Consider the following 144,179-nt stretch of genomic DNA (forward strand, 5'->3'; position numbering starts at 1 on the left):
ATTGAGCTTAAACGTGTACATCTTTGCTTGTATTTTCATAAGCATTTTCATGTACAAAAATTATTTTTAATATATCGGTTGGGTTCATCCCGTAAATTGAACTGAGGAGTCTCAGCCCCATAAGTGAGACCGATTGGGTTCAGCCCTTAAATTAAACTGGGGAGTCTCCGCCCCGTAAGGGATACAAGTTAGGCTCAGCCTTGTGATTGAGCTGGGGTTTACCTTACCCTATAAGGAGAGGTTGTAACGGCTTCTGTTCCACCCATTTAAGTGTGCATGGATAGTGTAATCCTTGGGGGGTATGCCTAGGGCAGGGACGTAAGCTGGTTTGGCCGAACCTCGATAACAAATATCGTGTGTCTCTCTCTCCTTATCTCATTTAATTTTTGCTCTTTAAAATCAGTATGTGTATGCTTGTTCATTTATGTTCTAATTATTTGCATGCACACATTTGAGTTAAATGAGATATGCCACACGTGTATGTTTGAACATATAGCTTCATTATTTTTCATACACGCTATTATATTGAATGAGATATGAACTGTGGTGAATCGACGTAAATGTTTTAATTAGATGAAATATTTTTAAAACCTAATTCACCCCCCTCTTGGGATCACACCATTTCCAACAAAATGATTTTTTGAGATAATTATTTAGAACACAACTTCATTATAGAAGTAAATATTTGAGATGAATTTGAGTTGGATTTAATTGATCTACATGCATGCCTCCCTAGAATTTAGTCACCCATTTTAACAAACGTATCACGTGGATATAAATACACATAGTGAATGCTTCTTTTTCTTTCAGCACTCATGAATACAATCCTAACAATTATATGTTTCAAAATATAATTTTGTTCAGAATAACAATCAAATAACATAATTAACCCTCAAGCGGTTTGATACAAAATGAGTTCAAAATAACCACATAATAGGAATAAGCCTAACAATTATATGTTTCAAGTAATCAAATATGCTCAAAATAACAATCAAATAACAAAATTGTAAATAAGTTCATATCATTGGGAAGCAAAAAAATAAAATACTATCCAAAGTAGTGTATGCAACCCACAATAAATTATAGGCATATATCTAAATACAAAAAATTGAACAAATCTAAAAGCATATGTAAACATTACTAGTTTGATATTGATGACCAAATGATGGTGATTGGGAAAGTTCGAATGATAGTTTTATGATGAAATAGATTAGTCTGTTAACATAGTAGTAGGAGTAGACTTTGAGGACTATTATTGGAGAATCCATTTCAAATTTGGAAGAAAAAAATAACAAATTTTGTAATTGAGAAAAATATTGACTTGTTTGTTATTGGGAGGAAGTTTAGTCGAAAAACAAGGTGCAAATAAATTTTTTTATTCAGTATATTTCAATGAATGCATATGCACATATATATATATATATAGATGGCTATTGTATCTCTAGAATAGGAAAGAATCCCTAATTATGTTAATTACAATTAATAACAATATTTCAACACTCCCCCTCAAGTTGGTGCATAGATGTCACACATGTCCAACTTGCTTAAAAACTTTGAGAACACTCGATTTGAAACTGCTTTGGTGTGGATATCAGCCAGTTGATCCTCTTACCGAATGTTAGGTAACTCCACAATTCGCACATCCAACTTCTCCTTAATGAAAAATATGTCTACCTCTACATGCTTTGTACAATCATGTTGAACCGAATTATGAGCAATATCAAGCGCTGCTTTATTGTCACAATATAGTCAAATTGGTTACCGAGGTGGATAGCCCAAATCACTTAAGAGAAGCTTTAGCCATAGCACTTCACAAACTCCAAGTGCCATAACTTTAAATTCAGCTTTTGCACTTGATTGTGCAACAACATTTTACTTTTTGCTTCTCCATGTAACAAGATTACCACCTAGAAAGGTGAAATATCCTGAAGTAGATCACTTGTCATCTACTACTCCAACCCAGTCAACATCAGTATATGCTTCCATGCTTTGACAATCTCTATTTTTAGTGAACGAAATTCCCTTTCTAGAAGTCGACTTTAGATATCTCAAAATACACATAACAACATTCATATGTTGTTCTCCAAGATCATGCATAAATTGGCTGACAATACTCAATGCATAGGCAAGGTCAAGCCTTGCACGTGCTAAGTACATCAATCTTCCTACAAGTCTCTGGTATCTCCTTTTATCAACTGGTTCATGATTAGACTCAACACATAATTTCAAACCTTCTTCCAGTGGTGTATTAGCTAGTTGACATGCTGACATACCGGTTTCTTGTAACAAATCCAAAGTAGATTTCCTTTGAGAGAGAAAGATCCCTTTATCAAATCAGGACACTTCAATTCTAAGAAAAAATTTCAAGGGACCGAGATCTTTCATTTCTAATTCTCTGGACAAGTACCTCTGTAGTGTTTACCTTTCCTCGGGATCATTTCCTATGACTACCATGTCATCCTCATATACAATAAGTGTAGTGATTTTATCTTGTCGTTTCTTCAGGAATAAAATGTGGCATGAATTACTATCATGGTAGACAAAGGTTATCATAGCCTTTGTAAACCTTCCAAACCATGCTCTTGGAGATTGTTTCAACCCATACAATAATTTCTTTAACTTGCACACCTTCTGACTATGTATTTCTGGCATCATGCTTCTTGATGGGTGATCCATGTAGACTGTAAGGATCCGACCCAAGAAATGTGAATTAAACAAATAAGAAAAGGGGAAGGAATTTAAAAAGGTGAAAACAATAGGGCTCGTTGATGAGGCTCTTTCTCTTATCGACAAAGTCTCTTCAATGGCTTGTTGGCGAGGTTCAAGGGATCGTTGACGAGTGGATAGTGAGAGATTTCTAGAATTTTGGAATCTTAGGCTCATCCACAAGGCCAACTCCGTCATCGACGAACACCTTCCTTCTACTTGTCTACGAGTGCTCCACTTCGTCGACAAGTCTGCCCAGGTCAACTAAATTAAAAAATATCTATTCATTGCTTCATGGTTAAGAAACTCAAAACTCTCTCTCTCTCTCTCTCTCTCTCTCTCTCTCTCTCTCTCTCTCTCTAGAACTCAAAGAAGACCCTCTTTCTCTAGGATCTCAAGCTATTTGTTACCCGAATCAACGATCCGACATTACAACGTGGATCAGCGGGAAAACCTCTACCATTGTAGAGGATCAGATCTTCGTTTTGAGGATTTTCGGGTTTTTTCCTGAAATCGAGATAAGGGTCTAAGTTCGTTTTTGGCTCTATAGATCAGTAATAAATAGGATTGTATTGAAGTATTGTTCTTTGGTTTTTGGGTTTTGAGAACTCAGTTCGTTGTTTTGGAGCCGTATAGTTTGTGTTTCAGTGTTCGGGGAAATAGGTAAGAGGATTTGTTTACATCAATACTTTTAGAAAACTAAACCACTAAAAAGTTAGCTTATTATGATTGTTCATTTGCAATGTTTTACAAAGTAAAAAAGGTCTCTTTGAAAGGGCTCAGTTGTGTATTGATGCAGCATGGTAGGGTGGTAGCATATGCTTCTAGGCAGTTAAAAGAATATGAAAAGAACTACCCTACTCACGATCTGGAGTTGGCTGCAGTAGTGCACGCACTGAAGATCTGGAGACATTATTTATACGGTGAGAGATTTGAAATATTTTCTGATCACAAGAGCCTAAAGTACTTCTTTACACAGAAAGAGTTGAATATGCGCCAGAGGAGATGGTTAGAACTTATCAAAGATTACAATTGCACCATCAGTTACCACCCCAGTAAAGCAAATGTGGTGGCTGATGGTCTGAGCCGTAAATTAGAGGATACAATGCAGTTAGCAGTTGCAATTTAGCACCCGATTCATATGGACTTGGAAAGACTCAACGTGGAATTAGTGGAAGACGATCCTCAGGCGTTTATTGCCAGTATGATTGTGCAGCCTATACTATATGAAAGAATTAAAGCTGCTCAGGGGAATGATCCAAAATTAGCGGAAGTAATATGCCAGAATGCAGGATGGTCAAGGAGAGGAATTCAGCATTTCTAATCATAGAGCTCTCAAATTTCATACCAGATTGTGCGTGCCTGCAGATGATAGCATTAGGAGAGCAATTCTAGAAAAGGCTCACAAATCTCTATACACTGTTCATCCTAGCAGTGCGAAAATGTATAGGAATCTGCGAGAATACTTTTGGTGGAGCAGCATGAAGAGGGAAATTGTAGAATTTGTGCAGCAATGCCTGATGTGTTAGCAGGTTAAGGCTGAACACCAGAGGTCGGTAGGACAGTTGCAGCCACTTTTCATTCCCGAGTGGAAGTGGGACCACATATCTATGGATTTTGTCACTGGGTTACCGCCGGCGCCACATGGTCAGAATGTTATTTGGGTAATTGTTGACAGGTTGACAAAGACAACTCATTTCCTGCCCATTAAAATTGGCTACTCTATGAACAAACTAGTAGAGATTTACATTTAGGAGATTGTTTGACCCTATGGAGTGCCAGTATCTATAGTCTCAGACCATGACTCACGTTTTGCATTGCGGTTCTGGAGAAGCTTGCAAGAGGCATTGAGGACTCAGTTGGCATTCAGCACCGCTTTCCATCCTCAGACAGACGGTCAAATAGAAAGAACGATCTAGATACTTGAGGATATGCTGCAAGCGTATGTGTTGGATTTCGGGGGTAGCTGGACCCAATATTTGCCGCTGGTGGAATTTGCCTACAACAACAGCTATCAGACTAGCATAGACATGGCTCCTTATAAAACGCTCTATGGTAGAAGGTGCCACTCTCCTTTATACTGGAGTGAACTAGGTGAGAGGCGAGTGTTGGGGCCAGAGATAGTACAACAAGCATACGATAAAGTCTGACTTATTTGAGATAGAATCAGTGCAACACAGTGTCGGCAGAAAAGCTACGCAGACACTCGCTGTTGAAAATTGAAATTTGAAGTGGGTGAGCATGTATGAAAATAGCACCACTGAAGGGAATCACAAGGTTTGGGAAGAAGGGTAAGTTAAGCCCTACGTTTATTGGCCCATTTCAGATACTCGAGAAGATTTGGTTAGTTGCCTATCGGCTAGCTTTACCACCATCTTTATTCAGGATTCGCGAGGTATTTCATGTTTCTATGTTAAGGAAATACGTCCCAGATTCTTCTCATATCATCATCTATGCAAAATTGGAACTCAGTTATGCTTTAGCATATGAGGAAGTTCCAGTACAAATTTTAGATAAAAAAAGAACAGGAATTACGCAGCAAGAAGATATCATTAGTAAAAGTTATGTGGAGGAATCACGCGATAAAAGAAGCTTCTTGGGAGCTTGAAGATGAGATCAGATAGAAATACCCCCATTTGTTCAGTGGGTTATAGCAGTGAAATGTAAATTAAAGTAGTGATAATTTTATTTTGTTTATTATAGTGTAATTGTAATGTAGAATATAAGATAGGTAGTATTTTGGTTTTGGGGGAAAAAAATTGTGTAGTTGTAATCTCCCAGAATTACCTATGTAACCACGGTATTCCTCCACCATAAGTGAGAGCAGGTAATAAAATAAGTAGACCGTTTATTTTAAAGGATGAGGAATCATATGGATAAGTAAATTTTGAGGATGAAATTTTTATAAGGGGGGAGAATGTAATAACCCAAGGAAATTAATCAGGGCCTTGTCGATGAACATAGGGGATTCGTCGATGAGGGTACATGAGGATCTCGTCGACGAAGGCATGTCTCGTCGACGAGAAGATACTGAGATGTTGTTTTTCTAAGTTTTGAATTTCGTCCATCGAGAGACAGCATTCGTCGATGAACTTCTTTCTTGACCTTGTCGACGAGATGACGTGGCTCGTCGACAAAACCCAGGGTATAAATAGTGTTAAACTTGGATCTTTATGTAGAAAATTCAACGAAAACTCCTTCTCTCTCTCCTCTACAGTTTCTCTCCCTTCTCTCTTTGATTCTGGCTCCGTTAGTCACCGGATTGACGATCTGAGGCCACCACGACGCTCCTGGGAAAGTTCTCTCCAAGTCTGTCGGAGCAGATCGTCGATGGGACTGAGTTGAATCTCATCCCAAATTTAGGGTAAGGTCTTTTATGCAATATTAGGCTTTCCAGCAGTTGTAGGAAATGTAGTAGATGTAGAAAATGTACTTAAAATGAGGGTGCGCTAGGATTCGATTCACTGCCTATTCGTGGTGATTGCAGTTACAGAGAAAGAGATGTAGGTGGTTTTGTGATCGGGGATCTCGCAGAAATCGGCATGTTTGAAGAATTCAAAGAATGAAACCTGATGCAAATATTCAAAAAATTATGGATCTTATCACCGCGGATGTTGAAATCTACCAAGTTGTCACATTGGTCATTTAATTCGGAGCCATGCGGTTCATCGGAGAATCATTGTTGTTGTTCGACGATGGCGCCTACACCTCCTTGCTGGAATAATGGTCCAGCGGTTGCGATGGCGAGGGCTGGTCATGCATTCGTGCATGAGCGGCAAACCTCCCTCTGATACCAAGTCAAAAAACAAGGTGTAAATACATATTTTTATTCAATGTATTTCAATGAATACATATGCACAAATATATAGATGACTATCGTATCTCTAGAATAGGAAAGAATCCTAATTACGTTAATTACTATTAATTATAATATTTCGACAGTTTGACAAAATCGCAAACTAGGAAAAGGGCATACTCTGAGGGATTGTGTCACATAGATAAAAATTGGGAAAGTAAGGAAGATTTTGTGGGTGATCTATGATGGGGAAATAGAAAGGGACAAGTGAGTTGGTGAGTGAGCAAAAAATGGGTTTGTGAATGGAGGAGGGGATCTTGTGAATGAGCACAATTGTGACCATGAATCATGCAAATTTATTTTGTCATAGTTTGACCGCATGCAGTAGAGAGGGAGGGAGAGAGGAGATGAGATATAATCAATAGTAATTTAGCTCTTCAGTGGACAACCAATCAAAAAATAATTGTGTAATTAAAAAATAAATAATTAAGAAAATTGGGTCTAGTATTTGGAGGCTTATCAAAATCTCAAGGCATACTAATTTATCATAGTATAGATGAATGAAGTTTAATAAGGAAACCAACAAAAATAACAAAAGTGAAAAAAAGAAAGACGGGAGCAACAAAAATAAAATGATAACAATATTTATTAATATCTAGATATTTATTTTCAACATATTCAAATAAGATGTTTTAAAAAGTTATTCAAAATATTTATTAAAATATTATATTAGGACTTTCAATAAAGTCATTTTGTGGTTATATAAATTAGGGATTAACTATTTTACATTAAGAAAAAATTGAACCATTTTTTACCATTGGCTTAGAGAATAAATACTCAAACTAACAACTCAATTAATATAATTGTCTAAAATTCACAATAAAAAATATATTTGTACATAGTAAATCCATCATAATTTAAACTTAAAACTAATAATTTAAACATAAATTTCATATTTTAAAATTTAATAATAAGGCATGCATTGTACGAGAATGGCTAAAGTTGGGCGTCTTTTGATGAACTTGGATAAGGGGTCTATTTTAGGCTCTTGTGAGTAGGGGTACAAAATTTACCGAAAAAACAAGAACCGTACTGAAACCTAAACCGTTTGAAGTTTCAGTTCGGTATTTCAATTTCAGTCTTTGGTTTCGGTTTTGAGTTTAAAAAAAATCGAGTTTCTATTTCGATTTCGGTTTCACTTAAAAACAGAACCGTAAAAATAAAAAATTGATTATAATATTAAAATAATTATTTTTAATGCTAAATGCTATTAAATATATTATTTCTTTAATTTGACTTGTTGTGTCTTGTTGAACTTGTTTGGGAGTGGGAAAGGATTTTATATAAGATGAATTGAGATTCATGGTTCCCATTTTGGCAATGTGGGACGAGTTTGGTGGAGTGGAAGAGCTTACTATTGCTTATTGGTTTGGGGACTTGTCACTTGATAATTGGGAAAACTAAAGAGACATTAATACTTTGAGTCCTGGTCCTGGCAGTGGTAGCTGCCGAGTGCTCCCTCCGATGCTCACGCCCACACCAACGCCGACACTTTCTTCCATCCTCACACTTTAGAATTTACTTAATGAGCTTCCAGTGCCACTCTAAGCTTCTTTGTGAAACTCTTTACGTACTTCCTTCTTGTCGGGTGATCCTCCTACAGCCAATTGTATGTCGTCCACATCGGCTCCACCACGAACAACCTCATCAACTGCACATTAAATTATTTGTCACCCTCCCATAAGTTCAACGTCAAATTCCTACCCACCGATAGCCGCCCAACCAGTGTAGCCTATATATCCACCATTTCCTAATACCCAATTCAAATACCATTTTATTTTTGTTTAATTACCTTGATGCAGCGACACTCACGCCCACGCCAATCGCCAATGCCCAAATCTTCTAGACTTCCATGTGGATGCAACAACGCAGCTCACGCCCACGCCAGTCACCAACGCCCACATTTTCTCCGATGTGAATCACAGGGTTTAGACGTGGAGCCGAATACATCATTCTAATTAATTAATTTTTGTATATATGTGTGTGTGTGTGCGTGTGTGAAGGACAAACTGAAAATGATCAAAGTAGGGTAGGGGACCGCCTGACTGGAGAGAAGAATTTGAGTTCATTGCCAAGGTAGGAATCACTTGATGCTAGCCGTCCCACATCAGTTGGAAATGGGAAGAAAACAAGTTTCCCCATGTTATATATTCTAGTTGGACCTACCTTTCCAAATGTCCCATACCATCATGTGCTGGGCTTTGCATTCAAAGCCTTGGCCCGGTTAGAATATTAAAATAGGCAGAGGCTTGTGGGGATGCCAGCCCAACTTGGCCTTTGATGTCTTTTTTGCTTGATAGTTTAAAATTCGATAAAATCAAAAAAATCGAACCGAACCATAAAGTTGACGGTTTGGTTTGTTTATAAATTGATGGTATACGGTTCAATGTCGGTTCAGTAGTTTTAAAAATCAAGCAGTTCAGTTCGATTTGGTTGACAGTTTTGGCAATAATTGAATCGAACCGAACCGAACTAAACCGTGTACACCCCTACTTGTGGCCTAAGTAATCTCTCTTTACTTTTTGCGACAACACGAGCTACGCTTTCATCGGCGACAGGCGAAGAAAAATAAGCCCTAGTCCAACCCCCTTAGCGTTCCCCGTGCTCCCCCATGCTGTCTTTCTCCGCGCGCGCGCGCGCGCGCTTCTTTTTTGAACTCTCTTCTCTGCAACGTCGTTCCCAATCCAAACATCTAGAAATCACACTCCCAAGCCCCACATAGAGCAGTGCGCAAGGGAGAGAGATCTATCAATGGCGGGGATACTCAAGCCAGCAGGTTTTTTCACGGTCACGCCGCACAAAGTCTCGGTCTGCATACTCCTCCAGATATACGCGCCTCCAGTCACCCCCGTCCAGCTACCTGTTCCCTTTCCCTTCTCCTCCGTCTCTCATCACAATCGCCTCGGCCTGTTCTTGTTTGCAATCACAAAGGTCCAATTTTCCTTCTGTATGCGTGTATCTCTTCAAAGTTTTAGAATGTAAATGTTGAAGTTTGTCGTGCAGGCCTGTGATGATATTCTGGAGCCGAAGTTGGATGAACTTATAGCTCAATTGAGGGAAATTGGCGGTTTACAGAATCATTGGTTAACTGATCATTTGACCAGTAGGCTGTCTTCTCTGTTATCGCCTGATGATTTGTTTAACTTCTTTCATGATTTGCGAGGTTGGTTAATTGTTGTCAATCATATTACCCCTGTCATCAGCATCAACGCATTCATTTTTTCTTTGAATTAAATTGTTCTGAGGTAAGTATGGTCAGGAATCCTCGATGGACCTGATTCCAGTGTGGTGGAGGACGACCACATTATCTTGGACGGTAATAGCAGCCTTGGGATGTTTGTACGTCGTTGCATACTTGCCTTCAATCTTCTGTCATTTGAGGTACTATATTCTCACGTAGTTTGATGGTTAACCTATTGTTAGGAAGCCTTTTCTTTTCCTCAATTGGCCTGGTATAATTTAAACATCATATGGATTTGGAACTTACATTTTTTTTCATGAAATTTCATAATACTGCTTGCTGCAAAACATTGTGTTCATATTCAAGATTTAGATTTCAAGTCCAGTCTAATAATCTTTTCTACAACTACTACACAACGGGAGAGTATCATCTTAGACAAAGTTGTCATTTTTTTTAAACCTCAAAGGAGGTCATTTATGAATCAAAATCAGGCTTTGTAGTGAATACTAATGGTGAGAAAGTACTTTTACCCTGGATTTAGGAGCATGAATTTTAGATCTTGGATTTTGACTTGTGTGGATTTGGATAAAATGTAAAACAAAATTGTATTGAGTTTCTTCCAAATTCACACAGATCCGAATCCAAAACCCCAAAATCCTTACTTACCAACACTACTTTAGGCAGTGACAAACATTTTTTGCTTAATTTTGAAATTTAGTAAATGGTATGTCTTGACAACATCAAAGGAATAAGCTAAATATTTTGCATTTGGCTGCGATGTGTGCAGCCTTCTAAATACATGTTTCTTAGAGATCATGTTTGATTCTTAAGTTGTATATTATGTTTTACAGCTTGTGTGGAACCAAATCTTGTAAGAGTTGAATTGTTTCAAGGGTCTTATGAAGGTGAAGAAGGAGAAGGTTGTGAGAAATTATGTTGTTTTTGCAGTCATTTGGTGTGGAAAGGAAAATGATTATGTATAGAGACATCCATTGTCATGATATGCTATCATTTAGTGGAAGGATAATAGGATTTTTATATAAGGTTAATATTATTCTCTATTCTAGGAGTCTTGGTATAGTAACCCAATTATGCATATGATGATCCGTGTGCTTATGGCCTAGGATTTGAAAGTAGTGCTACACTTGAGGACTCATGGTTATTTTCAAAAATAAATTGATGAAATAAGATGACTTCATATCGTGTTTTTAAGCTTGAAACTACCAAGGGGTTTAATTTCTGTATAAAGAGCTTTCTCTCTTTGTTTCTATCATAGTAGAATAGGCCTTAAAATATCTCTTTGTCGTGGAGCCTCCCTTTCTTTCATGGTCTCCCTTATAGTAGTATGGGCATGGGTGAGGCAGGGCATGAAAGGAAAGGATCACAGGTGTTTAGTTCAAATCGAAGGGAAGACCTTGGATCTTAGACTGGATAAAGTGGCTAAGGGAGTTCTCTTTGTTCTTGAGCACAATCCATCTCAGAATAAGTGAGTGAGGTTTCCTTTAGTTGCAACACAATGGTTCTTAGATGGATCAACGTTAATTTTTAGAAAGTCAAGTAAGGGATTTCGAAGTGTTTATTTTGGAATTGTGAGTTACTGGATGGCAATTTGACCCAGAGTAGGGGAAGTTTTTGGAGTTAGGGCTTGGATGGAAAAGGAAAAAGATACTTGGTGTTTGTTCCTTGTGCGTTTAAAAATGGGATGGTTGGTGATATTTTGTGAAAGAATTTTGTAAGTTGGCTAGGGATTTCTTTGTTGGTAATTGAGGTATAGGTGAAGGAATATAGCAAGGTAATAGCCAAGCAGTCCTGGCAGAGAAGAATCAGGTTTGTGCACGATGTGGTGGTGCAATGCAAGTGGAGGAGCTGGGTGGTACATCTTGGGCAGCTTGCTTATGCAAAAAACCATGGTTCACCACCGGCCTTTAAGTAAGGGCCAAGGGGGATTTACATATGAGGAATTAAGTAGTGGTGGGACTTAGAACACTTTGAACCAGTGATTTGAAAGGCGTAATTGAGCTTTTTTGGCCTAAAACACACCAAGGGGTAAGTGAAAAAGTGTAAGTCCACAAAGGCGTACGCCTTAGGCGAGAAGGCGTACGCATCAGGCAAAAAAGCTTACCTTTTTACGCCTCAGATTCAAGGCGTATGCACTGAAACACTATCCTCCCTCTCTCTCCCGCGTAGCTTCTTCTCCTCTGCTCTCTCGATGAAGCCTATACTCTCTCTTTGAAGCCTCGACGAAGCCTCTACTGTCTCGACGATTCCTCTGGACGAAGCTTCGAATCCCTCGATGAAGCCTCTAGTCTTCTCTGACAAGTCGACGAAGCTTCCGTAACTTTCCTCCAGCGCCTTCTCCCTCACTAACGATTCCTCCAAGCTGTTGTGGACCCTTCAATTTGATTTGCCTCTGTTTATTTAGTTTTATATACTTCGAAATTAGTGGATGACTTTAATTTGGATTTTTCTAGTCTTTTGGATGATGCTTTAATTTGGCTTTTTTTTATTCTTTTGGTAATGTGACTCAAGTTTATTTTTTAACATGTATTATTTGTGTTTGTTATCTAAAATTGGCTTATATGATATTTAAAAATTATATTTTTATTTTTTTCACCATTATTCTAAAATTTTTCTCATTTTTTTACTATATATAAATTGATTTTATTTATTAAATATTTTAAAAAATACAGTCTCAAAATGCTTATGCCTCAACGCCTTGAGGCTTACGCCTTGCCTCAAGGAGGGTAAAATGCCTCGCCTTACGCATTCGCCTTTTAAAACATTGCTTTGATCAATTGCGATGTTGGACGATGGAACATGTGCAAGATTCTGCGCAGTCCACATGAGGCTTCTAATGGTTGAAAGGTGTCATAGACCGATTATTTCACACCTTCGCGAAAGGACCATGCGGCGCTACTTAAAGCACTCTTGCTTACCTAGTTAGCCTATCGTTTACCATAATTCATCCACTTAACACTTTCATTATCATTTAATCAAATATCAACGGAAGCAGTAAGTAATTATGAAAGTAGTGACGAGCAAGCAGTAAAATTGAAGCAACGTAATTCATTAACAACACTTCCGTTAACATTGTGTGTTTAGTGAGGGAGGCAAGTAGGCTAAACACGTTGACAATAGCTAGTGAGTTTTACAAGATTGATGAACACTTACTCTCCTCTAAAGAGCTTTATATGCAATTCTCACTGTGGCAGTAGGAAACATCAAAGTGACTGAGGAGTCATACTGCGTTATTTGGCATAGGGAGAAACTACTAGTAGAAAATAAACCTACATTAGTATTGACATGATGGAAACTCATCTCAAACGCACGAGACAAGCGGTCATAGGCAAGTGTAATGCCCTAAACAAACTCGGCTCGTGTCGCTCCCCCACTTATGCGGTTGACGTCCTCGTAGACTTTGACGCTATTGTCCACGAATGGTTGCATATCTTCTGCAGAAATCCAGCTGATTTCTTCATCACCAAGTCCTTCCCACTTCACTAAGAACTCTTGTTGCTTCTTCCTTGGGGATGTGAACTCTCTGTCTGCAAGGATATCTTCAACTTTACGTCTGTTAGGTTGAATTGTCTTCAATTATGCTCTGGTCGACTGACTTCTGCTTGGATCTTCAGTGTTGGCGTTGAACAGCTTGAGGCAGCTAACGTGAAACATATGATGCATTTTCATCCAAGTCAAAGGGTCGATTCTGTAAGAGGCCTTCCCGACATTGGCCAAGATGGGGACTGGTCCTTTATATTTGCGAAGTAGTCTCCTATCTCGTCCACGTAGTGACTTGATCTGTTTAGGATTGAGCTTAACAAGCACCAAGTCACCTATGTTGAAGTGTTGTGGTCTTCTCCCCTAATCTACCCACTTCATCCTCTTAGAAGCTTTCTCCAGGTAGACTCGGGCAATCTCTGCATTCTGTTTCCATTCTCTGGTGAAGATGTACGCCGTGAGACTCTTTCCTTTGTATGGCTCATCCACTGTCTCTGGTAACAACGGTTGCTGGCTTGTAGCAAGCTCAAAAGGGTTCTTGTTGGTTGTTGAGCTCTTTTGAGCATTGAAACAGAACTGAGCCACATCAAGTAGTTGCACCCAATTCTTCTGGCTGGCGTTGACGAAATGACACAAGTACTTTTCTAGTAGCCCATTGAATCTCTCCGTCTGTCCATTTGTGTGTGGATGGTAACTCAAAGAGATTTCAAGTTGTGAATCGAGGATTCTGAAAAGCTCTGTCTAGAAGTTGCCGGTGAATCCCGAGTCTTGGTCGCTAACAATATCTTGGGAAACACCCCAATAATAAAGAACAATTATGCCGTCTCCTCTATCAAACAATACTTTGGTGTAGGTATAAATGAACCATACTTTGAAAACCTGTCTATAACCACAAGTATAGACCTTGCATCTCCCACTCTGGGCAGGTTGGTGATGAAGTCAGTGAGACACTTTCCCATAGTTTGGATGGTACTGGTAGGGGCTCTAGTAGCCCTGCAATCTTCCTCCGCTCCACCTTGTCTTGTTGGCAAGTGAGACAAGTTTGGGTATAATAAACCACATCATCATGCATGTGCAGCTAATAATACCTTTGCTTCAATAAGGCTAAAATGCGCTTTCATCTTGGATGTCCGACCCACTTGGTATTATGACACTCTCTCAACAGTGTCTTCCTCAGATCACTAGCTCGTGGCATAAAGAGCTGGCTACCATGGGTCATCAGCAATCCGTCTTCCATCCAGAACTGCCGTGATTTCCCCTCTTCGGTCAGCTTCATTAGGTTCTACGCAATTGGATCTATGGCCAAGTTCTCTTTGATGCGCTCCCACATCGTCGCGGTAACAATACTCATAGTCAAGTGTGCTACCATCTGCAAGGCCGCCAGCTCGGCCTTCCTACTTAGTGCATCTGCGACTTGATTCAAGCGCTCTGCCTTTTGCTCAAAGAAGAAATCAAATTCTGCCAAGAATTCCTGCCATCAGCTCTGTTTGGGCGTCAACTTTGGCTATGTGAAGAAATGGCTAACTTCCGAGTTATCTGTTGTCACCACAAACCTTGACCCAAGTAAGTAATGCCTCCACACGTGGAGATTATGTATAGCATCTCCTTCTCTTGAGTTGTGTACTTCCGCTCTGCTTCACTAAGCTTACGATTCTCGTATGCAACAGGATGCCTCTTTTGTAACAAGACTCCTTTAGGGGCGAAGTCTGATGCATCTGTTTTCACCTCGAAGGGTTTCATAACATCCGGAAGAGCAAGTACCAGATCTCTCATCATGGCATCCTTTAAGTCATTAAAGTTATCCTGGCACTTCTCAGTCCAGTTCCACCCTTGACCTTTCTTTAGTAGTTTTGTCATAGGAGCCGTTCTCCGCGAATACCCCTCTACAAACTTCCTGTAATAGTTGGCAACGCCAAGAAAGGAACGCAACTCCTTAACTGTTGTTGGGATCTTCCATTCTTGATTCGCCTTTACCTTCTCCATGTCCATCCGGATATGACCTTGCTCAATCACATGACCAAGGAATTTGATGCTCTGCTGAGCGAAAGAGTACTTCTCTTTCTTCACATACAGACTGTTCCCTTTCAGCCTGTCGAACACCTTTCGTAGATGCTCTTCATGGTCCTCCAAAGTGGAACTGTAGACAACAATATTATCCAAGTACACCACGACAAATTTGTCAAGGTACTCACGAAATACCTGGTTCATCAAGGTACCAAATGTTGCAGGCGGATTTGTCAACCTGAATGGCATCAACAAGAATTCATACGCCCCATATCGTGTCACACAAGTAGTCTTCAACTCATCCCCATCAGCAATCCTTACCCGATAGTAGCCTAACCTCAAGTCAAGTTTAGTGAAGTATTTGGCATGACTCAACTGATCCTACAAATTAGCAATCAATGGAATAGAATAATTGTTGCGCACTGTCACCTTGTTGAGCGTGCAGTAGTCTACACACATCTTCATGCTCCCATTATGTTTCCTTTGAAACAACACCGGTGCTCCAAACGATGCTTTGGAAGGGCGAACAAATCCTGCTTCCAACAACTCATCAAGTTGTTTCCTCAGCTTTGCTAGCTCTGAAGGCGCCATCCGATATGGCCCTTTAGTAGGTGCTTTCACTCCGGGCAACGACTCGATCTCATGCTTTACACCCGGTCATTGAGGCAAGTTGTGAGGCAGCTTATCTGGCATCACCTCCTTGTACTCATCCAACACCACTTGGATGATCGTAGGCACCGGCTCTTGGCCTACTTCTTCATCTACCACCACCGTGGTTAGATATGTCCGCTCACCCTTTTTCAAACCCTTCTTGAGTTGCATGGCTGAAAGGAACTTCCCATCGTTTCTTTTGTCGCAACGACTTGCACCATGCAAGGGTGATCTCCCATCAGACATAGGGAACCAGCAGAAGGCATCAACACTGCCTTCGTCCCCCTCAGGAATTCCATTCCCAAAATGACTGGAAAGTCATCCAATGACATCGTTGTGAAATTCGCATGACCTTCCTACTGTCCAAGCTTCACAGTCACTTGCTTGGCTACCCCCAGAGTAGGCTGGGCTACAGAATTCATTGCTTTCATGCATCCTGTATCCTTCTCCAAGGATAAGTTGAGTCTTTATGCTTCCGATTGTGAAACAAAATTTTGAGTAGCACTAGTATCCACCATAGCGCAGGTACTCTTCCCATTGATCTTCAAGTCCACAAACATCAGTCCTTTTGCTTGTGTAACTTTTGGTGCTTTCGCCCGCTTTTCCAATGCATTCGCTCGTCGCATTATGCACCCATCCTCGGGGTATCCTCCTCTTCCCCATCACTTTCCACTACTTGCTCTGTAATGGAAGCCTGTAAGGCATTAAGTGTTGCTTTGTGAGGGCACTCAAAAACTCTATGAGGGTCTCGACACAAGTAACACGACATTTTACTTTTTTGATTGGGTGTGTTGAACCCTCGAGATGATGAAGCTTCTTTTAAAGTTGATGCTTTATAGTCGGCTCCCCCACTTTGGGTTTGCCCTTATTGAAAGACTTTCTGCCGTTCCTCCCATACACCAAACTCTTTTGACAAAGCGGTAGTATCACTAGCGTAGTCAATCAAGCGCTCCGCAGCAGCTTGTGCAGTAGACCGGTGTTGAACTCCTTGCCTATGAAAATTTTGTTCTTTCCAACGGTTTCAACCCCTCAAGAAAATAGAATAGCTTATCCTTTTCCGACATGTCCCTGATATCCAACATCAAAACAGAAAATTGTTTCACGTATTCCTTGATTGACTCAGTATGCTTGAGGTCTCTTAGCTTTTTCCTAGCATTATACTCAACATTCTTAAGAAAGAATTGGGCCTTGAGCTCTCTCTTCAGTCTGCCCAACAATCCACAACACAGCGTCCATTTTCAATTCATTGTACGTAGTACGCCACCACAGTTTGGCGTCACCAACCAAGTACATGGTTGCAATATCCGCTTTCACATGTTCTGAGGCCGTCCTCATAGCACGAAGTATTGCTCCATATCAAACAAGAAGTTCTCCATCTCCTTGGCATCACGGGCACCCCCATACGTCCTGGGTTTTGGTACCTTGGTCTTGCTAGACCCCTGAGTGTTAGAGTTTCCCATAGCAAGAACCATCAGCTATTCGAGATTGCATAGTTTCCATAGTATGGTGAAAGTCCCCTGACATTTCACCTTACAAACTTGCTTGATGCTTTTGTGATTCCATCACTTCATCAACAAGTCTCCTCAGTTGGGCCATCTTTGTGGCCACATTGTTGGCTGTTGTCTCAGCTTGTGCTTACAGCATGCTGATTTTCTTAGTATTGGTTGGTGCCATAGTCATTTACCAAAGCTTTCCCAATCCCACAACGAAGGCAACGAAATTCACATAGCAACTAATTGAGCTCTGACACTAGGTGTCACGGGCTGATTATTTCACACCTTTGTGAAAGGACCTTGCAGCACTAGCTAAAGCACTCTTGCTTAACTAGCCAGCCTATTGTTTACCACAATTCATCTAGGAAACACTTTCATCATTATTCAATCAAATATCAGTGGAAGCAGTAAGCAATTATGAAAGCAGTGGCAAGCAAGCAATAAACATTGAAGCAACGTAATTCATTAACAACACCTCCGTTAAAATTGTTGTAAGCTAGGATTGAGAAGGATAATGGAGAAAGTCATATTGAGGAGGAAAAGAAATAGGGTGATATTTTAGAAATGACAGAGTATGAAAGTAATTTTGTATGTGATGGTGGTTTGTTTTGGATGAGTTTTGTGAACAATTTGGTTATGTTTCCTATTCTTTTGATTTACTTGGGAATATTCCCATGTGCCTCCTTTTTTGGATTAACAACAGTATCCCAGACATTTTTGCCCAGACTAATCTGTTGCCTATGCCAGCCGTGCCCATAGCCAACATGCAGGAGGTAAATCGTGGGTGTGCAGTGCGAGCGGTAGGAATCAAACCCGGACCTTTGGGGTTACAAGCATGTTCTAAGGCTCGCATTTACCACCCGGCCTTTTGCTGGGGGGCACCATGTGCCTCCTTTGCTTCGAAGGTTTGAAGGGTATAGATATTTGAGGAGATGGTTTGAGTGAAGAGGTGGCGGTGGGTATTTTTCGTTGAGTATCAACATTGTTCTGAACTAGAATTTGAAAAGGATAATGGTGCAAGTCATATTGAGGAGGAAAAGAAATGGTACATTGATTTTGTATTTGATAGCGGTTTTTTACTGAATCGGTTCTCTAAACAATTTGGTTATGTTGATGATTCTTCAAATTTTCTTAGGGATATTTCTCATGTGCCTTCTCCACTTGAAGGTTTGGAGGGTGTATCATGTTTTGAGGAGGATGGTTCGAGAAGGATAATGGAGGAAGTCATATTAAGAAAGAAAAGAAATGAGGTGATATTTTAGAAAAAAAAATAATGATATGAAAGTGACTTTGTATTTGATGGTGGTTTATTATTGGATGAGTCCGTGTACAATTTGGTTATGTTTCTAATTTGCTTGGGGATTTTTTTCACATGCCTCCTCTGCGTGAAGGTTTGGAGGGTGTATCAATTTTTGAGGAGGATAGTTCGGGTGAAGGGATTTTACCCATCGTTGTGGTGGTGGTTAGTGTGAAGGATATTGAACCTCAACAAATGATGGATAAGATTGGATTGTTGTTGTTTGATCCTGGAGGGAATGGAGTTTGTCTAGATGGTGGTAAAAGTAAAGTGAAAGAAGGACAACGTGTATTAGCAAATTTGCAGAGCTCTGTCAACAATTATGTAAAAGATTTAAAGAGCGCTTTCCTTATCTAGAGCTTGTTAGGTTTTATATATATATTTTTTTTTGAGTGTCTTTGTGGAAGATTTCTTGTCCTCGCCTAGGTCGTAATTTCTTTCTTCTCTTTCTTAATGCATTTCTCTTTCAATAAATAAAAATTATGTATACGGAGTTAGTAAGCTATGTTAAATGGGACCTTGTTTAGAATATTTATTTATTTAGGCCCTTGGCGTTTGGTGGTGACTCCTAATTTTGTATAGCTTGGTAAGTTTGCTTGTTATGCCGTGAAAAGTTTTTTAGAGATCCATTTGTTGTGTTGCCAATTATGCTTATTATAATAAGCCTTTTGGCTGGTATTGCTTGGTCCTAGAAACTTTATAATGGAATCTTCACATTATATGTTAGATGATTTCTCCCTTCCTATTGTGCATTTTCTTTCCTTTCCTCTATTTTTTTTGTTTGGTTCAATGTTACCTAGTACCAGAACACTTAGGTTCATGGAACAGGAGTGGATGGTGGTACAACACTTGCTCTAAAATGTGGAACATTGGGGGTATACTTATATTGATATATTGGTGAAGAATATGAAATGGTACTTGTATATCGGGGAGGGGATGTTGAGGTGTTTCTAAATCTAGAAGAGATTTTTTTTTTGGTTTAATAGTTTAATAATTACAAATATAATTGTAATGCGATAATTCTCTACCAAAAAACTTGTTATGTGAAAAAATATTAAATTTCAACCTTGAATCATTAGATTTAGTGTTCTAGAATGAAATGTATCATGTTTTGGAACATTTTTACCAATTCATGGCTGGCTAGGGTGCCTAATCATTTTGTCTAAATATGATCTTGTTCTTCTGGCATTGCTTTTGTTTTTGTTGGTGTACCTGTACTTTTGATACGTGTTCTTGATTAAGAGAAAGTATGACATGCCAAACAGCATTCCTTTTTTTTCTTAATTCTTTTAATGCAAATTTATTTGATATATTCTTATCCTGCTTTTTTTTGAAAATTTTGCAGAGTTTGTGTCATCTTTTGACAAATATAGGAACATATTGTAAAGAAGCCCTTTCTAGTTGTCCCCGTGAGTTGCCTCGTTTAGATGATTCTAGTAATGATTTAGACGCATTACTGGAATATGAAAACATGGATCTGGAGAATATGGTTTTTGAGAAAGTATCTGAAGAAATTGAGGCAAGAAAAAGAGCCAGCGAAAGAGTTTCATTTCATTTTCATGTGCCTAGAGCCCTTTCTGGATTGGTTGAAGGTATGTTTGCTGGATTGTGCTCTTGTAAAGTATATGTAGCTGCTATACAATGATACTGGTTCTTTAGTGCTCATAACTGGTGTGAGATCTATTGTCAATATTGTTGCGTATATATTAATATTTTAATAAACCCATAGAATTTTTGTTGCCATAAATATCGTTGCATATCAATGTGATGGTCAATGAGTTTCTCATAATTCCTCTTATTTTATTATGCTGTGATATTGTTTAAACATTTTTTGGATAAAAGAAGAAATATCATGATGTAGGACAAGAAGCAAGACCTTGGGACTTGTTGGAGAACACTTACGAAGAATTGGATCGAGGATTGTTGGGTTTAGTTAGTAGTTTATTATGTGTGTTTAGTATTAATTAGTATAGGATTACATGTATACGAGGCTGTAAGTAATGTTTGTGTAAAGTAGGTTTGTTTGTAATTCATGTAGTTTTAGGGGTATGTGTGCAGTTTTATGTGTTTTTATGCTTTCTTATAAATAGTGTGTGAAAGTCATGTTGTAAGCAGTTTTTGTTGAATTTGACTTGAAATTGAATGTGATTTTCCCCTTGGTATCTCCTCTCTCCTCTCTTCCTCTTCCTTCCTCTCTTCTTTTTCTTCTAATTTAACCCTAAACCCTAAATGCTAAAACCTTCCATGGCTGCAGAACCTTGATGCTGCCCCTGCATCATTTGGTGTCATTTCTTAATATTGATCTCTATTCTGCCAATTTAGTCCCCCATTTTCCCCTCACCCTTCTTCTCTTTTCTTCTTCTTCCTACTGTCTTCTTCTTTCTTCTTATTCCCACGTCTCTGTTCTGCCTTTTCCATTCCTTCTATTTCTCTGTTCTCTCTGCTGTCCGGCAGCACATTCTCTATATTTTCTGCTGTCTTTAACCCATTGCTCTGCCTGCACCTGTTTTATCCTCCTCTCTTTCCTTCTGCTCTTTTTTTTCTTCTCTATTTCTCTTCTCCTTTTCTTCTTCTTTTTCTCCTTCTTAATCTCCATCTTCCATTCTCTACATTAATCACTCTCCCCTCTTTGTTTTTCTCTCATCTCATCATATGTGTTCTAAAATTTCAGGAAAAAAAGAAGAAGAAAACAACTGAAAAGCAGTTCTGCGGTTCTGAACTTTTCAGAAAATTCCAGTTGTGTCCTGTCTTTTGAAACCCTAATTTCCAGCCGAGATTCTACAACACCGCCCACACCAACAAAAACAGAACCCCTCCGAAACCCTTCCCCTCTGATTGTCATCGTCGTCTGACCACCAGAGGACTCCCTACACATTGGCCAAACCTCTCCCAGCTGTTGCCCCCCTTGAATCCCTAACTTCTGGTGATTTTCTTAACACACCACCACCACCACTAACTTCATCAGCCTTTAGTCTACCAGTAGGCGTAGTTTCATCGCCAGAGGGGCCTTTCCAGCAAGTCATGCGCCCCATACGCCGGTGACCTGCGAATGGGAATGCTGGAGTGTTCTCCTGCTTCCAGAATCCAGAATCGCGATAAACTAATTCCAGCCATGAGAAATTGGTGTTTTCTCCAGAGATTTTGATTTGCAGCATGATATTTTGGTTCAAGACTTGAGATTTTGCGAGTAAGTGTGATAATTTGTTAGAAGTGAGAAATTCTCTCTCCAGCACTAAAAACTAGGTTCTATTTTTTCATTTGTGAATATTCAAGGTAAATTTGTCTTATTTCAACATGACACCCAAGATCTAAGGTGAACTGAAGATAGTTCTTGAACATTGGGAGTCAAGTTTATGGTTTTTGAATGATTAGTTTGAGGATTGTGGGCAAGTTTGTTAAGAACTTTTTGTGATATATAATTGCAGTGTATACAAGTATAAATCCAGCAATATGGTGACAAATTAGTGGACAAAAGAATGACAGTTATCATACCTTGGACACAATTTCAAGCTTTTCCACACTTTTCTCAAGTGTGGAGGAAATATATGCAAATTCATCATTGATGGAAGTTATCTTGTGAACGTGGTTTCTAGAAATGAAGTTACTCGAATGCAACTTCATCTAGAGCCTTATGAGTTGTCTTGGATTGATAACACTACCTTACATGTTTATGAAAGAAGTTCGGTTCCTATTCAAATGGGTGCTACCTTGTGAACGTGGTTTCTAGAAATGAAGTTACTAGAATGCAACTTCATCTAGAGCCTTATGAGTTGTCTTGGATTGATAACACTACCTTACATGTTTATGAAAGAAGTTCGGTTCCTATTGAATGGGTGCTTACTTTGATAGTTTTTGGTGTAATATCATACCAATGAAGATTGGCCATGTACTCCTTGGTTCTCCTTGGTTGAATGATTTGGGTGTAACTCAAGGCCATGAGAACACGTATGTCTTCCACTATAATGGTAAGAATATCATTTTGAAGCCCACTCTACCAATCAACCAAGACAAGCACAGTTGCTCAACTTGAAGACACTACATGTCGTAAGCAGTTTTTGTTGAATTTGAATTGAAGTTGAACGCGTGTTTCCCATGGTATCTCCTCTCTCCTCTCTTCCCCTTCCATCCTCTCTTCTATTTCTTCTAATTTCTTCATGGCTGAAGAACCTTGATGCTGCCCCTGCATCATATTATTAATGAAGAGAGAAAGGTACAAGAATTGGAGGACAAGATACTGACAAACCCCTACAAAAGATCCTACCCCAATGCAAAGACAGCACTCAGCTACATTTTTGTAGTGGTTTCTTGTTATTTGTCTTTGATAAATGAGAGCTTGGTCAGATTCACAATGTTAAATTTCTTGATTGTTGATATGCTTTGCAGAACACTTTCATATTACATGTTTTGGTTCGTAGTATTACATGGAACAGTCTGATAAACTTTCCTTGATTCTTTCTTAGCAGTTTGTCCTTAAGACAATAAGACCTGCACTACTTTATGTTCTCATATTGTGATCCAATATTTTGGGCTATAAATTTGCTCGTCTTATGGGTTTAATGTTCTACATGGTAAAGCAATCATTGCTTCATGAGAGCATTGATGGATGGTACCAATTACTCCTGCAGATGATGAGGCTTCTGCTGATATGGAATTTACATACAATGATAAAAGTAGACCATCTAGTCCATTTGCACTTCCACCAACCAATGCATTTGTAGGTGCTGATCCCAATGGTGTGACATTCCTGCGTACAAACTGGCAGATACAAGGATTCTTAATGGAGCAGGCTGATGCGATTGAGAAGTAGGTGATTTGTTTATTTTCCTAATACCTGATAATTTATTGTTTGTTGTTCAAGTGGATTGGAGATTGTGTTGAATTTCAAATAATTATTTGTGGTAGGCATGGTTGCTCCTTTCCTTTAAATGCTTTTGAATCTATTCTGAAGCAGCTTCAAAAATTAGCACCAGAGCTACATCGTGTAAGTTAGATTGTTTATCTGGCATAATGTTGTTCTTTTTTCTTTGTTGGAACTGTGACTAGCTTGAATCTGCGACAAGCACTTCTTGAACTTAACAACTTTCTTTGCAGGTTCATTTTTTGCGATACTTGAATAACCTTTATCATGACGATTATCCTGCTGCTGTCGAGAATCTTCATTGCTATTTTGATTACAGGTGAACACCAAATATCTAGTTCTTCATCTGTTTTTTGAGATTCTGGTTGCCAAGCTACTGCTGTTTTAGCCAAAATAGAATAAAAGAAGGATTGATTAATAGGAAGAAAGAGATATTTACAACGTGGTTAAGATACCCTTCTCTAAGTGAAACAAAAAGCAGAGGATTGATTAAAGCCTTTCAATCATGCTGAGTGTCAGCAAGTGTGGCCTCCAGTCGGCTGTATCTCAGCAAAAGAGACACCTTTAAAGCCGTTGAAGCAGAAACACTCCGAGAAGCCAAAAAAAAAAAAAAAAAAACAATTTTATATCACGCTAATTGCAATGATAAAACTTGACCCTTGAAAATCCATCATTCCTCTCAACCATTCACGTGAATCAACACGAACATAGTGCAACACCGTCCCCTTCGTCCCTTGTATCCCCCTCCAAGACGTCTTAATTTAATTAGCCACTAATCTTCTTACCTTGTTGGATGTGGACCCTGCTAGTTGGTCCATAAAAAAAAATATTGTTTCAAATTTTTGCTTTAAGTTTTGTTTGAAAATATTTTGATTTTTATTTAACACTCATACCAATAGAATTTCAGAAAATATGGATTTTTAGGCAAAAAATGGTTTTGGATTCCTTTCCATTATTCCAAAAATTAAATAAATCAGGTGGTAGGAATCTAGAATGGGACACTGGCTCAAACTTGTTTAATTTTCTATAATAGAAACTTACGTAATGTAAGCACAAGTGCACAAGCACAAGAGCACAAGCACAAGATGTGCTCCAAAGAGCAGATGGAAAAGAAAAAAAACTGGAGAAGTACGGTAAGACTGCCTTCAATCTGTAACAAGATTGGGCAGCGACAAACCCCAAAAAACTCAAGGAATGGGTCCAGAAAGAGGCTGAGAACACTGCTTTATCCGTGAAGAGATTAGTAGAGGTTGTGCCATCCTTGAAAGTAATCTCTATTTCTCTCAATCCTAAAGGTCCACAAATTAGCAAAAACTGCACTGTACCGTAAAGCTCCTTCCTTCCTACCCTTTCAAACACTGAATTTGCTCACTAGCAAAAAATTGTTCACTGCCTGAGGTGGCACCAAAACTTCAGCAAAACAAGAATAGAGAGCAGTCCAAAGATCAGTTGCCACCCTGCAATGAAGGAAAATGTGTGCATTCATTTCATTGGATTTGCTGCACATCAAGCACATATCAGGGCTGAGAGCCTTGTAGGTCCTCCTAATCAGTAACAAGTTGTGCGTGTTAATCATGTTAAGGCTCACAGTCTAGAAAATGAATCTTGGAAGGAACCTTAGCCTTCCAAATATTTTTTTTGATAAGTAATAAGTTTATTGATAACAAAAATGAACACCAATTACACAAGGAGTGTACATGGGGTAAACAAATCAAAAACAGAAATTACAAGAATCTAGTAAATCAAAAACAGTAGCAAACGATTGGTTTCGCAAAGCAGCCAACCAATCCATCAAAGTTGTAAAGAAAAATAGCTTCAGGTCCGAAATGGATCTTTCCTTATCTTCAAAACACCTACTATTTCTCTCCCTCCAAAGACACCACAATAAACAATGAGGAACCATCAACCAAATAAACCCATTTCGATAATGACCAAAGCTGCCTTGCCAACATGCTAGAAGTCCCACTACAGATTGCGGCATAACCCGGCCCACTCCAAACAAACCAAATACCATAACCCACAAGTCCAAATGTTGTGGCTCCAAACCTTGGACTTTCAGATGAAAGTCCCAGTGGACCATTAGCCCTTAACTGTGTAACCTAATTATAGAATCTCATGTAGCCATCATCCTAGGTTGACGTAATCTTGAATCCCCTAAGAAACACAAAGGAATAGGTCCAGACGAGGCCAAGAACACTGCTCTATCCCACAACATATTAGAAGAGGTTGTGCTATCCTTGAAAGTTATTGGAATTCCTCTCAATCCAAAAGGTCCACAAAAGCAAAAACTGCACTGTGCCATATAGCTCCTTCCTTCCTACCCTTTCTGACAATCCAATTTCTCACTAGCAAAAAGTCGTTCATTGTCTGAGGTGGCACCGAAACTTCAGAAAAGCAAGAAGAGAGTGCATTCCAAAGATTGGTTGCCACCCGGCAATGAAGGAAAAGGCGTGCATTCATTTCATTGGATTTGCCGCAAACCGAGCACATAGGGCTGAGAGCCTTGTAGGGCCTTCCAATATGTAACAAGTCGTGCGTATTAATCCTGTTAAGGCTCACAGTCTAGAAAATGTGAATCTTGAAAGGAACCTTAGCCTTCCAAATGTTTTGGCTCCAAACCTTAGACTTTTAGATGAAAGTCCCAGTGGACCATTAGCCCTAAACCATGCATCCTAACTATAGGGTCCCATGTAGCTACCATCCTAGGTTTGCATAATCTTGAATAATACTTTAATATGAATCCAATTTAGTGTAAGGTGTTGCCGTCTTAATATTTTTAGGAAAAAATAATTAAAAAAATCCTTATTTTGACTCCAAACTTGGAATTTGGAAAAACTTCCTAAAGGAAGTCTAGGGTTCTAGAATTAATTTACAAATTAAGAGGGTGAATCTTGGGAATGGCCTATTAGGCACCTCAATTTTCCATTTTGGTTTCTCCTTGTCAAATTGGCATTCTTCATTCGTTAACAAAATAATGAATTCAAACTTAGTTCAAAGCACTCGCAATATAAAAATACTGGACTAGAATACAAACAACCATTAAATCAAACATTCCAACATACTAATAAATCAATATTGGCAATCATCATCATGCCAAATCATACCTTATGGTATCAAAGATAAAAATATGATCAATGAAAACTTTAACTTTATATTCCGTAGATGAGCAAATCTAGTAAAGAATGTGTCCTTTGCATAATTCATGCATATCATGTATTCCTGAGCAAGAAATAAAAACCTGGATCTTTATCTTGGAAATATATAATCTTTATACAAATATAATCATGCATACGTGGACACGATTAAGCAACCATTATGCATAAATGGACACCACCTAGACAATGAAAGTATGATCCTTAATTTGAAAATATACCTTGCACATTATGGAAGTGTAGGAGAGGCTTCTGCCATTGAGGGTTTCAAAATGGATGGGCATAGCAGTTATGGTTTTGGACAAAGCGAGCTGGTGGAGGAAAAATAGCTTTGTGGTGTGAGTGGGCAGTGTGATTTTTTTTTTATCCATTGGGCGCGCCTAGAGTTGGGGGAAGGGATGTATTGAAGACTGATGAGCTTACCAAAAGGATTTCTATGGGGGATGGACGTCATGAAGTACAAATGGGGGATAATGTTTTATCTGATTAGGTTGGGGATCAAGATGGTGTGAGTTCTAATAATCACAGGGATGGGAAAGATGAGCTGACAAAACCTGGGTTGCCAAACAGTCAGCAATACGACAGGTTTACACTCGTTGGAGGCAGATGAGTATGGAAGAAAGTGACTCCTAATTTGGAGGCAAATCAGGGCAGATGGGAGGCCAGGTAGTTTTTGAAAAGAGGCACTGTTGGCAGTTTTTGCATTGAGTAGCTTTCAAATGAGGAAGATTAGTGAAAAAAGTCCTACCGTGAAGAAGAAACGAGAGATGTATCAGATGAGGATGGTGGGTTGGATAGTAATTTTGATTATTAGGTAATTTTCCCTTTCAGTCTCCATATCCAATGGATGATTTGGAGGGAGTTTCTGGTATGGAGAATGTTGGAATAGGTGAGGAAAGAGGGAAGATTAAACAAATTGAGATTGGTATTTTGCCTGTTGATCTTGCATGCAACTATTGCTGGATTAAAAGGTCTTGTGTTTAGGTGATCCGGAGGGGAAGGAAGTCGGCTTGGATGGTTGTAAAATTAAGGCTAAGGAGCGATGGGAATCGGCTAACTTACAGTGCTCTATTAACTGTGATGGAAAAAGGATTTGAAAGGGGTTTTCTTAGGTCGCATTTTGTTTAGGTTTTTTGGTTGGTTGGCGTCTTTGTTTCAAGTTGTTTTTATTTCTCTGTTTTAGTTTTCTTTATTGAGGATCTCTTGTTCTCTTTAGTTTGTATTCTCTCTCTCTTGATATATCTTTTTTTTTTTCCTCTAAAAAAAAAATCAAGTCAAAAGCATAACCTTTATGCACAATATGCAACATCAAGCACACTTATACACGAAACGAACCATAAAAATATGGTTTTCACATAATCCACATGCCATGAATAGCTAACAGATGAACAAGAAAAATGTAATTTTTTTTCTTACATCAGCTGGGAATAAAAATGATGAAACGACAATCACATGTAGTCAAACACGAAGTAAACAATAAAAACATGGATAATCCCTTTGAAGGTTGGACAGCAATAAACCCCAAAACAAGCCAAAGGAATGGGTCCAAAATGAAGCAAGGAAACCACTTTGTTCTATGAGAGATTGGCGCCAGATGTGGGCCCCCAAAGAGCCTTGTGTTCATCTCGATCCTAAGGGTCCATAAGATAGCAAAAATTGCTTCATTCCATAAAAAAACAGCCCATTCTACTTGAGCCAAAATCCTTATGCTTCATGAGCAAGAAATCTCCCACGTTCTGAGGCGCCAACCAAGCGTCACCTATATAAGTGGAGAGTATTCCAAAGGTATGATGCCATCTTACAATGTAGAAAGAGATGTGAGTTCACTTCGTTGGACTCATGGCACATCTCAGAAGAGAAGGCCTAATAAGGCCCTATCACCGGATGTTTGTGTCTTTGCTTGGGAAGTGGGGAGACTTGCTCACACTTGTTTCTTCCCTGCTCCTTTACTTGTGTTGTTTGGAATAAACTATTTGGTATATGTGGTGAAGACTTGATTTTGGAAAAGGGAAGGATAGGAAAGCTTTACGGTGATGCACTATTGTGGCTGTTATTTGGTGTGTTTGTTTGGAAAAGAATGCCAGAATTTTCAAAGGGGTGTGATGCAAATAGGTGTAGGGATATAAGAAAATTTCTGAAATGAAGACAGATTTCCGGATAGTGTTTAGCGAGTTTCTTGGTTCAAATAACTATTAAATCGGTAAAATAATAAAGAGGTGACTGCTGTGAATTTCAGTTCAGAGAATAAGACAAATTCTAAGAACCATAGTGACTTAATTCTCAAATCAGTACCTACTGTGGCACTGTTTCAGAATGGTAACAACAGGTTTTTGCTAGCTTCTCGTGCCTTTAGCTGCAATGGAGGGATTGGTAGGAACCGCGGGGTCGAGTCCTCAAAACCCTAGCCTCCAAATCTTCACAACCCTAGTTGGTCTGGAGCTGAGGTTAGGAGAAAAATATTCTCAAAGATAAAATGCCAAAAAACTTCCTGGAAAAGCGCCTAAAGACTCCTATTTATACTAAGCTTGAAGTTTCCAAGAGAAGACAACTCCTATTTTGCACATAATTCCATCTAAAAGCCACTCATCTTCTAAAGCCCCACCAGAAATAACTACAATCACAAAAATACCCCTGAATATTACAAAACGACCCCTCATAGCTAATCTGACCAAAATGAACCCCAAAGTTCAGAAATTGCAAAAATAGCCCTAGCACCCAAAAACAGCAACTCCTGATATAAGCAGAAAATTAGTTAAAGACTGCTGATTGCATCAGCGTGGCCATTGCTAATAGTTTAGTTTGGAGTAGAGTGGTTTATCTTTTGTCACTATAGGTGCCGACTAATGGCTTTTTCCATCATGTTTCTTCGGAAGACCTGCAGCTGGACTGGCTGGCTCTACTTCATTTAGTTGGCTTTTAGAATATGATGATCTTTTGTTGTAATTTTTGTTATTGTTGTAAAGGGAGGATTTCTTATTCTCCCATTTTTTTAAAAAACTTTCTTTTCCGTTTTCTTCTTCTAATGTATATTCTTATCTCTTCCAATAAATTTCTTTGTTTATATTAGGAGACCTATAAAGCCTTCTAATTGTAGCATAGCCTGTGTGCTAATCCTATTTAGTATCATAGTCCAGATAAAGGTATGGATTTTCCAAGGAACCTTATCCTTCTAAATGATTTGGCTCCAATGTGAAACATTGGAAGAAGGGGTTCTTAATAGGTGTGAGAAAAAAGATTTGGAAGAGAACAGTCTTGAAGGATCATCCTCGCATAGTCTCACATCACCCTTGTCAGTTGAGATGAATCGTTCTAGCATAGAAAGCTAGGCGGTGATCTCATTAACCTCTCTTTCATTGAGATTTTTGAGAAAATGGAAGTCCCACGAAAGATGGCCCGTCTTAGAAGTGATGAATGTAATAATAGGTGTTATGAAGAGAAGAAATCTTGAACAAAGGGCACCTTCACCTCCAAAGAAACCTGATTCACCCACACATCCTACCAAAAAATACACCCTATTTCCATTCCACACTTTGAAACGGGTTAGAGGAAAGAACTAACTTGCCACCTAGGATACAAACTTCCTCGTCTCCCATCCATTTTGATGAAGTCCATATTACTTATAATCACCTTGTGCCACGGGGAATTTACTTTCCTAGTGGATACCTGCACAACCATTTATTGATTAGGAATATGTTTTTGGATGCCACATTGCCAAGCCCCAATCCACCTCGAATTTGGGTCTACTAACCACTTCCCAACTAAGTAATTGGTCTCTCTTTCCCTCCCCATGCTCCACCCAAAGAAAGTCGTGCACCGATCATAGTAGTCAAAGGCGCAAGGCGCACTGAGGTGCAAAGGGTACTTGGAGCCAAGGCGGGAGGCACGAGGCGCGAGGCAATTGTGTGCGCCTAACGAAGGTGAGGCACACAATTATTAAAATTGTGTACAATTCCTATTTAGTGTGTAATTGATATATGAACACATCAATAGTAATATTAGAATTTAAAATGCCAAAACTTTCAATACTAAAACATAAATGCATAGAAATTATGACATCCAAGTACCCAATTCCTAGTGAAACAAACATAGTTCAACTTAAGTAATTACACATCCAAGAGTTCAAGCTTCAAATTAGAAACGAAATGAAATTGCTAGGCTGAAGGTCCAAAAGCATCTTCAATTTCAAAAGAAAAGTGTACAACAAGTCTAAAATCAAAACAAAACAGCAGCTAAATTTAGTAAAAAATGTTATGTATTAATTATAAACTTGAGGGAAACATACTAGAATTTGAAGCTCTCAGTATCCCAAACACCCAAGTTGAAACCAACAACCTCACTTTTGGACAAGTTGAAAGATCAACTCGAGATCTTCTCAAATATTTTAATAAAGATAACTACTTTGTGGAATTCCGCTTACTTGGACTCTAGTAACAACATGGTATCATTCGCAAATTGAAGGTGAGATACCTACACTTCCTCCCTCCCCTTGTGAAGATCTCTGAGCACCCCCCAAACCTTGGACAAATCAAGGTGTCTTGTATCCTCTAAAATTGCCCGGAGTCTCTTTGCTATGACCTTGAAGAGAATTTTGTATGAACTAGAGGCAAAATTTATATTTTGAAATCCCTAACTCTCAGGAACCTCTTTTTTTTTTTTTTTGGGGATTAAGTTAAGAAAAGTAGAATTCACTCTCATTACAGTGAAAATCCTAAAAAACCTAAAAAGGTCTACTTTCAAGAACTCTCATTTCTTTATTTTTGTACATTTTTTCTTCTTTAATAAATTATCTTTTTTTCTTCTATCCTCCTTGCCCCCCCCAGCTGTTCAAATTTCAAAAGCCTCAATGAAGAGGGGCCAAAACACCTCACACACCAATAGAAAAAAGTAAAAATAAATCAAAAGAAAACATAAAAATACATTGCATACTTTGAATCAAGAAGTGAGAGTTATAACAAATCTAAGAATCAACAAATGTGTTGCTATGATCAATAGTTGGCATTCGGGGCTAGTTGAAAGGGATCCTTTTGCAAATCCTTGATTTTCTTGATACTTCTCAGTAAGAGGTGTTTCTCTCCTATTTGTTTCTTTGAATTTGGGCGGCATCTCCTTGATGCCTCGATTAATATAATTTCTCTTACCCAAATTAATTCTTAATCTAGAAGCCCTCTCAAACGATTGTAAAATAGTGAGCACATTTACGAAAGAAGTCTTATGATCTTCTTGGGAAAAAAATATTGTCATCCACGAATTGAAGATGGGACAAGACAATCCTCTCTTTCCCCACTTCAATCCCTCTCACTAGCCCTCTATCTACAACCCTATGAACCAATCTACTCAAGATATCCACCACAAGAACAAACAGAAAAGGTGACAAAGTATATCCCCTTGCCTATTCTCAAAGCCCTAAACCAAGACTTAGGTTAGGTTCAACATACATAATGGTAGGAAAAAAGAAACTTGTCACCCCCTCATCCAACCCTGCCACCAATCATCAAACCCCTTACCTATGAATGCTCTATCTAGAAAATTTCAACTAATTCTATCATGAGCCTTTTCAAGTCACTTTAAACACTGCCCCCTTGTCTTTTCTCCTCCAACATCCTTAACTGCCTCATTAGATGCCAAAATGGCGTACACAATCTATCTACCTCCCACAAAAGCACTTTGAGCCTTAGAAATAGTATTGAAGAACTCCACCTATACGCTAGAAACTTAACAATTATCTTATACACACCAGTTACTAGACTAATAGGCTGAAAATTTGAAACATTAATATACCTATTCTTCCTAGGCACCAAAGTGATGAAAGTAGAGTTAATACTCTTACCAAAATCCCATTAAAATAGAACTTGTTAAAAGTTGTCACTCCAACAATCTTGAAAGAATGCCATGGTAAACCCCTCTAGAATTGGCCCTTTATCCCTATCCATTCCAAACACAACCTTCTTCACCTCACTCTCCTCAAAGGAGGCCTCTCCAACAAGATTCCTTTTTTCTAGAAATAGGGCTTCACTCTAACCCCTCAAACATAGGCCTACATACATCCCCTGCCAAAAAAAAAAAAAATCTAATTTCATTGGCTGCCAAGCAAGAATCAGAAGTAACCTCACCTCCTCGCTTTCAACTCCCTAACATTTACTTATTATTCTATCTCTTTATCCTAATTATGTCAATTTTAATCCACGCCAATCTTACCATGTATTACCTAGTTCTATCCCAATTTGATTTTTGCCCACCACCTAAAAATAATTTTAGCCATCCTTGTAAGTTTGCTCCACCATCACCAAATTTGATTCCTCAACAACCTACTATGCCCCAAAGCAGTTTAACCTTTTTTCATGACCCAAGTTAAGAGATTGAGCTCAACCATCTACTATGCCCCAAAGCAATTTAACCTTCTTCCTAGATCCAAGTTAAGTGATTGAACTCAAAGAGACATTCTTAAAACTAAAAGCCAAGTGGGTTAGGTAATTACTTTTACAGAGCAATGACAACAAAGTGGTTGATGATTCTCTTCACAAGCCTTTGCGGATGGAAGAAGAGGCGGTATATAAACTCTTTAAAGGTGAAGATGTGTTTGGTAAAAAAGAAATATGTGGATATGGATGTCTAGGAAGACAATATCCTATCACTGCGTTGATAATGCCAATTACTTATGTTGCTCAAATGAAAGAACCTAACTTCACATCTTTCTTTGAGTCGTACCCCACTGCTCTTTTCCAAAGAGAGTGAGGCAGGATTCGTATACAACTAAGGAGTAATTAGAGGGACAGGTTTATTTGTATTGACAAGCGGTCTTCTCGAGGTCAAAGGCGAGCACTCCATATTCGAGAAGGGAATCATAATAAAGGATGGCATAAGTTCCTAGAAGCCTTATTGAAGTTGTCTATTGACCTTGAAGGATACTGCAACATGAGTTGTGCAGATTGTGGTTCCAAAAACATCATTCATCATGAGTAGAAGTTAGAGAAGCAGAATATGTTTTGGAGGCTTTTGGATAACCGCTCATTCTCTGAAGTTTCCAGAAAGCATTCAGTAGATGAAAGGAGAATTTCTAGGCAATTTGGGAGTATTTCCATCCCAAATGATGGTTTTGGGAATGGGCCGAGAAGGGCTGCTAGCAGATGGGTTCAAAAGGGTTAAAATGTTGTGGTTTCAGATTCGATTCAGGAGGAGGATTCAAGACCTTCTCGGAAACTATGCAAGGAGGTACAACCGATATAACACAATTTAAACAAGATGAAAAATTGATAGAGAAGGTGTCTTTTGCCCTTTGCTCTTAAGCTTAACTCTGACATGGTGGACTTTGTCAATATTCCTTCAGTATATGGGAGGGGGGGTTATTGATGAGAAGGCAAATATTTCTATGGTTAGTCTGAATTCATCCAAATCTAGAGAAGGTATTCTTCCCCTTCCTGTTCAATTTGTTATTTCTTCTAACGCTTTATGCCATAGTGAGTGTTCATATGGGGGTATCGCTTATGATATTGGTTGGGGGGTAGTGAGAGAGACATTCCTGGTCCAAACAAACTCCTTGAGGACCTAGGTTTTGAAAGTAGTAAGCCTAGTAGGGGTTGAGGTGAAATTGCCAGTGAGCCCTAGAACTTACGGGCAAAAAAAAAAAAAAGGGTGCAAAAAGAACTTAAAAACTTAGTTTCTTCTATAAACTATAGGGGAGGGGGAGGGAAGGGAGTTGGGAAGGGTGAGAAAAAAGTGAAATTATGGAAATTGTTAGTTGGAATGTTAGGGTTGAGAGATTTTAGAAATAGGGGGTTAATTAAAGAGGTTTTTCTTAGATATTCTCCTGATATTGTTTTGATTCAGGAGACTAAACTTGAGAATGTTGATGGGGGGGATACAGGGGTTTGGGAGGGACGTAATAAGGATTGGGCCTTTGTACCTTCTTGAGGGTCAATGGGTGGTATCTTGATGATGTAGGATACTCATTCTATTGTTAAAGTGGATGGTCTAGTGGGCTTTTTCTCTTTTTTTTTTCTTAGTAGAAGTTAAAGGCTAGGGCCATTGGTGGGTTTCATTAGTGTAGGGTCCTTCTAGACCAACCCTTGGGAGCTCCTATTGGGTTGAGCTTTGTTATTTGTTTGGCTTCTTTGCTCCTAATTGGATTGTTGGAGGTGATTTTAATGTGGTGAGGTTTTATCTAGAGAGAAGGGGAGGTGATAGAGTTACTGCTACTGTGCTGAGTTTTGACTCCTTTACAGGGGAGTGTGGTTTGAGAGACCATCATCTTGATAATGCAAATTTTACATAGTCTGTGGGTGATGCTAAAGCGGTGGCAAGTAGGCTCGATAGATTCCTTTTCTTTATGGAGTGGGAGGATGAGTTCCCTAATCTCTCTCAATTTCCTTGTTTTTTGTTTTTGTTTTAGTGGCTGATACTTTGAGTAGGATGGTGGATAGAGCAATGGGTAGAGGTCTAGTGAAATGTCTGGAGGTGGGGAGAGGGGGTCAGAGTGTCACACCTTCAATTTGCTGATGATACTATCTTCTTTTTAGAGGATCATAAACTCTACTTTATGAATATATTGGATTACGTTTTCGAGAAGGTATCTAGGCTTAAGATTAATATGGGGAAGAATGGTATTGCGGCTATCGATATGCTTGTTGAAAGTGTTAAGGAGTTATCTATGGAGGTGGGATGTAGTGTTTTGGATTGGCCATTGTTCTATCTTGGGGTTCCTTTGGGGGTAACCCTAGATCTGTTAGTTTTTGGGACCTTGTTATAAAAAGGGTTTCCAAGAGATTGGATGGGCGGAAAGGTGCTCTTTTTTCTCTTGGTGGTAGAATAACGCTTATCCATGCTTGTCTTTCAAGTATCCCTTTATTTTTTCTTTCAATTTTCAAGATTCCGGTCGGGGTTGCTAATAAGATTAAGAAGATTATGAGGGATTTCTTGTGGTCGGGGGTAGGGCCTTTTTAGGGATCATTTGGTAAGCTGGGGAGTGGTGGGTAGGTCTAAGTAGGAGGGTGGTTTGCGTATTGGAAATTTGGTGTCTAAAAACGCAGTTCTTTTGGCTAAATGGCTTTGGCAACTTTCGCTAGAGAATTCTTCCTTGTAGCATTTAGTTGTTAAAAGAAAGTATATGCTAGATGAGAATGGGTGGAATACTAATTTGAGATTTAGATGTTTGTGGAAAACTATCTCTCAGAGTTATCCCTTCTTCATTCATCATTTTAAATATCTAGTGGGTAGCGGTAGTAATATTTGTTTTTTGGAAAGACTATTGGTTGGGGAATGCTGTTTTGTGCACCTCTTTTCCATGTCTTCTTCGCTTGAGCTTAGGGCAAGATGGTTCTATTTCTTCTTTTGTTGTTGATCCACGTGGTCCTTTGCCTTCCTGGGATTTCCACTTTTGCAGATCGTTAAACGATAAGGAGATGGTAGAGCTATCCTCTTTGCTAGTCTTGTAGAATAACTGTCATTTTTCTTTAGAGGATAAACGGTCTTGGTCTTTGGATCCTTCAGGGGCATACTCTTGCAAATATTTTTGTGTTTTTTTGAAGAGGTCTAATTTACCTTTTCCTTTTTATAGTTCCATTTGGAAGGCTAAAGTCCCCTTTAAAATCAAGTCTTTTATCTGGTTGATTGCCTTGATAGAATTAATACCAATACTAGTTTACCTAGGCCGACTTTTGGCCACTTTTTCATCTTGTTGGAATCGAGAAAGGTTGCTTGGGGACCTACTCCTTTTAGGCTTGAAAATATTTGGTTGGATCATGATTCCTTTTAGCTCTTAGTTAGGAATTCTTGGAATGAGGATGTGGAGAGGGGTTGGGAAGGTTTTAAATTAATGAAAAAACTTGAAAGGTTAAAATAGAAGTTGAAAGATTGGAATAAGGAGGTGATTGGAGACTTAAGGTTTAGAAAGACGAGTATCTTAGGTGAGTTGGTTGAGTTAGATAGGAAGGAAAAAGTTCATACTCTTTTGGGGGAGTAATAGATGAGAAGAGTATCTTTGAAGAATGAATTGAAAGAAGTGATTTTCAAGGAAATGAGAAGCTGGAGATAGAAGATGAAGTTTAAATTGATTAGAGATGGTGATTGTAAGTCTATATTTTTTCATAAGATAGCGATACAAAAAATCAGGAAGAATTTGATTAGGGAGTTGGAGGTGGATAAGGGGGGTCATTATAATTGATCAGAGTCAAATTGCTGCTGAAATTACTTAGTTTTATTCTAATTTGTATTGTGAGTGGGATGTTAGTAGACCTATGATTGAAGGATTAGAGTAGGACCCTTTATCTGGCGAGGAGGTGGGTTGGTTGGAAAGACCTTTTGAGGAAGAGGAAGTGAGAGCCATAGCTTTTGGGATGGAGGGGGATATAGCTCTAGGATCGGACAGTTTTAATATGACTTTCTTTCAAGATTGTTAGAGGGTGGTTAAGGATGATTTGCTTAATGAATTTTACAGGAATGAGATTTTAAGCAAGAGTATCAAATCCTCTTTTATATCTCTTGTTTTATTAAGATTTTGGACTTCAGAATTATCGACTTAGTTTCCAATGTTTATAAAATCATTACTAAAATGTTAGCTAATAGGACGAGTAAGGTGCTTGATAGGACTATTTCTAAGGCTCAGGGTGCTTTTGTGGGGGTTAGGTAAATTGTGGATGCCATTTTAGTTGCTAATGAGGTTGTGGAGGATATTCGGAGGAAGAAGAAGGGTATCATCTTTAAATTGGATTTTGAGAAAGCTTACGATATAGTGAACTGGGAGTTCCTGTATAAAATCTGTGAGGAAGGGGTTTGGAGAGAGATGGTGGCGTTGGATTAGAGGCTGTTTGCTTAATGTGGGCTACTTGGTATTAATAGATGGTTAGTCTAAATCTTGGTTTAAGGCTACAAGAGGGATTAGGCAAGGAGACTCTCCTTCCCAGTTTTTGTTTGTTTTAGTGGCTGATTCTTTGAGTAGGACAGTGGATAGGGCAATGGATAGAGGTTTAGTGGAAGGTTTGGAAGTGGAGAGAGAGAGAGGTCTTTGTCAAGGTTTCAAACCTTCAATTTGATGATGATATTATCTTTTTTCTAGAGGATCATAGACCATCCTTTAAGAATATTTTGGGTCTCTTTTATGTTTTTGAGAAAGTTTCTGGGCTTAAGATTAATATAGATAAGAGCAGTATCGTAGCTATCAGTATGGCTGTTAAGAATATTGGGGGGCTATATGTGGAGGTGGGGTGTAGTGTTTTGGATTGGCTGCTGTCCTATCTTGGGGTTCCTTTGGGGGTAACCCTAGATTTGCTAGTTTTTGGGATCCTATCATGGACAGGGTTTCTAAGAGATTCGATGGGTGGAAAGGTGCTCTTTTTTCCTTGGTGGTAGAATTTCTCTTATCCAAGCCTGTCTTTATAGTATCCCTTTATATTTCCTTTCAATTTTTAAGATTCTGACAGAGGTTGCTAATAAGATTGAGAAGATTATGAGGGTTTTATGTGGTCAGGGGTTGGGGCTAGTTATGGTAGTAGGGATCATTTGATTGGTTGGGGTGTGGTGTGTAGTCTAAACAAGATGGTGGTTTGGGTATAGGAAATCCAGTGTCTAAAAACACAGCACTTTTGGCTAAATGGCTTTGGCAGTTTCCACTAGAAAATTCCTCTCTGAGGCATATGGTTGTTAAAAGTAAGTCTGGATTGGATGAGAATGGGTGGGATATTAATTTGAGATTTAGATGTTCTTTAGAGAGTCCATGGAAAGCTATCTCTTAGAGTCATTCTCTCTTTATTCCCCACATTAAATTCCTGGTGGGTAGAGGTAGTAATATCCGGTTTTGGAAAGATCCTTGGTTGGGGAATGGAGTTTTGACCATCTCTTTTCTACGCCTTTTTTGCCTAAGCTCAAGGCAGGATGAGTCCATTTCTTCATTGGTTGTTGATTTAGGTGGTCCTTTGCCTTCTTGAGATTTCCGCAGATCATTAAATGATAGGGAAATGGAAGAGCTATCCTATTTGCTAGTCTTGTTGAATAACTATCGTTTTCTTTTGAAAAATAGGCGGTCTTGGTCTTTGGATCCTTTGGGGGTTTATTTGTGTAAATATTTTTGTGATTTTTTGAATAGGTTGAATTTTTATTTTCTGCTCTATAGTTCCATTTGGAAGGCCAAAGTCCCCTTTAAAATTAAGGCTTTTATCTGGTTGGTTGCGCTTGATAGAATTACTACCAATAACTTGCTGCAGGTTTGGAGACCTTTGAAGGCTATATCTCTAGACATATGTATTCTCTGCTTTAATTGTTCAGAATTATCATCACATTTGTTCATTCATTGACTATGCTTGGAGTGTTTGGAATAAGCTATTTGGTATTTTAGGCAAATGTTGGGTGAGTTCTAAAACAGTGGAGGATTTTTTGGCAGTGACTTTTGCTGGCTTTGGCAGGAAAAAGGAAAGGGCATCACTTTGGAAATTTTCTTTTTTCGCCCTTTTTTGGGGGTTGTGGATGGAGCATAATGAGATCATTTTTCTAGGGAATAAGTCGGCTCAGGTGCTGGTTTGGGAAAAAAAATACATTTTTTGGCTTCTGTTTGGTGTGTGGGAGAAGGGAATTTTAAGTGGGTGAGCTTTTCTAATATTCAGTGCGATTGGTGTTATGTATTGGAGTGTTAGTTTGTGATAGTGTATTTTTTTTTTCTCTCTTTTTTGTTCTTTAGTCTATAGGTTGTTCCTTTGTGTTTTCTATTTGGATTTTCCAGATTTTGTTAAGGAGATGTCTTATTCTCCTAAATGTATATTCTTATTCTATTTATGAATTCTTCTTTTATTATCGAAAAATAAACAGCAACATGCTACATGTTGGAGACCTTTGAAGGCCATCTCTCTAGACATTTGTGTTCATTGTTTTAATTGTTCAGAATCTTCATCGCATTTGTTCATTCATTGTGACTATGCTTGGAGGGTTTGGAACAAGTTATTTGGTATTTTTGGCAAATGTTGGGTGAGTTCTGAGACAGTGGAGGACTTTTTGGCAGTTTGTTTTGTTCGAAATGTGCTATTTTTATAGTATTTTGGAGGCTGTGGATGGAGCGTAGTGCGCGTATTTTTCTAGGGAGGAAGTCTTCTCTTTTGCCAGTTTGGGAAAAGATGCACTGTGTGGCATCTCTTTGGTGTGTGGGGCATGGGGAATTTTAAGGGGTTGAGCTTTTCTGATGTTCAGCGTGATTGGCGTTGTGTGGGAGTGTTAATTTGTGTTGGTTTCTCTCTTCTGTTTTGTAGTTTTCAGGTCATTTCTTTGTGTTTTCTTTCTGGATTTTCCAGACTATGTTAAGGAGATGTCTTATTCTCCTAGCTGTTTATTCTTATTCTATTAATGAAATTCCTCTTACTATTAAAAAAAAAAATTTATCATCCTTGTGCACTACAAAATTTGAGGCTGATTTTTTTTTTTTTTCTTTCTAATGAGGAGAGAATGGTGTAGGAATTTTAGAAAATTTTTATTATTTGCTATTTGTGGAGATTTTTTTTTGCAACTTTATATATTTTCTTTTTTGTTTTTTGGTTAAATTGTTAGGACATACTTCTACCTTGCGTTTGGGAGCATGGATTTCGAACCTTGGATTTGGATTTGTGTGGATTTGAGCAAAATGTATTATAAAATTATATTAGATTTCTTTCAAATCCACACAATCCAAATGCAAGCCCCAAAATCCATGCTGCCAAACACTACCCTAAAGTATTTAGGTCTTGTACTTTTTGGAAAAAATGCTGGGGCATTGGCCTAGTCTAGTCTCAAATGCTAGTCCTATAAATATCTAGTTATAATGGGTTTCTAATAACAGATGAATTATGAGTTGATTTTGTGTGTGTATGGGCGTCAGGATATCTGCTCTCTCTCTCTCTCTCTCTCTCCCCCTTATTTGTTTTCTTTGTCTCCTCTCCTTTCCTCTCGCTGATCCTGCATCACATTTATTGTTGGTGTTGAACTCATATTATTTCCTCGTTTTCAAATTGTTCAAAAATTATGAAGCTTGACTCTTCCCCATATAGGAACTTATGCAATAAATGTTGGCACTAAAGTGCAGGGACAGAAGGATTTGATTTTGTTTTGCCCCCATCTGGTTCTAATAGTCTCGGAAGATATGAAATTGCTTTGTTATGTTTGGGGATGATGCATTTTCACTTTGGGCACCCTAGCCAAGCTCTTGAGGTAGGCATGTGTATTCACCATTGGTTTTCCTCTCATTTTTTGTACAATATTCTATCAATTCTGCCGGCTATGCCTATGTATGTTTCTGCTTAATAATTCTTCTGACTGAAAATGCGTAGGTTTTAACTGAAGCAGTCCTAGTTTCTCAACAGGTAATTTTTTCTGCGTCAGTTTCTTACTTCCAAATTGTAATTTATTATGCATTTATGGTCTTGCATAAATTCTGTGTGCCAGGTAGCACCCTGGGGGTTTTCTGCATGTCCTCTGCTTTCATTGACTAGACCTCATTGCCTCAGTTGGGTTATTGTAAACTATTATTACTGAATGGTACTTGTGATTGAAATGGTTAAAGTGTAATTTTGGTAGAAACACAGTTCCTTTTCGCGATAACTATATAATTATATTAAGAGAGTAAAGACAATTACAAAGAGGGAGAGAACCTGGAGTCTTGACAAAAAAAACTGAAATTAAAAATAAAAAACCTCTCTCTAAATCTCTTCCATCTAATTTATTGAGCACTTCAAATCAGTTAGTTCATGCTGACCTTATTCACTGTACTCTTGCCTCCATCCAAACAAACAACTTGACCTGCTCGATCAGACAACCACAATCCCATCTGATCCACCACTTTTTGGGCTTTAATGTCCTTTTCATTAACATCTACACTCAGCCATGCAGGGGAAGGCAAAATACCACCCCTGGCTTGATCAATCTTGCAGATCATTTATCTTTTTCTGAGTTAAAAAGAAGAATAATATATTAATATTAATAAAGAAAGAAGGTACAAGACTGGAGAGTAAGAAATACTCTTAAAAAGAAACAAAAAGAACAATTTTTTTTTTAAAAGACTAAAAAAATTAATACAAAACAGATAACAGTCATGCTGAACATCCTGAAAGGAGAATCTGTTGCAACAGCCAGCTGCAACAACCCATAATGAAGTCGAATAATGAATCTTATCCCAAACCAAAGACCAAGAAGTCTTCTTTCCCTTGAAAATACAAGTGCTCCTTTCCGTCCAAAAACCCCACAACACAGCATGCAACCCACATTTCCGGAGGGCAGATCTGTATTTACTCAGTCTGAACTCTGAGAAAGAAATGGCCAACATGTTCTCCACTGAGCTGGACCAACCCAACTTTATCCATAAACACCAGAGTCTGTTCCAAATTCTCCAGGAGGAAGAACAATTCAAAAACAAATTAGAGGCAGAATCAGAACTTCCAAAACGGAGAATACACACACTTAGGGATGAGGCCTTACGAGGCATCCTACTTTGAAACAAATTGTTTGTGTTAACTCTATTTAGAACAACCAACCAAATATAACTCTTAATTTTAATGGGATCTTCGGTCTTCTAAATACTATGAAATAAAGAAAAAAGAAAATTTTTCTCGGATCAACAGCTCAAAGAAAGATTTGCAAGATAAATCTCCCAAAGATCTCATTTCCTCTCGAATGGAAGGATAACAACCTCCAACAACCTCAAGAAAGATGCTAGCTCAACCACCTCTCTATCATTCGGAGCTCTATGGAAATGAAATCTCAACAAATTTCTCCCCATTAGAAATCAAAAAAGAAGAAACAATCCCATTATGTAATGAGAAAGACAGTACAAACTAGGAAATGTCACAAAAAATCTGGATCTCCCACCATGGGCCTTCCCGTAAACAAATGCAAAATCCATCATCCTCCCCTAATTTGGTATTAGAAATAAAATGTCAATAAAGTTGAGATATACATCTCCAAGGACTCCCCAAAAAAAAATAAAAATTCTAAACCCCGCATTAGTATGTCACTTCCCTATGTTTGGCATGTGATTGCTGTGACACCATCAAAAATCCGATGGAGGCACCTGGCCTAGGGAAGAATTTATTTTGCAAAAACATCATTTGAATACAAGTATAAAAAATTCGATGGAGGCACCTGGCCTGGGGAATGTACTTTTGTCCACCTCTTTTCCTCTTTCACTTGAGCTCAGGGCATAGTGGTCATATTTCATCTTTTGTTGTTGATCCAGGTGGTCCACTGCCTTTTTGGGATTTTCATTTTTGTAGGTCATTGAAGGGTAGAAAGTTGGGTAGAACTATCCTCTTTGCTAGTTTTGCAGAATAACTGTCGATTTTCTATGGATGATGATAGTTGATCTTGGTCTTTGGATCGTTTGGGGGTTTATTCTTGCAGATATTTTTGTGATTTTCTGACTAGTAACTTGTTACAAGTCAGGAGACCTTTGAAGACTCTACGTTCAGACTTCTGTGTTCTTTTTTTTAATCATTCAGAATCTGCATCACATCTTTTTATACATTTTTGATTATGCTTGGAGGATATGGAACAAGTTATTTGGTTTTTTAGGCGAATGTTGGGTAAGTTCAAAGGCAGTGGGGGACTTTTTGGCGGTTTCTTTTATTGTGGCAGGGAAAAGGAAAGGGCAGCACTCTGGAAATGTGCCTTCTTTGCAATATTTAAGGGGTTGTGGATGGAGCGTAATGCGCTTATTTGTTTAGTAAGAAGTTGTCCCATTTGTTGGTTTGGGAAAAAGATACATTAATCGGCTTCTCTTTGGTGTGTGGGGCAGGGGAAATTTAAGGGGGAGAGCTTTTCTGATATTCAGTGCATTTGGCACCATATGCTGGATTGTTTGCGCTGGTTTTACTTGCCTTTTTTAGTCTTCTGGTTTTTTTTTTTTCTGTTTTTTTTTATCTGAATTTTTCCTGACTTTACTAAGAGATGTCTTATTCTGCTGGCTGTGTATTCTTAATCTATTAATGAAATTCTTCTGTTAGTATAAGAAAAATACAGCAATAAGCAAGTTAGGAGACAGTATATTAAAACTCAAGATGCATACATATATTTCATAATGCAACCAAAAAGGTCACATATTTACCCACAAAACACAGACTTTGTATCTTCCTGCCAACCTATAGTACATGTCAGAAGTAGCAGTTTCTTGGAAAACTTAGCAAGTGGGGCTTTCCTTCAGTCGAATGGAATCTGAAATTGTTATGGAAGTAGGTGAGCAACCTAGAGCTCAGTAGACATTCTTAATCCCCCCTTATTCATATAAGGATTTCACCATTTAAAAATATTGTTTTTTGATATGCATGCATAATCATATTTTCCTGAATATACTCCTTATTATGAGCAAGAAATCTTTTTATCCTAAGTTATCAGTGCAAGACATTTAAATAGCACACATTTTCAACATCATATCAGCATAGTGCTATCTCAAATAAGTGCAAATTTTCATGTCAAACAAGTGCCAATTTCCAGCTTGGCTGACCACCAATGAACACTGAAATACCCTCCAGAGGTTTAGAACCTTTCACCCGAGGGAGACACAATCCCTACTTGCTCAAGTTTTACGATGCTACAAGCTCAAACAGCACACAATGCCACATCACATCCAGCCATTTCACGCAATAGGAATTCAATATATGCATGCAAAAGTAAAGCCATCCCAAATAAACACTCATCCTTACAAAGCCAAAGCCTTAGCAAATAAATTTAACATATACTAAAAATATAGTATGTAGCTATGAAATCAAGGAGAAAATGTGTTGCTATCCAAAGAACCGTAGTAAATAAATTTACCATTTTTTTTAATTATTATTTTCTTCTTGAATAGTTGTCATGATGGCTTTTTCTCGTGCAAAGTCCTCTCATCATACATCTCTCTTTCGTTTGGTATCATGATACTAGTTAGATTTGATGGTGGGAGTCCATTCTATCTAGATCAAAGCGAAGTCCTTTGATTTGAGATTGGATAAGGCAGGGAAGGTTGGAGCTCTATTTGTTCTTGAGAAGAATCATAAGTGCAATCGGTGGGCATGAATCTCTTTAGTTGCAGCTTCATGGTTTTATCAAGGGTTCTTGTCTCTTGTTGGTGGGTTGCACAAGGGCTTTTGAAGATTCTAGGTGGGATATATTGATTATTGGATCTGGATTCATGCAACTAGGTTAGGGATGTTCATGGAAATAGGGCACGAATGGAGGTGTAAGAGCCACTCCATTTTTGTTCCTGATGGGCTGAAAGGGGATGGGTGGTCTTGATTTGGGGATGCAAGAAAAAATATTTTTATTTTGTAAATTTTGTTTATATTTTCATTTTATTTTTTATGTTATTTTTATTAGGATCATATCTTCTAGATTATTTTTTTTTATAATAAAAAAAATATCCTTCCCATTAATCCCTTGTGCAGGCATGGGCAAAATCCCATCCCTACACTGCTGCTCTTTATCCAGACCATCATCCCAAAAAATAATATGATGGTCACTGCACAGCTTCCATATTCCCAATTTTTTTCCATTTTCGCTCAACAATTACAGCTTCCATATTCCTTATTTTTTTCTTTTTTCTCTCAACAATTACTGTAGCTGCATCCCCCAAGTCTTGGTTTATTGTTAGTCAAACTAGGTTTCAAACCAATGTTGTTTGTCCGTAAAATTCATCATATTTCAAGTTTAATGAACTTAAAAAACAGGTTGCGCTGTCATTTTCGAAATCTAACTGACATCTATTAGTATTACTGCTTCCCTTAGCTGGACCAAATAAATATATTGATGCTGGACAGTAAGAAACAGAAACAGAGCAACCGAATTGAGTGACTGAAACAGAGAGAAGAAAAAAAAAGAGAAGAAACTGTTGTGGGACAGGACAGAAAATCTGAAGTGGAAAGAGGAGAAAGGAAGAAGGAGAAGGAAGAAGAAGAAGTAGAGGAGAGGTGTCACGGTCCCACATCGGATGTGTACTAGGGAGATCTTGGGCTTATAAGGGTTTGGGTACCAACTAAGGGAGGCGCCTTTTATAGGATAAACCCGGGGGGCCAGTAGGCCAAAGCGGACAATACCTTGTTGGAGTTGGGCCCATGACTGTTACATTTGGTATTAGAGCCCCCCTTGGGATACTATCATGTGAGTGGATCCTACACAGAGGTGTAAGCTACTTTAACGAGAACGTTAAAGATCAGACGAGAGGGCCTGTCGCAGTCGCACATCGAATGTGTGCTGGGGAGATCATGCTGACAAGGATGTAAGAATTCAGATGGGAGAGCCCGTCACGAATTCACATCGGATGTGTACTAGGGAAATTACGCTTACGAGGACATCAGAGATTGGACGGGAGAGCCTGTCATGATCGCACATCGGATGTGTACTAGGCACGGTCTTAAATTTCGATTTTGACTCAAATTTCGAAGCTCCAAAAGTATGAAAATTTCGATAGTAATTTTGATTTCGATGTCAATTTAGATTTCAATTTGAAAAAATAACGGAAATCAATAGTAAAATGTGGAATTCTTTGTGAAACTTTAGAAATGGTTGACATACATAATAAAGTAAGTTTTAGGACTAATATATTACAAGTTAAATACATTTATGTTGTGTATGAGGTGGAAAAGTTGTAATATGACATGTGTATTGAACATATTTGTAAGATAATGTAAATTAAACACATTCAGTTAATACAAATGAAATTCATAAATCATTTAAATATTATTTAGTATACAAATAATGATAATTTAGACATGAATGGTTAAATAAAATGTTGCTGTAAGTTTATTTTTTCATAGAACTTCAAAAGCACTTGTAAAAATCTTTTGTTTCAATAAAAATAAATAAAATAAATTAGGAGAGAAATTTTAGTTCTCTCCTAAATCTCTCATTTGAATTTTGAGGAAATTTTATTGTATAGTTAAAATTTCGACAATTTTCGCTAAAACTTCAAAATTTCGATAAATTTTAGATGATTCGATGAGATTTCGACAAAAATTATCCAAGATGGAAATCGACTGTGATTTCGATTTTGAGGGTGACAAAAATCGGAAATTTCGATGGAAATTTTGAGTATTTCGTGGAAATTTAAGACCATGCTACTAGGGAGATCTTGGGCTTATAAGGAGTGTTTGGGCTCCAACTAAGCGAGGTGCCTTTTATAGGACTAACCCATGAGACCAGTGGGCCAAAGTGGACAGTCCTCACTGGAGGGTGGCCTAAGATCGTTACATTTGGTATCATAGCCTTTTTGGGGGTACTATCATGTGAGTGGATCCGCCTTGGGGGTACTATCATGTGAGTGGATCCTACACAGAGGTGTAAGCCAATTTGACGAGGATATCATAGATCGGATGAGAGGGCCTGTTGCGGTCTCACATCGGATGTTTACTAGGGTGATTATGCTAACGAGGATGTTGAAAATCGGATGGGATAGCCTGTCACGAACTCACATTGGACATGTACGAGGGATCATGCTGATGAGGATGTTAGAGATTGGATGGGAGAGCTTGTCAAGGTCCCACGTCAGACATGTACTAGGTAGATCTTAGACTTATATGGAGGGTTTGGGTTCCAACAAAGGAAGGCGCCTTTGATAGGATACAGTGATACGCTCATGAGGCCAGTGGACCAAAGCGGGCAAAACCTCACTGGAGTTGGGCTTAGGACTATTACAAGAGGGAAGGGCTACACAAGACAGATAGGAAAATAGGAAACCAATGCTGTATTCAAATGTGATGAAATACACTACAACTACTAGTATTTATACCCCACATCTAATTAAAACATATAATTACATACTAATCTCAACATACATGAAAGTACAAAATACAAACTAAAATCTCGAAAATGCTCAGTTTCCTAAATCTATACTGCAAATAAGTACGCTGAATGAGTGGCCTAAATGATGTTGGTTGTCCCGTAGTTGCTAGAGTCTTATGATTTTTGATTTAAATTTTGCAATTTGTATTGAGCAAGACATATTTTGAGTCAAATCGTATGAGTGAATTGCAAAGTGCTTGAATCGGTTGAAATCAAAAGATTTGTATGAGTGAATTACAGAATTGTATCAAATTGTTCCATTCTTCTATATTGGGTCCAACTCCTCTTAACATTTAAAAACGTTTTTAGATTTTTTTTTTTTGTTGCACAATTGCATTCGATATGACTTTTACGTTAGTTCTGTCCTAGAATAGAGCAGAACAATGACTCTTGGCCTTCTTATTCTGTAAGCCTTTTTCCTTTCTGTTTCTGCATTCCACCAACTGCTGTAGTGAACATTATTCGAGAAACAAACTCTGGAAAAGAAAACCGGAGTCTGCTACTGTGGGTTTGTGAGCTTGGTTTCCTTCTCCAAATTTAAAGTTTAATTTTTAAATAGCTTTATATTTTTATCAGTTTTGTTTTTGCTTTTAATTTGCTTCTTCTTCTTCTTGTTTTAGTTGTCAGAGAAAGCCCATGCATTGAAAATGATATATATATGTATGTATAAGTATATATATTATTGAACACCAAGACACCATAAATTTCAAATTTTTATTGTTTAGTTGTTGGTTCATTCTCTTAGAAATCATAAAGTCCTGTTTTTCTCTCCCCTTATTTTTTAAAATAAAGTGTGCGAATGATCTTTTTAGTTTTAAATGTGTTGCACACTTGCACTAATTCCATAAACATAAATTTTTTTTTTTATAAAAATTTTCTAGGGTACTTAATTTATTTTTTAAGTGTATCTTAAATTTTAGATGCTGTGCTTTTTTATTATATTGTACCAACTATCAATAATGAATAATATTAGAATATTGAAAGAACTTTATGAAATTGTGATAATTTTACATTTTACTGATTAGCAGCATGATCGATCCCTATTTATTTTTTTTTGAAATTTATATATATTTTACTATTTTATTTGTTGTACATATGTGCATGTCATTTAGAATCGATTTTTCAAATTTTGTACCAAATATTAGAATTGAATTCAATACTTGATTCATGCAATTGGGATTTTGATTCATGATTCGAATCTCGATTTGACAACTATGGGCAGTCTGTGTTATACAGCTCCAGCTCAAAGTAACTCAACTTCGGAGAGTGTCAGTATGTCTTTAACAACACAAGTGCACTCTCACGAACAGCTTCCTTAGTAAGCCATTTAACATTTGAGATGGGCTGGTCTCTCAAGTTAACCGGATACTGTCAAAAATCAGTTCAAGGAGAAGTAACAAGCTCATCATCGAGACTAGACTCCATTGTCATAGAAGGAGCTCGTGGAGCTGCTGAATTTGCATGAGTACTGGATGGAAAAATAAGAGGTGCAATGGTGCCTTGGTAAGGTGTCAACTCATCTGCACGAAAAACTAGACTAATGGCCTCATGATTAGGAAAATCAATATTCCTTAAGTCCATATTTCTTAAGGATGGAGACATGACCAGTGGCACATGCATGGAGCTTTTTACAAGAATTTCTGCAGTAACATTTAGGTCTAACGCAAACCATGACAATATCACCCATAATAAATTCTTTAGCTATAGGATACACATTCATAGCAAGTTTGTGATCCATATTACTGCTGGCAAGTTTTTGCCTAACCTTAGCATCTACTCATGAATGTGACTAGCAAAAGACTCATGCTTTGATATACAAGCATTTGGTGGAGAAAGAACAAGATCTATGGGTGCACAGGGTCTGTAGCCAAATACACACTTGAAAGTACTCTTACCCATTGACCTATTCAATAATTATAAAGAAGCAAACTCAATAGTGGTAGCACTAAGTCCTAATTGCTTGTTTTCTCCCATTGCACTTCTAAGTAGATGCTCTCGACTACGATTCACAACCTTAGTTTGACCATGAGTTTCGAGGTGGCAAGCACAAGCAAATAGCGAGTGAGTCCCGCACATTTTCCTTTCTATCTTCCATAAGAACCTTGCAAACTAGATATCCCCATTAGACACTTTGTCTATGGAAGTCGCAAACCATGCATTTGACTACCCCCTTAAAGAACAATTTAGGCACATAAAGGCATTAGAAGTCTTATTGCACAAGGTGAAATGTGCTATCATGGAAAACCTATTAATTGCTACAATTACGAAATCATGCCTTGGGGCTATTTTAGGGAATCCAATACCAAACTTTGTGCTCAAGTTTCTCCAAGATGTGTGTGGCAATGAAAGAGGGGTATAAAGACCAGTGTTTTGTCTCCTAGATTTGACTAATTGACAAGTATGACAATTAGACTATTGTAGTATAATCTCTCTTAGTAGAAACTTATTTTTAGCGAAGGCAATGTTTTCATCCCTTCCTAAATGACAAGCTAACTGATTGCCATTCAACTCTCTAACTAAGAAAGCACTAAATGAAGTGCGGGGAATGCATAATCTAACAAACTAAATAGGTAACCCTAATGGATTGTAAAGTCTACAATCCATTGGCCCTCGCTCACATCTTGAAAAATGAGCCCAAAATCAGGACAAGAAGAATCGTCATCCTTCAAACCATCAAATCCAATGACTTCGATACTCATGACACAGAGAATAACTGCTACTTTATTCTCTAAGTTGGAATGATGTTTAAGAACAAGGTATATTCATTAAGGAACTCTATCCAAGCATTCAAATTCTCTAGTGAATTCATATGTCGCAAAGCAAGGTGGTTAGAAAAGAGTAGAAATTATTATGTAACAAACTATATTTCCAATGTTGGAGGGATCTCACCCAACTCGTCATATGTGCTGTATTTTTTGTTTGGCCTATAAGAGTTTTTTTTTTTTTCAAAAAATGCCATAGGGTGTTCCTCCTGACTCAAAAATCCACCTATACCAACCTGAGAGCCATCGTAAGCAACCTCCTTAAAGGCTTGTCTTGATGTCTAAGTACCTTGAGTCATCATCTACTTTAAACTCTCCAAAAGCTCTAGTATTAGAGTGGGTTCGAATGAAACTCCGTTTTCTTTAAGACAATCAGGGACCCCTAATGGTGTTGAAACTGCTATGAATCACCTATAAAAAGTAGCCAAGCCTTGAAAGCTACAAACCTTAGAAATAGTTTTAGGCTTAGGCTGCTCCCTAATGGCTCTAATCTTATTTGTTCCTTGCATGGAAGCCACAAAGCTGAGAAAGAGCACTATAGACCGAAGAAAAATGCACTTCTTGAGGTTAGTGTGCAAATTAGCTTACTTCAATGTGACAAAATGGTGTTGAAGATGTATTGAATGCTCCTCCCTAATCTTACTACAAGCTAGCATATCATCAAAATAGACCATTAGAAGTTTTTCTATGGATGGTTGCAGGACATGTGTCGTAACCGTCATAATGGTGCTGGGAGTAGTAGAAAGTCCAAAAAGCATGACCAACCACTCAAATAAAAAATATTAGGTCTTAAAGGCAGTTTTCCTCTTTACCTCCTAGTCTAATTTGATGACATTTACTGTGAAAGTCAATTTTTGGAGTACCAACTAAAGCTAGCTAAGCATGTTGAGTATATCCTTAAGTCTAGGGATTGGGAACCTAAACTTGACGGCGATCTTATTGATGGCTCTACTATCTACACACATCCTCCAAGATTCATCCTTCCTCGAGGTAAGAAGGGCCGGTAATGCACAAGGACTAAGGCTATGTATCATAAAGCCCTTCTTAAGGAGTTATCCTATATGCCTATTCAATTCAGCATGCTCCTTGGGGCTCATTTCATCCTAAAATTAGGAAAATTAGGCAACTATGAACTTGGGACCAGGTCTATGGCATGCTAAATGCCCCACATGGATGGTAGTCACTAGGAAGCTTATTGGGTTAGAGAACTCGGCTAACAACTCCCCTTTTTTGATAGAAACTCACATGGCTACTCACTGACCTCATAAGGAACCTTGCGAGCTATGACTGCTAAGAAACACTTTGTTTCTATGTTCTATCACTTAAAAGGGCTTACGATCTAGTAACGAAATACTTATTTTAATAGGCACCTATAGGGATGGCTTGTTCCTATACTTAAGATCCTTTTGTCTGAGTTAATAGGGTTCAAAATGATCTTGTCTTTGTCTTTAGTCTTCTAATTGGATGAGTCCATGGCATCTCTTTGTGACAGATGTCAAACAAAATTATCTTTTTCAGCCAACCCACTCTAAGAGCATGGGGGTGTGGCTCTCCCTTAAGGTTCAACCTACCTAGAGCAGCTTGGAGATTATGTTCATGCTACGACCCCCATTGATAACCAAGTTGCATGTCCTATCTCCACTTCTAGTGAAAATGTGAAAAGTAGCGGACCATTTCCACTTTTCTTTATCCATAGTACTGGACAAGAAAATTCTCTACCACATTAACATGCTTTTCTTTTTGATGGAAACAGAAATTTATTAAAAGGGAGCAAAGAGAAACTAGAATTATTAGGAGCACAAGAAGTCCTCAAAAACCAAAAGAAAAAGCAAAAAAAAATAAAAGAAGAAAAACCTTAAACAGCTGGCACGAAAACACCTTTTTCAACCCCTCTCCACCATAATTTATTGAGCACTCTAAATTATTTAATTCACATTGACCCCTTGTTGCCTTTATCTTACACTGTCCTGCTGGATCTCATTGCCTGCAGCATCAGACAACATGTGGGCTTAGTAGGGGTCAAGATGATCTTCTTATCTTTGTACCTAAACACAAAAGTGTTTTCCTTGCCATGATTGGTCAGGTCAAGATCATATACCATGAGCGACCTAAACACTATAAACCCTATCTTTATAGTCTCCCATTTGGATGGTACAAGGAACCTCTCAGTGACAAATAGAATTGTATTTTTTAACCCAGTTAACCCTGAAAGGATGGGAGTTGTGGCTCTCCCTTAAGGTTCAATCTACCTTGATCGACTTTGGAGATTACATTTCATGCTTCTATCTAATAACAAACTTGAATAAGTTGAATGTCCTATCTCCTCTTCTAATGGAAGTGCAAAAATTAGTGGTCCATTTCCTCTTCTCACTAGTAGTGGACAACACACGATCCACAACATGTTTTTTATTTTCCCCAGGATATCAAAAGAAAATAGAAGGGAGGAAATAGAAAAGAGATTACAATAATAGGGGTTCAAGAAGTCTTCACACAAGCCAAAATAAAGCAGAAAAAAATAAAAAGAAGAAAAACCCCAAACAGCTAACACAAAAATCCTTTATTCAACCCCTTTCCATCATAATTAATTGTGCACTTTAAATTATCTAATTTATGTTGACCTTTTGTTGCCTTTACCTCCGTCCAGCCAAACTTATTGCCTCCAGCACTAGACGACCTTATTCCCATCTTCTTCATCAGTTGTCAAGCTTCTATATCCTCTCTATTAACTTCACATAAGACGCAGGAGTAGGAAAAATCCCTCCTTGTTTAATACTGTGTTTGTTTTTTTCTTTGATAAACGAAGAAATGTATTAGACAGATAGAAAAAAAAGTATGGAGAAAAAGTAAAATAGAAGCAGGGAGAACAAGAAGTCTTCCTTTTGCATAAGGAGAACAGCTTAGAAAAAACAGATATGTAGCACAGTGAAGCAAAGCCAATCGATCCTGCTGTAAGTCTTCTAAAATCCATTTGCTGAAACTCACAACTACACAAGATTCACCACTTTGCTTCAAAGCAAGTTAATTGACATAGCTGCACCCTTCAAAGGCTCTGGCATTCCTCTCCAGTCACATTAACCAAATAATATCACTCACCTGATTTTATTTATCCAACCACTCTTCTCCGATGAGAGAAATACAATCTAGATCTTCTAACATAGTTGAAGACATGATAAATATCATATAGTATGGATTTGAATTCCACCATTACAATTACTATCATTATCAGAAGCATCACTCCAATTCTTTTTAACCTCTACCTGTCCCCCAACCCAACCTTCTTATCTGATACTACTTTCATCTCCATTGGACTCTTCACAATAGTAAAGTTAACATCCATGTTCCTCTCTAAAAGATTTAGTTGTCCTTACACAATAATTATTTTGTCTCTCTTCAAGCATGTTTTGCATCTCAGCTCCCGCTTGAATAAGTGTTCTGTGATTATAGATTTGGAACATCCAGCCTGGTTCGATTCCTTGTCAGCAACCATTTATTCCTCACACCTACTTTCGTTTCTTTTTAATCACACCATTGAATTATCAATGGACAACTGGAATCCTGCTGCTCTAGATTCTGATGGTGGCTCCTCTGGTTCTCTGCTGAACCCCATAAAAAAAAAAAAACTAATCCTCCATCAATTGAAGGTCAATCTGAAGATTCCACTCGCTTGCTGCCATTCCCATGATGTGCTATAATCTCATTAGTAACTCGCTTCAACTCCTGCTTCCTTTTTGAAGGAGACCAATCCGCACTGCATGCTCGATTGTAACCTTACTGCTGCTCGAAGTATATAACAAGATAGAATTTCTGGAAAAGTATAAGCAGGTGCTATAAGTACACTGAAATGTCTCTTTCCTCGCATCATTAAGTGTCCAGATCTTTGGCTTTTACGCTTTGAGCCCGAATTTCCGTATCATCCCCTTTTCTTAAACCTATTTCTTCTTACTTTGATGTGTTTGATCTTATCCAAGCCATTCTTTAAATTCAGTAACACTAATGTTTACTAACTTAAATATGCACACACTGATTGTCTCTTGTTGCTGTTTATTTAGGATTATTGCTGTGTTGGAAACCCTGATTTAGTGCATGAGTTAGTTAATGGTATTATGGTCAATCTCATGTACATGTTATCTAATATAATAGAGGGAGAGTCCTATCATTGTGATTAGGTCTCCAATGTACACAATACTCTTTACATGGTATTAGAGCATAATGTCACAAGCCAAGCTTGTTCAGGGCATTACCCTTTCCTGTGACCACTTGTGTTCGGCCTGTGACACTTGTTCTTGAGACCTAAACCCTAAGTGCCACAGCCAGCACCAAACCAAAACCTTAAAACCCTAAATCTGCTGCATGTCTACCATTATAGGAGAATTGTTGGCACTATCGTGGCCTGGTGAAGTGGTGAGTTAGAGCATTGTGCAATGGCCCACACTACATATGAGCATGTTTGGCGAAAGAACATGTTGGAAGAACTTGGTTTTCTACATTCTCGGCTTATGGAGTTGATGTGTGATATCCGAGCTCTATTCATATTTCCTGCAACCCAGTCTTCCATGAGCGGATGAAACACATTGAAGTTGATTGTCACTTTGTTCATGGGAAACTTGTTTAGAAGCTCATTATAGCTGCTCGTGCGAAGTCTGAGCTTCAACTTGCTGGTTTATTCACTAATGCCTTGGGGCTGCTCGGGTTAAATCTATTTGTAACAAGCTAAGAGTAAATGATAACATGCTGCGGCTTGAGGGGGAGTGTTACTGGCTATTCAGTATTATTGTTAGGTTAGTAAGCGTGAGTTAGTGCATGAGTTAGTAAATATACTTGGCATATATTATAAATAGAGGGGTTTCTGATTTACGCAATTCTCTTAACACCTCTTAAAACAAATTCATACATGGTTGGCATAATTATTAAACACATCAGGAAACAACAAAAAAAACATGCAAAACATGGAGTTTAATTAGATTCAAGGTGAATTATGTGGTAAGGTTTTCACTTGAGTAGTCTTATCTTTGACTTAACAATGGTAGGACCCAAAATCTTTTTATCCTCATATTTAGCTCCTACAAGATGGCCAAGTTATGAATTATGGAGTTTTCCTTTGCAAGGATGCCAACCAGGCACCATTCAATTCCCTATTAATCAAGTTCACTATTAATCCGTAAAATGCCTCAAAAGGAAGGAGAATGCCTGTCAATTAAAGTAGCTGATCTTCCTCTGTTGCGCAGAAGGTAGTATTATGATCCACAAAACAGAAATGGAAAATGTAAAGTTGGGTCGCTGTTAGCTCCATCAGAAGCCTAGAATAAAACTAGCTTCCACTGCCTTCTGTATCATCTTACCTAGTATCTCCAGCAAAAAATAAATGTCAAAGGAGACAAAGGATCAACTTATCTCAAGCCTCTAGAAGCTGGAAAGAAACTGTAAGGAGAACCATTGATAAGAGAATACTATACTGTGGAGATGCTAGACCAGATGCATTAGTCCACACTGTTGCAGTGTCAACTCTTCGTAAAGATAAAAGGGAAAAAAATCAGTTTATGTGATCATGAGCCATTTCAATTTCAGGCTTGTAAATAGCACCTGCCTATCCGATTCTCAGCTTTGAGTCATCTTATTCATTGGCTACTGAATCTGCATTTGATGTCCCACCAACGAAGCATGTTGTGAAGGGGACATTACCTTTCTGATGGCCCTCTTCAACCTTCCAGCCAATGTTTATGTCAGGCTTTGCTGCATATTCTTGTATTCATGCTTTAGATAATTGAGTTTATCTTTTGAAGATGAAGTGCAGGGTATACTTCATTTAAGGAGCTTCTGATTCTCTGTGTGCACTCATGCGTGTTGATAAAAACTTACGTATCACTAAATGATTTTGACATCTACTTCTCTATTTTATTTCTGATTTTTCGTTTGTGCCATTGCCCTGTCATTTACCCCCATTTTTCTGTGCAGGAAAGTAATGATACTTGTTTAGCATATACTTTAGCAGCGATCTGCAAGCTGCTGTCTGAAATTGGTATTTCAAGCACAATTGGAATACTTGGATCATCATACTCTCCAGTTACCAGTGTAGACACTTTGCTTTCTATTCAGCAACAATTGTATGTGCTCTTAAGAAGGTCCCTGAAAAGAGCAGAAAGTTTAAAGTTAAAACGGCTTGTCGCTTCCAATCATCTTTCCATGGCTAAATTTGGGTTAACAGTAAGATTATGAACTATTGAAATTCCTATTTTTTTCTCTTCTTGGTGACTGCAGTGCTTGTTTTTACCATTTGCATTTGGCTTCTAAAGAGGATATATTATTTCTTGCAGCAAGACTACTCGGTCTTATTGCTAGTATGGATGTTCTTTTCTGCATTGGTTAGTTACGGTGTATTGCTAACTCGAAAAATGGACTTGTATTTGTTGTTTCTGATGTTCAAGCAAAATTCATTATTAGAGGATTGGAGAGTTCCACATGAGGGTGGAGTAATTAATGGGAAATAGTGTAATCTCATTGGAAGTATTAGTTATGTCAGCATAGTTTATTATGTTTTTAAACCCTCAGATCGGTCGCTTTGTCACATGGTTGAAAATTTGAAAATGATTTTATTTATTTAATTTTTGAGTTTTGTGATGCAAATGTTAGCTTGATGCACATTGTTAACTCATTCCTTGATTGCTTAACATGGTATCAGAGCACAGGTTTTTTCCTTGTGATCTCAAACCTCCTTGTTCATATTATTCTTTGTTATTTGGTATTATCTGGTCATTTTTTTCTCTCCATGTGCAAGGGCCCTGCTTTTTCATATATTTTTCCTTGTCATTTTTCCCCAAGTTGGGGCTTGGTGGGTTGGTGTGCTTTTAGATATGTAATGTTGGCCCATTCTACAACATAACTTTTGAAGCCAACTTCTAGCTTAGCAGGTATAAAAGTACTTGATGTAGATGAATATGTGGGAGAGTTTAGCTCTTTGATCAATTTTATTTCTTCGATATTTACCAAGGAATGCGATATTTGTCCCATCATTTGCAGCATGTGCAAAGACCTCTGCTATCATTTGGTCCCAAAGCTTCCATGAAACTTGGAACATGCCCTGTTAATGTTTGCAAGGTAGCATTGTCTTTGATAATTTTCTTTCTCTTTTTGCAGCATTCAGATAGCATGGCCATAAAATTTATTTGATATGCCTTTTCTTTTTTAAAAATTTCTTTTATGGTTGTTCCAGGAACTAAGATTAACTACTCATTTGATTAGTGAATTTGGTGTTGAGAATTCAATGACGATGACTGATGGGGCTTTTAGTACCATGTGGCTTAAAAATATGCAAAAGGCTACGAGTTCAGCGATTTTGTCTCAAGAGAATGGATCAGAAGACAATTCTGACACTTTCCCATTCTTTGTGCGATCCACTTCAATTCCTAATTCTGTAATGCAAACAATGGGTTCTTCATACTTGCTCCGTGCAACTGTGTGGGAGATGTACGGAAGGTACCGTAATGTCCTTGTTTTTTGCTAAAATAACTATCTGCTACACACAATAGTTTTCAATATGTTCTATCCATTTATATTAGAGAAACACATTAGAGAATCTAGCTTGAATTCAGAACTAATCTTGGTCTTAGCATAGCAGACCACATTAACGCGATTGAAAATGTTTATGGTGCTAAACAGACTTGTTTTCAAGTCATGATGCCAGTGGTTAGCCATGCCAATTATGTCACTCCTCATACTATGTTGAGCTGGTTCTAAAAGGAGATGAGTTCACTTGGTTTAAGTTCATAATGAGCTGCTGGTTCTGCTTTAAATGAAACTACAAAATGGTGTTTGGGTCATAACACATGTTATTTCAAAATATTTAATTGGGAAATGGAAAATAATTCCTATGTGAGGAAGCATAGGAAAAGAGGAAGAAGATGAGAATGTTTATTTGTAAAAGAAAATGAGGATCCATGCCACGTTCTCATTTAAATGATCAAAGAATGGTGTTAGACTGAAAGAGTTTGATGAGTTGTTTGGAATTCTGGAATTTTTTCAACAAAATTGGAGAGATAAATAAGTTTGAGATTAGAATTTGAGAGAGCTTTGACAGGATGAAAATAAGCTCACAAATTGAGGTTGCATTTTATGATTGGAGTCTTTTGTATTTTATGACAAATATAACTTATTGTGCGGTCTAATGATGCTTCACCTTTTAAAACATTGTTCCAGACCATAGATTAAACCCACAGGAGCATGTTGAATTAAATAAGCAGGTAGGAGACCTTCTAGAGAGGGTATTGTGAGGCATAACCTTAGTCCTAGTGCTGTTTAGCACTTAAAAGATGGATATTAGAGGATGTGCATAGGTTGTAGATTCATTTATAAGATTACCATCAATAGGTTTCCTATACCTAGACTTTCGCTTGGCACATTAGCTGGACTCACACAATGGTTACCACGAGATTAGAATTAGACCAAGAGTTGAAGACGTTTTAAGCCCCAAGATGGTTTATTTTAGTGGTTGGTCATGCCCTTTGGACTTTCTAATTCCCTTAGCACCCTTATTTCCGAGATAATTCCTAGTGCTTTATTTTGATGATATATTGGTCTTTGGTAGGATTTTGGAGGAGCCTTTGTACATCTTCATTACGTTTCCTTCACTTTGAAGGAAGCTATGTTGTATCTACTACAAGAGTCTAGTATGCTCTTTCTTGGTTTTGTGGTTTATGTGCAAGGTGTAGTGGCTGATCCTAATTGATAAAAGAAAAAGGTCAGAGCCGTAAGGGAGTGGCCTGAGCTTGTAACTATTTTTTAGGTTTGAAACTTTCATGGGTTAGCTACTTCCTACAGGGGGTTCATTAAGGGATTTGGCACTATTTTGCCACCCATCACTTATTGCCTTAGGAAAGGCAGTTTGATTGGACCCTTTGCTAGAGCTTTTGGACTGATTAAGCAGAAGATGACTCAAGCACCTACGTCCAAACTTTAGTAGAGTCTTCAAGGTTTCTTGTGATGCCTCCAAGGTAGGTATAGGTGGAGTTTTGAGTTAGAATTGGGAAGCTCTCAAAGGCTAACAAAAATATAGCATGAATAATAAAAGGTTTTATGCTGTGGTGAGATCTCTCCAGAGTCGAAATATTATCTTTTATCTCAGGAGTCTGCATGCTTTTATCGCCACCTTGCTTTGTGATATTTGAGGTCATAGAAGAAGTTGGGTGCTAAGCATGCTAGTTGGGTGGAGTTCCTTAATGAATACAATTTTGTCTTAAAGGTGCTCTTAAGTTGAGAATAAGGTAGCTCATGGCCATCATCAAGCGACTAGAGTTCACGTCCTTCTTTGTGTCATGGGTGCCAAGGTCTTTGAATTTGATTGCTTAAGGATAAGTAGTCTACTTGTCTTGATTTTTTGGGATCATTTTTCAGGTGAGTGAGGATAATATTAGCATGTCTGCAGACTTTTATTTACGAGGGCTAAGGGTACTGGGTTATGCACCCTTCGCGCTTCTTTAGATACATTTTTTAGATTAGGCAACTGGTGGGTTAGCTAGTCAAGTAGAAAGGGATAAAACCATTGCCTTGGTTTAGGATAGGTTTCATTTTCCTTCCTTGAAGGGACTTCATATGTAGCTAGGTTAATCATGTCGTACTTGTCAATTGACAAATCTAGGACATGAAACTCCTGTCTTTGTAAACCTCTTCCATTGTGCCACATCCACAAGCGAGAATTAAGTATAGATTTTGGTCTTGGTCTTCGTAAAACTGCACAAGGGCTTGGTTTGTAGCTAGGATAGTCTACGGTGTTGTACTTGTCAATTGACTAAATCTAGGATTCAAAACACCAGTCTTTATACACCTATTTCGCTGGCCCACATTTCCAAAAGAGAATTGATTATAGATTTGTTCTTGGGCTTCCTAAAACAGCATAGGGACATGATTCCATATTTTTAGTGGTTGATAGGTTCTGCAAGATGGAACATTTCATCCCATTAAGACCTTTGATGCCTCTCATGTGGCTAAGTTGATCTGTCAAATTGCATGGTTTGCCGACTTTCACTTAGATAGGGACGTCAACGTTGTCAGTTACTTTTGGATGTCACTTTGGAAAATGTGTGGCATTTGCTTGCTGTTTTCTTCTGCTTGTCATCGTTGAACTGATGGTTAGATTGAGGTTGTTAATCGTAGTTTGAGTTATCTTCTTACATGTCTAGTGGGAAAAAAACAGGGCAATGTGGAGTTATTGCTATTGCTGAGTGCTTATTATAGTTTTGTGATACATATTATATATATATATATTCCCCAGTTTTTGAAATTGAACCATATCCTTTTAGAAATGTTTCTTCTTTTTTAGCTTTGTTTTTATGTTGACCTGCCCTTGTCAGATTTTTTGAGTCTTTTGCTTGCTTCGAAGGGTTTCAACAAGTTGAAAAATATCTAAGATGTTAGTGTTTATAAGGAGATGAGAGTTATTTTGTATTTGATTCCATTGGTTTGTGGAGAAAAGCTGGTGGTAACTGTAGAAAGGGTATGCTTCTGCTAGCAGCTCCATCAACGCAATTTAGTAAACTACTATTTTTTCTGCTTCAAAGGTATAGAATAGTTGGTGATGAAGCTGTTACACCATAAATAGTGACTAATTCATACAATGCTAGTATTATGGGTTGATGTTTTTTTTTTTTCTCCATCTTTTTGTATGATGTTCAATAACCTGCTAAAACTGTGCAATTGCCACTAATTCACTTGTTATTACTTATTAGGATCTTTGTAAGTGTTCTCCTTGCATTGATTTGGGTGCTTTCACTTGGAATGAAGATTTATTCGAGTCTGGTCATATTTTATCTTTCTGAATATTGATTGAGCATTTCACTGTTTTTTGCGACTTTTGGATTGCCAAAAATTTGTCATGTATGTGTTGCCTTTAGTCTGTAAGAAAGTTGTGTTGATTGTAGTTTGCAAGTTTTTAAAATTTGTCTAATTGGTATCAACCGTCACATAACTGAAACAGAAAATGTTGTAACAGGAAATTTATTTCTTCGAGTTTTTCTGCTCCTTGCTTTCAGTTGTTATACAGTCAGTTTTCTTTTCAATAACGGGGCTTATGCATGGTGAAAACCATCAATGGCATTGTTCTTGTTGTTAAGTTAGATATGTTGGTGCTCATGTGGATATTTTCTTTTAATCTTGAATCAAGCAGGCTCTTTGTTTTATATTATTTGCAGTAACCTTCTCCCAGGTCTGATTCTAGTCTTATCATTTTTCTGGTAGAATTTGAGTGTCCTTGAAGAGTGGCAATTTGACACTTCCAAAATGCTTTTTCGTTCATATGCATGTTTTGTTATTTGATAGGATTTTAAAAATATCTAGGCATTTTTTATTGTATTTACATTTCTCGACTTATACTTGCATCTGAAACCTTCATTGGGATGTTGCTTGTCTTATTAATGTTTCCCCTGTTTTCCATATCTGTAGCACCCCTCTTGCTCGGATAAATGCTTTGGTTTACACAACGTGCTTTGCTGATGCTTCAAGGTAATTGTGAATTGAATATATCACTTGATTTATATATTGCTATTGGGGAAAATTCTGCTTCCCTTTTAAGTGAAATGAAATCTGTGCACTTTTGCTGTTCACATGCACATTCTCAAAAACAGTCAATTAACTGAAACTAACCTATTCTTTGACTTATCCAGCTCAGCTGATGCTGCATTAGCATATGCAAAGCTAATCCAACATTTAGCAGTGTTTAAGGGATACAAAGGTCAGATTAAATTCTGTCACGTAGTCTTGGGTAGTTACTCAAAGACTTATTACTTATAATGCACTTGCTTATTACTTTCCATTGTTAAAAAAAAAAAAAAAAAATCTAATCCTAATTCTTTTGAAATCTTTTGAAATTATTTTTTACCATTGTGGTGCTTAGTGATTGTAGTTTTTTTTGTTGCTGTTTTTGTTGAAATTACACTAGCACGTTCTCATTCTTTTGTTTGTTATTACTCTTCAACATCCTACCTTTTAATTGCTTTCTTTTTATCATCATTTTTAGTTTTTATTCGATATATTTAACTGCTAACTGCATGAAAGGATTAAGTGTCCCTCTATATTATGTCTAGTCTTTGTATGTTACAAAAGGTCCTGATATTGGTTGCGAATTTGGTTTACATGCTGCCGAACTTAAGTCCCATTGTAATCAACGGGGGATGGAAAAACCAAATGTAAACCATTAACTGTTGTCTATTCTGCATAATTAAGAATAAATTAAAATTTGCTTGGCAAAACAAAAAAAAAGAGTAACTTAAAATGAATTAGTTTTGTATGGGAGATTATTTTGTCATAATGCTAAGAGTCTTGTATGAGGGGAGGCTGTATTATCTCTGTTGAATTTTATTTAATGTATTATTATATAAAAAATTTCAAAATAATTATTGCACGAGTTTATTGATTTTGGTCTAGCTTTGCAAGCCGAAATTGCATGCTTTAGATGTAAGTTCATTTTCTCTTTGAAATAAGTGTGCAAAAAACAAAAAAAAAAAAAAAAAAAAACAGGAAACTTTTGATTCTTGTGCTTCGCTGTGTCACACAAATTATCATGTTAACATTGTAAAGTTATCCCAAGTGAAAGTTTGACTACACAACATAAAGTCTTGGTATTAGATATATATACTAAAAATGGAAGAGAAAGAGCACCATAAATAAATACAAGAGGATTAGGTGATGGATCTTGAAGGGAGAAACTGTATTAAAATTTGAGGATAAACTGATTAAAGAGAGTGATTGGACAATATGGGATAAGGCAGATGCGAACACTATGTGGAATAGAATGGCTAACTTAACATAAAATAGCAAAAGAGGTTTTAGGTGAATCTAGAGGAAGATACTTGAGCAATAAAATAAGTTGGTGGTGGGATCAAGATATCCAAAAAGCCCTAAACACAAAAATAAATTGGTATAAAATGTAGGAAAATAGTAGAAATATAGAAAATTTTGAAAAGCATAGAGAGAGAAGAAAAATTGCAAAAGAGGCTATTAGTGAACCTAAACATTGAACTTATGATACTTTATTTGCTAGATTCGATACAAAAGAAAGAGAAAGAGACATTTATAAACATGTTAGAGCTAGAGAAAGAAAATGCAAAGATATAGGTAATATAAAATGTATGAAGGATGAGAATGATAATGTCTTAATCAAAGAGGACGACATAAAATAGAAGTGGGGGAGATACTTTAACAAGTTGTTTAATGAAAATTAGACTGAAAGCTTGTGCTTGGAAGTGACAAATGAGAAGAAGGCTAAAATAGGATATTTATTTGTAAAATTAAATCCTTGAAGTTGAGATGGCTTTAAAAAAATGAAATGTGGGAGATTTATAGGACCTAATAACATACCAATTGAAGTTTGGAAAATGTTTAGGAGATAAAGGAAGTATTTGGTTATCTAATCTATTCAACACTAATGTAAAAACTTTGAAAATGCCGCAGGAATAGAGGAAGAGCACATTAATACCTTTTTACAAAAACAAAGGCTATATTCAAAATTATAATAATTATTATGGAATTAAGATTATAAGTCGTACGATGAAACTATGAGAAAGGGTAATTGAACAAAGAATAAGGCTAGAAATGAGAATTTTTAGAGAAACAATTTGGTTTTATGCTTGGGAGATCAACAACAAATGCTATTTATCTTTTAAGAAGATTAATGGAAGAGTTTAGGGAAAATAAGAAGGACTTGCCTATGGGTTTTATTGACCTCAAGAAAGCCTATGATAGAGTACCTAGGGAAGTTCTTTGGTGGGCTCTATTAAAGAAGGGAGTTTGGAATACATAAATTGAAGTCATTATGGACATGCATGATGTAAAGACTAGTGTTAGGATTATAGGAGGGAATCTAGTGAATTTCAAATCATAATAGGTGTACATCAAGGTTCTAATTCGGGTCTTGATTTTTTGTGCTCTAGTAATTAATGAACTCGCTAGGAATATCCAAAATGAGACCCCTTAGTGCATGTTGTTTGTAGATGATATTGTCTTGATTGATGAAAGGAGCGGTGTGAGATCTAAGTTAGAACTTTGTAGAACTGTTTTAGAGTCTAAAGGTTTTAGGATAAGTACGAATAAGACAGAATATATGAAATGTAATTTCAGTGACATAAGGGAGTATTGGGGAGAAGATTGAGCTTGATAATCAAGAAATTAATAGAGCTAGTAGGTTTTGATATCTTGGATCTATTATGCAAGCGAAAGGGGAAATTGAAGATGATGTAATACATAGGGTTAAAGTAGGCTGGGTAAAATAGAGGAAGCGTTAGGCTTGTTGTGTGATTGTAGAATACCATTAAAATTAACATGAAAGTTCTATAAGACGCCTATAAGGCCTGACATGTTTTATGGATCAAAATGTTGGGCAACTAAGAAACAACATGTAGAAAAAAATAAAAGTTGCCATAATGCAAATGCTAAGGTTGATGAGTTGTGTAACATTAAAAGATAAATAAAGGAGTGAATAGATACACAATAATCTAGGCATAGCACCGGTCGAAGGCAAGATAAGGGAGGGGCAACTTAGATGGTTTGGACATTTGAAACACACAAATAATAGCATACCTGTAAGGAGGAGTGAGTTAGTTGTGTTTTCTAGTATTAAAAGGGGTAGGGGTAGATCTAAAATAATTTGGAATGAGGTAGTGAGAAAGGATTTAATAGCTCTTTAGTTAGAGGAGGAGTATGCTCTTGATCGGGTGAATTGGAGGGAAGGATTCTTGTAGCCGATCCCACCTAGTGGGACTTAACGATTCTTGTTGTTGTATAGAATTTATTTAATATGTATTGATTCTTATGGTAGACAATAGACACTATTATGATCTTTACATCATTTTCTCAAAATCTCCCCCATTCCCTTGCTACATGGTGTTGAATAAAATCCTATAAAATTTTTCTCTTATTTTCTTCTTCTTTTAATTCTTCTTCCTTCTTTTATAATAGAAAAAGGAGAGATATGTCATTAAAGATGAAAGAATGTACAACTAGGAGAGTAAGACATCCTTCTAAGAAAAAGGAAAACCAAAAAAGACTAGCAAGCAATCAAAATAAAACCACTTTCCAATCTTGTTGAAGGCTTGAAAAAGTTTTTCCTCTAAGACAGCTTGCTGCAAAAGCCCATAGAGAAGTATCACGAGCCAAGCTTGTTTAGGCATTATGCTTGCTTGTGATCGCTTGCCTTGTGTGCATGGGATGGGTTACCATCATGTAAAAAACAGTATAGGTTTTATGCTTTGAGTGTGTGTAAGCCTTAGTGTAAAGTGGGAGTATGACTCCTTGGACAATTTGATGCTTCCTGATGCCAGAGCTAAAATAGCATATAAATCTCTTAGGAGGAGTGTGAGTGTTCATTAGTCTTGTAAAACTCACTAGCATTTGTTAAACGTATTTAGCCTACATGTCTCCCTCACTAAACACATGTTGCTTACGTAGGTGGTGTTAATGAATTACGTTGCCTTAATGTTTACCGCTTGCTTGTTATTTGCTTGCTTACTGTTTTTGTTAGTTTACAATCAACTGTTGTGAATGTGTTCTTGTGGTAAACTGTGGTAATCTTTGGCTGATTAGTTAAGTAAGAGTGCTTTAGCTAGTACCGCTTGACCCTTCACAAGGTGTAAAATATTTGGCCTGTGATAGTTGGTATCATAGCTTGGTTACTTGCAACATTAGTTTAGTTGCCTTTGTTGTGGAATGTGTTAAGAAATGGTAAGAGACCATGCCAATCAATGCTAAGAGAATTGAAGTGCTAGAGGCATAGACTGATACAACTCACAATGTGGCCATGTAGATGACCAAGGTTTTTGAACGTGTTTATACTTGAAGGGATCACAAAAGCATTAAAAGGGTTTTATGGTGTAGATGTCAGAGGACCTACATGCGACGATAGAAACTTTATAGGCTTAGATGGCGTATTTGATTGCCAAGATGAACCTCATGGTTCTTACTAGGGGAAACTCCAATGCTTTGGAGTATAGATGAACACAGGTAACATAACCCAGAATGTATGAGTGTGCTCGTGATGTTAAGGAGTTAGAAAACTTCTTATTTGACATAAAGCAATACTTTCATGCGATGAGGATGAACTCGTAATAGGTGAAAGTATCCATGGCAACAATGTACTTGGTTTGTGATGCTAAGTTGTGGTGACGTACCAAGTACGATGAAATAGGGAATGGATGCTATGTAGTTGATTGTTGGGCAGACTTGAAGAGAGAGCTCAAGGCCCAATTCTTTCTTGAAAATGTTACAATGCTCAACGTAAACTAAGAGACCTTAAGCACCATGATTTAATTAGGGAGTATGTGAAACAATTTTCTTCTATGATGTTGGGTAATCGGGATATGTTGGGGAAATACAAGTTGTTCTATTTTCTCTTGTGGGGTTGAAGCTGTGGGCGAGGTCAAAACTTCATCAGTAAAGAGTTAGACTTTCCTACCGCATAGGTTGTCGCGGACGCTTGACTGACTATGTTGGAGAGAGTTCCACAATGTCTAAAGGGAGTGGTGTGGGTGGGAACAACGTAAAGTCTTTCAAGATGGGCAAACCCAATAGTGGGAGAGCCAACACCAAGGCATCAACATCAAAAGAAGCTATGTCATCTTGATTATTCAATACACCCAATGGTAAGGGTAAAGATGACATGCTTCTTATGTCGAGGCCCTCGTTGTCATGTCCCTAGTTTTTGGCACATGACCGGCTGTGACTCCATCTAAAATCCTATGGAGTCACTAGGCCTAGGCAAGAATTTGTTTTACAAGTCATCATTTGGAAACTAGTTAAAAGCCATTAAGATTGAACATTTGTTGAAAACACAAGACATTTATCCATTTCTCCATTTCATAAGCAACTAAAAACATTTTTCATTCAGTGACAAGCTCTTTACAATGGGCTGTACTTTACATACAACATTTTTCACTCCCTAGTCTGCATACATAACTTCTAAAACTGAATGCACGCTTAGTATCCTTATTCTATTCTTGCCAACTTGTAATACATGTCAAAATGGTAGTACCTTGGAGAACTTAACAAGTGGAGCTTTCCTTCAGTTTGAACCTGAAATTATTAAGGAATAGGGCGAGCAACCACAGACTCAGTAGCGAGCAACCACAGACTCAGTAGACATTCTTAACTCACTTATATTCAAATAAGGATTTTAATACTTAACACATGATTTCTTACATGTATGCAGGATCGTAAAGTGCATGAACACATTCTTTATTCTAGGCAATCTGTTCATCTAAAGTGACCATCGCGAAACACCCAAATAGCATGCATTTATACATTTTTTCCCCAACACAGCAGTGCGATCTCAACTAAGTGCACACTTATCTCAAACAAATGGCAAATTCCAGCTTGGCCTACCACTGCTCAATGCAAAAATACAAGAAGTGCCAAATTCCAGCTTGGCTAACCACTGCTTAATGCGGAAATACCCTCCATGGGTTTAGGGCCTTTCACCCAAGGGTGACATAATCCCTACTTGCTCAAATTCCACAATTTCACAGCCACGACAACACATGGTGCCATATATTTCACACAATAACAATTCAACATATGCATGTTCAAGCTTTGACATAGCAAGTAAAACCATCATCCTTACAAGATGAATATCTTTCACATGAAAATTTCCCAACTAAACGATATATGCAACTATGATAACCAAAGAAAACATATATGCATTATGCAGCCATATCAAGTAATTAGAGATAACAAGCTTAAATCTTCTTATCCTAGATTCAAATTTATGCAAGTTTCTACCCTTGTTTCCTTTGGATACCCAAAATCCCTAGGTGAATAAATGAAATTTAAGAACACCTACTTGATTTTCAGCTTCTTCTAACTCATTTTAAGTCTCCCTATGAATTTCCTGTATTTTCTCCTGATTCTCTTTGAATTTTCCTGATTTTCTGCAGAGTTATCTCGTCCTCTCTCTCTCTCTCTCTCTAGAACTAAAGTTTTCAGAAAGAGGTTGTGGTATTCTTTTCTGTGTTCAGGCTGTTCTGCAATGCTGGAAAGATTAAGACAGCAGCTGGACGCATGGCAGAACTGTAGCAGCTGGTGGCAACAGGGATCCTGCAGTGCTGACATCTGTGCGCTAGGTGTCTGCTGCTGGTTTTTCAGAGCTGCTAGGTGGCTGCTGCTGGTTTGTAGTGCTGCCAGGTGTCACTCGTGGTTTCAGCGTGCCTCTCACTCTCTCTCTGCCCCAACTCTTACACTATTTATGTTTTAGCATGACCCTTATAGCTTGCTTTCATCTAAGCCCTTCCTATCACTAATAAGTCAAATGAAATTTCCAATATCAGTTAACACAACTCAAATAAATGAATATTATGGCTAGTGTGACCTTGTTTATTGCAAAACAAAGCAAGTCATGCTAATTTATCAAAGTAGTTTAAATTTACTGAGGCCTAAAGGGTATGGTTATCACACTTGTAGAGTTGTTGATTGCCCTCACGAGTCATCACTCAATGGCTTATAAGTTTCTGTTGCGGAGGGGGCATTACAAGATGATAAGGATGAGGAGGAAGCCCCGAGGATGGATGCAATGGGTTACTCAGCATGTTGGAGTGGCAGACAAAAGTGACAAAAGTTACCCAAGCTAAAGGGTTAATGTTTGTGGATCTGTGGATCAATGGGAAGAGCACTTGTGCTATAGTTGATACTAGGGTTACTCATAATTTTGTTTCACAGACAGAAGCGAAGAGGCTCAACTTGACCTCTAAGAAGGATTTGGATGCATGAAAATCAGATCACTCCACAGCATAGCCTACTCTTGGAGTAGCCAAGCAAGTGACTGTAAAGCTTGGACAGTGGGCGGGACGTGCAAATTTCACAGTCATGTCATTAGATGGTTTCCATGTGATTCTTGTAATGGAATTCTTGATTGAGATTGAGGCGGTACTAATGTCGTTAGCTAGTTGCCTTTGTCTAATGGAGATCTCCATTGCGTGGTGCAAGCCATTGTGAGGAAACAACTTGATGAACTATTGGAAACGGGTTATATACGTCCTTCCAAAGCACCGTGTGGAGCACCGATGTTGTTTTAGAGGAAACATGATGGGAGCATGTGGATGTGTGTGGACTACCACACATTCAACATGGGGACTGTGTGCAACAAGTACCCTATTTCAGTGATTGTAGACTTGTTTGATCAGTTAAGTCATGCAAAGTACTTGACCAAACTTAACTTGCGGTCAGACTACTATCAGGTAAGGATGGTAGATGGGGATGTTCCAAAGACGACCTATGTGATATGGTATGGGGTGTATGACCTCTTAATGATACCATTCAGGCTGATGAATGTGCCAACAACATTCTGCACCTTGATGGACTAGGTATTTCATGAGTTCCTCGACATGTTTGTTGTGGGTGGTATACCTAGATGACATTGTTGCCAATAGTTTCACTTTGGAGGAACATAAAGAACATCTATTGTAGGTGTTTGATAGGCTGTAGGAGAACAATCTTTATGTGAAGAAAGTGAAGTGCTCTTTTGCTCAAGAGAGCATCAAATTCCTTGGTCATGTGATTAAGCAAGGTCATATCCAGATGGATATGAAGAAGGTAAAAGCTATTCCAGATTGGAAGATCCCAACAATAGTGAAGGAGCTGCGTTCCTTTCTTGGATTTTCCAATTACTATTGGAAGTTCGTGGAGGTGTAAAGAGAACTACCCTGTTGACAGAGCTACTAAAGAAGGGTCATAAGTGGTAATGGACAGAGAAGTGCCAGGGAGCCTTTGATGACTTGAAGGAAGCCATGATGCGAGATTTGGTACTTACTCTTCTAGACATCATGAAACACTTTGAGGTATAGACAAATGCATTAAACTATGCCCTTTGAGGAGTCTTGTTGCAGGATTGACATCTTGTTGCATGTGAGAGCCATAAGCTTAATGAAGTAGAGCGGAAGTGCATGACTCGAGAAGGAGATGCTAGTAGTGATACATTACTTTTGAGCCTGGCGACGTTGCCTACTTGGTTTGAAGTTTGTGGTGAAAGTAGATAATTTGGCTGCTGGTCACTTCTTTACATAGCCAAAGCTATCGCCCAAGCAGGCCCTTTGACAAGAGCTCATAGCAGAGTTTGGTTTCTTATTTGAGCGCTAGGCGGGGCAAATGAACCAAGTCATTGATGCACCGGTAGGAACGCCAAGCTTGTGCCTTACAAATGGTAACTCACTTGACGATAAATAAGGTTACCATGATTGTGTGGGAGTGGATTAAGGAGAACTATGCCAAAGATCCAGTTTCCCAAAACCTCATGAAGTTGCTGGAAGAGGGCAAAGCACGCCAGTTCTGGTTAGAAGTTGGATTGCTGATGACTCATGCGATCCGGATCTTTGTGCCTTGAGTTGGAGATCTGAGGAAGACACTGCTGAGTGAGTGTAATGACGTCATGTGGGCAGGTTATCCACGATGGCATTACACTTTGGCATTGCTGAAGTGGAGGTATTACTGGCCACACATGCATGATTATGTGGTTGAGTGTACTTGAACTTGTTTGACTTGCTAGCAAGGCAAGGTGGAGTAGAAGAAGAGTGCAAGGCTGCTTGATCCCCTTCAAGTACCAACGAGACCGTAGGATAGTGTCTCACTTGGCTTTCATCACTGGCTTGCTTAGGATGGGAGACACATGGTTTATACTTGTGATTGTAGACAAATTTTCAAAGTACAATACTTTCATAATCGCACCAAAGTACTATTTGATTGAGGTGAAACACAATTGTTATTTAAATATATTGTGAAATATTGGGGTGTTCCCTAACTTATTGCGAATATGTTCATTCCTTAATTTATTTTTCAATGTTATACCACTCATCCATCTAAGCATTCTCTTCTCGGCAACTTTTACTTTTTGGATATTCTGTTTCTTCGTCGCCCAACATTTTGATCCATATAGCATAGCTGGTCTTATAGCTATTTATAAAACTTCCCTTTTAATTTTAAGGGTATTCTACGATCATAGAGCACACTTGAAACACTTCTCCATTTTACCCAACCTGCTTTAACTCTATGCATTACATCATCTTCAATTTATCCTTCAGCTTGCATAATAGATCCAAGGTATTGAAATCTACAAGTGCTATTTATTTCTTCATCATCAAGTTTAACTGTCTCCAATATTCCTCCTATCATTACTAAAATTACATTTTATTTATTCAGTCTTATTTATACTTATCCTAAAGCCTCTAGATTCCAAAGTTTCTCTCCATAATTCTAGCTTAGCCTCTACTCCATTCCTAGTTTCATCAATTAATACAATATCATTTGCAAACGACATACACCATGAAACCTGCTTTTGAATACTCTTAGTCAGTTGGTCCATCACTAAAGCAAAAAGATAAGGACTCAAAGTAGATCCTTGATGTACACCTATGGTGATTGAAAATTCTCTAGTTTCTCCATATATTTTCCTTACCCTAGTCATTACTCCATTTTACATATCCTTAATGATAGCAGTATACGTGCTATATAAACCCTTTTTTTCTAACCTTAATCTTTGTTCAACTACCTTTTCCCTTAGTTTTATCTTATGACTCATAAGTTTAATTCCACGATAGTTATTACAATTTTGAATATCTCCTTTATTTTTGTATAAGGTATTAAAGTGCTTTTTCTTCGTTCATTTGGATTTTTCTTAGTTTTTATAATTGTATTAATTAAATTAGTTAACCATATAATTCCATTATCACCTAAGCATTTCCAAACTTCAATTGAGATGTTATCTGGTCCTATAGCTTTCCTATTTTTCATCTTTTTTAGTGGAAACTTAACTTCTTAACTCTAATTTTGCGAATAAATCTCATTTTTTTTTAGCCTTTTCCTCTTTTGACAATTCTAAGTTTTAAGTCTTCTATTTGGTTTTCATTAAACAACTTATAAAAAGTAACTTCACCATCTTTCTTTAATGTCTTCGTTCTTAACCAAGACAATATCATCCTTACTTTTTATACATTTTACATTTTCTAAGTTCTTACTCTTCCTCTCTCTAGTTTTAGCAAGTTTAAATATATCTCTTTCCCCTTCTATTGTATCTAATCTATCATACAAACTATTAAATGATCTACATTTAGCCTCACTAATAGCCTTTTTTGCATCTTTTCTCGCCTCCTTATACTTTTCTAAGTTATCCCTGCTTCTACATTTTTGCCATGTTTTATACCAAATTCCTTTTTTCTTTACGGCTTTTTGTACATCTTTATCCCACCAACAACTTTCTTTGCTATTCGAGAATCTTCCCCTTGATTCACCTAAAATCTCTTTTGCTATCTTTTTAGTAGAGCTAGCTAATCTACTCCAAAGAGTATTTGTATCTATCCCATCCTCTATAGTCCAATCCCATCTTTGATCATTTTATCTTTAAATTTTATTATATTTTCTCCATTTAGGTTCCATCACCTAGTTCTCTTATACTCATTTATTTTATCCTTTTTTTTTGTTTTTTTTTTCATTTTTTAATACATATATCTAACACTAAGACTCTATGTTCTGTGGTTAGGCTTTTATCTGGAATAACTTTACAATCCTTGCATGATAAGCGATCTACGCTCCTAGTTAAAAAAAAAAAATCTATTTGACTTTTATTTTTTCCACTTTTAAAGGTTATTAAGTGTTCTTCTCCCTTCTTGAAGCAAGTATTCATTATACTAAAATCATATGACATAGCAAAATCTAAGATCATCTCCCTTGGCTCATTTTTATCTCCATATCCATATCCTCTGTGTATCCTCTCATAATTTTTATTATCCCTCCCAACATGTCCATTCAGATCTCCTTTTATAAATATTTTCTAAGTCCTTGGTATGTCTTGTATAATACTATCCATATCTTCCCAAAATTGTCTCTTAAGATTTTCTACTAAGCTGACTTGAGGAGCATAAGCACTAATGATATTTATTATCTCATCCTAATACCATCTTGATTTTTATAATTCTATCCCCTACTCTATTTACATCAACAACGGTATCTTTTAAGTTTTTGTCTATAATAATTTGTACTCCATTCTTATGTTTTTCTTTTCCAGTGTTCAACAGTTTAAATCTTAATTTATCAATTTTTCTAGCTTTCTCTGCCACCCACTTAGTTTCTTGAAGGCAAATTATATTAATTCTTCTTCTAATCATTGTGTTTGCAATTTCCATGCTTTTACCTGTAAGTGTCCCTAGATTCTAAGTTGCTAATCTAATCCTAGTTTCCTGAACTAACGTCTTTACCTGCCCACGTCAAGAATGATGTAGGAACCCTCACATATTTGACAACGTATTCGAGAACCAGCACGGCCCGTCACTTCGGGGCGATGACCTAGCCCACCCTCTCCAACTTTTCGCTGCCCCCGGGTAGTACAAGTGCAACGCGTTGCTCGTAGGGGACGCCCTAGCAAGTATTCGCTAAGGATTCATATAATAGTGATCTGACAAATTTTACGCTTGCTGTCAGCTACCTAACGCAACCCTCCTCTTTTACCAAGGCTTGGGACTGACTGTGTGTGAAAAAATTAGGACATTAAGTGCATCATAGGCCGAGTTTACTCTATCAAAAACAGCCAACCAAATAAAAGCCTTTATCTGAGAGGGGACTTTGTCTTTCCAATAAGTTAACTCTATCAAGAATAGCCAACCAAATCAAAGTCTTTATCTTAGAGGGGACTTTGTCTTTCCAATATAATGATTGGGGGGGGGGGGGGGGGGGGGAGAAGGATTTAAATATTCTGGCCAAATGCGGAAAGAAGTAGTTATAAGAATAGACCATGGTTTTAAAACCCGGACTAGTGTCAAAGTGATAAAATGGGTTGGTTGGACTGATGGGTCAAACCGGTGATTGCATTGGTGATATTAGAGTAATACACACATGCGTGCCCATATGAAAATGATGACAACAGTCATTATTAGAAGTCAAACAATATTAAATAATAATGAGATGGAATTTGGTTCAATGAAAATTTTCTAAATGGTAAGAGTGTTTTGATTTGATTAATTTATAAATATTGAACAAGAGTAAAGGGGGTTTGATCCAAATTCTAATTGAGTATTCACTTAAGGTAAAAGATCTTAAAATTTGAATAAATCCATGTATACTTACATGCATTTAATGTAGGTATACAAATGGATGTGAAATAATTTGAATATATATATATATATATATATATATTATTGATTGACAAGGATGTCAAGAAATAATACTTGGCGCCTCCTCTAGGAGGTCTTGGGTTTAACAACCATTGCCATTGAAATTTGCAAGCCTTTTTCCCCCCTCTTACAATGAGAGCACGGATCAATGTATCTAGTTAATTGAGTTTGATCGGGTTACGTTGGGTCACCCAGATTCGGCTGGGCTGACTTTGGTTCATGCCATAACAATGTTGTAACATCACCCAGACAGGGAAAGGACCGATTCCTGTCGTACCCAGCTGGCTCAGCTGGTCCTGTCGGGGTTTTAAAGTAGTGGAAGATTCCTTATGAATCTAAATCCCAAACCCTTCTAGGTCTCTCACTTGAGAGCTGAAACCTTTTAAATCCCATTCCCACACCCTCTGTAACCCATTTAAATTTAGTCTTTTGTCTCTGATTCGTCATTTCCCTACTTCTCCTCTAACTTATTTTTCAAAGAAACCCGCTTTGCCACCTCAAACTCTAATAAAACTTCTCCTTCCCCCTTCCTATCTGACAGGTCAGTCTCATTTATAATTGTAACCTTATTAATCGTATTTTCTCCAAAGACTTCCACATTACTCTTTTTCCACACACCTTTTAAATGCTTTAGTTTTTTATGATCTTAAAACATCCCAACCTCCTACAGACACCTAAACCTAAGAAATCTTAACCAAAGAATGGGTAGACAGCATGTAGTCAAGCCTAAAAAGTGCAGGGCCCTGCTTAACCTTGCTAGATTCTAACAAATAGCAACATGATCACTGATCAGACATTGATCTAGAAGAGATAGCTTGAAAAAAACTAGGAAACTCATTCTCTCACTCACTACAAAGTAAGAATCTATCAATCAAGCTAGCAACTCTCTCTGCACACCTCCCTCGCCCTTCATCCCTCCCTCGCCCTTCATCCCTCCCCCGTGGGAAATCTTACTACACTGAAATCAATCCCCAAAATCCACTTAGGAGGAAAAAAAAAAAGAAATACTGCATATGACTTATCCCAAAAAACAGACTGGAGCAGGTCTATGAGGACCAAATATTCTACAAAATACTCTTCTTCCTTTCTCCTCCCTGTGCTTTCCAAATACTCTAGGAACTCATAAACTTGCATTACTTGCAGAACGGGGTCACCAGCATTACCATACTGTTGTTGCATGGAATTTCCATACATCTGTATGGTTGATATTCTATTTCCTGGCAATATTTTATTGAATTCTGAATATGTTTTAGCCTTACAAGTTGAGGGGTTTTCAGTTTTGGGTTGAATTATTTTCACAGTTATGGCACAGAGTATGCTGAGGAGATGCTTTGAGGTTTCATGCTATTGCAGTGAGATTATTTAGTGATTTATTTATTTTGTAATTCGCATTGTGCTTTGATTTATGGTAGCAAGTGATTTGTGATGGTTCTTTCAGTTTAAAGGCTCAAAACTATTCTGTTTTAGGTGAAATTTTTACTTTTTAAAATGATTTTCCACACTGTTATGTTTTTGTGAATTTTTTTTTTACCATTGTCCACACGGTATACAGCTGTCTACTATATAAAAAGAGATAAGGCTTAATTTTGTGATAAGTTTTGTTCATGGAATAATTGCGGATCCCAATTATTCAGTTATATAGCTAGTTACTTAAAAAGAACAAAATACTTTAAATAAATGTTTTTAAATATAATTTGTAGCAATATTATGCCTGTCGTTGATCTATTTTGTTCATTTGATTTTTGATAAAATGTGATCCTACTGCTCGAGCATAGGAAAAAAATTCAGATTCCCACTATACTTTTGAAAGGAGAAAGATAACACAGTAACTGAGTAAAGACAAAATTTTTCTGAAATCTATTGAAGTAATTGCAGGCCACTCTGAAACAGATTAGACAGTAGCTGACTACCTAAAGTCATGTTAATCCCCCATTCATGGTTGCAAATCATTCGAAGATCAATTTGGAACCTGTTTTTGTAACACCCAGTGCGCAAGGCTCCCTTGCTTTCAGGGATTTTGGGAAGGGAAGTTGTATGTAGTCTTTACCTTACATGTTTTGAACCCATTGCTAACACCTGAAACGATTTGGCGAAGTTTGTCATTTGGAAAATGCCACTAATGCAGTGGTTGATTGAGAGCTAGCTATGAGTAACTTTGGCAGTTAGAATTGGCAGTCATGTGGAACAGCCGGGGAACTGGCAGTGTCTAGTGAGGCAATCAACTAGGACTTGAGGCACTTATCCATGTTTCCACTGTGATGCTCAGGCAAAGGGATGGACACTTATCAGAAGAATAGTGAGATAATTTGGAACATACTCAGCTCAGGGAATTAGGTTCACTGTAGCTCGATTGGGCAGCTGGTCGGGCAGTAGGTTCACCTAGGTTCTTGCAAATATTTCTTACTAGATTTTGAGATTTAATTGTGATTTTATTTAACCAGCCTATGGCTGTATAAATTCTGGTTGTGTACCAGTGTATGGCATCTTTATACAGATCAGGGGAACCTTAATTGCAATTCACCTTCTTTTTACCTCTAAAGTAGCTTTTAATTGCAGTACCTTCTCAGTCCCCGCCCCAACCTCTTTCCTCCTTTCCTTGCCATCTAAACCTTCTTTCTCTCTTCATCTTTCTTTCTGTTTGCAATCTCTCCAAATCTTCCTTTCCTTTCCTAGTTTCCTCTTACTTCTTCCTTCCAATACTCTGTTCTTTCTCTTCCTTCTAGGTGCGAGCTTGATCTTGATCCCTAATTCACTTCCTCAGTCTTGCGCAGAGCAAAAAATCACTCTGTTCACTGAAGATTTGATCACCAATAATGTGACTACATCTAGGCCATTATGCATAATTATGGTTTTGTAAAGGCATGAAGTTAGTGTATGTTGTGGAATTGCTTAATATTTTTCATGTGTCTCGTTTTGTCTATTGGATGAGTCATTTTTTCTAGGAGCAATGTAGTTAGTATATAAAGGATAGAGATATTTGTGGTGTGATTCTCCGAATTTTGTAATTTTTTTGTTTTGTTTTTGTTTTTGCTTTTTTTTTTTCTGGGTGTAATTTTGAGTTTCCATTTTATCTTTTGGAATTGTTTACTTACCATGATATCCCTTCTGTTTGGAAGTTACTGTATTCTTTGTTCATGTCAGTTCCACTCTCTTGCATGTCACTCTGTCCTTGAAACACATAAGCTTCCCATGCTGACATGCACCAATGTGCTGATGATTTTTTACTTACAATGAAACCCCCTTCCCTTTTTCTGTTCCAGAGGCCTTGGTTGCCCTTAAAATTGCAGAAGAGAAGTTTATAGCGATTTCTAAATCACGAATTCAACTATTAAAGCTACAGTTACTGCATGAACAGGCTCTATGTCGGTAAGAATTAAGTGCAATGTTTGTGGCTTTTTGAAGGATTGTTTAGTATCAATCTGTTTTTTGTTTTTTGTTCTTTTGTTGCAGTAAATTGAAAGAACTATTTGTGATAGTATTTTTTTCCTGATTGCTAGTTTTTAGTTTTTGTTCTCAGACTATTGTGGAAACAAATTGAAGTCAAATGTTCTTGTTTTTGCTACTTGTGACAGCCAGTATTTTAAACACAGTTTTTAATGAAAAATTAAAATTTCCATGTGAATTTAAAATAAGAACAATCATCAAAGAATATTTTCGCCAATTTTTGACTTTCATATACAATTGTGATGTCCTGGATTGCTAAAAATTTGTACCCAATTTCTACAGCTTTGGGTCCACTATCTTGATCATGATTTTCCTACTCATGGAGGGAAAGGCCCCTCCTCTCAGGTGGTTGTGGCTTTGTGGGCAAGGAGGGATTCAAACCCTGAGACCGTGGTTTTAAAAGAATATTTAATAAGCAATTCTTTTATTAAGTTATTCCTATTTTTTATTGCAATATTTTTAAATTTGCATTCGTTTAATTTTTCATTATTCTCATCATATTTTAATTGATTCAGGTTTCAAATTCATTTCTATTTTTTTTATTTGTAAAGGTATATTAGTACTTGATGAAAGAAAACTTTATGGTGATTGAAAGGTGGCACAATAATTAATTGTAGTTTGGTCCAGGACAGAAATGAATATGCATTCAATCAAGATTTTAATTTGTTACAATTTTGGGAATATAGCCAAACTGGTTGCCAGTTATCAATTTTTAGTTCCTCTTTCTAGTTTTTAATTTTCTTTTTGTGTTTTTTTTTCCTCATAATTTTTGATAATGAGACCAAACTGCCTAATAATGTGCATGATCCTCATGTCCTTGTCAGCTATTAATATTAGGTTCAACATTATATTGGGTGCCATGCAGAGGAAATCTGAAGCTAGCCCATCAATTATGTGATGAGCTTGGAGTGTTGGCGTCTCCTGTAACTGGTGTCGACATGGAGTTGAAGACAGAAGCAAACCTTCGTCGTGCTCGTACATTACTTGCTGCAAAGCAGTTCGCCCAGGTTTAAAATTTTCATTTAGCATTCTTGACACATGGATTTCTATTCCATCTTCAAGAAGCATCCAATGGGGCTAGTTTGGTAATGTGTTTTCAGTAAATTACAATGTTGCTGTGGTGGTTTGTGTTTGCGAAAGTCAAGTAAATGGCCTCTCTATCATCATAGTTTCATGGTTACACCCAGAGAATGTGTCATATCTTTAAAATGAGGAAAAACATGAACATTAATACAATTATTACATTGTCAGACTTTAGGTCTGAAATATGCATTGTTTAATTGTACGGAGCAGAAGAATGAGGAGGGTAAGCCTTTGCCCGGTGTTGACTGTTGAGGGTGTTAATCGGAAATCTACTGGTAAGTCATAGAAATTGCTTCTCAAAAGTCATGTGTGAAGGTAAGACTGCAGATATGATACCCCCCTTGTAAGCTTGATATGGCATGGAAGCCTTGTGCAAAAGATGTTGCATGCATGCATGAGCCAGAGTGGCAGAGTGTGTGTGCGTCACGCTGCACAAATTCTTGTTGTAGATCATACAACAGAACTATGACATATAGTGATGTCTTCCTGTTCTTGGATGGTTGGTGGATTAGGATTAGTATTGTGAACTGGGGGGTAGTACTGAAGAAGTCCTCTAGAAATATAAATTCAAGAAACAATCTATAGATCGTACAATGTTACAGAACGACAGTGTGCATGCACATACATGTTGTGGATGAACTATGATGTATAAACATACATGTGAAGTTTCTTGCACTTTTTCAAACTTATGGTTGCGTAGAAATAGAGTATTTTTAGTTTTGTGAGGCATTATGCTTGACAAATTTCGAGGGTGTTAGAGAGCTTAGGGTTGAGGATGCTTAAGTTTATCGAGCTCAACAATGAATCTTGGGTTTTCCCCTTCCTTTCTGTTGCAGGAGCAGAAGTCTGACTTTTATTTCAAGTTACTGTGTGGCATTGTTGCTGTTATTGGAGCGTGACATTGTTCATGCAACAGTTCACATGCCTGTAGCAAAGTTATTTTTAGGGGCTTTAAGTCATTTTCAATTTTTTCCTTTTAAGTTGCTTTGGATGGTTGAGATTAAACCAATTTCAAGGGCAAGGACTTGTCATTTTGTTGGTATAAGATGTTTTGTTTGATGTAATGAGGCAGTTGAGACTTTTTAAATAATCACTCTGGAAAGTAACATTCTTTCTTGTCTTCCCTGGTCTTAGACTTGAAAAGACAAGCTCTTGGCCCTTGGCTCAGCATATTGATTTCTATTGCCCTTTTTCGAAATCTCTCTTTTATAACAAATTCTAGTTAGGGTTTTGTTTTCCCTTCATCACTTTCTATTTATGGTGGCAATGTAGACTAGAAAGGAAACTTTCGGGCTTACTTTGGGTGTTCTCTGTATTATGATTTCTGAAACCCATCAAAGATGTGTTCTGCCTGAGATTTTTGGTGTTTTTTTTTTTTTCTTGAAGTTATATATTACTTTGGGTGTTCTCTGTATTATGATTTCTGAAACCCATCAAAGATGTGTTCTGCCTGAGATTTTTGGTGTTTTTTTTTTTTCTTGAAGTTATATATACATACATATATATACATATATACATACATATATATACATATATACATACATATATATATATATATACATACATATATATATATATATATCTTGAAATTTGTTAGATTTATGTTGCCTTGAAATTTCTTATTCTAAAAAGAATTTATAATTTTGTTAATGTTTCTAATTTAGTATAGTTTCAATTTTTATTCGGTAATGGTTCAATAACTTACTATGGAAAAGAAAGGTAAATAAGGCTAACAGTTGCCACCAGTTATGCTGAAGATGAGTGAAGCCCACATCTTTGAAACAGCCCAGCGAGATGGCCCTCGACAAAGAAAAAAAAAATCATTGTTCCAAATCAAATCAATAGATTATGTGTGATTTTGACAAAACAGACATTTCTCTCTAGACAAAGTACCCATAAAACAACAAAAATGCCTTCCACTACAGAGTCCTGGCATTCTTATGCCCCCTGAAACCTCTCAAAGTATGAAGGGCACGCCCAACAGACTCCGAAGTCTGAATAAGTTAAAAAGCTTCTTCGATAAACTCCAGGGAACTTAGCATTAAGGAAAATGATGTGCATATGACCATGATCCTTACTATGCAAGAGATCATTGGTGTTAAATTCTATTAGGATGGCCATGCACATGAGTGCCTTACCTTTTGATGGAATCTTTGATTTCCACAAACAACAAACAAAAGGAAAGGAATAGGAAGAGCGGATTACTCTCTCTTCAAATCTGGAAGCTTTGTTAGGCTTTAAATGATGGGAGGCATTGTTTTGGTTCTGATTAATGTTATTAAGTACTGTGCGAGAAAGGCTTCAGGAAGCTTTCAATTTTATTTTCTACAAGAGGAAAGGAGATACTCTGCTCTATGGAAGAAGAAAAATCTTATGAAATTAAGGTTTGAAAGTAGAGCATGGTTGGGATTCTGGAAAATATGTAGCTGGAATTATTGAGAGGAAGCTAATCTCTGACCTGGGCTGTCTGGATGATAATAGATTATGCATTAGGAAGGCTAAGGTTATAGAAAGTAGAATTCTAGGTTATAAAAGATTGGAAAATGAGGCAGCACTGCTTGGGTTAGTCATGATTAATTAGGTGAAGAACATAGCCACTGAACCTAGGTAAGTCATTGGGAAGCATCACAAAATCCTGCCAGAGTATCAATTTTCTGACTTCATGCATGCAAGAATATGGATTCGTAATCGACATATATGCATGCACAAACCATGGAATCATTTGATTGCAAAAATGATAAAGAACAGTTATGAGAATATGAACCGTTGGATTGACATAGCTTTATTGATTCTCTTTTCTCTTGGAGCACAATTATGCGGCTTCTAATTTATCCAATGGAGCAATGACAGCCAAGAGCTTTCCTGAACACACACTCTTCATAAGAGAGCGAGCTAGCTATGGGGTAGCCAACAAGCACAGGCTTGTAGCTGCCCCCATTGGGGTTTTATAGGGGGAAAGGGCTATTTTAATTTCCTTATGTTGGTTGTATTTTGTTTTTTTGTTTTTGTTTTTTTTTTTCTTTTTTATTATTATTATTTAGGGTATTTTTTTGTTAGGGCCATACCTTCAAGATCCTAAGGTTTTGTCATTGAATAAATTAATATTTTAGTTGTATAAGTCTCCTAAATTAATGTCCTTGTCCTCCAAGCATTTTGAGCCTATAAAAGTCCCTTGTGTATTAATTTAATTAAGACTTGAATTGATAGCTAAATTATTGGAATTGGTAATGGAGTGGAATTGGATCCAACACTGCTGTCTGTTTCTGGCTGGTTTCTCAATGTGAACGCAAAGGGCCATGGATGTTAGTGTTTGATAGGATTATCTGTGAATTTCCACTCAAACTCCTAGGGTTCGTGATTTTAACATAAACCACCTTGCGCCACCTCTATACAAATCACCAAAAAAAAAAAAAAAAACTTGGTGAATTGATTTCTAAACCCTATCAATTCTTATATGCCCAGAACTTTAGCTCGTATCTCCTTCATTAGATTTGCCTCCATTGTCAATTGAGCAGTTGTCATCATTTGCAAGGTTTTCCAGAGTCACATGCCAGTTGTCAACCTTCATCCATGCTGCTCAGTGCTGACGAGCTGCAATTGCCATATTGAGGCTTTGCTGTTGCTGTCGAGCTTCACCATCGATGTTGTCACTTGCCAACACCAACAAGCCTCAATATGTTGATATCCAGTCTGCTTCCTTCATCTGTTACTCCAAATGCACTCCAATGAACCTTGGTAGGAGGATTGTTGTCAGCATCAAGCCTCACTGTCACAATCCATTAGCAGCTGTGCTACCCATTGCGTATAAAGTCAACCACAGTTGTCACTCACCCAACTTCATTATCATTTGAAACAAACACAAGACAACTGAAACCTGCCCCTGGATGTGAATATATGGGGTTTTAAAATGATTTGAATGGTTCTGTGAAGTCAGCTCGAACTGGTTCAATTAAACTGGACCAGATTGCCCGAATTGGCTAAAGAAAAAAATAGGCAGAACGAAACAAAACAGGACTTAACTTGGTTTGTATAATAAGGAATGGTTTGTATACTAAGGAATCTTGATTCTATGCTTCGCTCTTTTAAATCAATCACTTAACTTGATTCTAATTAGGGGAGAATGATGCAGGCATGCAAGCATGAGCTGTTTCAAATTTTTATTTTAATTATATTTTTGTTTATTTTTTATTTATGGTATTCTTATCAGGGTTACATCTTCAAGAATGTATCCCCCGTTTGGTTCGTGGAATCAAGGCTAGAATTGGATCAAAATTATGACTTTGATTCCCATTCCCATGATTGGTTTGCATAAATGAGGGTGGAATTGCATTCTGGCAGGAGTGAAATGGAATGGTGGTTCCTCCTTTAATAGGCAGGAATTGCAATTCCATTCCTAGTTACATTTTGGAAAGACAAGTGTAATTCTCATTAAATAATTTTTTGTTAGCGAAAGAAGAATATCATTAATAGATTAAGAATGTACAAGCAGGAGAATAATACATCTACTTAGCAAAGTCTGGAAGAATCTAAACAAAAAACAGTGAAAAAACCAAAAAATGAAAAGCACAAATAAAACCAGCTTCTAGCTAACAATCCAACAAATAACGCCAATCATGCTCAATATCAGAAAAGCTTACCCCCCTTAAAATTCCCATGACCCACAAACCAAGCAGAAGCCAAATAATGTTTCTCTCCCAAACCAGCAAATATGACACCTGCTTTCCCGACAAAATATGCTCATTATGCTCCATCCACAGCCACCAAAATACTGCAAAGAAAGCACATTTTCAGAGCGCTTCCCTTTTCTTTTTCCTGCCAAAGCCGACAAAAGAAACTGCCAAAAAGTCCTCCACTGCCTCTGAACTCACCCAACATTCACCTAAAAAGCCAAATAACTTATTCCCCACCATCCAAGCATAATCACAATGTATAAAAATTAGGATGCATATCCTGAACAATTAAAACTAAGTACACAGACATTTGGAAAGAGAGCCTTCAAAAGTCTCCTGACCTGGAACAAGTTATTGGCATGAACAAAGCTCCCAAACAGTTGGTGAGAGAGAGTCTCTGGTACTCATCTTGGATTTGGGCCAGGTATGTGAGAAAGGAGGTGCTTCTTTCTAAACAAAATTGGTCCATTTAATAGAACAGGCCCAATGTTTAGACAATGATGCTATGTAACTTTCTTTGGACTCAATAGAAGGCTCTTTTCAACTTGGAATCCCGCAGATGGGACTCGTCTCTAAAACGGCTTGTTGGCCGTTGCAAGGATATGGGCAATCAGCTCCATTCTCTGTCTGATCCCATTGCTGAATAGATCTACTATCCTGGCCAAAATTCACTGAAGCCAAGTTCAGGGGAAGTGGGTATTCAGTCAGCTGTTAAAGAAATCCAATCCTCATCTCCAGTTCTCCAAGACAAGCATAGAAAGATCAGCATTCAGAATGTAATCAGGAGGGTTTTAGCTTGGTTTCAAAAACAGTTTGAGATGAAAATGATGATTATAATAGAAGTGTCTGATTGGCTGTTGATTCTGGTTTTGCAGAGTGATTAGAGCTGGTATATACAGGACTAGTAAAAAAGAAGCTGGTTTGGGTTTGAAAGATGATGTTTTGCATTTTAGTTCTCAAAAATCTAAGGGTCCTAACCTGTACACGCTCATTGGAAGGCTGCACTGATGGGCGAGTAAATGAGGAAATTCTATGAAGCAAAGAGAAAGCATTCCGATGAGATAATGCAAAAGATTTTAAGGAGAGATTCTTAAGGATAGTTTAGTATCTTGGATGATACACTTGCTAAGATGAAGGATATAGCAAGTGATGGAGTTAGCAAAGGAAAAGAGGCTTAGAAATGGGGAGATTTTTCAGTGAACGATATGGATGACATCAGTGAGTTTGATGGTGATGGGGGTTTGCTGTTGGATGAGATTTGGGAATAATGTGGATATGTTTTTGATTCCTGTGATGATCGTGGGGACCTATCATATGTTCATTCAACCCTGTTGGAAGGATTGGAGGGGGTTCCTATTTGTGAAAACACTGAGTTGGATAAAATGCAGTGCGAGGATGGAATTTTACAAACACCAGAGGTGGTGATTTCTAGAGAGGATTTAGAAGCCCAAAATATATTGGATAAAGAAATTAAAAGAAGCTATAATCACGAAGTTAACTTTAATTGCATAAATTGATTAAATACTAGTCCTTAATTTTACCAATTAAATGCAAGGACTAATATGATTTTTGCTTAATAGTATAGGAACTAACTTATTATTCCTGCTGTTTTGTATTAGTTAATCTATCCTTGCCATATCGTATCCTCATTTTTTTTGAGATTGTCGTGTCGCGTTGTTAGTATCATATTGTATCCATGTCTCGTGTTGGTATCAGTGCTTCCTAGGAGAATGCGAAAATGGGATGTCCATAGACATGCTATTGTTATCATTGTGGCTTTTTCCCAAATTCATCATTAGGCTTAGTATCTTGCACAATTGCAGCAAGTTGAAGACCTTCATCCTCACTCCTTGTTGTACATGTGTCCATGTGGCATGTGTTCCTTCCACAACACCACCCCCCCCCCCCCCCCCCCCTGTTTTCCTCTTCCTTGTCTCCTGTGGTATCTAAATCTTACTTTCAAAGCCAACTCTTTTGCCTGCACATACACATTTACCACATTTTGAACCAGTTGTGTATAGAGCGATGGAGCTCATGAATGGTGAGTAACAAACTTTAGCTTGGACCTTGCACTTACAACAAAATTGAAGTTGAGGTGATTAAAGATGCAAAGGTGCAGAAAAATGCGAAATAATATTAATACTGATTTTTATTTCTGTCACCCCTGATTACTCTTCCACATGTACCAATGAATGTCTCAAGAGCAGCTTCAGATTATTCATTCAATAATTTCCTAAGAACTTAGCCTCCAGAACCAGAAGAGCCCAACATGATTCTGGCAGGGCATCAGAAAATTTATTGGGTGCTTCCTATTTCAACTGCATTTAATACTATTTTCTGTGTCAAATGTGCATAATGTTTAGTGTGTCCCTACTCCCTAGTACTGTTGTAAAAAATAGAATTAAGTGACTGGAAAGATATGCTTTTTTTTTTTTCAATTTCCTTATTTTTTCCTCTCCTTTCATACATGGTTTTAAATAGCAGCTACAATCGTTACATAATGGTTTTTGAGTTCCCGATACTGTTGCACACCATTTCGGTGGGAAGAAAATTCATGGCCATAATGGCTGTTATGGACTAATAACATTACATAATGGCGATCGCATTACATAACGGCTGCTATGGCTGTTGCCTAACTGCTATGCAATTGTTATGGCAAAAAAATAATTTTTATTTTCTTATTTTTTCTTCTCATCTTTCTTCCCCCTCCGCCCCCTTCGTAAGTCATAAGAGAGGGAGGAGAAGATTGTAATGAGGATGATAATGATACAAAAATTATTTATTTTTAAATTTAAAATCATGAACAATTTTACATGAACATTATTTTTTCAATAAACATTATTTTGACAATATTAGTAATTTGATGTTTCTTTTCTATGTTTTTCAACTTCAAACTTCTTTTCTTTCTAGTTTTTATTGTGTTCAAGCTAGTAATTTATTATTTAATGATAAATTTTTTGATTATATGTTATAATTTTAAAGCTTTGGCTATGGTCATGCAATATAAATTGATGGTCTAGGATTCTAATTTCTAATTTTAAGAGATTTTTATTATTTTAACAAATAAAATAATAGAACTTGTTTACTTTATCATTTTTGTATTTCTTATCTTCCTAATAGATTAACAGTGTGCATTATGTATTTTTTTATTAATAAATTTATCACACATGATTAATGAAAAAGTGAAAATCTATAATTTTTTTTGTCAGTGACTGTTTAAAACAAATGTAAAATATATTGCCGCTACTAAACAATGTTAGTAAGATGAACTAAAGGATCCCAAATGCACTACTAAAATGAAAATAAACCAATATACATAAGATTGTGTGTGCTGGAAAAATATTTATGGCCGTTACACCTGTTTCCTGTTATGTAACATCTGCTACTCCTGCTTCCCGCTACAGCCATTGCCATTGTGCTACATTAGCCCCTATTGCTATTTAAAACCATGCTTTCCTACAAAATTCTGTTTTCCTTATCGAACTGTGAAACTGAATCTTGTGACTTCCACCTGCATGTTTATGTTGCTATTGACATTTGACAAACAAATGATAATAGAAGCCATTCTTATATTTAGTCTTTGTATTAGTTATGACAGGAAGGAAATAAAGTCTTGCTCATGTATCTAAGTAGTCCCCTTTGTTTTCGTACATAATGTTCTTTGCAGGCAGCAGCAGCTGCACACTCCCTCTTTTGCATGTGTTACAAGTTCAACATGCAGGTTGAAAATGCAACTGTTCTTCTCGTACTTGCTGAGATCCACAAGGTACAACAAGAGAATTGGTGCTTTATAAATTTCAAAGTCTTGTTTTCTAGGAAATTAGTGTAAGTCAATCAGTGGCAAAGCTATGACTGACACACGTGTATCTTACTTTTTATTCAGTGAACATGAAAGAATGACTTTATAATGCACCTTTGTGTTTCTCACCAACCCCAGGCCTGCCCGCGCAAGGGTTTGGGAGGCTGATGGTTGGGATGTTGTTGATTTCATGGTTGTTGGGGTGGGGTCAATTGGTTTACTTTCTACAATTTAATCATTTGGTAATTAAGTTTCTGCCTGGGTGGTCTAACTTGGACAATTGCCCAAAATATCCCATCTTTCTTCATGTTGACAATATATTGATGGCTATGCTGTAGTTGACCAAAATATTGTTTGTTTTATCTTTTAATTTTAATTTATTACAGATTGGAATGCTATGAGGTAATTTCATTTATTTCCTTGTCATTAGAAATCAGGCAATGCTGTTTTAGGTCTTCCATATGCATTGGCAAGCCTTTCATTTTGTCAGTCATTTAATTTGGATCTTCTCAAAGCATCTGCAACTCTCACATTGGCTGAATTATGGCTCTCACTTGGATCAAACCATGCCAAAAGGGCTTTGACCCTCGTACATGGAGCTCTTCCAACAATTCTAGGTCATGGAGGTTTGGAGCTTTGTGCTCGGGCCTATATTGCTGAAGCAAAATGCTATCTATCAGATCCAGGTTTTTCAGGTACTAATTCTTTTCTTTTCTTTTTTCTTATCATATGTTCAGTTGATTCTAGCAGAATGTGTAGTCATTTTGTGGTTGATTGTAAAGTGTTTGTAAGTATAGTGTTCTTTTGTGCAGTAGGATTAATTTTAACTGAACCTCGTTCGACTTAACCTAAGTTGCACATCTAGTTGTAGCACTGGGAAAATATGGTCCTGGATCATATTAAACTCTAATATGTTTTAAGTGTTTAGCTAGCATGGTTAGATGAGTTTAAACCCATTGACTTTGATATCTGGTTTGTACTGCGCAGAACATTCCGCCGCCTTACAAACATCTGCACTAGTTGGGGGGTGTTGCTGTATTGGATAATAGTTGTTCTACAGCAATCATGATGTTCTTTGGAGAATACTTGGTCTGTGATGGAAGTCATGGATTTTATAAACTTGGGTAGTTTTTGAGCCCCCTGAAATCCACCCACATTAGTCTAGTTTTTAGGGTATGATGCTGCCAATGCAAAAGCAAGAAATTTGTTGTTTGTTGCCATGGTTGGCAGCTTCATTAATTAAAAATTTTAGTTTTTTTTTTTCCATTCACATAAAGATAATTCCCCAAGACATTGATGCACTTTTTAAACAGTCTTGATACATCTTTATAAGTGTAAGAATTTCAGGAGCAAAGATAGAGAAAGAAATGATTGCATATATGAGAAGATATATTTAGGATTGAGGAAGTGAGTATGCTAAGATGTTTATGAACAATAATGATTAGTAAGGAGATGATAAAAAATTGTCTTATTTCCATTTCAAAATTATTTGCAAATAAATCTCAGAAATAAATCAAGAGTTTATGCGCTCTTATTGAAGCTCCACATGTTGGATAAGCATTGTGGTTTCCCACAGATCCTTACCAGCACCATTCAACCCGGAATTTTAGGCTACAGTAAGGCTTTTTGGTTCTATAAGAATTTTATTTGTGCAGGATGGGAAGTTGGAGTTTAGGAATAGGAGAACAGAGGGTGACATAGGTGTGGATATTTATCATGATGGAGTTATTGAATTGCACTTTATTAGCATATTTATCCACAATCAGATGTGGATATCAATTTCTAGGTGAAAGCTATTGATAGCTAGACTTTGATATTAATTTTTGTCATGGTCATGGTCTGGTTTTGTCATTAAATGTTGTGTAAATTTGGGTGGTTCAATGAGTAATCTCTACATTGTTGTTATCACCAATTACTACCTTTAAATGAAATGTGAAATACTGTTTACTGTAGTCAAAGTCTCTGCAAATTCATTTAACTAGACGTGGGAAATTTGGTTATCTTATTGTTATTGATGACATTCCTCTACTGATGGCGAGCAAAATGAGTGGATAAAGGAGATACCATAAATTGCAACTTTGATGTGAATTTCTGAAACCTTACATTGAAGATACTTAGCATAAATCTTCATACATGTAAAGTTGGGTGTATGTGAGAATTTTGTATTTTGGACTAGCAAACTTACTCGTATGACTTAAATGTGGAATAGTTTTTATTGCATCAGAAAGAAAAGAATTTGATAGAGTGTTAAATATGAGGGGAGTTGAACGTTGTGATACCTGTTTCTGTTGCAGAATAAGATGCTATTAATGCACAGAATTTGGGTAGTGTAGAACTTCTGTTGTGGGTAACTTTGCCTGTGTTTTGTATTCTTAAAGTTACTGACAATGTGGATGGTGCTGAGTTGGTTGCCCAATTCTATTTCAAGGGCTATGTGATCATGGTGGATGATGGAATGGTGGTAGGGATGACCTTGGAGGCTATGATCAAGGACAGGTAGTCATTGAAGACGACCATAGAAGTGTACTTCCTGTGGTAATGGGGCCATGCTTGTCACTGTTTCTGGGATCTTGCTTTTAGGCTTCCATGATATGCTAATGTAGCTACTTCTGAATTTCTTTAATGTGGTCATATGAGAAAATATATAAAAAATGAAGTTGATAGTGTGCAAATACTCTTTGGAGTAGGATAGCTAAATCTATTAAAAAAGATTGCAAAAAGAGATTTTACTTGAATATGGATGAACATTCTCAGGTAGTAAAGAAAGTTTGTTGGTGGGATCAAGATGTCCAAAAAGCTGTAAGCTTAAAGACTAAAAGAAATTGGTGTAAAACATGACAGAAAATATAGAAGCATGGAGAACTTTTGAAAGTATAAAGAGGCAAGAAAAGATGGAACAAAATCTGTTAGTGAAGCTAAACATAGAGCATATAATGATTTAGATGTCACATTAGATACAAAGGAAGGAGAAAGAGACATATTTAAACTTGTTAGAGCTAGAGAAAGAAAAAGCATGGACTTAGGTAATGCAAAATGTATAAAGATGAGGATGTGTCTTGGTTAAAGAAGAAGACATAAAAGAAAGATGGCAAAATTACTTTAATAAACTATTTAATGAAAACCAAGTGGAAGACTTAAATTTATAATTGAAAAATGAGGAAAAGCTAAAAAAATTAGATTTATTTGCGGGTTAGTGAAGATAATTTTGCATTAGAAAAATTAAAAATGAAAAAAAGTTATAGGACTAGATGATGTCCCAATTGAAGTTCGGAAATTCCTAGGTGGTAATAGAATTATATGGTTAACTAATTGATTCAACACTACTATAGAAACTAAGAAGATTCTAGATGAATGGAGAAAAAACACTTTAGTACCTATATACAAAACAAAAGAGATACTCAAAATTTTAATTACTATCATGTAGTAAAACTTATGAGTCATATAATGAAAATGTTGGAAAGTGTAATTGAACAAAGACTAAGGTTAGAAATGAGGGTCTCATAAAATCAATTTGCTTTATGCTAGAGAGATCGACTACAGAAGCTATATATCTTTTAAGAAGATTAATGGAAAAGTTTGGGAAAAAGAAGAGTAACTTGCACACGGTTTTTATTGACGTAGATAAAGCTTATGATGGGATACTTAGGGAAGTTCTATGGTGGGTTTTAGTAAAAAAATGAAATATGCAATAGGTATGTTGAAGTCATTAAGGATATGTACGATACAAGTATGACTAGGATTAGGACTACAGGTCTGGGAAATTTTCAATCACAATAGGTGTATATCAAGGATCTGCTTTGAGCCCTTATTGTTTTGCACTAGTAATGGATGAACTTACTGGGAGTATCCAAAAATGAGGTTCCATGGTGTATTTTGTCTCCGAATGATATTGTCTTGATTAATGAAACTAAGGGTGGAATGAGGTTCCACGGTGTATTTTGTTTCCGGATGATATTGTCTTGATTAATGAAACTAAGGGTGGAGTGGAATCTAAGATAGAATTATCAAGATAAGATTTAGGATTTAGAGGTTTCAGGATGAATAGAAATAATAAAAAAAATATATGATTTCAGTTGTGATGGGAGGAATATTGGAGAAGATATTAAACTTGATGTCAAGAAATTAATAGCACTTCTAGATTTCAACACCTTGGATCGATCTATTATGCAAGATGAAGGAGAAATTGAAGAAGATGTTATACTTAGAGTTAAAGCAAGCTGGGTAAAATGGAGAGGTTCTTCGGGCGTGTTGTGTGATAATATAATACCCTTAAAATTAAAAGGAAAGTTCTTTAAAACGATCAATAATACTAGCAATTCTCTATGGATAAGAGTGTTGGCAACTAACAAAATAACCTATCCAAAACGAAAAAGTTGATGCAATGAGAATGCTAAGGTGAATGAGTGGTATAGCATTAAGGATAAATTAAAGAATGAATATATTTACAATAAGTAGACATGACACTTGTAGAAGTTAAAATCATAGCCTTAAATTTATGTGTAATTGTTGAAGTTTTTGAAAAAAATTTTGTTTTCTACTACCCTCGAAATCGAAATGGCAGTTGATTTCCATTTTCAAAATTTCTTCCAAAATCTACACAAATCATTCGAAAATTTTTGAAATTTTAAAATTTAAATGAAATTCGTCAAAATTTTAATCTTGAATTCAAATTTATGATTCAAACCCGAATTTAAATGTCTCTTTTAATTTATCTTTTCATTTTATATTGAATGAAACTAAAGATTATTATTAGAATATGAGTTTTAGATTTCAAAAATTTTAAACTATATGAAAAATTGAACTTTGATATTAGCTACAACATTTTATTTGACATATTTGATATTAGCTACAACATTTTATTTGACCATTTATGTCCTAAACTGTGTGTATTTGTATCTTGAATATTTAACTAATTTATGAATTTCGTTTACATTAATTGAACATGTTTACAATGATTATTATAATCAAATTATTGCACCTTATACACCATATAATCATCCTTGATGCATTTTATTTATAATATTTTAATTCTAAATCATGCATTATTATGTCTATTCATAGTTTCTAAAGCTTCATGAAAGAATTTCATATGTCATTACTAATTTCCATAATTTTTTAAATTGAAATTGAAATCAACATTGATATCAAAATTTGAATCGAAATTTCCATACATTTGAAGCCTCAAAATTTTAGTCAAAATTGAAATTTAAGGCCTTGGTTAAATGAAAGGAGCGACATTTGAGATGGTTTGGACACCTGTAATGTAGGCTAAATAGTGCATCGGTAAGGAGTGAGCTTGTTACTATTAGTGGCAATAGAAGAGGTAGGGTTAGACCTAAAATAACTTGGAATGAGATTAGTTGGCGAGGATTGAATAGCCCTTAAATTGTCAGAGGAAATTGCTCATGTTAAACAATTGGGTAAAATGGAAGACCTAATCACAATGATAGGTCTCTCCCTCTATTTATAAAATATGTCAAAGTACATACCAATCATGGTTTTAAATCGCGGTCGCGGTTGTTATGTAACAGGAAGCATGCATAAGTCATAACGGTCGTGAATTTTTTTCACGCATGCACAACCATGCCAAAATAGAATAATGAGCATTAAATTCATTAATACATTATTTTTAATGAATTTTGACTGCTTTTATTCACCCTACACATGCTTTTCAATAGGCGATATGATTTTTATATTAATTTTAGTGTTGTTTACAAAAAAAAGGCATATATATATATATATATATATATTTATAGTTGCATTACTATAATGGGTAAAAAATGTAGAAATGTAATTAAAATGAAGAATCAATTAATTAAAGACATAAAATTACTAAAAATGAGTCAATACTCAATATACACATGCATGACTTTGAAAAATGATTGGTATCGGTAGTTGGATACATAAATACACTATTACAAATCTATAACATAGCATGTGTCACTGCCACAAAGAATGACGTGGAGGGTCTTCATAATTTGCATCTCTATCTTGAGATTGGGATTGGGAATTATCTCCCCACCCTTGTGGAAATACGTAATTGAATATACCCATGTTGACATTATTTCGTTGTTGCTCCTGAAAATTTACTGGTGGTGAAAATCCAACAGATATAGGATGTGCATAATCGCCACCTTGACCATATCCTGAATAATATCCATAACTTGAGGTTGGGATTGGCTCTGGGTTGTGTGTAGAAAAAGACTTATTAGATCCTGATCCACTAGGATAAAGATGAGACCCATAATATGGATTATAGTGTTGAGGTGGTGGATATGCTAGATGAGAACCATATGATTGTGATGATGAATCATCTAAACCAAAGTCACCAAAATTATGAACCACGCCATATGCATCTTCAGCAGCATCACGATCTTGGTGTCGGTGACTTCTAGTTTGTGCACCATGACTCCTATTAGGGCCACTACCTGTAGCACTCCTCCTCCTAGGTTGTGAAGATTGGTACTCTACAGGAATACCTAAGTCATAATTTTCGGGTATATCATGTAGTCCATCACAACTAGGAGGATATGTATCCCCTACGAATGATGACCCTGTTTCATACCCGTAATCATATCCTACACCACCACCACCACCACCACCATCTCCCCTATCCCTAGCTGCAGTACCCCTACCACCATCATCTCTCCCGTCCCTAGCCGCAGTACCACTACCAACATCATCATCACTTGGTAGGATCACTTTGTGTATGTTCAGGGCTTGAACTTGAATCATGCATGTTTATTGGTGGTTGATCACCTCCTTCTATAGTACCACCAACCTTTTCATCTAACCAACTTGAGTTGTCTTGGCCGTTGAGTAATGGCGCCTCTCTCTCCTCTAACATTCAAAGGATCATCTTCTTCGAAAATATAGTCCAAATTCATTGGGTTGAAACTATTTTAAATTTCCTGTTGGCTTCTTCTCATTGTATGTCTTAACTTCAACTTCATGTTGTAATGCACGAAAGCAAGTTTTTGTAATCTCATGTACTTTATTCTATTTCTTGTTTTCGTATGGATAAGAGTTTAAAGGTGCTCCAATTACGCTCATATTTCGAAGCCGATGTGGTCTGGCTAAGAACTCTGATTGTTATTCTTTGGAGCTTAGGAGCACACATGTCATAATGAATCTACCATTCTACTACATGAATAATTAAAGAGAGTTTTATGTTAGTATAACGTATTTTTAAAAAGTCAAATTTGAACATAGAAATGACAAAATGATCCATTTATCCATTATTTAGCTATATTTACCATGATTTGTTTGTTTCACTGCCCTTTGAGCCAATGGGGTTCCAAATGTGTCCTGCTTGTCATGATATAGCAACAACTAAAAAAGGATGATTGTGAAGTATAATTAATTAATTAGATATATTAATATATATTCTAGAAAGTATTACAAAATACTGAAATAATTCCTTATTCACTTCAACAGAACCAATACTTACTTGATTAACAGCACAAATTTGAGTATCTATATCGGATACCAACTTGGTTATCACTTTTTTAACCCCATCCATGACTTCTCTAGCAACATTAGGAGAGGGTGGGACACCATAAAGAAATTGGGGGTTTAAAAAATAGCTTAAAATTAAATTTAAAAATATATTAATAAATAATAGTTTTTTAATACAACTATGCATAATTTAAAAGTTAAAACAATAAGAAATTATATTTTATTTACTCTTACCAACAACATGCAAATCTTGGTGCAATTGAAAACTCTACTGGTTGTCAATAATTTTCCAACAGTCTTTGTAGAACCGGCAATATTTTTGATTGGCCAACTTCGCCTTATCAATTGCCTTGTATATGAAACCCATGGTTGGTTTTTCATCATTATTAACCAATTTAAGAACTTTCACTAAGGGTTCCTGTACTTTAATTATATCTTAAGCCTTTTGCCAAAACTCTTTCCTTAAGATAATCTTTTTCGTATCATATGCTGGGCCTGATTTTGCCATCCCAAACCTTGATTTTTTCCAAGCATCAAATGTGAACATTTCTAAAAGTAGTCTCCAAGACAATAAAGTTGTTGGCAAATCAGGTGATGGTAGGGCGAATCAACTTTCTATTATTTTTGATTTTTTTTTTAAATTCACTGTCCATGTGTGGTTGTAAATAAAAGAAGTTATTGTTCTTGCATTTTCTAAGACCTTCTTCATATTACTTTTCTTACCAATATCTTCAAGAATAAGGTTTATGCAATGAGCTGCACATGCTGTCCAGTAGATATTGAGTCTCTTTTGTATTAATAATTTTTCTCCTGCCTTCATTGTAGCTTCATTATCAGTCACTACTTGGGCAATATTCTCCTCTCCAATTTCTTTAACCACATCATCCATTAATTTGAAATGAAATTATAGATTTAATAATTAGTACTGCTTAATTAAAAATATATAAGTCTATAATACTATTTGCATATATAGCCAAACTTAGAAAATTACCTGAAATAATATTCAGTTGTTTGACTTGGCATATCAGAGACATCAATTGACTTATGAAACACGGTGCCTCTATTGTAGTAAACTAAAAAGTTTATTATGTGTTTTCTAGTTGGTCTTGACCAACCATAACATATAATGGTTACACCTCTCTCCTTCCAAATTCTAGTAAAAGAAGATATGTAATCTTTTATTTCTTGATACTCTTGTTCCAAATAAATTTTAAATACCTTATAGGGTGATGAACCCTTCACCTCCTTTCCAACCTTTGCAACAACATCAAACATAGGCTGCACAAATGTAGAGTCAGCTACATTTGCTGGAATTCAATTATAAATTATTAATTTTCCAACTGATTTTCCTAATTTACTTCTTAAACCTGAAGTACCTTAGTGTTTATGTTTCGTTGTTTTGCACTCTTGCTTCTTTCTAATATAGGATCCATTGCCCTTAATCTAACTTCACGGGCATCGGGATTGATCCACTGTCATCTACTACCTCCAACTTTTCGAACGCTATAAGATCAAGCTCAACTGAAAGCATTGGCACCACCACTACTAGAGCCACCTCCCTCTTCATAAATATTACCCCCTCCAATTGTTCTTGCTCGAAAATTCTCTCTTCCCATTGTTGCTATGATCGTATGCTTTTTTGTCGAGCAAATCTCATTCTTTATTCTTCCTAGTCTTCTTTATCACTCAAATTCTCAAAATCTCCTCTAATTTGAGTTTCCACTTCTTCTTGCCTTTTTTGTTTATCTATTTTCTTCTCAACATACTATTGTAGATGTTTCATCATTTGTTCTTTTACTTGCGTGGTTACATTTGAGCATCCAACCACTTGATATTTTTTATGTGCCAAGTGTTGTTTCAAGCGTGTAATGTCTCCTTTAATTATCTTTCCACACAACTTGCATATAATAATATGTTTGTTACTATCCACCAAAGTACCAAAATGCCATCCAAAGTCCTCACTAAGTAAGTTCTCATTTCCTTTCTCAGGTGGCATCTTGATAGAATTGATTTGATAATCTCTACACAAAACACAAAAAATACAAAGTTACAATCCTTATAAAAAAAGGAAAGATATAATATAATTAGTAAGTACTAAATAGTCCTTCTAATTTTAAATATTTGTTACATAAAAATAAAATATAATCTCTTATTTAAAATCTTTAAATAATTCAAAATTTAAAATATTAGATATTTCATCTATTTATAAAATAAGAGTCATAAAATAAAACAATATTAATTATTTAATATTTATTTACAATATATAAATTTAAGACCATTAAATTTATTTCTCAAATCCTAGCAATTAGGAATTTAGGATTTTAGGTAAACCTCATATAATATGTAATATATAATATATAAATAAAGTTAAACTTGATATAATATATAAATAATATGATATATAAATAATTAAAGCAACATATAATATATAAATATATAAATATATAATATAATATATATATATATATATATATAAATTATATACTAATTTAAGATTTAAGTAAACAAGAGGGAAAAAAAAGAAACCTGAAAAGTAAAGATTAAAGAGTGAGAGAATGAGAGATGAGGAAATTAAGTCACCTTGCGTGCGCTGGAGCCTGGAGGAGTCTCAAAGAGTCGAAAGGGAGCTGCAGCAGGACTGGCGAGTGGCAACAACTGGCGAAGAGAGCTGCTGTAGGACTGGCGAGCGGTGACGAATGGCAGAGGGAGCTGCTCCAGGGCGTACTGGCGAGTCGGCGAGGACTCGCAGAGCTGCTGCAGGGCTGGCAGCGACTCATGGAGCTGCTGCAAGGCTGGCCTGCGAGGCTGCGATTGCTTGAGTGGGGCAGATATTTGGCTTCAAAGTTCAAAATTCGAGAAATGGAGGAGGTGAACTGGTGAAGTGCTGGCCGACTGCAACGAACAATCCTTCTTATTCTTAAGCTTCCAACAACAAATCAAAGGTACGATTTTTTGATTTCAGTCTTTGGAATGGTAGATCTGCCAAGGATGAGTGGTTGGGAGAGGGGAAAATCAGGGAATAGTGAGAAAGTTGGGTGGATTCGAAGGAGACAAGCAGACGAATCGGAGTGTCAGACGGTCCGTAACAGAGTGTAATGTCTGTTACGTTGGCATAACAGCCATTACGGCTGTGAATTTTTTTCTCCCCGCAATATCGGTCCGTAATGGTTTCGATCCCCTCATTTTACATTACATAACGGCCGTTATTTTAAAACCATGATATTAATAACCATAATATCCTTACTAACTCACACTTGTTAACATAACACTCACATGCTAACATTGCTAAATGACTAAGATAACCATCAACACTCCCCCTAAAGCTGGACCATATATAAAATATGCTTCTAGTTTATTACAAATGAATTTAACACGAGCACCTCCCCAAAGATTTAGTAAATAAATCAGCAAGCTGTAAATCATACTTTACATGAGTGATGGTAAATTGGTAATGAGCTTTTTTAGAAGTTTCTCCCAAACAAGGTGGCAATCGACTTCAATGTGTTTTGTCCACTCATGAAGAGGTTGGGGGCATATGAATGGCAGCTTGATTGTCACACATCAACTCCATAGACTAAGAATTTGGAAAAACCTAGTTCTTCCAACATGTTCTTGAACCAAACAAGTTCACATGTGTGAGCCAAGACCCTAATCACCTTATAATCTGGCTCAACACTTGACTTGGCCACCATAGTTTGTTTCTTACTCTTCCAAGAAACCAAAGTTTGACCAACATAGATATAGTATCTTGTTGTGGATCTTCTATCGGAAGATGACCTGGCCCAACTTGCATTAGTATATCCCTGAATATGAGTGTGACCTCGATCTTGATATAAAAGACTTCTCCCAGGAGCACCTTTGAGATATCTCAAGATGCAAATTACTGCATCCTGGTGACTTGTTCTCAGAAAATGAAGAATTGACTCACAATACTTGTTGCTATAGATATATCCGACCAAATGACCATTAGATAATTCAGCTTTAGAACAAATCTCTGATATCGTGCTGGGTTGAGCAGCATATCACCCATATTTGGCACTAATTTACGTTTAGGATCCATAGGTGTATCGACTGGTTTGGATCCTAACATTTTAGTCTCATTTAAAATATAAAGAACATACTTCCTTTGTAACAAGATGGTTTGGGTATGGGATCTCAATACTTCTATACCTAAGAAGCACTTCAATGCTTCCAAATCCTTCGTCTAAAACTTAGTTTGCAGGAAATGTTTTAGGCTTTGAATACCTTGATCATCTTCACCATTAATCATAGTATCATCCACATAGACAATAAGTAGAATCCTTTTGGATGGAGTATAACGATAAAATACCAAATGATCTACTGCACACTATTGAAGGCCAAACTACAATACTATAGCACCAAAGCGATCAAACCATGCCATTGGAGACTGTTTAAAATCATATAATGACTTCTTCAGCCAACACACTAAGTCCGAGTCTCCCTGAGCAATAAACCTAGGTGGTTGCTCCATGTAGACCTCCTCCTGAAGATCACCATGTAGGAAAGCATTCTTCAGGTCTAAGTGGTGTATACACTTGTGATAGGTGGTGAATAAGGAGATGAATAGACATACTAAGGCAAGTTTGGCGTCTAGGGAGAATGTGTCTCAATAGTCCAAGCCATACACCTAAGTATATCTCTTAGCAACAAGGCGGGCCTTCAGTCGAGCCACAGAACCATATGGATTGATCTTCATAGTGTCCACCCAACGATGACCACAGTCTTAAATTTCCACAAAATTGTCTAAATTTCCGTCGAAATTTTCGATTTCCATCACCCTAAAAATCGAAATGGCAATTGATTTCCGTCTTGCATAATTTCTGTCGAAATCTCAACAAATCATTCGAAATTTATCGAAATCTTGATATTTTAGGGAAAGTTGTCGAAATTTTAACTATACAATGAAATTTTCTCGAAATTCAAATGAGAGGTTTATAAATGAAGTGAAATTTCTCTTTTAATTTATTTTCTTTATTTCTATTGAAACTAAAGATTATTACAAGTGCTTTTGAAATTATATGAAAAAAATAAACTTACAACAATATGTTTAATGTACATTATTTTACAAATATGTTTGTAAAATTATCATTATTCACATAATAAATATTATTTATCATTATTTGCATAATAAATTATATTTATCATTATTTGCATTCTAAATTATCATTATTTGCATAATAAATATTATTTAAATGATTTATGCTATTAACTGAATATGTTTAATGTACATTATTTTACAAATATGTTTGTTACACATACTATATTACAACTTTTCCACCTCATACACAACATAGGTGTATTTAACTTGTAATATATTAGTCCTAAAACTTATATTCTTATGTTTGTTAACCATTTCTAAAATTTCACCAAGAATTCAATGTTTCACTACTGTTTTCCTTTATTTTTTCAAATCGAAATTAAAATTGATATCTAAATCGAAATTTTCGTCAAAATTTTTGTACATTTGGAGATTCAAAACTTGAGTCAAAATCAAAATTTAAGAGCTTGACAACGACTAACCATAGACTCTTCGGGAGGAAGACACATCAATTCCCAAGTATCATTATCCTGTAGAGCATGCATCTCTTTTATCATTGCTTTCCTCTACCCAAAATGGGACATGACTTTAGAAATAGACTTTGCAAGAGCAACAAAAGATAGGGTACTAACAAAATAGTAGCATGAGAATGACAAGAAATCATAAGAAACAAAATTAAAGATTGGATTTTGGGTACAAGTGTGTTTACCTTTTCAAACAGCAATAGGAGGATCAACGACTCAGGGAAGAGGATCATCTTATGAGGGTACTAGAGATGACGTAGAAGTGGAAGCTGGAAAAGGCTCTCCTCCCTTGAATCACCGTATGTATGCTTGCATATTGGGAAGATCCAAGTGACGAGAAGGACTCCAACAAAATGAAGATGTAGGAAGACTAGACAAAGGAAATAAGTTAGGATCGAGAAGGGTGGGAAGATGAAGGAACTCATCAAGGTTAACAGAAGTCGAGGTATCGAATAGTATGGTGTAGACACAAAAAAGGTGACATTAGAAGAGAAAGAATCAATGTAAAGTGAGACTATAACATCGATATCCTTTTTGAGTATAGGAATAACCTAGGAAAATACATATGATTGCACGAGGATTCAATTATCCTTTCTCGGATTTAACTGATGAACGAAAGGGACACAATCAAATATACAAGGAGGGAAGGGTGAGCAAAGGAGCCTTAGCGAAGCTTATTGAATTTGGGATTTTACCACCAAAGATAGAAGATGGCATTTTATTGATGAGAGAGTAAGTAGTGAGCACATCACTCCAAAAACTTTGGGGACGTTCATTTGATACAAAAGGGATCGAGTGACTTCAAGAATATGTTTGTTTTTCGGCTCCAAAACTCTATTTTGTTGTGGAATGTGGGCACAAGAGGATTGATGGATCATGCTAGAGTTTTTCATATAGGTAGTGAATTGAATATTGAAGTACTCTTTAGCATTATCACTATAAAGTATCCATATTGGCTTATCAAACTGAGTCCTTATTTGAGAACAGAAGGCACAAAAGATGTTAAACAACTCAAAATGATCTTTCAATAAATACAACCATGCCATTAACTAAGTATCGAAACCCCAAGTTGACGTGACATGACTAGGATCCCAAACATCGGAATGGACTGGCATAAAAGGGCTAGTGGCTCTTATATTGATTCGGGAGGCAAAGGAAACACAATGATGCTTTCCTAATTGACAAGATTCATAGTTGAGGTTAGACATGAAACTCATAGTAGGAACTAGTTGTTTTAACTTGTCCAATGATATATGACCAAGGCGACAATGGATTTGATATGGTGTGGTTGTGGTACTACAGGCAATAGGAGAAGATAGCGACTCAAAGTAGTAAAGTCCACCAGCCTCATGTCCTGTGCCAATCGTCTTCCTCGTTTTTAGATCCTAAATAAGAACAGAATTAGGAAAGAAGGCTACAAAGCAATTTAGCGACTGTAATTTTACTAACAGACATAAGATTAAAGGGGGATTTAGGAATGTAGAGAACTGAAGAAAGAGATATGTTGGGAGTAGGATTTACTATTCCTATTCCCTTAGCAGTGGAACCATCAGCAAGGTTAACTTGATGTAGACAAAAACTTCATTGCCTAGAAATGCAGATCTTTTGCTTGTCATCCAGCTGATTCCATTCTACATCATAGGTTATTCATTCCACCTCTATTGATAATATATTAGGCAGTTCTGGTATATTCTCAAACTTTAAGTATTCCTCATTCTTACCCTGTGATGTTATGGTAGTGGATGAGTCTGCTGCTAAGCATGCTAGCATCAGTGGCATGGTTACTGCGAGCCCCCATCCTTATTTATCTTCTCCTGCCATTATCTTTCTTCCCTTTTCTCCTTATGTTTAACTAGTTCATTAACTAATTCTTGTGTGAATATGATATAGAATGTGAAGTTCAAATGAACTTTTTTTTAGGACAATGAGATTGAAGGGGGAGGGGTATATAGAATACTGAGAGAGGTAGACTAGGGTTAGAGAAGTGGAGAATGGGAAGAGGATACAAAGAGTTTGGGAAATAAGACTTTAAAAGAAGAAAGAGGGTAAGCAAAATCCTTGGTATTTTTCTGTCCAACAGCTTTCCTGCATCATATTCATCCCTTTCTCTTGATCAACTAAAAACTTATTATAGTTCAGATTTTATATATAAAGCTTCTGGGATGAGAGGCTTAGTCACATTCACTTTTTTAATGTTTTTGAAGTTCTCCATATGAACTTTAGAAAACAGGAATGATGTTTTCTTTTGGCAGTTATTTCAACAACCACAAATGGAAAATGACGACTCTTTTCCAGAACAAAATGGGGCCAGAGTTGTGAATTGTTATTATTTTTTAACATATTGGCTTGAGAAAACTTCCATTCTTCTGTGATTGCAAAAGCCCTCTATTCCATCTTTTTTTCCCCTGACATTTCATAGCATTTGAGGATCTATGGTGGTTATGGTACAAGGGGCAAGGCTATGATGGTGCGTGAGATAGTAGAGAACTAGAGATTAAGTAGAGATTTTAATAGATAGGGATTTAGGGGAAGATGAGAACCTGGGATTGGTTCCTGATTTGGTTATGGTTACAAAGGCTATGGATTGTTGCAATTATTTGTTCCTGGTGTCATTTTAGGTTGAACTGATGTCAATTTTGTAATTTTTACGTGTATGGCTTTTTAAACTTCTATTCTGGCATTTGAAGATAGTTCCACTGGCACTGGCTATATTGTTTTTATATTATGAGGCCTTGGGCTGCTGACCTTGGATCCTCTTCTATGTTGTTATTGTCATTTTCTCCATCCCTGACTAGTCATGATATGACACGCATTACATGATAACTGCCCTGTTTAGTGGCTAGATGTGGTTAATCTCAATTATAGTTTATACTTGTCTTTCAGTTTTGTGCAAGTAGTCTCTCATTTGTAACTTATCTAAATCTCCTTTATTGTCTTTCTATTTCATTCTTTTACTGATCTTGTGTTTTTAGGACCTAAAGACAAATAACCGGTGAGGATGTGAATTTGGCAGTCTATTATTTTGATGATGAGATGCTTTGTACTACTCCTTGCTGTTCATTTGTCATCCTATGTTTGTTCCCAATTAGGACGGTTGTTTAGTTTAGATTGTCAATAAAATCTTAAAGGGAAAACATGCTAGGGTTTCATTTCCCTTCAATGTTGTCAATATGGCTTCTGGTGTCTCGTTTGTTTCATTTTGATATTTGGGGTCTGTGTAAAAACCCTTAAGTTTTAAAATCTAATAGGGAAAACAGGCTAGGGTGCCATTGCCCTCCATTGTAGTCAACATGGCTTCTGGTGTCTCATTTGTTTTCATTTTAATATTTGGGGTCTCTGTCGAACTCCTTTGAATGTTTTAAATGTTGCCTTTGTGACTGCTTAAGAGTGGTTTTCATTGTTTGATGTGCAATTATTCTGAAATATATGCTGCCTTTTTATATTTTATGCTGAAGGTTGAGACCGTTAATAAGATCAATCTGCATTTTGTGTTGCAACTTGAAATAACATGAGTATTTTCGTAAGGTGAAGTTTAGCTCTTTACTAACTAGTAGTTTATGTAGTTCCATTAATACATCACATAAATAAAGTATTGATTGTTGGCTGGCATTTCCTTAATAGCAATTTGAATTTAGTATTGTTGTGAAACTGGAACCCTAGTTTAGAAAATCCATGTTTTCCTATGGGCATTTATTGTTTGGCAGTTGCTCTATGCGGCCTTTGGATGCTGGAATTTTCGCTTGTTATCACTGATTTTACTCAAACATCACTTCTTCAGTCTAGGTAGGTTTTGATGAATTCTCGTGAGTTCTGACTTGGGAGTGAAACTCAGTTAGCAACCTCTGAGAACAACTCTGCCTTGGGGACTTGCTGTGAACTCAGCTGATCTTGATGTGTATTTTTTAAAATTTTTACATTGCTTATCAAAATTAATGCTTATATTGGAATTAATGGATTTTTGATTAAGTGAATATTTTCAAGATTTAATTTTGGTATTCATGAGTTTGAGGGTTAAATAATATAAGCCATTGTTGCGAGTGTTCTGTGGGTGTTCCCCACAAATTTGTAAGCATCAACAAAAGGTATAAGTTCAGATGAGTTGGCATCTTAGAAGAAGATTCCTCTCTCATTCATATTAGACTACCACTTTACCAACAAGCTTAAGTTGTTACTTTGTGTGCCAACAATATTTATCAAGCCCTACCCCTCCCCCACATGTGCAGTCCAACTGCACGTGGAGAGAAAAATCAGTGGATAACACCCATTATTGGGAACTTACAACATATATAGGCAATAATCTGTATTGAACCAGCTTCACTTTTTTCGTTATGACTAGGAAGGGAAAGTGCATAATCTCATGAATTACTTCTAAATAAAGAAATCATATATAAGAACTATAGCATTTCATGATTCATTGATCAATTTACTTTGATTCTCTAACAACCAATAATGTGGGCCAACAATGTACATCAAGCAGTGCTGAACTATATTGGTGATGTGATGTTGTGTTGATGATGACAATGATGAATAATATAGTTTAGTCTCAAATTTCTTCCTTATGCTTTCTGATGTGTTATTTCTGCATGTGTGTTCTGAGCAGTTTCTGAAAATCCCACGATTGTGCTGGATCCTTTAAGGGAAGCTTCCAAAAAACTTGAAATTCTGGAGGTACAGTTAATTTCTGAATTTAAATTTTTAGAGTTCTGCTTTGTCCCTGATCATGGTGTTTCCTTCTTAAGAGTTATATTATCCTCTTCTGCTTCTCGACAACACTTTCATATTGGCATTCTGTTTGGTTGATAAGAATCCTCTTGGCTCTAGAAGGCCCAAACGGACATGGGCGCCACTCTCTCTCTCTTGCTGCCTCTTCGTGTCCCTACTCGAGGTTGTCCTAGGCTTTGGGAATAGATTTTCCATCATGGAGATGGTTGGTTTGAGGATTCCCTTTTCCAAACCTACGTTGTTGCAATTCTTAGGCGTAATGAAGTTTAGATTGTTTGAACATGTTGGAATAATCACACGACTACATAACATGTTTCTTTTATGTCTGGTTGGTGCTAAAAGGTCAAACATGCATTTACTTTATTACATAAATATTTTTTCTGTTAAAAGTTCATATAAGTTGATCATCTGTCCCATTCTTTTGCTGGTATACCCAAGATCTACTTTAGCATGTTGTAGTCCTACAAGGTCTTATATTCAATTGTTCTTTCTTGCTTCATTTAAAATAAATTGTGCTTACTAACCCAAATTTTTTTTACTATGTTACTATGTATGGATGTTCCCTAATGTTTTGTAATTTAGTACTCTCTTTGAATTTTTGCTAATGATATTATTGTACCTTCTGTTCACTCCATTAGTCCATTTATTGATTGTCAAGTACAAAACCACTGGTGCCTTCATCATTCATAAAGATGAACTTGCCCCAACTCAACTTTCTTGCTGAATAAAGTTCTGGTAATTTTGCCTAGCAAGAAAGGAGTGCATCCTCAAATAACTGAATTGTCATTCATGTAAATAAATTGGCGAAGAAATTGCTTACCCTATCCATGTTATGCTTAAACTCTGGGATTAACCTTGTCTATGAAAACTTAGATGCATATGGCTGAAGCCAGCTTTAGTTTCTGTTTCCACTTAGCCAATTATTACAATTTGCCAAGTTCAACCACAATGCTAACGTGCGAATGTTCATTTGGAAGTATTTGGTTTCCTGTTCATGGTTATTTCTTCTGGTTCGGGTATTTATCTATTCATTTTTTTTCCTTTCTCATCTCTATGACATGTTCATCAGTTTTTAAAATGTAGTCATTGACAAGATGACCTTGTGGTGCACAGTATCATGAATTGGCGGCTGAAGCTTTCTATTTGATGGCTATTGTGTTTGACAAATTGGAGAGGCTGGAGGAAAGGGAGTACGCAGCTGCTTCATTCAAAAAACAAGCATCAGCTCTTGAGCTTCCTCAGGACGATGATCCTGTCTTCAATATGTTGTAAATTAAGATGTTCAACATTCTTCTGTTACATGCATGAATGAAAAATAATGTCACTGCTGATCACGTGTGCATACCCAAAGTTTTGGTTAAATTGAAAAAGGTTGACATCATTGACTAGATGCTTGTCCAAAAAGAGAAATTTAAAATGGAATTATGACAAAACAGTGTTGAAGGGTTTACCCCACTCAACCTAACAACATCAACAATGGTGTATGATTTCAAAATGATGTGGTTGGCCTGCAGGTTGCTTGCCCACCTATAGGAATTCCCTTTCTTTACACTGAAGAATTTCGAAGAACCTTCTCTTCAAAACAAAAGCCAAGTTTAAGGCGAGCCTTCCTCTCGTGAGTCAAGCTTGTTCAGGGCCTTATGCTTTTATATGACTACTTATTTTGTGCTAGTTGGGCGGGGTACCCAACTTATTAATAGTAGTATAGGATTTATTTTTCAAGAAGAGTAATGCCTTAGTGAAAAGACGGGGGTATGGGAAGGGTTTCAAGTCCTATATTTCCTTGTACTAGTATTAAATTTTTACAAGAAGGGTCTTAAGGGGAAGATTGTTCATCATTGTGCAACTCATTAGCTATTGTAAATTGATGTTACATAAATTAAACTTATTTCCATCACCCAAAAGTGGCATGTGGTCATTCTTAGTTTTTTTCTCTACGTTTTCTATTTTTGAATTCTAGTTGACCTGTGTAGTTGTTACGTAATGAACAAAAGTGGGATGTTAGTCCAATTTTCTTCTATTTTTCTACCCTTTAGTTTGTTTTATAGGAAGCTTGCAAGGACTAAAAGCAACTCCTAATGATGGAGGGTTTGCATTTGAAAGAAATACTTGATTAAAATCTATCCTCGAACAAAAATCGAGCAAAGACTTTTTGATCCCTTTAACTCAAAGGTCACTATAGTCGCCTCAAGATGTAGTCTGCCCTCCCCTTAAAGTAGCTAAATAATCTAACACAATTTGTAATCTAACACAATTTGTGACCTGCATCCTTGAGGAAATGGAGAACCAAGAAGATTGAGAGGCACTATTAAAGGAATTAGAGCAATTACGTGAAGAAAATGGAATTATCTAAGAAGGCAAAAAAAAAAGGAGGGGGGAGGGGGGGCGGGGGGGGGGGGGGGGCTAAGTACGTACAACATGATACATGATTAAAGTCGTACAACAAAACATAGGCGTTGCATTATCTAACTAACTTGTAAACTTCAAAAATGGCAATCTTGGAAAATTTAGCAAATAGAATTATTTTTATTTTTATTTTTAGTCCAATGAAAATAAAATTTTTTATGAAAGTAGGGTGAGCAGCCATGAGTTCAGCAGACATTCTTAACCCCTCTTATTCATATAAAGATTTCACTATTTTAAGATGTGGTTTCTATATATACATGTATAATCAAACTGTTGTGAACACATTTCTTATTCTAAGCAGCCTCCTTATCTAGAGTTACAATCATAAATCATTCCAAATATCATACATTTCAACTTGATTTCAACCTAGTTGTGCTATCTCAAACAATTGTCAATTTTCATCTCAAACAAGTGCCAAGTTCCATCTTGGCCTACCATCACTTGATGTGGAAATGCCCTTTCGGCTATTTAGGGCCTTTCACCTAAAGGAAACACAGTCCTTGCTTAAATTTCACAATAGCATAGGCAAAAAGAGCATAGTGCCACAATACATACAACCATTTCACACAATAGTAGTTCAATATAATAGGTCGCCATAGCAAGTAAACACTACCACCCTCACGATACCAACATCTATAGCAATTGAATTTGCCAAATACTAAAAATATAATATGGATCTATGAAATTAAAGAGAATAGATCCTTTACTAGTAGGGTTCAAATGCATACATTTTTATCCTTTTCCTTGAAAATTTTAATTTTTTTTTTCCAAAATTCCTAGATGAATAAATGAAAATTAAGAACATCTACCTTGACAACCAACTTCTTTAATTTATTTGATGTTCCTTTGACTTTTTTTTTTTTTACTTTCTCTAATTTTATTTTATTTTTTGAAAAATTTTCTCCCTTCCTTCCTCTCTCCCTTCTTACACAGGAACTACCATTTGCACTGCTTCCTCAATAAATGTTATTAGGTAATGGATAGATTATTAGGATACTTAGCTTGCCGTACATTTTTTCTTTCTTTTTGTTGTTGCTAATAGTCATTTTTTGTCCAAGCACATAATAATTGAGCTTAAGCAACTTAAATTTTCAAGATAAACAAGATAAATGCAAAATTTTCTATCGGCAGTCAACTGGCATATTTGAAAAAACACGTGTTTGTGCCTGATTGATTTGTTCCATGTATCCTTGATTGTTGATGGGTGTCTTGTAACAGTAATAACTGCCCTATCTCCTGCTGGATAGTTTTTGTTGGCTATAATTTAAATAGACCAGATTTTCTAATGCATGTACCCAAAAAAAAAAAAAAAACAGGAAAGAGGACCCGGAATGCAATTCAACCAGAGAGAATGTTTGAGTTCTTTACTAAAATAAGATTCTAAAAAAATAACTGGGGTTATGCTCCATGAAGGTGGACATGAGTGGACCCCACAAAAGGACCAATTGTGGGCCCCAGGTAGATAGGGTCCGACAAGAATTATTATTCTAGATTCTTCCCCTGCACGCATTCTTTATCCTATGAAACATAGGCAAAGTCAATGGGAATGCTATGGTGCTCACAAAAGTTTAGGCTTGCCATTTAGATTTTAGAGCGCTATGAAATCTATGCTCGAAGGAGAAGCAAGCGGATGTATTCACCTCACCATGTACTAACAATGCACATTTCTGAATCCCTGAAAAATTAGTTGTTCTGCCAACACTCCAACAGAATTTGGAGAATTGAATGTAAAAAATTCTAGCATGCCAGACTTTGATCTCCAAGCAGAAATTCTGGGAAGATTGTTGTCTGAAATGCATACCACTAGTTCTCGATTCCCCGACGGCCACCCACCACATGGAACGACAAAACTTCATGTCGACGAGCAATTAGCCTAGTGGTTCCAAATGCTTCGAGGAAGATGTTGGCAATAATGGGGGGGGATTCATATACTGGGTACTCTGGAAGGGATTTAGTGTAGGGCTTTATTGTAGGACTGATTTGATGCAAGGCCTTGTTAACTGATGGTTCAAATGCATATGCTAGAAGGGCTTCTTATATACTTATCTTTTCTTTTTTGCTCAACATCTAACATCTTATTTAATGACACTCCTACGTTTGTGGTGCGTAAAAAATTTCAGCAGGGTTTTTATAAGAGAAACTATTTAGGCTATCTATAAAGCTCCATTGAGAACATATCGAAAAGGCAAGTTCCTCCTTTATTTCAACTGTTTTAATGTCTTTCAAAATTTTCTCTACATGAATCTCATCCTTTGAAATCTTGGAAGTCATGGCATCTAGCCTGGAAGATATTGAACATACAAGCCCCAATCCATGAATACGACCGTATTGTTCTTTGCCAATCACTTCAGCATATTTTTCATCAACCCTTACTCGACATTGCATTGATGTGCACAATGAGTTGCCTTCACCTAGATCAAGCTCCTCCATTCTTTGCTTTAGATCATAATGAGAGAAAAAAATTTAATCAAACAATAAAGGTATATATCTATAACAAATAATAGTTATGCATAAAAAATTCATAAATCATACAATATAATGTTATGCCACTTTACTAACAAATCTTCCATCTTTCTTCGTGTGGAGATCTTTGTATGCCTTGTTCCTTGGTGGAGGTACTCCATCTCTTTGCTCCTAAAATACAACGATTATATTTATAAATGTGAGTCTGGAGGTACTCCATCTCTTTGCTCCTAAAATACAACAATTATATTTATAAATGTGACTCTGGAGGTACTCATCCCTTTGCTCCTAAAATACAACAATTATATTTATAAATGTGAGAATCTAATAACAAATACTTGATAAGTAGAAAACATATTGATAGAGATATATACCATCTCGGAAGCATACTAAGCAATAGATTTTGGTCCACCTGCATAGAGGTTCACTTGCTTGTCCCTATTTGGTCTTATTTTGATGCGTTTCTAGAAGAAAAAATTATGGATAAATGTATAGTAGTCAATATAATTAAGAGATTACAAAAACATAAAATTTAGAAAAGGTGAGAGTGCAATTATATACCTTGCCTTCATCAAACAATAAGGAATCAACAAAATTATATATTGTGAAAGATTAACATATGAGGGAATACGCCATGTGTATGAGCTTTAAGTTTCTCCTGGCTTCCATTTCCCCTTAACCTTATTTGTGCTGAATTTTAAACCTGTTCACACTAAATACACACATAAGATACTTGTACTTTGTCAAATATCAAAAAGGGGATCAGACTCAAAAAGTCAACATTTGGGATTTTCTTAATTGGAGGATTGGGGGATTGGGTTTGACTGACCAAGCATCCCAAGATTAGCATTCATGGATTGGACTTGATAGATTGGGGACGACTACGATAGGGACATATATGTGATTGAATGGTAGACGGATGCGGTGTGTGCTTGGTTTGACATCTTGTTTCATCCCCCACTGCTTAGTACATTAACCTTTTCCTTCAGGTATTTTTTTATGTACGGTGTTTTTCTATGGGTAGCTATATGTAATTCACTAGTATGGGGAGTCACATAGTTAATCAATTTGCTAGTTCTTAGGCTTATTTCCACCTCTTCTCCCATAGTGACAACTTCTTCCAAACCAGTTAGGTTGGGGCATAGCAATTTATCATACTATATGCCTTGGAAGGTACTGACAAAGAGTTTTATCATTTTCTAGTTTCCAATTGGCAATTGGATTTGCAATGCCATCTCTCTTCACTGCTGCACATACCCTTAGAACGTTTATGTCCTCTTCTTTTCCATACCTTGCAATTGTGACTTATTTGGAGCTATATCGTGTTAAAACAATATTGCATTAGGAAAGTATAAGCTAAATCCTTTCACCTTTATACACTACTCTTGTCAAGTGTGGCGTACCAACACCAATACCAACCCAGTAAGACTCGTGGAACATATGTATTAGCAACTTATGGTTTTTCTCATCTTCCTTGCATACATCTGTAACTGAGTTTTTGGGCATCCAATTTCGTTATATTTGTCAAACTCCAGGGTTTTGAATTTGGTTGGCATGTTTAAATCTATGAATAGGAATAATTCTTCGAAATTGCTTCTTTAATAGTCTTGTATTCCCTGGATATTCCTTAGGTGTTCCTCTAAGTAAGCCATATGGTCAGTTATCGAGAACTCATGTCATAGGTGCCTTGGGGGCCTGATGTTTGTGGTGTTGGGAATCTAAAGGAAGAATCCCTAGATTGATTTTCTTGCAGGGGTGGGGGATTGTTGTCTAGTACTACTTTCCCTTTCAATAAGGCCATTCGCTGCCATGGTTTTTTTCTAAAGCCTCAAATATTTTTGTTCACCTATTCTTCCCCATTCTAGTGCTTCTACACATCCATTTATTTCACTTTTGAACGAGTGAGTATAGGATCATAGGCAATAGTTAGATTTTCTTTTTAGCATGGAATGGTGACAAGATATACCCCATGCATTAGCCAAAAGAAAAAAAAAAAAGTTAAAAGACAAGCAAAATTTTAAATGAATATTAGGCCTTAACGAGGATAGAGTCCCATGGAGACCCATGTTACCCTTGTTTTACATTGTTATAAATCTAGGTAGGGGCTTGGGTCCCTCGGATATTTGTTAACATTTTTGCCATGGTTAGTCATAGTCTACTCAACTATGTCTAGGCTCTTAGTTTTTTGCATGCATATTGAGTTTGCCCTAGCTGGCGTAGCACTTAAGTCAGGGAGTATGCAATCACTTCTTTTAGTCTAACCAAACGAACCCATGGGTTGTCCCCACAATTGAGTAGGTATGATGTGATAGGCATTCATTTGGCTTTCTAGTTAGACTTCTAATCCTCTAATCTTGACAATATGTCTTCCCATTCTTCTTGTTCCCTTTCAGGCCACTTAACATTTTTGAATTCTTTGAGGGTGTGAGATTTTTTCGTCCAAGATAGAGTGAGCTTTTTAGCTTCTAGGCACACATGGTTGATCATCTGGACAAACTGAAGCTAGGTATAACATTGGAGAGTGCCCTATCCATGTTGCCTATCGAAGTTAAGGGTAAGGAATGTTTTGACCAAGATTTCTTGTATGGGATTGACCTTGGCGAATTCCACGACATGGGAGCCTATGATGTTGATGGCAGATGGAAACAAAAATAGCCCATAGATGGATAAGGCCTAGATGCACAATCGATATGTAGGGTCTTGGTCTTTCGAGTGCTCCTAGAGGCATTACTTTATGAAATTCCAATATGACCCTTGAGTAGTCCCTTGAGTTGTTTTTTCCTTTTCTAAAACAACAGATGGTGCGCCTAACGCTTGGCTCAACTACTTTATGGAGTTATCCTTGAAATATAGGAAGTAAACCTTTGGTCGAGTGTGCGTTAGAATCCTCAACAGTTCTTGGTATTCCTCCAAGGTTGGAGTCATGTCTCTTGGGCCAAAGAAGAAACACTGGTCTGAGGGATCTTAAAATTGCACTAACGCCTTTGTTGCCATCCATTGGACTATAATCTGTAGCAAGCTTATAATTCAGCCATAAGTTCATACAAACTAATCCTTTTCTTTTTCAAGTAGCTTATTCTAAAATCCAAGAATTTTCTTTATGTCAATCTGTCGCCTATCAATTTTGGTTTTCAAAGGCAATGCACTAAAGAATCCAACCGTTAGGCAATCCCCCTTTGGCACATTTTGGACTATAACTTTCCCATAGGCAATTATATTTTGACTCGTGCTAGCCATTTGTATCTCTTTTGTGAATTTAGGCTTAAAAAGGAGAAGAACCAAAACATAAGTGAGAATTAATGATAAATTGCAAGCATTGATGGTTTCATCTTCTCATTGTTTTAAAGAAAAATTATTTCTTTGAAAATGATTATTAAGTGGGAGGCATGGTGTACTAATTCAAAAAAAAAAAAAAGTAAAAAAAAAAAAAAAATTATATATATAATGGATGGATGAGGATTTATGCATCCTTATCAAATTGAATTACTGATTCAAATTGAATCTAACACACACTCAAATTGAAATTGAATTCTCAGAATTCAATTAAATCTAACTAACACACACACACACCCCTCTTTGCACGTCCCTTCTCTCTTTCCCGTACGTCTCCCTCCTTCTCCTGTATGTTTATCCCTTAATTAATTCTAGAGGTGGAGAAATCCAATTTCTCTTCCTCATATAAAATTACAATATTATCCTTTCAACTATATATAAATAGGAGAGTTCTTAGTTTATTTTTTCATAGAAAATTTCAAAGAAGAATTAAAGCAAAGGTGAGAGAAGGATTTTGTTGGGGAAAGAGAATTTTTATCTACTTAAAATTTTCACTCTTCCACATTTTCCAATCTCATTTCTAAAGATAGAAGTTCATCGTTAACTAGTTAGAGGAGGAGTTCAGGGTAAGTAAGTTTGATTATGTTAGTTCTTTTGTTAAAATATTTCTGAGTTCAATTGAGCTTGATTATATCCACGTGTTTTTATTTAAGATACCCGATTTAAATTAGAGTACGGGGATTGAATTATATTAGTTTTTATTAAGTATATTTGATTTAAAATAAAGTACAAGAATTAGATTATATTTTCTTTTATTTACTATACCCGATTTAAATTAAAGTATGGGGATTGTATTATATTAGTTTTATTAAGTATACCTGATTTAAATTAAAGTATGGAGATTGGATTATATTTGTTTTTATTTAATATACCCGATTTAAATTATAGTATGTGGATTAAATTATATTAGTTTTATTAAGTATACCTGATTTAAATTAAAGTACGAGGATTGGATTATATCAGCTTTTATTTAATATAATTGATTTAAATTAAAGTACGGGGATTGGATTATATTAGTTTTATTCAGTATACCTGATTTAAATTAAAGTACGAGAATTGAATTTTATCAACTTTTATTTAATATACCTGAGTTAAAATTAAAGTACGTGGGTTGGATTATATCAAATTTTATTTAATATACTTGAGTGAAATTAAAGAACGTGGATTTAATTGTATAATTTTTTTATTAAATATAACTGAGTTTATTACTTTAATGAAAGCATTTTAATCCACTCGGTTAATTTACAACATTATAATTTTCTATTCAAAATAATTATTTTTAGTATGAAAATCATGTGGCATGAGCTTATTTTTATGTTATGGTACAAATGAGATTTTTATGATGTTATTTTTATTGCATGAATTATATTACTATGTTTTAAAAACCCTTATGGTTTAGAGATTACAAAATTACAGATGTTCAGTACTGTAACTTATATTTACAATTTATAGAGTGCATCCACACTGTTTACATAATGGTTTTACAGAGCACTAGATTTCCCTTGAGTGCACATCTGGTTTCGGACCAGGACTTAATAGGGAAAATATTACTTATGGTTACAGTTCGATTTAGTTGGTCAGCCAACCAGTTAAATCCAGTCTTTAAACAGCACAACCTAATCATAAGAGTAAACATGACTTGCAGTTAACATGGCTAAGGGGTAATTTTACAAATTAAAGGATATATATATATATATATATATATGTGTATATGTATTTATATTTATAGTTACAGTTACCGTTTATATTTATAGTTATAGTTACAGTTATAGAGATTTATATATATTTTACAGCTTTTCAAAAGCATGTTGAATTTATAAATATTGAAAAGTTTACTGGTACAAGATTATAATGCATTAAAACTCATTTTAGTTACACACTAATATAATTTCATTTATTTATTTAACGTTGTCTCATCAATTATTTTTCCACCCAATAGATAGTTGTGAGGAGCTTGTTGGAAGGAGCTGATGGGCAGGATTAGAAAGAGAAACAACTGCATAATAAATACTGTCGTAATACCAGTTAGAGTTGTAATTAGATGTTATGTTATGAAAATTTTAAAGTTTGAAATTTTGAAGTTTAAGGAACCCTTGTAATTAGTACTTTGGTATATGAGTGTATTCGAAATTTTATTTGCTTCCGCTATTAGCATTCATAGAAAGTCACACCTTGAGCCCCACCGGGTTTGGGGGTGCCACACATGGGACCATCAAGGCTTATAATGTAACAAAAATAAAAATAGTATGCTTGAGAGTTACCTAGGATTGAAAAGCAAAAGAGAATAACAATAGAAGGAATGCAAAAATGGATTCCTAAGTCGGTCTAATAATTTGAGGACCCATTTTAATTTTGGTTACCGGTATAAAAAAAAAAATTATATTTTTGCAAGGATTTAGGAAGAAGGAAGAAAAATGGTACTTGGGCAATTCATACTCATAATATATGATTGGTGATAAATCCAAGATATCCATTCAACCTAGAAATTATGGATCGATGACATTTGTAGACAATAATAGAGGTTGAATTCTTGGCAGAGTTACCATTGGTAAGAATTCTAGCTCTTTAATTTAAAATGTTTCACTAGGATAAGGTTCAGAGCATAATTTGTTAACCATCTGGAAGCTATGCAACAAAGGTAAGACTATTCCCTTCACAATGCTTGGTTTTATTGTAAAAAACTTTAATGGAAGTATAATGTTCGATGCTCCAATAAAAGGCAGTGTTTATATTATAAATCTAAAAATTTCTTACAAGTATAGATATCCAATTTCAGTTAATAATGATTTATATCTTTGGCATAAGAGGTTAGGACATCTAAACTTTAAATCTATGATGAATGCCTCCAAGTTTGGACTTTTATTATAATTTGATTTAAGCATAGATGCATGCCTTAAAGGAAAGCAGACAAAACAGTCCTTCAAGTTTAAGAATGTGATTTCTATTTAAAGGCCATTTGAACTACTTTGTAAGGATTTATTTGGATCAATGCAAACTATGAGTATGGGTTGAAAAAGGTTGACTCTTGTTATTGTTGATGGTTTTTCTTTATATATATATATATTGCAAAAAAAGATCCAAAATAAATTGAACCTTCATATAATTGCTATAAGAAGTGATAACGGGAGAGAATTTCAGAAATTAGGATTTTGAACTCTTTTATAACAATTTTGGAATAACTTATACTTTTTGTCCTAAGAACTCAACAAAATGATGTAGCAGAAAGAAAAAATAGGACTTTAATTGAAATGGCCAGGAACATACTGAATGATAAGAATTTATCCAAATATCTTTAGGCAGAAACTATAAATACAACTTGTTGCACTATTAAAAAAAAAAAAAAAACTTGTTGCACTATTAATAGTATTTTGGTTAGATCCATTCTTAAAAAGACACCATATGAACTTATTTTTTTTAAAAGAAGCCTAATATTGGCTATTTTTGTGTATTTAGTTGTAGATGTTTCATTTTGAATGAAAAATATAGAAAATATAAAAATTTAATGCAAAGTGTGACGAAAGTATATTCTTAGTATATTTTATTTCAAGCAAGGCTTATAGATTTTTCAATAAAAGAACCCTTGTTGTGGAAGAGAGTATAAAGGTTAAATTTAATAAAATTCATGCAATATAATGTGAAGGAATTTCAAATAAAGATGATAGTGACATAGAACAAAAGCTTGAGTGGAAGAATGAACGGAAGCATCAATAGATGTAAGAATAGAAGCATCAACAAATGCATGAAAGAAGCTTCAACAAATGTCGGAAAAAAAAGCTTCAACAAATGCAAGAGTAGAGGCAAGACTAGATGATTGTGTAGACTTCAAAACAAAATTCTATTCAAAGGATCATTACTCAATACTCTATAAGGATTAACTCTAATAACCTTTTATATCAAGTTATTGGTAATATAAATGGTGGAGTGAGAATGTTGGAATTGGTGTATTCCCAAGAGTGGGGGGGCCGCGCCGGGGGGGGGGGGTTGTGGGGGAATTGGAAATTTAAACTTTTTTCTTAGGTTAAACTAGATAACAGTATAACACAACTTAGGGTCTTTTTAATCATATACCAATTGCGCAGATAATGATATGCGAAAATTAAATCATGCGCAACATTCACAATATATTAAATATAACATACATATGCAGGAATATAAAGTGCTAAAAAATAATAATAGACACACGATATGTTATCGGGGTTCAGCCAATACAGCCTATGTCCTCGCCTCAGCTCGCAAGCCCAAGAATTACCACTATTGCTTACTTAACGGGTGGAGCGACACCGTTTACAACCAGATCAAATTAAAGCAGGGTTGACCTCAACCTTTACAACCAATCCTTCCGAGCTGGATTAACGCCCCCTCAGGCGATGCCTGAAATACAACCAATTCACAATACAATTTGTGTACAAAATATATGCTTCTCCAACAAGCAGATTTGTACCAACAATAAGCACAGGAAAATTAATGCACTCACATATGATAGAGAATTAATGCTCAAGTGAGATTTGTTCTAAATAGGGTATCTACTCACAGTAAGATATATATCAACGTGTATACGTGTGAGTAAAGTAAGGTATTTGATTCTAAAATATGTTATTCACAATATAAGCAATCACAGAATCTAAACAACTTTAAGCTAATACCTCAATAATATTTTTTAAATAAAGCACACTAGAGGTTAAGGATAAAGTTTGTAAAAAGATTTATCAAGGAAGAATGCAAACTTTCAATTCTTGCAATTCGTATACAAGAAACTCACAAGCTAAAATAATTTTCCCCAACAATGCTAATCAATCAACAACAATATGAGAAAACTACCAAGCAAACTCTCAATGGAGATTTTTCAAATGAGTTTAGAAATTTGAGAGTATATAAAAATTTGTGTAGGAAAAACCTAACAACAATAAAGCTGAAAACTCCCCTTAAACTTGCAATTAATTTGCAAGTGAGAAGTATAAGCAAATAAATCTCTCCACTCTTAAAAAGATTTTAGAAAATAATGTAAGAGAGAGTATAAGAAATTTGGCTTAAAAATGTGTAGTATGGGCAAATGGGAGTATAAAAAATTTGAGAGGATTTTTGTTAATCTTATTTGCTAATCCCATACTAATCAAATAAATGAGGGGTTATATATAATTTATGGCCAAAAGTAACCGTTTGGGGACAAATTAGGGATTTTAAAAAAGTTTAATTGAAATTTTAACCCTAATTGTCGCGGTTAAATTAAGTTACCTAAGAGGTTCGGCCGCCTAGACCGTAGGTTTGGTCGCCCGAACAGACACAATGAAAAAAGTGACTTTTCCGAGTCCGGGTGCCTGAATCAAGGTTCGATTTGATGACCTAGGCAATTTTCCATTCTGTCCGAAGTTCGGTTGCCCGGTCTCAAATTCGGTCTGCTGAACTTGAACATTTGGTCACTCGAGGGTATTTTGAACGTGTAGTTCGGGCACTCAAGTTGTTGGAAAAAGTAAGGGCAGATGTTCGGTTGACCGAGGAAGGTAGAGTCCTTTTGATTCGGTCGCCCTAAGTAAGGTAAACACGTTGACTAGTCAATGGTTTGGTCGACCAAGGTGTTTTGAACACCAAGGTTGAGTCGTCCGAAGCCCTATTCATTTTATACCTTAAACATATTTTAATTCAATTGATTCCCCTGATAGTATATGTGATAATGGGGACTATCCTAAGTGTAAGTGCAAGGACCTAGGGTTTATCAAAGGTCTTTTTAGCCTACCAAAAAAATCCGGCGTTGGTCGACCGAAGGATGCCCTAAGTTCATTCGGTTCCCTATGGTCAATTTATGGTCTTTGAGCATTTAAACCTATCATGCATGATGCAGTTATTACAGACCATAATAAATTACAAACCAAATAAAATTAAATGCAATTACAATTGTCAAACTTTGTCTTCATTCCTTTTGCACTTCGTATTGTACGTGTATATGTTTTGGTATGGGTAAAATGCCAGCCATTTAAATTATGTTTTTCTGAGTTAAGGTTGTTTGTTAGATATGTATATGTGAAAATGAACTGATGAAAGTGAAAAAATATTTTCAAGATAATTATGTAAAAAATGAAATATATTTTCAGTATATACACGTTAAATGTTGGTTGACTTATTTTATAGGCAGTGTTTGAATTTTATTGGTAAACTGTGTGACCTGAGATTCTGTGCAAATATATGTTAAATGTATAAGATGCAGGTGAAATGAGAAATAACTTCCCAAGAGGGGTTCTTTTTAAATTTTAATGATTTTTAAGCTATTGATTTTAATTACCCAGAAAACAAGATATATAAACGATAACTACACTTAAAAATACTGAAATTTAAATTCACAAGTTCAATCACTCAACCAAAAATATTAGAGCTTTAGTTGATTTTTCTGTAAACTCTTAGTATGCACTTTACTTGATCAAGATTTTCGCAGATTAACCAACGTACTCCCTTTTTGGGTTTCCGCAAATGATTAATCAAAACATACTTTCTAAATATCAAGTACCTTTGTTTCTTTCTCACTTAAGAATCTACAACCTACACATTTAAATCATACCACGATAGCAAGTAAATAATATAAAGTAAAGCAGAGAGAAAGACGCAAGATTTTTACTAGGTTCGGCTTCAACACAGTTTACATCCTCGCCTTTGGAAAAACACTAAAAGATTCCACTATATCAGTTCCGTTACCTGGTGGAACAATACCAATTTACAACCACTCCTTCTGTCAGGCTAGAGCCCGCCTCTCCAAACAAGAACCCCTTGTTTGGTCCAACAATTCAATAATTCTGAATCGTTTAAGAATGATGATAAAGAAATTTGTGCACAAAAGAGAACTCTCACAATAGAGTAGATTAGTATAATGATCAGCTCACTTATACTCAAAAGTAATTCAAATATAAGAAATTTGAAGCTCAAATGCTTAGTATGAATTACCAAATCATTTTTCAAAGAAAATGAAAGATTCTGATTTTTTAAAACTTTGCTTCAAAAATATAAATCAATATCAGATCAGAAAGTTTAAGCACAAGAAAATTTTAGATCCTTTGAGAAATTTGAATATTTGAAAATCACTTGATCTAAAAACCTTTGAAAAGTAGTTTGATCTAAAAACCTTGAAGGTTGCTTGATCTTAAACTTTGAAGATTGCTGGATCTGGAACTTTGAAGATTTCTGGATCTAAAACTTTTGAAGATTTTTGGATCAAAAACTTTTGAAGATTGCTTAATTTCAAAAACCTTTCAATATTGCCTCTATGATCATTATTTTAAACCTTTGAAACTTTTGACTATTTATAGATGTTTTTAGAAGCCATCCATTATTCCCAAAGATTCCTAAAATTCATTTCCAAATATTTTGAAATAAATATGTTTAAAAACGTGGTTTAAAAAATCTTCTCTTCTTAAGCCCTTTTTATTTATTAAAAAAAAAAAAAACTTTTTAGAGTACATATGTTAAAAAAAATATTTTTGATTTTCTATGAGCTTCAAACCACTTTATATTTGAGTTTAACCTTTGAAGTACTTACATTAGGAACATCCTAAAATATAATTCTTTAATCTTCAATCTTGTTCTTCCATCATCTTTGTTGTTTCAATCTTTTATTTGAGATTTTCACCAGTATAATTTTATTCCTCATGTTTTTTGTAATCCATAAGCTTTTCTTTGTGTTCTTCAAGGATTCTTTGTAATTCATAAATTTCTTTATGCACTTGGGCTTTGTCACTTTCCTGAAAAAATTTTACTTGAAACATATTAAACATATCATTGATTTGTTATCATCAAAATAAGAATTGTAAGCCTTATTAGGCCAACAATCTCCCCTTTTTTGATGATGACAAATCGAGAGCAAAAACAATAAGTTTTTAATATTCATGGCTCCCCTTATCAATAAGCATGATACAATTCATGTATGTAAATCCAAAAGATAATCCATGAATAAACCATACATACATGTAAAAGATTCATCCATCCATTTAAAAGGTATTTAAAAGGTTTTACAAACCATTATATATCATATTTTTGCACTCACTTCTCTTAAACATTTTCTCCCCCTTTGGACATCAATCAAAAAGGAAAAAGAGAGACAAAAAACAAAGAAATGCTGCAAGTCAAAGTACTAGTTTTAGAAAACCAAAGATAGCCTAGTCGATAAAACTTGAATTACCTAAAAACACATAAAAGTGATAGGTAAAGGCACATCAGTCAAAGGCTTCCATATTTTCACTTTCATCATCTTCTTCTTCTTGTTCTTCAGATTTATGATTTCCTTCCTCTTGTTCACTGTCATCTTCTCCTTCTTCTTGTTCACTTTCATCTTCTCTTTCTTCTTGTTCTCCAGATTCATCCTCACTGGATGTAGCAAAACTGATACTCATAGGAGATTTTCCTTTATAGGAACTGGCCTACTGTTGCTCAATATTTTCAACTTGCTGATCAATTTGTGAACAATGAGTTTCTATGGATTTAACCTTCTCTTGCAAAGTACTGAGGCCAGATTTCATACCATCACTAAATGTCATGTAATGGTTAAAAAATGGAACAAACCATGACGAAGTATCTGGATCAGGCTGAACTAAAGGTGTGTGGATAGATGATGAAGAAAGTGGTGGTGCAGATGAGACATTCCTATGTCCTTTATGGAACCACCCTTGAGGAGAATTTTTATAGCCCATCCATTTTAGAATGGTGTCAGAAAAGATATCATAGTACGTCTTGCTAGTAAAGTTGAATGATGGAGTTAAAACATTAAAATGAGCGAAAACCATATTCAACATTCCCGCATATGGTAGGACAATACGGGGAGCATCAACTTTCATGATAATCCACTGAATGATCAAACTTGGATGATCCATATTCTTCCCTTTGAGGATGCACCACATTACAAAACAATCCAGAAACAAGATGTGATCGTGAGAACCAGATCTTGGTAAAATGTTGTTTGTAATAAGCTTGAGTAAAATGAGGGCTTTCAAACTAAGTTGCTTATAAAGTGGAGGATGACCAAATTTTACTGGAGTGTCAGTCATAACCAGTGGCAAAAACTCTTGTGGTGTAAAACCTTGAGCCATAATCCATTACTTCTCAATAATATGAATTTCAAAATCCCCTGGCTTAATTTGAAGAATCTTTCCCAAAGATATGGGATTTAGATGGATGTCTTTCCCAAGCAAATTTGTTTTGATTCCATTATCGCATCGCTCCATGTTTGCATAAAAAATACGCACAACATTGGGATAATAGCTTTTAGCTTGGTAGGTGATAAATTTATCCCATCCAATGTTCTTGAAAAGTTTCAAGATGTCAGGAAAATCAGAATTGAAGAATGTTACGTCAAGTACCTTACCTAATATCGGTTCAGCTGAAGTAATTTGATTTCGGTAAAGGTGCTTGGCTTGTGGAGTGACCAACCATTTCTCCACCTCATCGTTATTTATTCTTGTGGAAGAGGAAGATCCTTTAAAACCAACGGATTTTGATCTAGGCATGTTTGGATGAAGAATAAAATCAAAGAAACTCTAAGTTAAGCTTGGTGTTTGTGTGGAGGAAGGATTTGATACTAGGTTGCAAGATGCTTTAAGCAAGATTTGTGTATGGAAAGTGATGGAGATGAAGGGTTTCAGAGAGAAAAAAAATGAATGGTTAGGCGCTTGGTGGGTTTTAAAAGGACTTAAAATAGGGTTTTAAACCCTACCCGCAGTGAGGCAGTCGCCTGCTTCAATGTGGCAGGCGCCTGTCTTTGTGGAATTTTGAAGACAGTAGCCAGGCAGTCACCTGGTACCCTGGTGGCAGTTGCCTGCCAACCAGAACAATTTTTAGATTATTTCACGACTGTGAGGCATGCTCAATTCTCTTCTTATAAATATGAATCTTTCTTCTGACAAAGGTTTTGTAAAAATATTTACTAATTAATCAAGTGTATTTACAAATTCTAGTACTATATCTTCATCTTGTACATGATCTCTGAAGAAATGATGTCTTATATCGATGTGTTTTGTTCTTGAGTGAGATACTGGATTTTTTGAAATATTAATAGCACTTGTGTTATCACATTTGATAGGGATAGTTTGATATTGTATTTGAAAATCTTTTAACTGTTGTTTCATATATAATGTTTGAGCATAACAACTTCTTGTAGCAATGTATTCTGCTTCTGCTGTGGATAATGCAACAGAATTTTGTTTATTTGAAGACCATGAAACTAAAGAATGTCCTAGAAAATGACACGTTCTACTTGTGCTTTTTCTATCTATTTTACATCCAGGAAAGTCTGCGTTTGAATAACTAATCATTTCAAATTTAGATTCATTTGGATACCATAAACCTAGTTCAAGTGTACCTAGGAGATACCTAAGAATTCTTTTGACTGCTGTTTGATGTGATTCCTTTGGGGCTGACTGAAATCTTGCATACATACATACACTAAACATAATATCTGGCCTACTTGCTGTTAAATAGAGTAGGCTTCCTATCATTCCTCGATAATGCTTAGTATCAACTTGTTTAACTTTTTTCCCTTTTTCATCTTTGTCAAGACTAGTTGAAGTACTCATAGGAGTTCCTATGGGTTTACTTTCTTCCATACCAAACTTTTTTAACATGTCTTTAATGTATTTAGTTTGATTTATAATGATTCCATTTTTTTCTTGTTTGATTTGTAATCTAAGAAAGTAATTTAATTCTCCCATCATACTCATCTCAAACTCTTTTTGCATACATGTGGAAAATTCTTTGCATAGATCTTTATTTGTAGCTCCAAATATAATATCATTCACATATATTTGAACTAATAGCATATCTTTGTTTTTAGTTTTAATGAATAAGGTACTATCAACCTTTCCTCTTGTAAATTCATTTTTAAGTAAGAATTTGCTTAATCTCTCATACCAAGCTCTTGGAGCTTGTTTCAAACCATAAAGAGTTTTTGTCAGTTTGAATACATGGTTTGGATATTTAGAATTTTCAAACCCTGGAGGTTGTTTGACATATACTTCTTCATTTATATATCCATTCAAAAATGTACTCTTCACATCCATTTAATATAACTTAAAATCCTTATGGGCTGCATAGGCTAAAAGCATCCTAATGGTTTCCATTCTTGCCAAAAGTGCAAAAGTTTCATCATAATCAATTCCTTCTTCTTGATTATATCCTTGTGCCACTAACCTAGCTTTATTTCTCACAACAACTCCATTTTCATCCTTCTTATTTTTGAACACCCATTTAGTTCCTATGATTGATTTATCTTTGGGTTTTGGTATTAGTTCCAATACTTGACTTCTTTCGAATTGATTTAATTCCTCCTGCATAGCTATAATCCAAGAATCATCTTTTAAAGAATCTCCAATATTTTTTGGTTCATCTTGGGATAAAAAAGCATAATGATTACAAATATTTTTTAGTGAGGCTCTAGTGGTTATTTCTTTTGATGTTTCACCAAGAATTTGTTCTTTTGGGTGATTTTTGTCATATTTCCACTCTTTAGGAAGTTTCAGTTTTTCTAAAAGTTTTTCATTTAATGCATCATTGTTCTTTTCTTCTTTTATTTCAAGAACATCTTCCTTTTGTGAAGTGACTTCTTTTCATCATTCATATCTTTAATGTTATAATGATTTGATTTATCAAAAGTTATATGAATTGATTCCATAATTGTAGAAGTTCTTTTATTATAACTCTTATAAGCTTTACTATTTGTAGAATAACCTAAGAAAATACCTTTATCTGACTTTGCATCAAATTTTCCTAGGTCATCCTTAGTATTTAATATAAAACATTTGCAACCGAATACATGAAAGTAGGATATATTTGGTTTTCTATCTTTCCAAAGTTCATATGGTGTTTTATCTATTTTTGATCTTATTGATACCCTATGTACAATATAACATGCTGTATTTACAGCTTCTGCCCAAAAATATTTAGGTAAACTATTTTCATTGAGCATTATTCTTGCAATTTCTTACAAAGTTCTATTTTTCTTTTCAACAACTCCATTTTGTTGTGGAGTTCTAGGTGCTGAAAAATTGTGAGTTATTCCATGTTCATTACAAAATTTATCAACTTCCTTATTTTTAAACTCTCTTCCTTGGTCACTTCTAAAGCTTGTTACATTATAATCTTTCTCATTTTGTAGTTTCTTGCATAAGGTTATTAATTTATTGCAAGCTTCATCTTTGTTTGCTAAAAATATTACCCAAGTAAATCTTGCAAAATCATCTACTATTACAAAAGCATATTGTTTTCCACCTAAGCTTAAGGTTCTAGTTGGACCAAATAAGTCTAAGTGTAGGAGTTCTAGGGGTCTTTTGGTGGATATGAATTTTTTCTTTTTAAAACTTGTTTTTACTTGTTTTCCTTTTTGACAAGCATCGCATATCTTGTCTTTTACATACTTAATATTTGGTAATCCTTTTACAAGATTTTTCTTAGATAATTTAGATAGTAGGTCCATGCTAGCATGTCCTAATTTCCTATGCCATAACCAACTTGCTTCATTCATGGCTGTTAAACAAGTTATGTTTTGATTTATTATTTTCTCAAGATTTATACAATAAACATTATTTATTCTATGAACCATAAACAAGGTTTCTTTATTTTTGGGATTCTGGATGACACATTTTTCTTTCATGAACATTACTTCGAACCCTTTATCACTTAATTGACTGATACTTAAAAGATTATGTTTTAGTCCTTCTACTAATAGCACATTATCTATAGTGAGTGAAGGTTCTTTACCAATTTTACCTGTACCGACAATTTTACCTTTGGCATTGTCACCGAAGGTGACATATCCCCCATCTTTTTGTTTTAAGGTAGTGAACTTATTCTTGTCACTAGTCATATGTCTTGAGCATCCTCTATCCAAGTACCATTTGTCCGTTGTCGTTGTTGTCCTAAGGAAAACCTATAATGAGGGACACTATGTGTTAGTTTTTGGAATTTACCTCTGCAAAAACCTTTACTACTCTGTTGAAGAGTAATAAGAATTTACCTCTTCATCATTTGCCATGAAGCATATATTTTCCATCTCTTGTTCACTTGATTTAGTTTCAGTTTCGCTGGAGCTCGAATCGTCCCAAGTAGCTTTCATTGCTTCCTTCTTTTTCTTCTTGTCCTTCTTGAACAATGGACACTCCGGTTTAATATGTCCTGGCTTTTTGCAGTGATAACAAATTGGTAATTCATTCTTACCTTTATTTTCTTTCCTACTTGTATCTCTTTTTTTAGTTTTCTTTTTGTAGAATTTTCTAGGAAACCTTTTATTTCTTCTATAGAATTTTCCTAATCTCTTAGTAATGAATGCCAATTCATCTTGATCTAGGTCACTTGTTTCGCTTTCTTCTTCACTAGAACTATGACTAGATGCCTTTAGAGCTATGGATTTTTTATGCTTTGGTTCGGGGTTTCTTTCTTTCAGCGCCATTTCATATGTAAGAAGTGAACCTATAAGTTCATCCAAAGACGTAGTCTTAAGGTTTCTACCTTCCGTGATAGCTGTGGCCTTTGGTTCCTAAATAGAGGGTAGACCTCTTAGAATTTTCCTAATCATTTCATATGTAGTATAGGTTTTTCCTAAGGCACTTAGAGAGTTTATTATGTGGGTAAATCTGGTATACATGCTTGATATTGTTTCTTCAGAATTCATTTTGAAAGCTTCGTATTCACTTGTCAGCATGTTTATCCTATTGTCTCTAACATCAACAGTTCCTTCATAAGTTACTTCTAGTTTATCCCAAATCTCCTTAGCTGTTTTGCAGGCCATGACTCGATTAAACTCATTTGCATCTAATGCACAATATAACGCGTTTATAGCACTTGCATTTATTTGAAGCATTTTATAATCTAAGTCGGTCATGTCTTCCTTTTCTTTTGGAATATGTTTTCCATCAACTAACTTAGAGGGAATAAGATTTCCATCCATGACAACTTCCCAAGCTTTCCAATCCATGTGTTGGAGATATATTTCCATTCTCTTTTTCCAAAAAGTGTAGTTGTGTCCACAAAAGATTGGTGGATGGGTTGAGGATTATCTTTCACCAAAGGGTGCTACTCCAATGTTTGCCATTAGATCTTTTTATAGTTTCTTGTTAGGAATTTCTATAACTAGGCTCTGATACCACTTGTTAGGACTGGAGGAGCCTATGGGTGGGCTTGATACACATGAGTGAACACCAATTTGACCCAAAAGCTCAAGCTAATTGGGTCTTGGGTCCATTCATGTATATAAGCACCCATTATCCACTTTAATTTTCCAATGTGGGACAAGCTCACAAGTGGAATTCTCAACAGTAGGTTAAGTAAGTAATGCATTGTGAATAAAACATGATATGGACTATGTTGCTTGTGTGTGTTAATGCAACCATGTAAACAACTGCAAAATGTTGGGTAAACAGTTCAAAAATGTTGGGTAAAACAGTTGAAAGATTCTGGGTAAAACAGCTGAAAGATGCTGGGTAAATGTGTAATATCTAAAAAATACTGGGTAAAGCAGCTGAAAGATGTTGAGTAAATGTATGACAGCTGAAAAATGTTGGGTAAAACAGCTGAAAGATGCTGGGTAAAACAACTGAAAGATGCTGGGTATGAAATGAAATGAAATGAAAAGGGAAATGAATGGAATGGAAATGAAATGTGAAATGTGACAAATGTAAAATGGGAAAGAGTCACTTAAAGTGAAATGAAATGTAATGTTTAAGCTATGAACATGAACGGATGTGTATGATTGAATAATGACAGAAAAGAATAATGTATTATGATATTAGAAGTATTTATGTATGTAAAACATGTTACGTTTGGGCGGGGCGCACTCTTCGCCTGAGGGCTTGCTGAGCACTAAGATGTTATGGCCTCTAAGAGCACTAAGATGGGGCCATGACAACCTCCATCTATTCAATTGTCTAAAAAGATGCCAATGAGCAGTGACAAAGCCTCCCATCTCAACCGGGGCAAGTCCCAGACAAAAGGAGGGGGATGCAGCCATTGTGGGAATCTCAAACACACCCAAGAAACCTGTTTCAAACTTCACGGGTATCCAGAGTGGTAGCATGACCTTAAGGCATGGAAGGCTTGCGAGATCGAGGGTGGTTTAGGTCGGGCAGCACAAGTTGAGGCAACACCACAATTGTCCCTTAACTAGCAACCGTGCCTACTACAACATCTCCTACTGATCATGGTAATGAGGGACAAGCTTGTTTGAGTTCGGGTCAAGGTAAATATTATGGCTGGCTAGTTAATTCCAGAGCCACTGATCATATGACATTCGACGACTCAAACTTTATTCAGATCACCAAACCTCGATGGACTAGCATAATTAATGCCAATTGTGTTCCTTATCCTGTTACAGGGGCTGGCATAGTGACCCAATCACCCACCCTCGCCTTATCCAATACTTTTCTTGTCCTGTCTCTCTCGAATAAATTAATGTTAGTTAGTCAAGCTACTAGTGAATTGAATTGTGTTGTCCTTATATATCCTACATTTTGTCTCTTTCAAGATATTCTCACCAAGGAGATCATTGGGCGCGGTACTAAGATGGAGGGGCTATACTACATGGAAGACTTCTGTCCGGGTCAGGCTCATGTGATGCAACCCGTGCAGAGTAGTAAGGAGAAGCATATTTGGCTATAGCATCGTCAGTTAGGCCATCCATTGTTTAGTTACATGAAGTACTTGTTTCCAAACTTGTTTTCAAATTATTTTCCTTTAGAATTTAAGTGTGATACTTGTATTTTAGCAAATAGTCATCGAGTATCATTTCCAATGAGTATGAATAAAAGTTGCAAGCCTTTCTCCTTAATTCATTCAGATGTGTGGGGGCCATCTCCTATAACTACCTATAACATAACTCGATGGTTTGTTACATTCATTGATGACTGCACCTGAATCACATGGTTGTACCTCTTAAAAAATAAATATCAAGTGTTTGATATTTTCTGTGCATTTCACTTTATGATCTAGACTCAATTTTCTAAAAATCCATATACTCTGGTTTGACAACGGGAGGGAATACGTTAATAAAAAATTCCAAAGGTATTTCCAAACTCATGGACTGATACATAAGACTTCTTGCCCAAAAACCCCTCAACAAAATGGGGTTGCTGAAGGAAAAAATGGCATATTTTGGAAACAATTTGTGCACTCCTGATTGGGGCACATGTCCCTAGACAATACTGTGATGATGTAGTTGCCACTGCGGTGCATCTCTTGAATCGTATGCCATCAAAGGTACTCTCAACTCTAAAACACCATTGCAAGCCTTATCCAGTTATGTCTCACTACTTGCTGTTTTAGTGATTCCTCCACGGGTGTTTGGGTGCGTGGCCTTTGTTCATCTTCATAAAAATCAAAGGATTAAACTGGACCCATGTGCCATACGGTGTATCTTTGTGGGGCACGCTGCCCACACAAAGGGCTACAAGTGTTATCATTCACCTACCAAACGGACATACGTCACATTAAATGTCACATTTTCTGAATCTAAAACCTTTTTTTTCTCCCAATTCAGATTCGTCTCTTCAAGGGGAGTATTCAGATGAAGAGTCGAATTGGTCAGAGCCGAATTTGTCAGAGTGGCCTAGTTTTGTAATTGATGGACCTGCATGGATGGGTGGGTCTAAATTCATGGGAAACATTACTAATAATAATAATAATAATAATAATAATAATGTTGAAGAAAAAACAAAGGATTGTGTGGATATGGCACAAGAATCATAGGAAACTGACTATGGGATCGATATGGAAGGGGGTAATGTATAGAGAGACGATCATAGGGATGATACATCAGAGACATCTGAAGTTGAGCCCCTCACCTTCAGAGTACTTGTTGACCCAACTCCTTAGAATATATAGGAGGTAAGCTCCCCTACTGCTTCTTTACTTACTAATGATTTAAGAGCTTTTAGTGGCTATACTTTGCCTTTCAGGAACAATCGTGGAAAGCCACACAACTGGTATTCACTTGACTACGACAAGAAGAAATTTGAATACCCCATCACTAATTATGTTTCAGCTCAAAATATGTCCGAACCCCTCAACTCCTTTGTGCACTCGGTATAATGACATTATGTCCCAGAAAGCATTCACGAAGTCTTCGCAGATCCAAGGTGGACCTAAGTAATAAAGGAAGAAATGGAGGCTCTACAAAAAAATGATACTTGGTCTTTGGTCTGTTTGTCAGAAGGAAAGAAAATTATTGGATGCAAGTGGATTTTTTCTATTAAATACAAGGCTGATGTGTAATGACCCGTAAATTAAATAATTAGAAAATATAATAAATGAAATGGATTAATGGGTAATAAGGGGAAAAGAAAGGATTTTAGAAGGAAAAGCAAGCCTCGTCGATGAATGTCCTGTTTTCGTCGACGAGTGTCCTTCTAAGATCGTCGACGAAATCTGTTCCTCGTTGACGAAGGAATCTCGAGAGAGTATTATTGGAAACTCTGAATTTCGTCGACAAATGTATGTTCTCGTTGATGAAGTCTCTACAATGTCTCGTTGACGAATCCACGTGCCTTGTCGACGAAGCCCTGCCTATAAATAGAGTGTTCTTCATTTTTCAGCGAGAATTCGTGAACTTTCTCTCCTCTCTCTCTAAAACGGTCTCCCAGGCTTCTTTCTTCGATTTTGGGCCAATTTTGACCCGGTTTGATGATCCGGAACCACTACGAGGTTCGTAAGATCATTCTCTACAAGGATGTAGGAGCTGATCGTTGGATTGATGGGTTTAGAAAACATCCCAAAATCAGGGTAAGTGAGTTATTTTGGGATTTCCTTAATGAATAATGTTATTTGGAGCCTAGGAAGTAGTAAATAGGCGTTTTTCTTAAGATTTGAGTTAATTGAAATTTATTTAATTAAATAAGATTTTTGGATTCAGGGTCTAAGTGAATGCTGTGGGTATCAGTTCGGGGATCCTATCAGCCTAGCTCGAAAGTTAGGTAAGGGGGAAATTTATGTATTAAATCAGCTTTTTTCAAGAATTAAAATGGATTATATGTTATTTATGTAAATATGTTTTTATGTGGGTTTGAAATGCCAACAATGTTAAACTATGTTTTCTGAGTCTAGAATTGCTTATGTAGCTATGTATATGTGAAAGTAAACAAATGAAAGTGAAAAGTAATTTCGGAGGAAATATGTAAGAAATGAAATGTATTTTTAGCATAGAAATATTAAATGTGGGTTGACCTATTTTACAAGAATATGTATGAAATTACTGTTAAATTGTGTGGCATGAGATTCTGTGCGAATATATATGTTAAATGTATGAGATGTAGGCTAAGCAAGTAAAGTATTGAGAATAAAATATGATATGGACAATGTTGCATGTGTATGTTAAATGCAACCATGTAAATGTAAGACAGTTGAAAGACAGCCATGTTAGCAGATTCTAGCGCATTTCTATGTGGACTAACTGATGATGGCTAAAGACCAGCTGTAGTACGAAGGAATGAGATGAAAATGTTATGCAATGAAATGACAATGGAATGAAATGTGAAATGTGAACTATGTAAATGGGAAAGAGTCACTTAAAGTGAAATGCAATGAAATGTTTTAAGCTATGAACATGAACATATGTGTATGAATGAATAATGACAAAAAGGAATGAAGTATTATGATATTAGAAGTATCTATGTATGTAGAACATGTTACAGTTGGGCGAGGCAAACTCTACGCTTGAGGGCTTGCCAAGAAAGGCGAGTGGACTAGTAGCTTCAGATGTGGTAGTAACTGCATAACGTACTAGGGTAGAGGGAACCTACTTGTATGGGCAGGTAGATTTTCCTATCCTTAGGGCCTTTTCCTGTAAGCTATTGTTGAACGGTGTGAGTACGAGATCAATCTAACAATTGAGGGCTTACTGAGTAAGGTGAGTGCGCTGGTATGCTTTAGTTGTGACCTTAAGGTTACCTAAGTATCAAAGTAGAGGGTGCTACTTGTATGGGCGGGTAATCACCCTTATCTTTAAGTAATCTTGTGGGTTAAATCTTTGCATGTGATTGATTAGGTTCAGAAAATGATTTTAGTGTTATGATAATGATTTGCAAATGTATTTAGAATGATATCTATATACCTCATGTTAGCCACACGCTGTTTTAATATGTATACTTTTTCCCTTACTGAGATGTGTCTCACCCGAATATGATTATTTTTTTTTCAGGACATCCTTGAGGTTGGGCTTAGGAGCTCAAGGGTATTTTAGTATTTTTTTAGGACTATATAAGAAAGGGTATATGTTGATCATATTTTGGGGATGTATATGTTTAGGTTTTATGTCTTTATGTTTAATGGCTATTGATTAAGGATGGTTGTGAAAATACTGAAATGTTCTGGAGATGTTTGTATTTATAGAAATGCAGGTGATGGTTGGATTTTAAGGAATAGATAGAAAATAGTAAACTTTGGTATTACGACATTATGATATTACAGTATAATGTTATATGGAGATTATGTTTATATTTTCCACTACGAATGTATTAATTTAAGGATTATCAGGACTTTATCAGGTATAATCAGACCCAGGTTTAAGGGTTCGGTGCATTACACGATGGATCTATTGAGCGGTACAAGGTGAGGCTCGTGGCAAAGGGGTACACTCAAACTTATGGTATAGATCATTTCAAAACCTTCTCTCCTGTGGCAAAACTAAACACTGTTAGAGATTTAGTATCACTAGTTGCTAACTTGGACTGGCCATTACATCAATTTGACATAAAGAACGAGTTCCTCCATTGAAACGACCTGCTAATCCAATCATATAATAAAATATATTTAATAATAAGGTCAACCCGAACCCGTGGGTAACGGGGACTCATATGACATTCACAGCGGAAACCTAAGGAGCAGTAAATGTAAATCACATTCTCATAAGCACAAATACATAATACCAGAGTTAACTATAATCCAAAACACCGTATTTATATACAATCTCCCAAAATACAAAAATGACTCTAGGATCCCACATCAAAATCTCCTGATCCTAGTTTAAACCTATCCTCCTAACGGGGTAGCACAACAGACTCAACGGTGGCCTCGATTTGCTGGTCCTTCTAGGTTTCCTAAAAATTATTTAAGTTCGGGAGTAAGACACTTCTCAGTAAGGGAAAATAAACTAAATATAGCTGTGTGACAATATGAATATTTGATGCTATTATACATATACAGTACATTTCATATACCTAAAAACATTCATCATAACATATCTGAATAAACATAACTTTCATAATTTCTAATAGTTTATATTGATCATGAAATGTCTGATATAACTGATAATACTAAAAATTTACCCAAGATATATAGCTGACTGATGTCATGTATTACCCCCCATGACGGGTTGTGCAGCCCGAAGGCGGGACTTGACAATGGTTGGCCGACCACTGTCGAGTCAAAAATATATGTAAGTATGATGGGCCTGCCACACCCTCGTCTGGATTGCCGGGTGGATGTTGTTGACCCCATGGGTCATACCCTGTTTTGATTATGACAAATACTCTGGTATTTAACGTTTGTCAAGTTTGTGTACAGGACCATAGTAGGAAAATCATATTGATGGAACATGGCAACTTGAAGAAAATGAAGACCCGAATGTTTATTAATTGTTGTAATGTTATTGGGTCTATAATACTAATTAGGATATGGTCTATAATAATCTCTGCATGTCATGCATGTAGGTTACTGTAAGCTCAAGAAATGCCACAGACTGACCATAGAGACCGAATGACCTTAGGGCACACTTCGGTTGACCGACGCCAAGTTTTTGGGCGTACTTGAAAAGACCCTAAGTCCTTACACTTAGTGCACATTGTCCCCACAAACACATATTTTATCTGGGAAATTAATTGAAGTAAAATTGGGTAAAATTGCAAAATATGTGAGAGGTCGGGTGACCAAACCCTAGGAGTTCATAACTCCTCGGGCGCCTGAATTGTGGGAAAGTCAGCAGTTTGACCAGGCTTCAGGCGACCGAACCTGTATTGACCCTATCTTTCCCGAGCAATCGAACCCATGTCAGGATACTTTTCACTAACCTGGGCACCCGAACCTTTGCTTTCAAAAAGCCCTCGGGCGATTGAATTGCTTGTTTCAGTTAACCAAATGTAGCGTCAGGCACCCGAACCGCGCACCAAAGGCTACTAACTTTGATTTAGCCACCCGAGCTTAATTTCGGGCACTCAAACCCTTTAATAATTATTTTTTGACTGAGTTTGTTTCGGGCACCCGAACCTCTAGCCGGGCACCCGAACCTCGGCGGGTTAAAATTAATCTAACCGTGGTAAAATCATGTTAAGTTGGGTTAAGTGCGTTTAAACATTTTGAATCTTTTCTAATAATTCCCAACCTATCCCAAACGGTTATAATTTTACCCCTGCCTAAAAATATGGGTTCATTTGTAAGGATTAGTAAGAGATTAGCCAAAATAATTAGCAAAAATCCTCTTTATCTCAAAATCCCATTTTGCCCAAAATACTCTCAAATATTTATTCGCTTGATACATTTTAATATCGTGAGAGTATATTGATTGTGCTGGTGTATATTAGGTTGCTAATACTCCCAGTGTTCTTGCTTGATTGATTTATTTATTTTTGGGGAGCTAGCAAAGTTTTTTTCCCACAGATTTTATTTAATAAATCTTGTGTTGGGAAAAACCTAATAGCATAAGGATCTTTGCTTTGTCATTGCAAAGATTCCTATAGCTTGATTTTGTTGTGCAAAATATTTTCTACAAGTTATAATACTTTTCAAACTACTCTTGAGCATATTACATTGAAGAAAAACTTTTGAGTTGTTTTGAATATTTGCAGCATCTTTGAAACCTTAATTATTAATGATATTTGATATTTACTGTTTCAAAGAAATAGCTTGATTAGAAAACTCTTGAGCATATTAATGATCATATCTTGTTGAGTGTAGTTTGCACAAAAATACACATCACTGAGCTTACATTTACCTACATTGGTGATGTGTATGTGATTGATTAAGTATACTGCATGTATTGGGGTATATATATGCTTTACATGAAATCACAATCACTGTACCATTTGATTGAGTGAATATTGCTGTATTTCCAGGCATGGCCTGAGGGGGCGGTAATCTAGTCTGGTGAGGATTGTGTAGGTTGAGGTCAGCCCTATGTTAATTGACCTGGTTGTAAAGGTTGAGGTCAGCCTTGTGCTAATTGACCTAGTTTGTTTAGGTGCCTCTCCACCCATTTAAGTGAGCAATTACAGTGGTAATCCTTGTGCTTGTTAGCCAAGGTGGGGATGTAGGCATAGTTGGCCGAACCCCGATAATATATCGTGTGTCTATTTGTATTTTTGCACTTTATATTTACTGCACGTGTATGTTATTATGTGAATGATGCGCATGATTTAAATTTTGCATATAATACTTATCTGCGCATTTGGGTAGATAAACCTAGGTTATGAATGTACTGTTGCTGAACTAGTTTAACCTAGGAGAAAAAGTCTTAAACTCCAATTCACCCTCCTCTTAGGAATACATCAAAGCTAACATATGTCTACAACTCTACACTGAAAGCCACATCGACTATCCATCTTCCACCCCCTTGTGGGGCGGTTAGCACAAGTCTGAACATAGTATTTGATCTGTATAACAACGGTACCATGCTCCTGTAACTGAAATAAACTAACATCCGGGTTCTAATAATATATAATACATGATAATATACAGTTTAGCATAAACAGATTGATAGCATTTTCTGTGATAACAAAATACATATGACCTTGCACCGATTACTTTCACATTTGTGGCCTTGCGCCAAAATCATACATATACATACGGCCTTGTGCCGAAATCATACATCATACACGACCTTACGCTAGCTATCAATCATGACCTAGCACCGAATAGTTCATACATATCATTCTGAATAAATAAGTCATTTATCATGTATTTTGAAACTATAATGTACTGCAATATTTCATAACTTCTGAAAATCATATTTCATTCATAAAATTGCCATAACATAATACTTATTATGTAAAATAATATTCATGCCGCACAATGTTGAGTAAAATCATACATTTCATTCTAAAATCATATTTCCTGTATAACAATAGTATTTTCCCAAATATGCATTTCCTCAATAATATTCAAATATAATACATGTTTTCCTGAAAATTAATTTGCTGATAAATAAAAATAATTTGCATGGAAAATAATTGTTTTAGTTTATTCCCTTACCAGAAACTGAAAAGAAACCCCCTAAAATGCACTTGTCCTGCACTCGCAAGGTTCCCCATTCAACACCTTGAAAATGACAACTCTCAGAACTAAACTTCAGTATTTTTCCATGAATAACATTTCCTATAACTACAGAAATACCAAATTTTGCAAAAAAGCCTTACCTACCAGGGATGAATTTCAACTCAATCCCACCAACGATCCACTCCGGCAGATTTGGAGAGAACTTCCCCAAGAGCATTGTGGTGGCCTCAGATCGTCGATCCGGTGAACATCGGAGCCAAAATCGAAGAGAGAGGAGAGAGAAACCACAAATAGGAGAGAAAGAGAGTGTTTCTGCCAATTTTTTTGCGTAAAATCCCAAGGTTTGAACTATTTATACCGTGGCCTTTGTCGATGAGCCATGTCACCTCATTGACGAGGTCAAGAAGGTTACTCATCGATGAACTCTCCCCCTCGTCGCCGAAATTCAGAGTCGCCCAAATATCCTCTCGGTATCTTCTCGTCGATGAAGTGTACCCTCATATTATTTAAATATCATTATTCTTCAGGTCATTACATCCATGGTAGTATTAAGGAAGAAGTGTAAATGGAGCTCCCCCCAGGATACACGGCTACTTCAAAGAATGAGGTCGTATGCAAACTTCAACGAGCTCTGTATGGGCTAAAATAGTCACCGCGTGCATGGTTTGGAAGGTTTAGCATTGCTGTGAGAAAGTATGGATTCCAACAAAGTAACGCTGATCACACATTATTTGTAAAGCACCAACTTGGTAAAGTAACCGTCTTGATCATTTATGTTGATGACATGATTATAATAGGATATGATACAAAAGAGATTGCTAGACTTCAAGAACAGCTAGAAACAGAGTTTGAGATGAAAAACCTCGATGGCCTAAAATAATTTTTAGGCATTGAGGTTGCCAAGTCTAGACATGGTATTTTCCTTTCCCAAAGAAAGTACATTCTCGACCTATTAGCTGAGGTGGGCTTGTTGGGATGCAAACCTACAGACACTCTGATAATTCAAAGTCATAAACTTGGCGAATTCTAGGATCAACGGCTAGCTAATAAGGAAAGATATCAGCGGTTAGTAGGGAAGCTCATTTACCTATCCCACACATGCCCGGACATCGCCTATGTAGTAAGTAAGGTAAGTCAGTTTATGAGCTATCCAAGCATGGATCATATGGAAGTTGTTACCCGGATCCTTAGATATTTGATATCCACGCCTGGAAAAGGACTCATGTTCTCCAAGAACGGTCATCTAAATGTTGATGGATATACTGATGCAGACTAGGCAGAAAATGTATCTGACAGAAAATCCACATCGGGTTACTTCACCTTTGTGGAGGGAAATCTGGTTACATGGACAAGTAAGAAATAGAAATTGGTCACTTTGTCTAGTGCTGAAGTTGAATTTAGAGGAATGGCAAAAGGACTTGGTGAACTTTTGTGGCTCAAAAGACTATTAGTAGAAATTGGGTTTGATCCAAGATTTGAGATGAACTTGTTCTATGACGATAAATCTGCGATTGCCATTGCCCATAAACCAGTTCAACATGACCAGACCAAACGTGTTAAGGTGGATCGAAACTTTATCAAACACAACATTGAGACCAAGATGAAAGTCAAGGTGTAGTCCTAAGAGAGGGGGTGAATTGGGTTTATAAAATTCTTTTAAGTCTTCTTAACAAATTTACAATCTTTTGTATATTTCGCTAACACACAAAAATGTTTTGATTTCAAATCAACCAAAATCCAAACACAATCCAAATACCTTTAATAAAAAACAATCAACCAATTAACTCACTAATCAAACACACAATACTTAACCAATTGCTGCAACACTTTCTTATTTCAGTGTTTGCAAAATTTCAGTTTATAGCCCTGTATGAATGAATATTTGTGCACTTCTTTTAATCAAGATTTCCATAAACGATTAATCAATGTACTCCCTTCAAGGTTTCCGCAAAAGATTAACCAACGTACTTTCTTAAATTAAAAGGTCTTCTCAACCTCAATGTTAGCTACCTGCACTTAAACACAATTTATAGATGCTGAAAATTTAAATAGAAAAAGGTAGAGAGTGAGACCGAGATTTTTTATGAGTTCGGCTTATCCCCGGCCTATGTCCTCGCCTTAGGCAAGACCACCTAAAGATTCCACTAACATGTTCCTTTGCGGGCGGAACAAACCGTTTACATTCCCTCCTTTAGGGTGGAGTCCCCTCTCCAAGCAATACCTCACACTCGGTTACAATGATCCAATGACCCGAATTGTCAAAGAAATAAGAAACAAGAAAGGATTTCTTTTGTACAAAGAGATACTATCAGATAGAGCTGGTTAGTACAATTGAAAGCACTAATATACTTCAAAATAAATATCAAAGTGAATGAATTGAAGCCCAAAAATTAATTCACCAGAATTCTTCTCTTGATGGGAATCAGTAAATAAGATGTTAAAGCTCAGAGAAGATTGATTAGTAACTTAGAAAATCACAGCAATTCTCAGTGTAAAAGAGTGAGCAAGAGAGCTTTGAGAGAGCAAGAGCAATTTTAGCTTGAAAGTAGATTTTCAATGCTTGGTGTGAATTTGATTAGAGAAATCATGTATTTACAGGCTTAAAAAGGTTTAATTTGTGTTTCCCAAGTTACTTGGAGTGTTTTCCAAGTTTATATGAAATTTGGGGCACAAGAAAGATTACAATATAATATATTTTATTACATATTAGTATATGAATCTAGATGCTTAGAAGCATCCAAATTGAATTATTTGATTTCAGTCAGAGAGGAGTCCCCCCCCACCTTAAATTCTCCTACTGCTCGCTCTGTCTTCGTCTTTCTTAATTTCTCGATGAATTTGCGGCGGATCGGGAAACAAAAGGTGCCATTGGATTCCTAACTCTGCCACCGACATTTCTACTGGAACGGATTTGTCGTGGGAGCGGCGTATGCACCATTTCTGTGGTAAGGCAACTTTTTCCTAATTTCTCAATTTCTTTTTAAATCTACCACTAAATTGACGATCGGGCACTACCACGTGGTTCTAGTCGCGATTGTCGTCATTTTGGCGTGAGTAAATTTTCAATTTGGGTTTTTTAGGCCCCACTCCAAAGCGAGAGTGAGATTTAAGAAATTAGGTAAACTGGTTATATTTGAAGGTATAACTATTTATTTAGAATTTATGGCCTTAGGAAATATTAAAATAGTATTTTATTTAGGGTTAATTTAATGGAACTAGGGTTTTTGAACTAGGGTCTGGGTGAGCGCCGCGAGCATCTGTGTGAGATTCCTGTCGGTGTAGTTCAAGGATTCAGGTAAAGGGAAATTATATATTAAATCAGGTTTTTATGAATTAAATAAAAGTGGACTATGTTATATATGTATATGAGTTTTTATGTAGGTATAAAATGCCAATCATGTAAATTATGTTTTTAGAGCTTAAGGCTGCTTATTTAGCTATGTATATGTGAAAATGAACCAATGAAAGTGAATAATATTTTCAGGATAATTATGTGAGAAATGAAAGGTATATTTTTAGTATATGAACATTGAAAGTTGATTGGCCTATTTGACAGGAATATGTATGAATTTTATTGTTAAATTATGTGGCATGAGTACATGTAAGTTCTATGCAAATATATGTTAAATGTGTGAGATGTAGGCTAAATAAGTAAAACATTAAGAATGAAATATGATATGAACCATGCTGCTTGTGTATGTTAATGCAACCATGTAAATGTATGACAGTTGAAAGTCGTGTTAGCAGATTCTAGCACATTTTTATGTGGACTAACTGAATGCAACTAATAGGAGTTGTGTTAGCAGATTTTAGCGCATTTTTATGTGGACTAACTGATGATGGCTAAAGAGTAGCTGCAGTACGAATGAATGAAATGAAAATGGAATGAAATGGTAATGAAATGACAATGGAATGAAATGTGAAATGTGAATGATGAAAATGGGAAAAAGTCACTTAAAGTGAAATGTGATGCAATGTTAAAACTATGAACATGAATAGATGTGAATGGTTGAATAATGATAGAAAGAATAATGTATTATGATATTAGAAATATTTATGCTAATAGAACATGTTACGTTTGGGTGAGGCAAACTCTTCATCTGAAGGCTTGCAGAGAAAGGCGAGTGCCCTGGTTGTATTAGGTGTAGCAATAGGCTGCATATCGTGCTAGGATAGAGGGAAACTACTTGTATAGGGGAGTAGATTTCCCTATTCTTGGGAGCCTTTGTTGGTAAATCTTTGTTTGAATTGTGTGAATACGAGATCAATCTAATACTTGAGGGTTTACTGAGTAAGGTGAGTGCCTAGGTATGCTTTAGCAGCAACCCTAGGGTTGCCAAAAGTATCAGAGCAGAGGGGTGCTACTTGTATGAACAGGTAATCACCCCTATCCTTGGGTAATCTCGTGGGTTAAATCTTTTACATGTGATTGATTAGGTTTAGAGAATTATTTCAGTGTTTATGAAAACGTTTTGCAAATGTTATGGAAGTTATATTTATAAACCTCAAGTTAGCCACACACTATTCTAATATATTGTTTTTTCCCTTACTGAGATGTGTCTCACCCGAATATGCATATTTCTTTTTCAGGACATCCTCGGGGCAGGGCTTAAAGAGCTCGAGGGTTTATAGCATTTTTTAGGATTATAAAGAGAAAGGGTATATTTTTGACAATACTGTTGTGTTGTAGAAAGTTTAAGTTTATGTTTTATGTTTTAAGTTTGTTGAGAAAGGAATGATTGAGAATACTGGTTTTGTGGATTAAGTTTTTGGAGGTATGTATATATGGACATGCAGGTGATGGATGGATAATATGGATTATAGATAGGAATAGTAAACTCTAGTATTATGGTATTTTATTTATGAAAATTATGATTATGTTTTTCGCTGCATATATTGATTTATGTATAATCCGAATTTTATCAGGTATAACGCACCGAACCCAGGTTTAAGGGTTTGGGGTGTTACAAGCATCATCATCATCCTCTTTAGCTTCCTCTTCATTTCCTTCCACACGTCCTTCCTTAGTGTCTTCATTAGATGAAGCATCACTCCAAGGAGCAAAACTAGTATCCATAGGATCAACACCACGAGATGAGCTAGCCTGATAACGCTCGATGCGAGTTAGGTGATAATCAAGTGATAAACAAGTAGTGTGGAGTGAAAATACATTCTCTTGAAGGGATTGAAGTCCTAATTGCATATCTCTACTAAAAGTAAATAATTCATGATGGAAGGGAATAAACCAAGAGGGAGTGTCAGTTGGAGGTCCTTGGTCCTGTTGTGGAGGAGGAGGAGGTATGACTACTGGCCTTTGAGGTTGCCCTCCTTTCAAAAACCAACTCTAATCATGCTTTTCATAGCCCATTCTCTTAAGGGTTGTGGAGGTGAAAAGGTCATATCTTATACGTTTGATGAACAATTTAGTAGGTGTGGTAACATTAAGTTGAGTAAAGATAAGGTTTAACACACCACCATATGGAAGAGTTACTCTAGTTAGCTTCTAATTTGGCCCACATCCATTTCAAAATGAGGCTAGAGAGATCAAGTTTCTTTTCCTTTAGTAAACACCATAACACAAAGCAATCGACATAGGAAAGATGATCATATAAGCCAGCCTTAGGTAGGATGTTGTTGGAGATGATTTTATGAAGTATTTGGGCCTAAAGATTCAGTTGTTTATACATAGGTGGATAACCAAAACAAATGGGTTCGTTTACCATAATCAGAGGCAAAAATTCTTTGGGTGTGAAGCCTTGCTTTAGAATCCAAGTTTAAGCAAAGGCTGAATAATCAAATTCACCCGGGGTGATATGCAAAATGGGAGCCAGGATTTGTGGAGTCAAAACAATCTTCTTTCCTCTAACCTCAGTGGTTAGAACATTTTGTCCATGAATCATGTTGGCATAAAATTTTTTGACTAAGTTGGGATACATTCCTTTGGCATGATAAATGACAAAATATTTCCAACCGATATTCCTAAACATAGGTAGGATTTCAGGAAATTCAGAATCGAAGAAAGTGGTGTCGATGACCTTACCAAAAATCGTGTCTATAGAATGGAGATAAGAATGATATGGAAGCTTTGATTGGGGACTGTCAAGCCATTGTTCGATGTTGTTATCGTCTCTTCCGAAAGAAGATCCTCGATTTGCTATAGTCTTGGTGCGAGGAATCATTGATTTTTGGAGGATGGAAGAAATCAGCCAAGAGAAACCCTAGAATTCGTAGGAAAAGATGTAGGAGAAGGATTTTGGGGTTGTCATTAGAGGGATTTTGAGTGAGGAATCAAGGGAGACCAAGGGTTGGAGCTTCGAGTGAGTGATGGAGTAAGGTTCAGTAGCCTGAAGTTAGGGTTTTCACGCTTAAAATATATAGATCCCGCAAGTTCAAGCACCTAAAGATTAAGTTCAATTGCCTAAATATTTACTAAAATTGAATTTCAGGAGGCAGTAGCACCTCAGTCGCCTGAGGTATGATGGCTCAGGTGCCTGAGCCTAAAAAATACCTTGTGTAGGTGCTTGAACTTCCAAGCTCAGTTGCCTGAAGTCCTCAATTTTTTAAATTTCTCTTTATACTTAATATGAAACTTTCCTAAATCACTTCCCTACTATGTAACAACCCCAGTTCTCTTCTAATTGATACAAACCTTTCTTCGAGAAGAGGCTTTGTGAAGATATCCGCCCATTGGTCATTTGTATTTATAAATTCAAGTAGGATATCTTCTTTTTAAACGTGATCTCTTAGAAAGTGGTGTTTTATGTCAATGTGTTTAGTTCTTGAATGTGATATTGGATTTTTAGAGATGTTTATTGTACTTGTGTTATCACACTTAATTGGTATGGTGGAATATTCTAGATTATAGTCTTTTAATTCTTGTTTCATATACAAGGTTTGTGCACAACAACTTCTAGCTGCTACACACTCAACTTTTGCTGTGGATAAAGTTACAGAGTTTTGTTTTTTACAAAACCAAGATACTAGTGATCATCCTAGAAAGTGACAAGTCCCACTTGTACTTTTTTTTATCAATCTTACACCCTGCATAATTGGCATCTGAATAACTAATCATTTCAAATCCGGTGTCCTTAGGATACTAGCAAGTGAAGCCGGGAAACAGACTGCTGCGCAATGAGTAGGACTCATGTCAGAGGAGTTTTGAGCATGAACTACCACTCGCAACAAGGACCCGCAACTCTTGAAGGGGCCATCAACCGCCCGAATCACTGTAGCAAACCCTCCCTTTACTCAATGGATAGCACTTATCCTCTTTCAATCAACAAAATGAGAAATGGGGGAGAAAGAAAGAGGTCTTTATTGAAGAGGCTTTGCACCTGAATTCCAGTCTTGCGGGCCTACCCGAACTGTCAGTGATTCAAACAAAGAGGTGGGTCCGAGTCTTCCTTGGTTGAAGTACCAAAACTCCTCCACTTAGGGTTTGGCGATAATGTCAAATGAATGAAAAGTCCTAAATTGATTGTACCTATCAAGTACCTTAGGATTCTTTTTACAGCTATTTGATGTGTTTCTTTAGGTGCTAATTGAAATCGTGCACACATGCATACACTAAACATTATATCCGTCCTACTAGCTATTAGGTATAGCAAACTTCCTATTATACCTCTATAATATTTCATATCTACCAGCTTCCCTTTTTCATGTTTATAGAGGCTTATGGA

General features: G+C 36.4%; 1 protein-coding gene across 1 annotated transcript; it reads left to right on the top strand.

Annotated features, from left to right (window-relative positions):
- Positions 1–8,876: 8,876 nt before the first annotated feature.
- On the top strand, positions 8,877–106,472 carry LOC131148897 (anaphase-promoting complex subunit 5). The gene is made up of 20 exons (XM_058098857.1): positions 8,877–9,493; positions 9,566–9,725; positions 9,822–9,943; positions 20,032–20,278; positions 23,312–23,489; positions 23,589–23,667; positions 23,778–23,863; positions 40,721–40,850; positions 40,970–41,002; positions 56,159–56,407; positions 57,221–57,298; positions 57,414–57,676; positions 61,634–61,693; positions 61,855–61,922; positions 77,586–77,691; positions 78,635–78,776; positions 87,190–87,288; positions 87,752–88,016; positions 104,963–105,030; positions 106,198–106,472. The coding sequence occupies exons 1-20, from the start codon at positions 9,314–9,316 to the stop codon at positions 106,354–106,356; spliced, it is 2,772 nt and encodes a 923-aa protein (XP_057954840.1). The 5' UTR covers positions 8,877–9,313; the 3' UTR covers positions 106,357–106,472.
- Positions 106,473–144,179: the final 37,707 nt, after the last annotated feature.

This window comes from Malania oleifera, chromosome 2, assembly GCF_029873635.1.
Source record: "Malania oleifera isolate guangnan ecotype guangnan chromosome 2, ASM2987363v1, whole genome shotgun sequence".
NCBI classification, from domain to species: Eukaryota; Viridiplantae; Streptophyta; class Magnoliopsida; order Santalales; family Ximeniaceae; genus Malania; species Malania oleifera.

Bases quoted from the DNA above. Each gene is read 5' to 3' on its own strand.
- LOC131148897 (XM_058098857.1), top strand. From the start codon at position 9,314: ATGGCGGGGATACTCAAGCCAGCAGGTTTTTTCACGGTCACGCCGCAC. The intron at 9,944-20,031 runs GTACTATATTCT...AAAATTTTGCAG, and splicing joins TCAATCTTCTGTCATTTGAG to AGTTTGTGTCATCTTTTGAC. The intron at 61,694-61,854 runs GTAATTGTGAAT...TGACTTATCCAG, and splicing joins TGCTTTGCTGATGCTTCAAG to CTCAGCTGATGCTGCATTAG.